Source organism: Mus caroli, unplaced genomic scaffold (genome assembly GCF_978045245.1).
Source record: "Mus caroli unplaced genomic scaffold, Mus_caroli_1 scaffold_18, whole genome shotgun sequence".
NCBI classification, from domain to species: domain Eukaryota; kingdom Metazoa; phylum Chordata; class Mammalia; order Rodentia; family Muridae; genus Mus; species Mus caroli.
The window spans coordinates 38,619,046-38,748,763 of NW_028227273.1; the positions used below are offsets into that span (position 1 = coordinate 38,619,046).

At 51.3% G+C, this 129,718-nt stretch overlaps 5 protein-coding genes across 8 annotated transcripts in view; 3 read left to right on the forward strand and 2 right to left on the reverse strand.

Annotated features, from left to right (window-relative positions):
* Ticam1 (TIR domain containing adaptor molecule 1) overlaps window positions 1–3,175 on the forward strand; it is a 7,139-nt gene extending 3,964 nt beyond the window's left edge. The window contains exon 2 of the mRNA XM_021149337.2: window positions 355–3,175. Coding sequence (XP_021004996.1) covers window positions 479–2,734 — 2,256 coding nt within the window. The 5' untranslated portion in view covers window positions 355–478 and the 3' untranslated portion in view covers window positions 2,735–3,175. The remainder of the gene's footprint in view (window positions 1–354) is intronic.
* A 10,039-nt stretch (window positions 3,176–13,214) lies between these two features.
* On the reverse strand, window positions 13,215–16,523 carry Fem1a (fem-1 homolog A). The gene has a single exon (XM_085833338.1). The coding sequence runs from the start codon at window positions 16,411–16,413 to the stop codon at window positions 14,449–14,451; it is 1,965 nt and encodes a 654-aa protein (XP_085689464.1). The 5' UTR covers window positions 16,414–16,523; the 3' UTR covers window positions 13,215–14,448.
* A 36,273-nt stretch (window positions 16,524–52,796) lies between these two features.
* Window positions 52,797–85,972, forward strand: Dpp9 (dipeptidyl peptidase 9). 3 transcript variants are annotated; one of them, XM_021149326.3, is made up of 21 exons: window positions 52,797–52,967; window positions 54,260–54,312; window positions 59,911–60,164; window positions 64,999–65,111; window positions 66,028–66,201; window positions 66,277–66,445; window positions 66,585–66,698; window positions 67,591–67,719; window positions 68,992–69,053; window positions 71,254–71,354; window positions 72,544–72,721; window positions 72,843–73,005; window positions 76,381–76,460; window positions 77,484–77,636; window positions 77,938–78,073; window positions 81,438–81,583; window positions 81,791–81,937; window positions 82,475–82,627; window positions 83,152–83,294; window positions 84,230–84,341; window positions 85,175–85,972. In XM_021149326.3, the coding sequence occupies exons 3-21, from the start codon at window positions 59,942–59,944 to the stop codon at window positions 85,265–85,267; spliced, it is 2,589 nt and encodes an 862-aa protein (XP_021004985.1). In that variant the 5' UTR covers window positions 52,797–52,967; window positions 54,260–54,312; window positions 59,911–59,941; the 3' UTR covers window positions 85,268–85,972. The 3 variants fall into 3 exon arrangements, with proteins under 3 accessions (XP_021004985.1, XP_021004986.1, XP_021004983.1); XM_021149324.3 differs by lacking the exon at window positions 52,797–52,967 and adding an exon at window positions 53,058–54,039; XM_021149327.3 differs by lacking the exons at window positions 52,797–52,967; window positions 84,230–84,341; window positions 85,175–85,972 and adding exons at window positions 53,052–54,039; window positions 82,737–82,855.
* Window positions 85,973–88,079: 2,107 nt separating this feature from the next.
* Mydgf (myeloid derived growth factor) lies at window positions 88,080–95,593 on the forward strand. Its single transcript, XM_021149344.3, has 6 exons — window positions 88,080–88,290; window positions 89,315–89,365; window positions 93,070–93,131; window positions 93,804–93,885; window positions 94,378–94,450; window positions 95,141–95,593. The coding sequence occupies exons 1-6, from the start codon at window positions 88,138–88,140 to the stop codon at window positions 95,218–95,220; spliced, it is 501 nt and encodes a 166-aa protein (XP_021005003.1). The 5' UTR covers window positions 88,080–88,137; the 3' UTR covers window positions 95,221–95,593.
* Window positions 95,594–98,682: 3,089 nt separating this feature from the next.
* Window positions 98,683–109,445, reverse strand: Tipe1 (TNF alpha induced protein 8 like 1). 2 transcript variants are annotated; one of them, XM_021149343.3, is made up of 2 exons: window positions 109,328–109,445; window positions 98,683–100,338 (listed from the first exon to the last, which is right to left on the reverse strand). In XM_021149343.3, exon 2 carries the CDS (start codon window positions 100,331–100,333, stop codon window positions 99,773–99,775), a length of 561 nt encoding a protein of 186 aa, XP_021005002.1. In that variant the 5' UTR covers window positions 100,334–100,338; window positions 109,328–109,445; the 3' UTR covers window positions 98,683–99,772. The 2 variants fall into 2 exon arrangements, with proteins under 2 accessions (XP_021005002.1, XP_085689007.1); XM_085832881.1 differs by lacking the exon at window positions 109,328–109,445 and adding an exon at window positions 103,115–103,438.
* Window positions 109,446–129,718: the final 20,273 nt, after the last annotated feature.

Below are 129,718 nucleotides of genomic sequence, written 5' to 3' on the forward strand. Positions count from 1 at the left end.
CAGCCTGCCTATGGAGGCAGGAGAGGTGCCAGGGTCCCCAGGATTGACAGATGCTCTGCGATCTTCTCAGCTGTGAACAGGGAGCTGGGAATAAGTGACTGTCCACCTGAGGGTATGCCAGTTTATGCCGCATCCACTCACCCACTCATTAAGAGCAGTCACTCATCACCACACCTTGTAGATGCAGCGCTGGGCATGGAACCTGGCATTCCATGAGTGCTCAGCCAACAGCACTCTACCTCATGGACCTAGCCCTCTTCCTGATTTGGCTGGCCTGCCTCTGCCTCCGAGGGTTGGGGTTGAATGGGTGCAGCATCTTGTCTGGAAAGTCATGATGAACTCCTACTCCTGCAGGTCTGTGCTGCCGCCCTCCAGCATCTTTGCAGCAGGGGACGAGGCTGTGTGGGAGGCTGTTGGTTCGGAACATGTCTCCATCCACCCCACCCTCTGTGGCTCCAGGCTTCATCCTCCCCAATCCATGGATAACCCAGGGCCTTCTCTCCATGGTGCCTTTGGCATTCTAGGTGCCTTGGAAAGGGACAGGCTGACCAGCCTGAAACACAAGCTGGGGAGTCTGCGTTCAGGCAGCCAGGAGTCAAAGCTTCTCCATGCTATGGTACTCCTGGCTCTGGGCCAGGACACGGAGGCCAGGGTCTCTCTGGAGTCCTTGAAGATGAACACAGTAGCCCAGCTGGTAGCCCACCAGTGGGCAGACATGGAGAGCACAGAGGGCCCTGAGGAGCCTCCAGACTTGTCCTGGACGGTGGCTCGCCTGTACCACCTGCTGGCTGAGGAGAACCTGTGTCCGGGCTCCACAAGGGACATCGCTTACCAGGTGGCCCTTCGTGACCTTGCCTCCCAGGGTGACCACCAGCTGGGCCAACTCCAGAATGAGGCCTGGGATCGGTGCAGTTCAGACATCAAGGGGGACCCCAGTGGTTTCCAGCCACTCCATTCTCATCAGGGTTCCCTGCAGCCACCTTCAGCATCCCCTGCAGTGACCAGAAGCCAGCCTTGTCCCATTGACACACCAGACTGGAGTTGGGGACATACGTTACACTCCACCAACAGCACTGCCTCACTGGCCAGCCACCTAGAGATCAGCCAGTCACCCACTCTTGCCTTTCTCTCTTCACACCATGGAACCCATGGGCCCAGCAAGCTATGTAACACACCGCTGGACACTCAGGAGCCTCAGCTTGTCCCTGAAGGCTGCCAAGATCCAGAGGAGATCAGCTGGCCTCCATCAGTGGAGACCAGTGTCTCCTCAGGGTTACCACACGAAATTAGCGTCCCAGAGGTGTCTCCAGAAGAGGCTTCGCCCATCCTCCCTGACACCCTGGCTGCTCCAGACACAAGTGTCCACTGTCCCATTGAGTGCACAGAGTCTCTGTCTACAAACTCCAGGTCTCCCCTGACGTCCACTACAGAAAGTGTTGGAAAGCAGTGGCCTATCACAAGTCAGAGGTCACCTCAAGTTCCTGTAGGAGATGATTCTCTGCAGAACACAACGTCATCCAGCCCTCCTGCCCAGCCACCATCCCTCCAAGCCTCCCCTATGCTGCCTCCTTCCCCTCAGTCCTCTGCTTCCTCCCCGAGCAGCTACCCTGCTCCTCCAACCTCCACATCCCCTATTCTGGACCACTCAGAAACATCTGATCAGAAATTCTATAACTTTGTGGTCATCCATGCCAGGGCTGATGAACAGGTGGCCCTACGTATTCGGGAGAAGCTGGAGACCCTCGGGGTACCTGACGGGGCCACCTTCTGTGAGGAATTTCAGGTGCCCGGGCGTGGTGAGCTGCACTGTCTCCAAGATGCCATTGATCACTCAGGGTTCATGATCCTGCTCCTGACTGCTAGCTTTGATTGCCGCCTGAGCCTACATCAAGTCAACCATGCTCTCATGAACAGCCTCACACAGTCTGGGAGGCAGGACTGTGTGATCCCCCTCCTCCCACTTGAGTGTTCCCAGGCCCAGCTCAGCCCAGATACAACCAGACTGCTCCACAGCATTGTGTGGCTAGATGAACACTCCCCAATCTTTGCCAGAAAGGTGGCAAACACCTTCAAGACACAGAAGCTCCAGGCACAGCGGCTACGTTGGAAGAAAGAGCAGGAGGCCAGAACCCTCAAGGAGCAGAGCATACAGCTGGAGGCGGAGCGGCAAAACGTGGCGGCCATATCTGATGCCTACACAGCCTATGTCCATAGCTACAGGGCCTGGCAAGCAGAGATAAACAGACTTGGGGTGGCTTTTGGGAAGAATTTGTCACTGGGGACCCCAACACCCAGCTGGCCTGGATGTCCACAGCCAACACCTTCTCATCCTCAGGGTGGTACTCCAGTTTCCCCCTATTCCCCACAGCCTCCATCCTTCCCTCAGCCTCCATACTTCCTTCAGCCTCCATCCTTCCCTCAGCCTCCATCCTTCCCTCAGCCTCCATGCTTCCCTCAGCCTCCATCCTTCCCACAGCCTCCATCCTTCCCACTGCCTCCAGTCTCTTCTCCACAGTCCCAATCCTTTCCATCAGCCTCCTCCCCAGCCCCACAGACTCCAGGACCTCAGCCTCTCATTATTCACCATGCCCAGATGGTTCAGGTGGGTGTCAACAACCACATGTGGGGCCACACAGGGGCCCAGTCATCTGATGACAAGAGTGAGTGTTTGGAGAATCCCTGCATGGGCCCTCTGACTGACCAGGGCGGACCCCTTCTTGAGACTCCAGAGTGACCAGGTTGGACCCCACCTAGATTGCTAGAGTGACAAGATTGGACTTCACCTGGGTCTTTAAAGTGATAGTGGAGGAAGGGAACCTCGCCTGGGTCCCCAGAGTAGCCAGAGGACTTAGCCTGGGCTCCCACAGTGGCTCTTAGTTGGACCCAGCTTGAGACCCCAGAGGTAGGGAAGACCACACCTGTAAATCAAATCAGGCCTGGGAAACATGCAGAAACCCCATTTGAACAGACTCTGTGGGACGCCAATCTGCATCCTCTATGTGGACAGAGGACGATGGGGCCAGAGGCACCTCTGAGGTGCCCTCAGTGTAGCCTCCTAAACTTCATTCACTGTGACACATGCTGTTCATAGGGTCTCTCTGGGGAGGATGTGGTCCCGGGGCACATAGGGAGGGTCCTGTTTTTATAATAAAGTTATTGACAGCTGAGTCATAAACCAGCGTCATCACACTCTATCGTCCTCAGGGAACAAGCAGGACACGACAACTCTGCCATGACTGGAATAGAAAAGGAGGTCTGCTGACCCAGTCCTTGAGAGGCAGGAAACGGAAATTATGTAAATATACTCATCCCATTGGTCAGTTCAGGCTACAGCGCTTTCTTTTGCAAGGAACTCTAGGAAATGTAGTCTTTGGGGGTGGGGACCGGCAGCCATACCTCAGGAAGTCTTTTTTTTCTTTGTTTGTTTGTTTGTTCATTTTTTCGAGACAGGGTTTCTCTGTGTAGCTCTGGCTGAGGAAGTCTTTTAATGTCAGGACAGGGGGAGAATAAGAAATGGGGGAGTTGCTGCCAGTTTTGACTGCTTTGTGCATTTACTTATGTAGTACACACATTCCAGGGCATGTGTGGAGGTCAGAAGACAATTTGTGACTGTTGGTCCTCTTCCTTCATGCTGATTCCCCTCTCCAAGACATGCTAGACCTTATACATTTTTTTTTTCTTTTCACAATTATTCTAGCAGATTTTGCTACAACAGGGCATGAGCGTGTGGTGAAGTTAAGCCAAGGCTGTGTGACTTTGCATATTCTACTCTCAATTTATTTATTGGGTTTATTCTTTTTAAAAAAAAAAAAACATTCACTATTTTTTTATGGGTATGTGTGTGAGGCTGTGTGAGTTTATGTGCACCTAGTAAGTACAGTGTCAGTTCCCCTGGAGCTGGAGTTACAGGTTCTTGTGATGTGGGTGCTGGGATCAGAAGAGCATATGTGCTGCTTTTAAAAAAGGTGTGTGTGGGGGCCGGGCGTGGTGGCGCACGCCTTTAATCCCAGCACTTGGGAGGCAGAGGCAGGTGGATTTCTGAGTTCGAGGCCAGCCTGGTCTACAAAGTGAGTTCCAGGACAGCCAGGGCTATACAGAGAAACCCTGTCTCGAAAAAACCAAAAAAAAAAAAAAAAAAAAAAAAAAAAGTGTGTGTGTGTGTTTATGTATGTATGCATATCAGAAGAGGGCATCAGATCCCATGTAAGTACTGTTATAGAGCAGTGGTTTTCAACCTGAGTCCTGACCTCTCTGGGGGTCGGCTAACCTTTTCACGGGATCACCTCTCAGATACTGGGTTTCTGCCAATGGACAGCAGTAGTCTCTGCAGGTTTTCCTTGCGGGAAGCAAAATTATTCCTGGATGGAAACCGTATAACCAGATCTTAGATATCTTCAACAACTTGGACTCTGATATCCTTCTGATTCGCACAGTGGTTCCCAACCTGTGGGTCAAGACTATTTTGGGGTATTTGTGTGTCATATATTAGATATCTTGCATATCAGTTATATTTTCACTACAATTCATAACAGAAGCAGCTATGAAGTAGCAACAATAATTTTATGGCTGCGGGGTCACCACAACATGAGGGACTGTATTAAAGGCCCCAGCACTAGGAAGATGAAAACCACTGCTCTAGACAGTTATGTTTGCTGGGAACTGAACTCTGTGCTGTTAAGCACTGAGCCATCGACCCAGCTCCCTATGCATTCATTTTAAAATTTCATTTATTTGGATTTTCTTTGAGACAAATGTCTCTACATAGTCCTGGATGAGCAGGGTCATGGTCGCACACACCTTTAATTCCAGCACCTAGGAGGAAGAGACAACCTGGTCCAGGATAGCCAGGGCTAAGAAAATAAATCCTGGGCTGGTGAGATGGCTCAGTGGGTAAGAGCACCCGACTGCTCTTCCAAAGGTCCGAAGTTCAAATCCCAGCAACCACTTGGTGGCTCACAACCACCCATAATGAGATCTGATGCCCTCTTCTGGTGCGTCTGAAGACAGCTACAGTGTACTTACATATAATAAATAAATAAAATAAATCTAAAAAAAAAAAAAAAAGAAATCCTATAAGAAAGAAAGAAAGAAAGAAAGAAAGAAAGAAAGAAAGAAAGGAAGGAAGGAAGGAAGGAAGGAAGGAAGGAAATAGAGAGAGAGAAAGAAAGAAGAAAAAAGAAAAAGGAAGAAAGGAAGGAAAAGGAGAGGAGAGGAAAGAAGGGAAAGGAGAAGGAAAAAAAGAAAAGAAAACAATGGGCTAGAGAGATGGCTCAGAGGTTAAGAGCACTGACTGCTCTTCTGAAGGTCCTCAGTTCAAATCCCAGCAACCACATGGTGGCTCACAGCCATCAGTAATGAGATCTGTCACTCTCTTCTGGAGTGTCTGAAGACAGCTACAGTGTACTTACATATAATAGAATAAATGAATCTTTAAAAAAGAAAAGAAAGAAGAAAGAGAGAAATAGTTTTTTTGTTTGTTTGTGTTTTTGCTTTTGTTTTTTCGAGACAGGGTTTCCCTGTGTAGTCCTTGCTTTCCTGGAACTCACATCGTAGACCAGGCTGGCCTCGAACTCAGAAATCTGCCTGCCTCTGCCTCCCAAGTACTGGGATTAAAGGCATGCGCCACCACTGCCTGGTGAGAAATAGTTTTCATAGCCCTGAAACTCTTTATGTAGCCCAGGCTGGCCTCCAACTCAAAGATCCACCTGCCTCTGCCTCCTAAGTGCTGGCATTACAAGACTGTGCCACCACACCCAGCTTATTTTTTTTTGAAGCAGTGTCCCTTTTACTGCAGGCTGTCTCTGAACTCAAGTGTAGGCAAAGATGTCCTTGAACTTCTGATCCTTCTCTTGCCTCCACCTCACAAGTGCTTAGTTTAGGTGGTATTCAGCCCTTGCAGTATTGGGGTTCATGCAGGCTAGGCAATCTCTTTCCTCACTGATCCCTAGTCCCATTCTTGAGATTTTAATCTCAACCCTCTAAACAAGTCTCTGTGAAATGTGGACTCAGTTTACAAATGGGGAAAACTAAGGCCCAACACTGAATTCTGGCCCTCAACATTACTTTAATTAGAACTGAAGTATGATGCAAAAAGCTAGACTTCCAAGGACCATAAACATGCAAATTTTCGGACTGTTCTAGGCTAAGTGGCAGGAGGGGATGAGTCACTCAGCCCACTTGTTATTTTAGTCTCGGAGTTAGACCTTGTCAGAGCTCTTCTGTGCGTGACGAACCTGAAGTGAAACCCCAGCATCACAGTTCTGCAGTTCCCTGGGGGCGGGGATGTAAATGAAGTTCTCTAACAGTGTGAGACTGTCCAGGTTTCTGGGATGCAGTGGTGAGAGGGAGGGTGCTGGGCTCTTAGCTATGGGTGTTCTGGGGTGCAGAAGGGTAAAAGGAGACATCAGTAAAGGAAGCAAGGGGACTTTGTGTGTGAGTGTGTGGTGAGGGACAGCACAGCTCAAGCAAAGGCCCTGGGGCTGGACAGAGGCTGTCATGTTAGGGGAGGCAGAGGAGATCAGCCTGTCAACTCATCTCCACTGGATTTGGGGGGCCTGAGAGATGACTCAGCACTTACCCTGGAGCCTCATGACTCAAGTTTGCTCACCAGGACTCACATGGTGGAAGAGGAGAATCGACTCCTATGAGCTGTCCTCTGACCTCCACACAGTTGCACATGCACACACCCACAATAAATCAGGAAATATAGGGCCGGAGAGACGGCTCAGTGGTTAAGAGCACTGGTTGTTTCCCAGAGGTCCTGGGTTCAATTCCCAGCAACCACAGGGTGGCTCACAACCATCTATAATGGTGTTTGATACCTTTCTCTGCTATGCAGACATTCAGGAAAGCCAGAACACTCATATACATAAAATCTTAAAAAAAAAAAAAAAAAAAGCCAGGGGTGGTGGTGCATGCCTTTAATCCCAGTACTCGGGAGGCAGAGGCAGGTGGATTTCTGAGTTCAGGCCAGCCTGGTCTACAAAGTGAGTTCCAGGACAGCCAGGGCTATACAGAGAAACCCTGTCTTGAAAAACCAAAAAAAAAAAAAAAAAAAAAGGAACACATCCTGTGGCCTTAGGACCGTCATGACTATTTACCACTCCAAGTTCAAGGACCCCTAAAGCCTCGATATAACATGGGCTGGTGAGATGGCTCAGTGGGTAAGAGCAGCTGACTGCTCTTCCGAAGGTCTGGAGTTCAAATTCCAGCAACCACATGGTGGCTCACAAACATCTGTAATGAGATCTGACTCCCTCTTCTGGAGTGTCTGAAGACAGCTACAGTGTACTTACATATAATAAATAATAAACAAATCTTAAAAAAAATACAAAAAAAAAACCAAGAAATATAATGTAATCATCCTGGGGCTTGGGAAAAAACAGATCAAGAATTTAAGGCCAACCTCAGCTACTTAACAAGTTTGAGGCTAGCCTCGAACTCAGAAATCCACCTGCCTCTGCCTCCCAAGTGCTGGGACTAAAGGCGTGCACCACCACTGCCCGGCCTCCTACATTAACTTTTAAATGAGCCATTCCTTAGCATCTGCTATGTGCAGACCTGTGCCAGGCACAGAGAAGCCAATGGGGTTGGTGGAGTAACTAAAGGAAGCTTGTGGAAGAAGGAACCTGTAAGGGGCTGGAACCATGGCTGGACATTGAGCCCCAGTCTGATGTTCTCCCATGGCAGTCTCAACCAGGTGTTGCTAGCCAGCTAGAAATTCCAAAGATTGTCTCTACTCCCAACCTTTTCTGGGGAGTGGGGGACACAGGGTCTCACTATGTAGCCCCAGTTGTCCTGTAACTCAACACACATACACATATGTGTGTGTGTGTATATATATATATATATATATATATATATATATGTGTGTGTGTGTGTGTGTGTGTGTATGTCAGGTTAGCCTTTACCTTCTCCAGAGCACTGGAATTCATGCTGGATATTCTTTTTTTTTTTTTTTTTTTTTGGTTTTTGGAGACAGGGTTTCTGTGGCTGTCCTGGAGCTCACTCTGTAGACCAGGCTGGCCTCTAACTCAGAAATCCTCCTGCCTCTGCCTCCCAAGTGCTGGGATTAAAGGCATGTGCCACCACTGCCCAGCTCATGCTGGATATTAAGGGCTTTTTATTTTACAAATGTTCTCTTCAAGTCCAGAGTCATATTTTATAAGAGTCACACAACATATGTGTGGCTGGCTTTTGACAGGGGCAGAACTTGTGACTTGAGTTTTTAGATTTGTGGGTGAGTATGTATATGGAGGTCATTCCTCTCCTTCCACTAGGTCCTGGAGATCAAACTCAGGGGTGAGGCCTGGTAGCTTCAGGTGTGTGTCCCAACAGAGGCAGTAGAGGGGTCTCTGAGTTTGCAGATGGCCAGGATGAGCAAATGAGCAGACTCCTTCATTCGTTTCTGTGCTTGTGGCAGAGTCCAAGGTTACCATGGCCTGGCCCCAGCCAGCTCCGTGTGCCTTCTTCAGGGAACTGAAAGGAGGAACTTGTGCCACTTGCCATGGCCTCCCATGTGCCACCCACACTGAGTAGAACTTTCCAGAAGATGACAGCCCTAACAGGGCACAGAGGGTTCCTACACGTTCTGTTACAGAAAAGACTTCTATACAGCCCTGGGTGTATAGAATGCCCCACTCCACAGCAGGCAGTGCACTGCTGAAGGCTGCTGTGACCTTGTGCAGAGGACCGGCTCCCTCCCCTCATCCTCCTCACTGGAGCAGTATTTTTTCAGTCAGTGTCCTCCTCGCTTAGCTGTGTGTGCCTTTGGACCTTTGGGACTAGCCAGTGGCTGGAAAGCTCCCCCGGGTTCTCCCCTGGCTCCCTCCTAACTTCCTCCTAACTTGATTTTGCTCAAATTCAAGCTCTTGGAACCGGGGGGGGGGGGGGGGACAGTGGTTAGAGCCTGAGCTGCTCCTGCAGAGGACCTAGATTCAGTTCTAAGCACAATGTGCGAGCTTACAACCATCTGTAACTCCAGGTCCACGGAGTCCAACACCCTCTTGATGGCCAGCCAGACACACTTGCAGACAAAACACCCTTAAAAGTGTGTGTATTTATTTCTTCCCTTCCTCCCCCAAGGTCTTTGTAGTGGGTTTTCTGGGCCACCTCTTTTAAAGCCCATTACTTTGGGGCTGGGCAGATGATTTGGTGGGTAAAGTGCCTGCCGCACAAGAGGACTTATGTCTGAATATGAATAAAACAGCTGGTGTTTGCCTGTGATCCCAGTGCTGAGGAGGCAGAGGTAGGAGGAAGATTCAGGGATCCCTGGCCAGCTTGCCTAGGCAGCTCTATGCTGCAGGTTGGTGAGACTGGCTCAAAACCAACTATGACCACTAGAGGGCTCAGGCAGCAAAGACTTACTGCATAGCCTGCCTCCTAACATGTGCACACCCATTTCTCACCCAGGACCACCTGCACAGGCCAGACAAGAGCTGTACCACTGAGGTTCATCTTCACCCTGAATCTCACTTCACGCCAGGAGCTTATGCTAGACACATCAGCGCTTGGGAGGCCATGGGAAACAATTCTCATCAGAGTGTGCCTCAATAAAAACCTCTCAAGTTGAAAACTAAAATATGGGCTGGAGAGATGGCTCAGCGGTTAAAAGCACTGACTGCTCTTCCAGAGGTCCCGAGTTCAATTCCCAGCAACCACATGGTGGCTCACAACCATCTATAATAAGGTCAGATGCCCTCTTCTGGTGTACCTGAAGACAGCTACATTGTATTTACATATAATAATAAATATTTATGCCAGGCCAGCCTGGGATACACAGTGAGACCCTATTTCCAAAAAACAGAAACACTCACAACAACCAACCAACCAACCAGAACTTCATATGCTCCAGTCATTCAGCTCCCACAATAAACATTTGACTTTCTTTCTTTCTTTTTTTTTTTTTTAAACATTTGACTTTCAACTGATGTTTAACTTGGATTTCTGATCATCTTGGCCGCTGTTCTCTTCCTGCTGGTGAGACTTATTTATCACCCCCTCATGATGGACTCAAGTGTGTTCAGCACCTACTGTATGCCAACGATGCCTTTTGTGGTTCCTGCTTGTACCTTTGTGAACTCAGAGCTCTACTCACCTGAGGTGGGGATGCTGAAGAGGTGGGCATCCTAGTTCCTCTGGGGCAGCTCCTAGAGGGGCATCCTGGAAAATGGAGGGAGAGCAGAGCCTGGGAAGTAAGCATGGAGCCTCTCAGTGGCCCAGGGAAGCCGATGTTTCTATAGCATGGAGGGGGGAGCACACACTAGGCCAATGAGCTGATCTCAGCTGTCAGACATGAAACCCCAGACTCCACTCTCAGTTGATCCAAGATTCAAGGTCAACTTCAGCTATAGCTACACAGTGAGTTTGAGTTCAACCTGGGCTTCGTGCCGATCATGACACATTGAGGGGTGTGGGAAGTACTGGGGGATGCCAAGGTAGCTGGGCAATGAAGTTTTCCATCAGGAGGCACCATGGGCAGTAGCCTGAGCTCATGAGCACTCCCTGCCTGTCTGATGAGGATTCCAGCCCTGGGACAAAGATAGCAACAGCTGTCACTCAGCTAGCATTCCTGAAGGGGCATAATGCTCCTTCCACATCTTGCAGGCAGGAAAACTGAGGCAGAGAGGGTAGAGTCAGTCTCCGAGATTATAAGGTGAAACTGAATGTCACTGTTATGCCTGGAGTTGGTGCCCAAAGAGGGTAGTCTCCTGCCAGATGCCAGGGTGGGGCTTTTATTTTTAGCCTGTCCTGTGGACCAGGCACTTAAGCAGTCTTGGGAGGCAGTCAGACTCCCAGGGAAATGAAAGGGGTTTTCTTCTTCCTGAAGACTTAGATCCACCACTCTTGCCCCAGGGGTTCTCAGATCCTTCACCAGATGTGAGCTGGTCAATGCCCACTTGTCAGGCTGGAATGCTGGCCAGCCCCGTGTCCACTGCTCTGTAGCTCTCACATTCTGACTTTTGTAGTCTCATAATTTTATTGCTGGTGATCCAGCCTCACTCATCCCAGTCATCTGCCACTACTGAGATTTTTTTTTTTTCTATAAGCAAACTTTACTGTTTTTAAAAAGTATTTTTTCCAGGGCTTGGGGTGGACCCCAGGGCTCCATGCTCACCAATGTTTACTGCTGACTGCACCCCAGGCCTGAAATAAACTTCTGGGGGACCTCTGGAAATGGCAATGATTGTACAGCTCTGAGGATACTCTAAAAACTACTGATCTATAGATGTGAACACGGTCAGTTTTATAAACTGAGCATGCTGTCACACGGCAGTGATCTCAGCCAGGAGGCAGGAGTTCAAGACCAGCTTGGACAACATGAAACTCCACCTAAAGAGACTAAGAGCAAAGGGCTGGTGAGATGGCTCAGCGGTTAGCCCAGGTATGATTCCCAGAACCCACATCAGGTGGCTCACATCCACTAGAACTCCAGCTCCAGGGAGATAGACCTACGTGGCCTCTGCAGGCCCTGTGCTCAAATGCACACACCCCATCACATACACGTTTTTGGGGGGCAGGGTCAAGACAGGGCTTGTCCTGGCTGTCCTGGAACTCAGGCTGGCCTAGAACTGCCTTTCCGAGGCATGTACCACCCCATCTGGCATACACACATAATTTTAAAAGCAAACAAGCAATTGGCTGTGAGGGAAGTACCCTGGGGAGGCAGTTCATGATCTAGGAAGGCTTCTGCAGGTCAGAGTCAATCAAGTTCACTTGGTATTTGTTGCTTGTTTTTGTCCACCTGCCTCTGGAGCTCAGGGACTGAAGGTGTGTGACAGACAGCACATCTGGTTCAAGCTTGCTTCTTGACAGGATTTAACAAGTCATGAGGGCTGAGGGTGGGGAGCCCCTAGAGTGGCATCTCAAATGTGCAGAGCCAGGCCCACGGTCTCCTCTGCAGCCTTACAAGTGCAGGCCAGACTCTGCCCCACACCTGCTGTGCTGTCTTTCATCCTTCTGGGCCCTCTGTAGATCTGACTGAATGCCAAGTGAGGTGGTTCTGTGCTGGGCTATGTTTAACCTGGGGTCAGGACACTCCCTACTTAGAAATACCAGACACTGGTACAGCCATGTGGCACCACAGGAACAGGCTGTGCTATCCACATGAATAGAGACCAGAGAACCAGCCAGAGCTGGGTAGGGGCATGTCTCCCGCCCTTGCTCCCAGTCTAATCTGCCCACTTGCTATGGTGTTATGTTGAGGGGTTAAACTGGAGTCTCAGAGGCACTTACCACTGAGCCAACTCCCCTGCACTAATCTTCTTGGTTTTTGGGGGGAGGGGGGAGTCTAAGTAGTTATACCTATCCTAGAACTATGTAGATCAAGATGATCTTAAACTCAGAAAGAGCCACCTGCCTCTGCCTCTAGAACACACCCACAATACCCTGCTTTAGTCTTTAAAATCACTGCAGCCCATTCACAGGCTACTGTAATTGGCTAAAGAGTACACAAGTGACACAGGCCTGTCCAATTATACAGGTAGCATATAGTTAAGGCTGGGTGGGCCCTGTGGTGGCTTGGCAGGAATCTGTTCTTTCATCCTGCTGTTCCAACTAGGAAGAACCTGGCTGGAGGCAGCCTTTGGGACCTGCTGTATTAACCCTCCCAGAAGAATGTTCAGGCCCCAGGTCAAATTTCCTAATTCTGACAGCATGAAGAACATGGGGCTCAAATAATTGTTCCTCTTAAATTTGAGGTCAGAAGTCAGAGGTTATGGAAGGACCAATGAGATCTATGTTCAGGGTGCTGAGGTAGGGGAGTGGATCTAAACATGTCAGCCACTGAGACAGAGGGTTTGAGTCTGATATTTTCTCATGTGCTGTGTCCCTTCCTAGGCACACCATTGGTGTAACCTCTGAACTTGCTCCACCTGAGGTACCTGAATGGGACTGGTTCCATCAGAAGGCAGCTGCTGTGAACCAGGTGGTACACGTGAGCAGTGGGGTGCAGCAGGGGCTCAGTAAATGCTCACTAGTGCTACACTTCATAGGAGACAGTTTTGAGAGGGTAGGGGGTCTTAAAATACTCTTATTACAATACCCCCAGGCTATTCTTGAACTTACTGTCTACTCCCGTGGCCTCCAACTTATGATCCTCCTGCCTCAGTCCTGGAAGTGCTAAGATGTTGGGTTTGTGCCACCATGCATGCTTGACAGACACTCACCTGGCTCCCCGCTCTACCTAGCTACATTAAATAACAGCTAGGCAGACATCTTCACATACCTGCATTTTAATCCATAAATATCAGTGCCAAGACTCAAAGGGGTTCATGTTTGCCCTGAGCTTTGGCAGGGTGGAGCAGCGAGACCCTGCCCAGTAAGGCCTAAAGTTTGCTCATACAGAGAATCTACCTAGCACTGCAATCACACACTCACGTCCTCAAGGGACAGCTTATGTGGCTTAAATGGCTGAGGGAGGGACTGGCCCCTCTACACCTGACTTCCTACCCATATAGCTGGCTTCTACAGGCCGGGGATGAGTACCTCCTGCTTTGGCCTAATCCAGGGTGAACCACTCACCACAAATGATGGAATCGAGAGCTGGTGGAGTCATAGGCAGCTGTTCAGTAACTTTTTGTGGTTCTGGGGCTGCACACAGGGCCTCACGTGGGCCAAGCTAGTACCACATGGGTCCATCGCTACCCTGGCTGGCTGCCCCCACCTTCCCCTATCTTGGTTAGAAGCCCATCCCCCGAAGTTATTGGGATATTGGGGACTCCTCAATACAAGAGGGGTCAGGTCCTCAGCGATGAAGGTGACAGTGTGACAAGTGTGGCACAGATGTGAACCTGGTGGCCAGGTGGCCTGGTCACCATCTGCCTGGCAGTTCCAGCTTCGTCCCAAGGTTGGGAACTGTCTGTCCATCCAGAGGGCAGGACAGGAGGCACTGGTGTCTGCCTGGCTGTGGCTCTTGCAACTGCCTCTGGGCTTTCTTGGGGGATAGTCCTCTCTTTAATCAGCACAGAAATGAGGATGCTTCCCAGGACCTTGGTCACAGATCTGCACACACAGTTCATGCCATCCTCAGCTGTGGCCACTGCAAAATACTGGCAACTCTCAACTCAGTCATTACTAAGTCCAACAAACAGAAACCAGTGAAAACAGACAGAAAAACCCTCACAACATGGGCTCCAGGCTGCTGCCCATCTGCTTAGAAAAGGAAAACCAAATGCAAACATCTAGGTGGTCAGTGCCCACTGCAGGAAGGAGACAGCTTTGCTCACTGCAGGACTCTAGGACAGTGCAGAGGCCTCCAGACCCAGACAGAAGCATGCCACTGGGGAGGCTCAGGCATCCGGGTTTGTGTACTTCCACAAAAAAGACCGTCTTCCCTCCATGTGACCCTGAAGGCTTCTAGAATCAGCAGCTGGGTTCACTCCAGCAGGCCATGGGGCCTGGATGCTTGGAGAAGTAAGGCCCAAGTGGGCACCAGCAGCTGGGCCAGGCTCAATGCAACTGGATGAAGGCCTCCAGCTCCTCTGGGATGAAGCCCTTATAAGGGACCTTGTTCCTGTCCAGGGCACGGGCAGCTAGGCATTGCAGTGTCACATAATTGAAAGGCTGCACGGTGCTCTTAGCCAACAGCTTCGAGTCCAGCAGCTCGTAGGCAGTCTTTTTGAAGGCATTGGTGGCGTCCATGTGCGCCCCAGCTTCGATGAGAGCATCCATGATGGCTGGGCAATTATTCTGGGCAGCGATGTGCAGTGGGGTGTTGTTGTCGAAATCCCTGCTGTCAGGGTCTGCTCCGCAGTCCAACAGCACCTTGACCACCTGCAGCGACGGGAAGACGCCCACACGATACCGGCCCACGTTGGTGGTCTCCTTGTCCACCGCCATGTGTAGTGGGGTGAAGCCGTTCTTTCCGCGAGGGGCACACTTGAGCAGGCGGTAGACTGTCTGGTGCTTGAGGTGTTCCTGGCTGGGGGTGCACTCCACCTTCTCCAATAGGTACAGAAGGTGGAGGATGATGGCAATGGCTTTGGTGAACTGTGCGGAGTCACCCGGTTCCTTGGGCAGCTGCAGAGCCCGCTCCACTTCCCGAACCCCTTTGCTGAGCACACCCATGAGGTCGGCAAAGCCAAGCTGCATGCCCAGGTTGCCCTTGGCCGAGCGGTCCTGCAGCACGTAGGAGAAGAGCTCCGCAAACGACAGGAAGCTGCTGGCGGTCATGGGGCTCAGGGGCTCCAGGTTGTTTTGCTGCATGTCCAAGGCATACTTCCACAGACGGATACAGCGCTCAAAATTCCCGGAGTCCGCATAGACAGCACCCCGGTACCGTATGTAGTATGAAGTGTCAGGATGTGAGGGGCCCAAGATTCTCTCCCGTATCAGCAGCGCCTGCATCCGCATCTCATCAGGATCTGTAATGAGGGCTTCCAACTCTTGGGGCGTAGTCACCTCCCTGGAATAGTCATAGGCCAGAACCAGTTGCTGGGGCTCCGGCTTAGGGAGGTAGCCTCCATCCTGGTGACGGAGTTCCATTGCCCTTCTCCAGTGCTTCAGGGCTCCAAGCAGATCCCTTTTCTTATCCACATAGGTGGCACCCAGCAGCTCCAAAGCTTCCACAGCCGCTTCCCGGCTGGTAGGGCAGCAGCTCTCATACGGTTCTGCTTCTTCTGGGGTGGAGCAGTGGTTTCCTGCCACCTGGGAGGAGCCTTCTCCGGGAAGCTCTGTCCCTGAGAGCTGCTCATGGCCGGGCTGTTCCTGGATGAGGTACTCCACGATGTTGGTGTGCCCGGTGACGCTGGCGGCCAGCAGCGGGGTCATGCCATAGCCGTCGCGCTCCATGCGCGCGTGGCAGCCCAGCAGCAGCTGTAGGATCTCCAGGCTGCCAGATTCTGCACAGTCGTGCAGGGCGGTGTTACCCTTGGCGCTGCGCCGGTTCACCTGTGCGCCGCGCTCCAGCAGGTAGCGCGCGATTTCGCGGTGGCCCTTGTAGCAGGAGATCATAAGGCACGTGTGGCCGTGGCGATTGGCCACCTCCAGGTCCGCCTTGTGCTCGCCCACCAGGTAGCGCACCACGTCCAGGTGGCCGTCGAAGCAGGCGGCGCGCAGCGGCGTGGAGTTGGTGCGCGTGGTGCGGTTGACCGAGGCGCCTCGGCGAAGAAGGCTCCGCACCACCGCCAGGTGACCCGCGGCCGACGCTGCCCAGAGCGGCGGCGCGCCCTCGATGGTCTCGCCATCGAAGTGCACGGAGCCGCTCGCCTCCACGCTGGCGCCGCAGTGGTCCACCAGATACTCCACCACGTCTAGGTGTCCACGGCGCGCTGCGATTAGCAGTGGCGTGCCACCGCCGGCCACCTCACCCAGCAGCTCCTCCAGCTCCTCACGCCCACGGCCAGCCAGCAGCTTCTGCAGCAGCGGCAGCTTGCCGTCGTGCGCCGCATTGTACACCGCTGTGTGCAGATCCATGCTGGAAGCCTCGCTGCTGGATCTAGCCGGGTCGCCGGTCGCCAGAGACAACCTTCACCTTCTCCCGGGCTGTCATCTTAGCGGGTCTCCGGGAGGAATAAAATGGCCGCCGCGAAGGGGCGAGGACAGAATGTGCAGAGACATGCTGGGAAATGGAGTCCTATGAGCGATCGCCCGCCGGATGACACTGGAATCAGAAAAGCGAAAAAACTACATTTCCCGAAAGGGATAGTGGGGAACCGGTGACAGGACGGCAATTTCCGCCAAACAAGGCCAATGGTTAGTGCGACCCTTGGGAAATGTGGTGACGCACTTCCTGGTATTGACTCTAAGGCGGAGATTGCTGGCAGCACGTTCTCGGGCAGCACGTTCTCGCTCAGTTCCCAAAAAGACGTTTCTCAGAAAGGCTATCAGTTTTCAATTCCTACCATGCAAGTCTATAAAGTTGTATGTGACCCTGAGTATTTGATGACATACTTCCGGTTACTGACACTGACACAGACTCTAGACAGGGCAAGAAGTCCGAGCTTTAGTACGAAGAATACTGGGCGAGGTACCATTGAAAGACTACAGTTCCCATCATGGAAATACACCATGTCTTGAGGGGCTCTGAGCAGTTTGGCCAGGTGATAATGTGCATTCTGTCATTCATGTCAGAATCCAAAGGAAAACATGAAGTGGGGGGAAGGAATTCGCTTCCCACCGCGCTGTGGGGCACCCGCGAGACGAAATGTAAATAAAACGCCTCTCTTCGTGTCAGGCAAGGCTCGGCGGCACCTAGCGGACGACCCTGGGCAGCGTGGTGCTGTACTTCCGGCTTTCGAGGTTGCGCAGGCAAGAAATGAATGGGCCTCCGCCTCCTTTGCGGACTACATTTCCCAGCGGGCAACAAAGGTAACTCGCAGCCAATCCGGAGCGAGGTGGAAGGCTAGGGGGGGCTTCTACGAAAGGCTTGCTGACCAGCAGGGGGCGCGCGCCGAGTGTAAGATCCTGAGCTGGCAGCGCACCCCCAACTCGCCTTTAGCTATTTGCGGAAATGTTAGGCAGTCTCGATTTTCACGTTAGTTTTTCTTTTCTTCTTTTTTTTTTCTTTCTTATTTTTTAAGGAGCCACATGCGGGGCTAGAGAGATGTCTCAGTGGTCAAGAGCACTGACTACTCACCCAAAAGACTCTGGTTCGATTCCCAGCACCCACATGGTAGCTCCCAACTGGTCAGTAATTCCAGTCCAAGGGATCTTACACTAATGTACATAAAATAAAATTAAATAAATTAATTTTTAAAGGCCACATGCTTCCCCCCCCCCACATCCGCCAAGGCCAGCAGAGGGCGTCGGGATCTTTGCAGCTAGAGTTACTGGTGGTGTGTGCATCCCTATGGTTGAGAGTCACAGCTGAACCACTGCTCCAGCTCCTCAAGGTCTTTTTAAAGATCAGTTTGAGGTAGGATTTCATGTAGCTCGGGTTGATGTCAATTCCCGGGACCCACGTGATGGAAGATGAGAACTGATTCCCAAGGCCTGTCCTCTGACATCCATACATGTTCTGTAGCACACGGGCACACACAGAAAATAAGGAAAATAAATGTAGTTTAAAATTGTATTATTGTGTGTGCACACACACACACCGCAGTACAGGCACAGAGATCTGAGGACAACCCTTGGGAGTCATCCCCTTCCGCCGTGTGTGTGTGTCCTGGGGCTCAAACTCAGGTCATCAGGCGTGGCAGCAAGCACCTTTGCTTGCCTAACCACCTCACTAGTTGTTTTTCTTTGTTTTCAATATGATTTGTCTTTCTGTGCTCCCTCAGGCCTGCAGCGAGTCGGCTCCAAGGAGACCTGGGGGCGGGGGGGGGGGGGGCTGTGCTGGCGGCCACTCCAGCTCCTGTCTGCACCTTGTGTCTGTCCATACCTCAATCTGTCTCTGCTCTGCATAGCTCCTCTTCAGCTTCTGACATCTGCTTGTCTTGCACAGGCTGCTTGCCCCTGGCACCCCACTGTGTGTGAATAACCATAAGCCACGTCCGAACCCCTGACCAACAACTCTCAAGTAGAGCCACAGCTGAGCCACTGGCACGCACTAGCCATGAAAGAGACTCAGACAATTAGAGCTTCACCAGGGCTCTCCCACTAGGTGCATATCTCCAGGCTGTGGTGGTGCAGGTGCATGCCTTTAATCCCAAAACCCAGGAGGCAGAGGCAGAGGCAGAGGCAGTTGGATCTCTGAGTTCGAGGCCAGCCTGGTGTAGAGAGTGAGTTTCAGGAAAGCCAGGGCTACACAGAGAAACCCTGTCTCAAAAAAAAAAACCCTATATATTATTATTGTTTATTTATATTGGTTTATGAACACATATACATGTGTATATATTTAATATTTTTTAAAGATTTATTTATTTATTATATATAATACACTGTAGCTGCCTTCAGACACTCCAGAAGAGGGCGTCAGATCTTGTTACAAATGGTTGTGAGCCACCATGTGGTGGCTGGGATTTGAACTCAGGACCTTTGGAAGAGCAGTCGGTGCTCTTAACCACTGAGCCATCTCTCCAGACCCTTAATATTTTAATATGTATGTTCTCAAACACTCAAAGTAGAAAAAGTGGTAGCACAGATCCCAGAGTTGCCAAGCCCAGGATGGGAGGGATCTGCTCATTCTGTAAACAGTTACTGATGGGGTTTGGGGAAGAAAGGAGTTTAGAAGCTGGGCGATGGCAGCCAGGACACAGGCTCCAGGAGGAAAGTGGGCAGGCCCATGGAAGGGTACACCACTATGCAATTCATATCTTCCCGGACAATCACAGACCAACGGCTTCAACATTGAGCGGTTCTCTTGGTGTTGAAGCTGGACCCCAGGGCCTCTGCCGACACTTGGCATGTGCTCTCCACTGAGCCACCTGGACACATTATGTAATTTTTTAAAAAAGATTTTATTTTTATTTATATGGGTGTCAGTGCAGGTACCTTTATAGGCCAAAAGGGGGCATCAAGTTCCCTGGAAGTGGAGTTACAGAGGGTTCAGCCACCATGTGGGTGCTGAAGCTAAGGTTTATCATCCTCAAGAGCAGAGCAGGCTCTAAGTGCTCATCCATCTCTTCTACCCTAGAATATGCCATTTTAAAACACATCCTCGTCTGTGAGCACACACATGTACTTGCATGCAAGGCCAGAGGTTGTCAAGGCTCTGCCCATCCCTCTTCCACCTTAGTTATTAAAGCAGGCTCTCTCAATCAACTTTAGAGCTCAGAGACAAGGCTGGGCTCAGCATCCAGTCTCTGCCATCCATGGCAGGTGCATCCCCACAGCCACTCAGAGTCACAGTTAGCCATGATTTCTTTTTCTTTCTTCTTCTTCTTTTTTTTTTTTTTTTTTTTTTTTGTTCGTTTGTTTGTTTTTCAAGATGGTTTCTCTGTATAGCCCTGGCTGTCCTGGAACTCATTTTGTAGACCAGGCTGGCCTCGAACTCAGAAATCCACCTGCCTCTGCCAAGTGCTGGAATTAAAGGTGTGTGCCACCACGCCCGGCCAGCCACGATTTTTTAATGAGCACCCTGCCTGGTTCTCTAAAGGTTCTTTATTATATTGCTTCCAAGTTTTGTGTGCATATGCATGTGCGTGTGTGCGAGTGCTGTAGTCAGAGGGCAGCGTGGGAAAAATCCACTTTCTCTTTCTACCATGTGTATCTGTGGGTCCTAGGAAACAGTCTTGAATCTCACTATATAGCTCAAGCTAGCCTCTAATTCATCCAGCATTTCCTTGTGTTCTCTGTGCACACAGATCCTGGTGCCCCTTCTTCTCTAGGGAAAGAACCCAGTGCTGAGAGCCCCACAGGTCCCAGTCAGTGGCCTCTTGGTTCCTTCAAACACAGCTGGATTTAAACACCTTTGCATTTAGAAGTTTCTCTTTTTCTTTTCTTTTTTTTTCTTTTTTTCTTTTTTTCTAAAGATGTATTTATTTTTATGAGTACAATGTAGCTGTCTTCAGACACACCAGAAGAGGGCATCAGATCTCATTACAGACGGTTGTGAGCCACATGTTGCTGGGAATTGAACTCAGGACCTCTGGAAGAACAACTAGTGCTCTTAATCACTGAGCCATCTCTCCAGCTCCTAAATGTTTTTCCTTTTCGACCGTGTCCACCTTGCCATGGTTCTGCACACCTGTCATCCCATCACTGGGGTGCATGGGAGGGATGAGGCTGGAACATGATGAGCAGCTTAGCCTGGGATACAGCAAGACTGTCTCAAATTTTAAAATTGTGTCTGGGTTTGTGAGAGGGCTTCGGGGCCAGCATGGCTTACAGAGTAAGTTCCAGGACATCCAGGGATACATGAGAAACCCTGTCTTGATCCCCAACCCCCAAAAAACTACATTGAATCTGGACTGATATACCTCCCCCTTCACTCTTTCTTCTTCTTCTTCTTCTTCTTCTTCTTCTTCTTCTTCTTCTTCTTCTTCTTCTTCTTCTTCTTCTTCTTTTTGTTTTAGACAGGGTGTCACTATGTAGCCTTGGATGGCTGTTAACTCACAGAGAGCCACCTGCTTCTGCCTCCGGAATGCTGGGGTTAAAGATTGTGGCACCAGGACTGCAGATATATCCTCTGCCTTTATTCCATAGAGGATGCAGCAAAACAGCTAAAGACACATTATTTACATTGTAGCCAGTACTGAGTCAGACAGAGAAGGTTGAATTCCTGCAATGAGCACGAGCATACTCTGGGGAGAGACCTTGTTATAGGCATTAGCAACGAGGAAGGGACAAAAACTGTTCAGAGCAGCCAGGAGCAAAAGAGTCACGGGGTTTGAGGCCAACATGTATGGAACACTAGGCCATAGCCAATGTCTGTCATCTCCACAACTTGGAGGAACTGTCAAGAATTGAAATTACAGGTGGGCTCCATCAGGCCCAGTTCTGTATGCCATAAGTCTTGGTGGACACTAAGTTGGGATGCCTTAGAATGAACTGGGCTGCTCCTAAAAGCCAAAGGTAGGGGCAGTTCCCACAGTGGGCAGCAGGGGGCAAAAACCTCAATAATCACAGATGTTGGAAAGCCCAGGGTCAGTGCCATACGTTCTATGTACTAGAAGAAAAGTTAACAGAGACTTACTTTCCTCAGAGCCATGCCTCTCAGCACCTGACTGGGGGTTTTCTGGGCAAGGGCTTCACTCCTGAGCCACACCCAGCAGCAAAAGTAATTTCTCTGAAATTCCTTCATCGGGATAGTCCAGGGTCTTGTTCCCACTGTGCTCTGGACCAGGAAGGGGCAGGCACCCACTTTTGCAGGTGTCTCTGAGGTCTGTCTGTGGTAGGCATCTTCGTGGCCTTCAGGTTCATTATCTCAAGAGACTGGCTGCCAGAAGCCCTTATGGGAGTGGGGAGTAAGCTCGGGGAGCCACTTCCCTTCTGTTGCTGCCTGCCTGTTGCCATGGAAACTAGAACCACTCTGTTCTGAAGGACCCATTAAGGAGCAGGAAGTAATCAAGGCTCTCTGGGCAGCTCTCATCCTCCCTGGAGAGGCGATCTCTGTGGTTGCGGAGCAGGGGTGGGGGTGGGGTGGGGTGTGGGGAGGGTGGGGGTGGGGGTGGGGGTGGGGATGTCAATCGGCTTCTGAATCTTACCTTCTGTCTCCCAAATAAAAAATTCCATGAAGCGTGCAGCAGATTCCAAGCAGGCAGCAGAGACCTTCCGGGTCCTGGTGTCTGGGCTGTGTCTGAGCCTTCAGGGCTGAGTCTGACTCTTGGAACCACCACCCCAAGCTCCTGCTCACATGTCTGCGTGTCAGCACGTTTGATCCAGTCTCTGCCCCTAGGTCTTTAGGTGTCTGAACAAAGAAACTGGAGAGATGGCTCAACGGTTAGAGCACTGGCTGCTCTTACAGAGAACAGAACCCATGGCAGCTCACACTGTACCTGCAGTTCTAAGAGGTCCCATGGCCTCTTCTGGCTTCTGTGGGCACTGCGTTTGTGTGTGCAAACACTCCCCAACACCAATACAACAATAAAAATACATATTTTTAAATATAGCGTACTCAAGCACTGAAACCACACTCAACCATGAACAGGAGCAAGACAACTGAGGACACTGGTCAGTGAGAGGCTCGGATGCAGAGTTCCTCACGACACTGGCAGGGCAATGGGGAGACCAGAAATGGATGCATGGGCACTGAGGAAGGGGTAGGACTGCAGCCTGTAAGGATGGCACAGGGTATCTGTTTATGGGGACTGGGTGTTTTACGGTGATGGACTACAGATGGTTGAAGAACACTGAGAATTAGTGTGTCTTTTTTTTTTTTTTTTTTTTTTTTTGTGTGTGTGTGGTGGGAGAGTAAGGGAGGCAGAGAGGTGCGGTGGCAATGGTAGGTTAGCTTGGTTTAGCTCCTTGTAGTTTGGCTAATTGGGATAAAATCCTGGCCTGTGACCCAGATGTCCTGTGTCACTGTGACCTGGCTGTAAAGAGGCTCAAAAAGCAAGAACTCTAGGAAGGAAATGACCAGGTGTGGACACACTCAGTCTCCATTGAGGACCTGCAAGCTGGATCCAGACAGCATTAAGGCCTAGTGGAGTAGAGCTTGCACCTGTCATCCTAGGACTTGGGAAGATGGGGTGGGAGGGTCATGAGTTTCAGGCCAGCCTGGGCAACAGACTGAAGCCTGTACTCAGAACAAGGAAATAAGCATTTGAAAATGAAAAGCTTGGCTAAGACTCTGGGTAAGTGCTCTGTGGGTCAAGCACTTACCCATGTGCACAAAGCCTTGGGTTCATTTCTCAACACCACACAAGCAAGGCATCCCAGCAGGAGAACTAGGAGTTCAAGGTCAACCTCAGCTGTATAGGGACTCAGAAGCTACCCTGGGCTACGAGAAACTGACTAAAACAACAAGTGGCATATACTAAACACACGTTTGTGGTAGCTGATGTTGACCCTCTGGTGCTCTGTATTACCTGATTCTGAAAGGGTGAGCCTGTCCATCTCCCCAGAAAGAGAATCTGCTCATTACAGCTTTTTTCAGCCATAGATTTGGGAGACTGAGTAGTAGGACCTCTGTGAGTTTGAGCCAGCCTGAACTACAAGTGAGAACCTGTCACAGCAAAACAAACTATTCTTTTCTCTTTTTTCCTTTCTCTTCTTCCTCCTCTTTCATTTCCTCCTCCTCCTTCTTCAAGGTTTCCTATATAGTCTTGGAACTCACCATGTAGACCAAGCTGGTTTCAAACTCACCTGCCTCTGCCTCCCAAGTGTTGGGATTAATGGCATATGCCATCATATCTGGCTAAAATACAATTAAAAAAATAGTTTGGAGCCAACAAAATGCCTCAGTGGGTAAGAGTGGTTGCTGCAAAGGACCTACATCAGGGAAGGAGCTCACCAATCCCTGCGTGTTGTCCTCTGACCCCTCACAGGTGGGCTCTCAATGGACTCTTAGGGACTGCAGTGTGGCCTCAGCAGGCAGATGCCACACTGGTGCTATAGTGCACCACTCTCTGCGGCAAGCAACCACTCTCCTGCCAACCTGGTCAAAAGCCAATGCCTGGGGAGGTCATAGGGGCCCAACAACTGTTGTCGACCTAAATGGACATACATGGCTATGAACAACAAAGCTACCCCATTCTCAGAAACCATCTTGCTTTCTTTTTAGCCAGCCACCTCTGCCTTCAGTGACATCAATGACATCCTGGGCATGTGGCATCCCATCCCCTATGCCGCGTGGCTGGTGGGGGATCATAGATTGAGTCCTGTCCAGTGAGCAAGGGAGATGAGAGAAGCTGCAGGAAGTCCCCACTCAAGGCCCTTGGGCATGAGGTCTGCACCCCCTCAATGGAGCAGAGTGTGACACTACTCAGGGCTACCACAGCTCAGGGCTGTGACAGACAATTTTAAGCCCTATTGCTCCTGGTTCTGTGTTGAGGTCCTTAAGGAAACCCCGATGATCTGAGGGCATCACTGTGTAGCCCAGGCTGGCCTTCACCTTGTAAATTTTCTGGGTCTTTGGGAACCCAACAGCTTTGTAAGGGAATGGGAAAGCCAGGCGTAGTGGCTTGTGTCTTTAATATCAGCACTTGGCAGACTGAAGCAAGAGGATTGCTTTGAGTTCCAGGCTACCCTGGACTGTAGAGTGAGATACCATTTTTTTTAAGTGAGAGGGGCTAGAGATGGCTTAGCCAGTAGAGCGAGCTTGCTGCCAAACTTGATGACCTGAGTTCAATCCCCAGGACCCATGTATGAGGGGACAACAAAACTGAATCCCACAAGAAGAGGGACTTGGACATGCACATAGCTGCACATAACATTCACGTGCACACTCAGAATGTAAATACATAGAAAAATAAATAAATGTAAATTGAAAAATGAATGTTACCTGAGGTTGGAGAGTCAGCATTGGCCTCTGACCTACACATGCACACGCACACACACACACACACACACACACACTAGTGCATGTCAGATGCCTTTCTCAAACTACAATGGAAATTACTAACACTGAGACTGAGGAGAGCTGTACTCATCCTTCACAAAGCTTATGGGGCTTCAGTGGGAGCCAAGGGAAGAATGCTGACACAGGCTAGACTCCAGTCTAGCTTCACACTTATTCTGTGCTAATGTGGAGGGGCCTGGGGTTACCATTTTTCACTGAGATTACCTTTTCATGGGCATGTGTTTCTGTGCACTGTGTGTGTGTGTGTGTGTGCCAGGTGTTTATGGAAACCAGGAGGGGCATCAGAGCCCTGGAACTGGAGTTACAGGCGGTTGTGAGGTGGCATGTAAGTGCTGAGCGTTAAAGCCAGGTCCTCCAGAGGAGTAGCCAGCGCTCTTAACCACTGATCTACCTCTGCCCCTTTCCTGACAATTCGCTCTTAACCACTGATCTACCTCTGCCCCTTTCCTGACAATTGTGCTTGTGTTCACATGTAGAAGTAGGAGAGCCGCTCTTCTTGCCATTCAGTGTGTGGGTCTCAGATTAAACTCAGGCTATCATGCTTGGCACCAAATGTCTGTCTACCCACTGGGCTGTCTTACTGTCCCCTATTTCTTTCCTTCTCTCTCTTTTTGTTTTTGTTTTCTGAGACAGAGTTTTTCTGTGTAGCCCTGACTGGCCTGGAACTCCCTCTGTAGAACCAGGCTGGCCTCAAACTCGGAGATTGTCCCGCCTCAGTCCCGAGTGCTGGGATTAAAGGTGTACACCACCACTTTTTTTTTTTTTTTTTTTTTTTAACTGTTGTGTTGAAGACAGAGTCTACTATAGCTCGAGCTGGTCCACGACTCACAATGTAGCAGAGGATGACCTTGTACTCTGAACACTCATGCCTCAAACTCCTGCATACTGAGATGACAGATGTGGGCACCACACACCCAGCTTATATGGTGCTAAGGATGGACCCAGGCTTTGTGATGCTGGGCGAGTGCTCTACCGAGAGAAAGTCAACTGTCCTCCAGAGCTTTCTGCTCTGGAGAACAAAGAGAAAAAGCAAATGAAGGGAGAAAGTTCACTAATGGGTTAGGGTCCCCATTGTGGAGGGGAACTCAAGGCTAGAGCTGATGCAGAGGTAATGGCAGAAGCTGCTAATGAACTTGTGCCCCAGAGCTTGCTAAACCTAATTTGCTTTCCACTCTGCTCAGGTGGCAGTACCCACAGTGGCTGGGACACTCCCACACCAATCATGGTCCCCTCTTCCCCAGTGACTCTGGCTGTGTCAAGCTGACAAAACCTAACCAGGGCAGTATACTGCCTCTGAGCCCCAAGGGTTCCAAGCAGAGGATGAATTTGTGGTGAGTACAAGAAATGTAGGGTATGGGGGCACTGGTGGCACATGCCTTTAACCCCAGTACTCAGGAGGCAAAGGCAAGTGGATCTCTGAGTTGGAGACCAGCATAGTCTACAAAGTGAGGTCTACAGCATTCAGAGCTGCACAAAGAAACCTTGTCCCCCCCCCAAAAAAAAAAGCAAGAAACAAAACAAAAAAAAAAGAAAGGAAGGAAGAAAGGAAGGAAGAAAAGAAGAGAGAAATCCAGGGCAAATTTCTGAAACAAGGTTGTGGACACTCTTTCATTCTCTCTCACCCCCTGTGATGTCAGTATATTAGAAAGTCTCCCACTGTGGACTTTAACCCAGACATCAAGGGCCCCACTGCTTGCCCCCATCCATAAGCATCTCTGGCATTTAGACAACTGTTAATCTTATTCTCTCTGCTTGTTAATGGGCCCACTGAGGCAGGACTCCCAGGAGAGGGAAGATTCTGTTCCTCTAGGTGAAAGAGGTAGACAGGGCCTGCCCTAGCTAATAGGCAATTGATGTCTCCTAATTGCTAATGAATGGAGACCAGCTCTCTCCTGGGGCTGTTCTTTCATTGGCCAGCCCCGGAGTATCTAGAAATTTAATTATATTCCTCCAGGAGACACCTGCCAGTGCTGTCCTACAGCAGCTGCTCCCTTGTAGGCCCTCAGACGGGAATCACAGTGTTTTGTGTGGTGACCAGATGGGTTTTGTTTACTGCTGCTGCTGCGTGGCTCTATTCCTAGACGCCACTGTGGACTCAACACACATTCATCGAGCACCCTTTGAACACGGTGGGTTGGGTAGAGTACTGGGGAAACACAGTAGCAGGATTGCCATCCCAGTCTCTCACCCTAGATTATGAAAAAGCAGAGACAGCAAGATCCTGAGTTCAAGGCTATTCAGGGTATAAGTAGCATGACATCCTCAAAAAAAAAAAAAAAAAAAAGATAAGCCAGGCACGGGGTGGGATGTGGGCACATCTTTAACCCCAGCACTCTAGAGGCAAAGCAGAAGCAGGTGGGTCTCTTGAATTTCAGACAAGCTTAGTCTATATAGTGTTATCCTGTTTCCAAATAAATAAATAAATAAATAAAAAATTACAAAATAAAAGCTGGAAGTATGACTTATCAATAAAAACCCTGCCTTGAATCCACATGTTTTCATCTTAAATTCTTCCTGGTATTTTATCCCTGTAGTTGGGTTTGGGTCATGGGTTGAGCCCACATGTAGAAACCCCAGTAAAGGATGGGGGTCAGGTTCAGTGGTGGAGTCTTCTAGAATCACCCAGTGAGGGGTTGAGGGCATGGTCAGGGGTGGAGCCCCACTTAGAGTCCCCCAGAAGAGATCTGTAAACATTCTGTTTGAGAGTATCAGCCTTTCCTAAATAGTGTGGCCTTTGCAGGAGGCTGAGAATGTTAACAAAGTCTTGTCCTAATTGATCGGTGAGGTAACAGGAAGTTTCTCCCACCGAGCTGAAGCCTGGAGAAGGCAGAGTTGGTTATGGGAGGTTATGTGAGGGGACCATGCAGACCCAAGAGAGGAAACTGCATGGACAAAGCAGCCCCTGGGCTGCTGTGTGACTGAGTTTGACGTCAGCTTTACATGGGTGGAGCTTAAGGGAAGCAGGAACCTCAATTGAGAAAAGGCCTTTATCAGGTATTTTCATGATTAATGATTTACAGCCATTGAGGGTGGTGCCATCCTTGGACTGGTGGTCCCAGATTCTATAAGAAAGAAGACTGAGCAAGCCAGGGGAAGCAAGTAAGCAGCCAGTAAGCAACACCCCTCTATGGCCTCTGCATCAGCTCCTGCTTCCTGGTTCCAGCCCTGACTTCCCTCAGTGATGGAGTGTGGCCATCATTGTAAGCTGAATAAACGCTTTCCTGCCCTTTTCTTGAGTCAAGGTCCTGTCACAGCACCATGATGCACACACTAGGACAGCTGGGGAGAATCACACAGTGGGGATGGTTAGTGACTGCATTAGAATGTCACAGATGATAGGAATGTTAAGAATGCCATGACCCACCAGACACAAGTCCACATTTCCTTGGTATCAGTCATGCAACTAGTGGTTGGTTTGTGTGGCGGGCACAGAGTTTTATTGAAAACTGGGCAGGGGCTCCATGGGTACCATACCCAGTCAAAGCATTTGAAATTCTGAATCCAACACCGTGTATGCTAGGCATGGTTCTCAGGGATTGGAGGCAAGAGAACTCAGTGTTCAAGGCCATCCTGGGCTACATTCAGAGTTAGAGAAAAGCCTGGACTACAGGTGACACTGTCTCAAAGCAGGCTAAGTGGAAAGAGCGAGGAAAGGAAAACAAGAAAGAGAAAAGAATTTCAGGGTTTTCTAGAAGTACCTTTGATGCCAATCCCTCTTTTAAAAGTTTTATGACCGGGCACTTGGGAGGCAGAGGCGGGGAGATTTTTGAGTTCGAGGCCAGCCAGGAGCAAGTTCCAGGACAGCCAAGTCTATACAGAGAAACCCTGTCTCAAAAAAAACAAAAAAAATAAAAACAAACAAACAAACAAACAACAACAACAAAGTTTTATGTATGCACATGCTTTTAATCCAAACACTCAGAAGGCAGAGGCAGGTGGATCTCTGAATTTGAGGGTAACCTGGTCTACAGAGTGAGTTCTAAGACAGCCAGGGTTATACACAGAAACCCTGTCTTAAAAAAAAAAAAAAAAAAAAAACGGGGCTGGTGAGATGGCTCAGTGGGTAAGAGCACCCGACTGTTCTTCCAAAGGTCTGGAGTTCAAATCCCAGCAACCACATGGTGGCTCACAACCACCCGTAACGAGATCTGACTCCCTCTTCTGGAGTGTCTGAAGACAGCTACAGTGTACTTACATATAATCAATAAATAAATCTTTAAAAAAAAAAAAAAGAAAAATTTTATGTGTGTTTATTTATTTGTGTGTGGAAGCATGTGTGTCACAGGACATGTATGGTCAGAGGATAACTTGCAAGAGTTGGTTTTATCCTTCTTCCCAGTTAATCCTGGGGATCAAGCTTGGGTTCCCTAATTTCAAAGCACTCTTTCCCTCTGAGTTACTCCACTGGCTCACCATTCCCTATTTAAGTCTCCAGAGAAAGCACGGTGCTGTGACCCAGGGCCCTGAGGTTGTGTCTCTGGTCCTATCATGTAGATGTGTTTGAGTGACAGGCCAATAGCATGGGAAACACTCCTGCACTTTCCCAGGGCCCGAGACCTTGCTAGACACCCTCTCCTGTCCGTGCTAGACTTCCCTTATCCCCCCCTGTCCCAGTTTCCTGCCCCTACCTGTTTGTGTATTTCAGGAGAAAGGTGATAGGAGTCCACGCTATGAGGCCGGCTGTGACTTGTTGTCATATCATATCAGAACAACAAAATCACAAGTCTTCCACATAGCACTGGCTCACGTACTCCGCTCCTCGTCCTCATCCTCCTCCGCCAGGTTCAACACCCTCAAGTGCGTTTCTCTCTCTCCATAGAGGATTGAGCATAACAAACCCCACTCACTGACTTACCAATCCTAGACATCCCTTTTCCATTCCATCCCCTGGACACAGGCAAGATTCATTCTCTACCCGCCCCCCAACTCACACCCCGGCACATCACCAACGTGGGATTTATTGTTCCAGGCATGAGGAGCACACGCTTGTCACCCCAGCACTCAGGGAGTAGAGGCAGGAGGATGAGAACTTCATGATAATCTTTGGCTACACAAGGAGTTCAAAGTCAGCTTGGTCTACAGTGTTTCAAAATAATAATAATAATAATATATATACATATATATATATAATTGGAGAGAAAAACTCTTTTTAAAAATAAAAAGAACTTGAGATTTAAAGTTAGATTGAGGCTGGCTTTCCCCTCACCGCTTCACTTTGGAAATTAGTTCACCCAGAGGCACTCATAACATCTCGTTGACCAAAAGCTTCGCCTGTACTCTGTGAGTTTGAAGCCAGCCTAGTCTACATAGTGAGTTTCATAGCCAGAGGTACACATAAAAACCCTGTTTCAAAAAAGAACAAAAAAAAAAATCCCTCCGTAAAGGACAAATGCCAAGAACCATTAGAGGTTCCTTCCCTGTACACTCTCCGCCAGAACAGCCAAGGCTATCCCTGAAGCTGGGGTTGAGAGCTTGGCACTGCCAGGGACCGGGTGCTGAAGCCTAGTCTCATCGTGACCCGCTGGGAGCTGTCCGGAATCCTGGTGCTGAAGCCGAACTCTGCTCCGAGCCACTCCGCCGGATGGCGCTGTCCGAGTCTCCAGTGCTGAAACATAATTAGTTATTCGGGGGGGGGGTGTCAGTGCGGCTCGAGGACACTCTCCCAGCTTCTGCCTTCTGCCCAGATGCCCCGCTCCTTGTTTCTGTTCTTCGTCCTAGGGACCCATCTTCTGTTTTAATCTCTTCCCATGGACCCAGGGTGTTCTAGGCGGGGACAGAAGGCTCAAGGCTCTCACCTGCTCCCACATCTCAGGGAGACAGCCCTGGGTTTTCTGCCCTTCCTAAACAGTCCAATTGGCTTTCTGAAAGATGTGCCAACTTGCATTGTACCCAGAGTCCCCGCTTCCCTCCCTCAGCGCACCTTTTCCTCCTTCCTTCGTGCCTCACCTTCTGCTCACCAGCAGCTGCAGGTGTATCAGTGGCTGTCCAGTTTCCGATGTTTTACCTTTATGCGCTTGAGGGGAAGGCGGAGCGTTGGGAACCCTGGGTGGGACTTAGCCAGTGAACCAATAGGAATCGTCCTGGAATGAAGCTCCAAGGATTACCTCATAGGTTGAGGCCTCGGCTTCAGAATAAAAGTCAGGCATCCTTCCAAAAACTTCTTTAGGGGTCCCCGGAAGGTGTCAGGGTGTAGTCCTGTGGCCTGTTAAATCTCCACGAGAGGATCATCTAAAACCTGATCACTGAGCAGCCAGAGGGTTAGCGATCATCAAGCGTGTGCCTGCTGGGACAGAGAAGCTGAAAAAATGTCTGAAGAAATAAGGAATTTTGAAAATAAAGTCCAATTCTACACAAGGAAGATGAAGTGTGCGGGAATGAGACTCACAGAAGCTTAGGATAGAGGCGGAGCTCTGGCAATTTTTGTTTTGTTTTGAGTTTGGGTCTTGATTTGTAGTCCATGATGACCTCAAACTTATGATTCTCCTGCCTCAGGCTCCCATCAGGAGTTTGCCTCTACACTAGATTGATGCAGTGCTGGGAATGGAACTTAGTGCTTTCTGATTGCTGGGCGAGCTCTCTGTCCCTGAGCCCTAGTCATAGTTTCCCGCCTCTAACACAGTCTCTCTCACTTTTGTGATACCTCAGCCTTCTCAGCACTGGGAAGGCTGGTGTGTGGGACATCACACACCTTCATTTACATAGCTTCCTTTGTAGCACCAAAGGGACAGACAGTCAGGGAGGATGCACACTCAGGCTTGTAAGTCTCCTACCAGCTCCTCAGGCTGCGGAGCTGACAAGCCAGGTTCATTCTCTACAGCTTAGGGGCATGGGAGGAGGGGCTGCAGGGAACCTGGGATGAGACCCTGGAAAGCCACCTGTAAGATCTAAGCTCTGATCAGTTGTCCCTTTTCCTTCTAGAAGTCTCTCGTGTAAAACTTGTATGCCCCACGCCCTTTGTTTTTCTCTCCTATCTCTTCCCATTCTTTCAATTTGGATATGAACCCAGAGCTTTGCAGTTCCTCAAAGAGCTAAGTCATCTCCCTGAAATTAAACGATTTGTTTGTTTGTTTGTTTGTTTATTTATTTATGTGCACATGCACAGTACATGCATAGAAGTCAGCAGAGAGCTTGTGGGTCCTGCAGTCCACATTTAATTTAATTTATTTTAAGCCTTTGGAGAATTCTTGTTCTTTTTATTGTTTGTTTGTTTGCTTGCTTGCTTGTTTGCTTTTTGAGACAGGGCTTCATTGTGAAGCACTGGCTGTCCTGGAACTCACTGTGTAAAGCAGACTGGCTTCAAACTCAGAAAGATCAACCTGTCTCTGCCTCCTGAGTGCTGGGATTAAAGGTTGGCATCACCACTGCCATGCTGGAGAATCTTTTGGGGCTACGGGAAGCTGTTTGTCAGATTTCTTCTCTCACATTTGTGAGGTCCTGTGTTCCATGTCCGTACATACAAATAAATAGGAAGTGAAAAGGCGTGTGAAAGCCCACCCTCATGCATATGCACACACGTGCCATGGTGCATATCTGGAGCTCTGTGAAAGCCTTACAGGAGTAGGTTTTCTCCTTCTGCCACATGTGTCCCAAGGATAGAACTCAGGCCACCCCACAGCAAGTGCCTTCACCCTCCAGCTCCATTGCCCCCACACATCTCTCAGGATTGAATCACAATCATTTTGTGGATGGATTTTGTCCATCAGATATTTCCTAGTTCAAGGACTCAGAGTCACTGAACTATGCCACTGTTTGGACATCATGAAGAAAATGTCCAAGAACTTACACATGTGCTTCTGCATTCGTGCTATTTCCACTGCCATGCCTGGTTTCTGATGGGTGCTGGGATGAAATTCAGTCCTTCACACTTGGGTGGCAAACACTTCAGTTACCTCCCCAGCAGTGTATTTTAATTCTTTGACATAGGGACTCTGCTCTGTAGCTGAGGTTGCTCTCATATTTGAAATCCTCCTGCCCCAGCTTTCTAAGAGTTGGGATCACAGGTGTGGGCTGCCATTTCCAGCTCCAACTGGCCTTAAGTCCCTCAGATCTGTCTCCCTTGCTGATGCAGACTCTGCTTCTATCCTGGAAAACTGTGTGAAGGTTCATGATCCCCACTTTCTCCCTCTGGTGACACTGCAATGTATCTTGTGTCATGAAAACTACGGGTGTGGTCAGACACCGATGAATGAAAGTTTTGTGTGTTTGTTTTGCTTTTGGTTTTTTTGTTTTTTGTTTTTTGTTTTTGTTTTTGTTTTTGTTTTGTTTTTTTTTTTTACAGATCTTGCCTGAGTTTATTTGTAAGAACAGCATAGGACACTGGTCATCTGCAAATAGTGTGTGGGGAGGTGTGTCACAGCAGTTCGTCTGTCTTCACACTGGCAGGAGCCTTTTCTATGGGGCCTTCACAGGGGCCTGTGTACCTTTGGGGGCCTGTGTACCTTTGGGAGCCTGGGTTGGAGCTGAAGCCTGGGCCTTAGCTGGAGCTTTGGCCCCTGCCTTGGTTTGAACCTTAGGCTTCGGTTGGCAGAGCCTCTGACCCTTGGCCATGTAGCTTCGAATCCACTTCCCAAGCTTAGGGTGAGCGATGAAAGTCAGCCTTCAAAGGTTCGAGTTTGGGGCCTTTTGGCATCTTGGGCTTGATGGCCTCTGCGCGCGCACTCACTGCCTTTGCATTGTTGGCCTGAATTTTCTTCAGGCCTTTCTTGCTGTGCTTCTTGGCAAAGCGCATGTTCCTCAGGAACTTGGGGTCAACCCCCTTAAGAGATTCGTATCTTTCTGACCGGGGTTTCTTGATGCTATTTCTGTGCCATTTGCGGGACTGGTTGTATGTGATGTGGTTCTTGGACTTGGCTATGTCTGCATGGGGCGGCTCCCACACCGCCTGGGACCGGAAGAGAAAGAGCTGCTTTTTTTTTTTTTAAGACAGGGTTTGTCTTCATAGCCCTGGCTGTCCTGGAACTTGCTCTGTAGACCAGGCTGGCCTCAAACTCAGAAATCTGTCTACCTCTCTCAGCCTCTGAAGTGCCAGGATTAAAGGCATGTGCCATCACTGCCCAGCATGAATGAAGGGTTTTGTGTTTGTTTGTTTGGTTTGGTTTGGCTTTCGAGACAGGGTTTCTCTGTGTAGCCTTGGCTGTCCTGGAACTCACTTTGTAGACCAGGCTGGCCTCGAACTCAGAAATCTGCCTGCCTCTACCTCCAGAGTGCTGGGATTAAAGGCGTTCGCCCGGCTATGAATGAAGGTTTTTTAATAATCACCCAGCGACACCCACATGGTACTGCAGTTCTGAGCAATAGCTAAAACTGGTGTAGTATCTGGGGCCTATCATCCTCACACTCAGGAGGCTGGGGCAGGAGGACTTTTGGAAGTTAAAGCTACCCTGTAGCAAAGAATTTTAGAGACGACTTGTAAAAAGAAAGATGGGGCATGGTTGGTAGCAAGCAGAAGGTAGAGCTAGAAGTTAGTGGGCAGCTCTGTCTGGTGGCAAGTAGGGGCCTTTGGGTTCAAGATTAGCCTTGGTTGAACATTGAACTTGAAGTCAGCTTGGGCTACTCAAAAAAGAACGGGGGGTGGGGAGGGAAGAACTAATTTTTCTTTAAATGGCAAAAGGCAATAAGGTTTGTTAAAGGAGATGGGGGAGGTGAAGGAGGAGAAGAGAAAGATCTCCAAGCTTTGTGCCTGGCTGTGTTCCTCTCCAGGCCTTGCCTGTCATGTGAACACTCACAAGCCTGCAGCCCCTGACTCAGTGTTGCTATGGCGACCTCTGCCCCCTTCCCCAGTCCAGCAGCCTTCATGGCTCAGGTCTGCAGATGGTGACCTCACCTGGCTTGTTGTTCCCTCTTGAAGGGACAGTTCCTGCAGCCCTGAGGATTAAGGAAAACAGAATTGCTCTGCTTAACATCTGCCTGGGGGGCCCCCCTGAAACCTGACCCTGACTGGTAGGGAGAGATTAATAGATGGATTGGCTCTGGGGAAGCCCTATGCTACCTAGGACCACATTCAGGCTGCCCTCACATCAAACTCCTTGGTGGTCTCAGATCCATCATCCCCAAGTGCACATCCCCCGAAGTTCCTAAGGCTGTATGTAACCCTTCGGCTCCCAGGCAAAGGGGACACCAGTCTACAGTTCCCTGAGGATAAAGGGGGGCCAGGGGTTTCTCTCACATTGATGTTTCTTTGGCCATGCCTTTGATGGGGAACAATGTTTCTTTTTCTGGTGATCAATGCAGGATAGGATGCTTGATATTTTCTTTTTTCTTTTCTTTTTTTTTTTTGGTTTTTTTGGTTTTTCGAGACAGGGTTTCTCTGTGTAGTCCTGGCTGTCCTGGAACTCGCTCTGTAGACCAGACTGGCCTTGAACTCAGAAATCTGCCTGCCTCTGCCTCCCCAGTGCTGGGATTAAAGGTGTGCGCCACCACGCCCGGCTCTTTTTTATTTTTTAAAGATTTATTTATTTATTATATGTAAGTACACTGTAGCTGTCTTCAGACACGCCAGAAGAAGGTGTCAGATCTCATTACGGATGGTTGTGAGCCACCATGTGGTTGCTGGGATTTGAACTCAGGACCTTCAGAAGAGCAGTCAGTGCTATTAACCGCTGAGCCATCTCTCCAGCCCCCTGGTATTTTCGAGACAGTGTCTTACCGCGCAGGTCTGGTTGGCCTGGAACTTAGAGAACTTGCTCTGCCACCCAAGTGATGGGAATAAAGGTGGTAAGAGATTCCTAAAATCTATTTTTATTTTTGCAGCCATGAAGATGGGGACTGAAACATTGCACATATTCAGAAAGTGTTCATTGGTAAGCCACGCCCCCCAGCCCCTCACTGGAAGAGTCTAGGCAGAAACATTACAAATAGGGATCCACATGGCTCTCCTGTCTCTGCCTCCCCCTTCCCCTTGTTGGCCTTCCAAGTAAACTGGGAACCTAGAAGGGACTAGAAAAGCACAAAGAGCTTGGTGTGTACCAGTCAAAACACCCTTCAGGGGCCCCTTACCTACCCAGGTCTGACAGGAGCTGCAGGGACAGGAAACATGAACCGAGCATGTTGCAGCTGGTGATGGAGGCGCCTGAACCTACAAAGCTACAGCTGATGAGCTGGGAGTACCCTCCCCCTGGTGCCTGGCAGAGGTCTTGAGTTTGCATGTTTTTCTGAGGGACAGGGAACTTGGTCTCAAAGAGGCCTGGAACTGAAGCCCGAGGCTCCTGTGGCTGCTCCACTCCTTTTGTTGTTTGTTGGCTGGTTTTGTTTTTCTTTCTTTTTCTTTTCTTTTTTTTTTTTTTTTTTAGATTTATTTATTGTATATAAGTACACTGTAGCTGTAAGTACACTGTAGCTGTCTTCAGTCGACCCAGAAGAGGGTGTCAGATCTTATTACGGATGGCTGTGATTTGCTGGGATTTGACCTTCGGAAGAGCATCAGTGCTCTTAACTGCTGAGCCATCTCTCTTGCTCCTGGTTTTGTTTTTCTTCTTTTCTTTTCTTTTCTTTTCTTTTCTTTTCTTTTCTTTTCTTTTCTTTTCTTTTCTTTTCTTTTCTTTTCTTTCCTCTCCTCTCCTCTCCTCTCCTCTCCTCTCCTCTCCTCTCCTCTCCTCTTTCTTTTCTTTTCTTTTCTTTTCTTTTCTTTTCTTTTCTCTCTCTCTCTCTTTTTTTTTTTTTTCGAGACAGGGTTTCTCTGTGTAGCCCTGGCTGTCCTGGAACTCACTCTGTAGACCAGGCTGGCCTCGAACTCAGAAATCCTCCTGCCTCTGCCTCCGGAGTGCTGGGATTAAAGGTGTGTGCCACCACTACCCGGCATTGGTTTTCTTTTTCAAGACAGGGTTTTTCTATGTAGCTCTAGCTGTCCTAGAACTCTCTCTGTAGACCAGGCTGGCCTCGAACTCACACAGAGAGCTGCAGGCCTCTTCACTCTTAGTCAGGAGGCTTCTGTACCTCTCACTGTTCTTAAGGGATTGTTTTCCTGACAGCCATTCTTTCACAGCTCTTCCCAAAAATGCAGGGCTCTCTCTCAGGGACATTCCACTCCCAAGGAACTCTATCATGTCAGGGGGCACACCTAAGAGAGCCCTAGTGAATGAAGAGCAGGTTCTCTGTTCAACACCTTGCAGGATGCCCCTCAGATCAAAGGCAATAGGTCCTCAATGGCCCTAGAGAGCATCGTGTTCTATCCTTGGAATTCTCCCACAACCCAAGTGTTCATATTTGATCTGAGTAGGATGGTGGTCAGGGGTGAAACCCTCAACTAACACCCCCCCCCAGTGAGGGGGCTGAAGGCATAGACAGGGACAGAGCTCTGCCTGGAATCCTCCAGTGAGGGGATGAGAGCATGGCCTTTGGTGGAGCTCCCACCTAGAACCCCACATCGAGGAGCTGGGGGCTGGACTGCTCAATATCTAGGTCTTTCTTGGCTTTGTTCCCAAAACTTCAGACAAATAGATAGCAGAGAAAAGGCTGAAGCCTGGCATAGTGGTACATGGCTCTCAACATTGCCCTGGGTTTACTCAGGCAGGAGGATATGGTGTTCAAGCATGGCTTGGTTCACTCAGGGCTACCACGTCTTAGCTCTGTGTAGTAAGCACCTGCATGACAGACGTCCTTCAATGCTGAGGACACTTCGGACAGGAGGGGGATTGCAATGCAAAATTGTGATTGAACTACAGATTAGAGAACAAAAGACTGATGAGAACAAGATGAGGACATACGGTGACATATGATTATGATCATGTAATGGGTCAAAGGAGACCAACATTAAATTTCAAGAGTCTTCTCTGTGTTGACTCCAGAGGGAGGAGTCACAGTCCATGCAATGCCCTTTAACAACAATGTGCAGATACGAAAATCTGTCCTTGGGCCAACAAGATGGTTTTGTGCATAAAGTTGCTTTCCAGGAAAGTGTGGCTACCTGAGCTTGATTCCTGGAACCCACAACATGGGTGGGGAGAACCACACATGGAGAGAGCTGTTCTGTGATCTCCACAAGTATGTCATAGCTTGTGTCCATCCCTTATACGAATAAATCAAATACATGCAATTAGAAAAATGTATCCCGGGCTGGTGAGATGGCTCAGCGGTTAAGAGCACCTGACTGCTCTTCCGAAGGTCCTGAGTTCAAATCCCAGCAACCACATGGTGGCTCACAACCATCCGTAACAAAATTTGATGCCCTCTTCTGGAGTGTCTGAAGACAGCTACAGTGTACACACATATAATAAATAAATAAATCTTAAAAAAAGAAAAAGAAAAAAACTGTATCCCATCAATGAGGCATTAAAAGGTTACACAAGAAATTCTGGGATTGTTTTTGCTACTTTCCATCTTTATTGTGTGTCCATGTATGTGGACAGTGCAGAGGTCAGAGGACAACATGTGGGAATCAGGTCTTCCACTCTGGGGTATGAAACTCAGTTCTTCATCACCGGTGGCAAGCTACTTCACCCACAGATTCATCTTGTCAGCCCTCAACCCTTCTTTGAATGTAGGCTGTGAGCCTGGAGGGGGTGGCTGCAACCGTGTGCCCACCTGCTATAAGCCTGGCTCATGTGTGGCCCATGCACGCATGTGTTGTCCCTCCTACATGTCCTGGTCCTTACCAAAGCCCGACCTTGTGGCTGCCAACCCCCACATGCTGGCCGAGCACTGTCAGGGTCGGTGTGAGGACAGACCGGAGGGGACCAGGGAAGGATGGCAGCACTCGCCTGGGCCCCTGCTGTCCTTCCTCATCGCCACCCACCGAGTCTCGGGACCCCTCAATGCATCTTCAACTCTCCCCAGCACTCAGCAGAGCAATGACAGCCGTCGCCATGGCAACGCCTGGCAACAAGTCCAAGATGCATGTCACGTGGTAGACATGGACTAATCAGAATGCCTGTGGGGAACCAGGTCAGCCCAGGCCAAAGTCCTCCTCCCCCTCCCTTCCTTTCCCTGTCCTCCCTCCCCCTTCAGCTCCCGGTCTTGGGACTAATTACTGTCATTATGGTGAGAAAGATCAGCATTCCTTTTTAGGCTGGGAGGCTGCCCATACCTTGTCCCCTAAACAGGAAGATCTGAAAAGAGAAACCCACACTTCTGGCACCACAACATCCATCCTGGAGTTAAAGGAAGCATTAGATGCCTACTGAACGCATCTTTTGTGAGTGCAGATGTTTGGATGGGGTTGTGTGGCAAAACAGTTCAACTTGGATAAATCTGACTAGGGGACTTCTGGGAACATGTCTAAACAGGTATAGAGCAGGGCCAGTGAGATGACACCCTGGGTAAAGGCGACTGCTGCCAAGCCAGATCGGAGATTGATTCCGAGAAGCATGCGCACGGGGTGGAAAGGGAAAGGTCTGAGATCTCAGCTACTGAAATCAGCTGAAGTAGGAGGGATGGCTGCTTCCAAGGTGCAAGCGATAGAGTCCTATCACAGGTATTAACAGTAATAATAGTAATAATAATACTACATAAAAACAGAGGCAGGACGCCCTGTTTCCTACGCCCAGGATCACAAAAAGAAATGAAATAAAAATCAAAGCGGGGCATGGTGGCACACGCCTTTAATCCCAGTACTCCAGAGGCAGAGGCAGGCAGGTTTCTGAGTTCGAGGCCAGCCTGGTCTACAAAGTGAGTTCCAGGACAGCCAAGGCTATACAGAGAAACCCTGTTTCGAAACAAACAAACAAACAACACACACATATACATATATTAAATAAAAATAAAAAAATCAAGCCATTGGGGGCTGGAGAGATGGCTCAGCGGATAAGAGCACTTAGTGTAATTTCAAAGGTCCTGAGTTCAAATCCCAGCAACCACATGGTGGCTCACAACCATCTGTAATGGGATCCGATGCCCTCTTCTGGTGTGTCTGAAGACAGCTACAGTGTACTTATTTATGATTATAAACAAATCTTTGGGCCAGAGTGAGCAGGGTTGACCAGATCGAGAGCAGAGGTCCTAAATTCAATTCCCAGCAACCGCATGAAGGCTCACAACCATCTGTACAGCTACAGTGTACTCATATACATTAAATAAATAAATAAATAAATAAATAAACAAACAAATCTTTAAAAAAAAAATCAAACTATTGGGATGGTAAAAGGGCTCAACAGGGAAGAGATGCTTACCACCAAGCCTGCCGACCTGATTTTGATCCTCAGAATCCAAAAGTTGTCTTGTGACCCTCCAGAATATGCACCATGGCACATGTGAGACTCCCTCAATAAATAAATAAAATATGAAAAAATAACTCTTTCCTGGGTGGACAGATAAGCATGGCAGCTGGAGGACTGACTGCTCACCACCTACTGCAGGGGATGGGTTGATGTCAAATTCATCTCCACCCCAGAGCGGGAAATCAGATCCAGTTATAGATGGTTGTGAGCCACCATGTGGTTGCTGGGAATTGAACCCAGGACCTCTGGAAGAGCAGCCCTGATGCTTTTTTGGTTTTGTTTTTGTTGTTGTTGTTGTTTGTTTGTTTGTTTGTTTTTTAAGACAGAGTTTCTCTGTGTAGCCCTGGCTGTCCTGGAACTACTTTGTAGACCAAGCTGGCCTCGAACTAAGAAATCTGCCTGCCTCTGCCTCTCAAGTGCTGGCATTAAAGGCATGCGCCACCGCCCGGCTGGTTGTATTTTCTTATTACTAGAGGACAAATCCCTTTTAGGCCTTATAAAATCAGAAGAAATCAGCAAAGAAAATGAAAACTATGGTGACCCAGGGGGCAGCAAACTGCTACTAATAGATACTTTGGCAGCTTAAAAAAATTAATATTCTTCATAAACTTTCCCCAGAATATTAGCTCTCAATCCTTAAGTGATAAATAAATAAATAAATGTCTACCTACACTGGAATGTTGTTTCTCCTATTAGAAGGGAAACCAATTTGTGTCCCTTGAAATTTTCTCTTATCTTATATTTATTGACACTGGTTTTAAATGTTACATGTAGAACATTCTAAATGTTTCAAAGATCAGCCTAAAGCAACCTTGCAGCAGAGGTATGGGGCGGGGTGCTGAGTTTTGGGCACAGCTTTCTTTAAAAATATACGGATAGGGTAGTGGTTGATGGCACACACACTCTGGAGCCAGAAGCAGGAGGATCTCTGTGAGCTCGAGGTCAGCCTAGTCTAAAGAGTGAGTCCTAGGACAGCTAGGACTACACAGAGAAACTCTATCTCAATAAAATAAAAATCCAGCATGTCCTAAGTGTGGTGGTATGCACCTTTAACCCCAGCACGTGGGAGGCATAGGCAGGTGAATGTCTGTGAGTTCAAGGCCAAGCTAGTCTACAGAGAGAGTTCCAGAATAGCCAGGGTTGCACAGAGAGACCCTGTCTTGAAAAGCCAAGCAAAAGAAAATACACTGAAGAAATCAGTTACCATAACACCCAGGAGACTTAAGCAGGAGTTCCAGGCTAGCCTGGGCTACGTAGCAAGAGGTTGTGGAAGAGAGGACAGAGGAAAAGCAGAACTGGGGATACGGCTCTAGTCATTAGAGCATTGGCTGCTCTCTCAGAGGACCCAGGTTTGATTCCCAGCACCTTCATGGTAGTTCACAACCATCTGTACTCCTGTGCCAGGGGGCCAGATGTGTGCTTCTGGCCTTCACGAGTGTGGCACAAATTTGCTACACGATGTGCACATAGACAAAATACCTACACATACAAAATAAATTAAAATCTCCCTCCCTCCCTTCCTTCCTTCCTTTCTTTTTTGAGACAGTGTTTCTCTGTGTAACCCCTCTGTCTTGGAATTTGCTCTGCAGACCACACTGGCCTAGAACTCAGAGATCTGCCTGTCTCTGACTTCTGAATGCTGAGATTAAGAGCATATGCCACCACTTCCCAGTTAAAATGAATTTTTTTTTTTTTTCGAGACAGGGTTTCTCTGTGTAGCCTTGGCTGTCCTGGAATTTTTTTTTTAAAGAATTTTTTTTTTAAGATTTATTGATTGATTATATGTAAGTACACTGTAGCTGTCTTCAGACACTCCAGAAGAGGGAGTCAGATCTCATTACGGATGGTTGTGAGCCACCATGTGGTTGCTGGGATTTGAACTCCGGACCTTCGGAACAACAGTCGGGTGCTCTTACCCACTGAGCCATCTCACCAGCCCTGAATTTTTTTAAAAAGGAAGAAAATGTAAGAGTGTCTCTCCTATTTTCAGTTCTAGTGACATCAAAAGCCTGGACCTATCTGAGGTGTGACTTGTTTTAGATAGAGTGACCTTCCAGTCTAGGGTTCAGACTCTGATCTTGCCTGGACCCAGGTCAGAACATGAAATGCGGAAGCCTGACCTCTGGCCTATAAGATAAGGTGAATGGCAGGAGTTTTCCCGCTTTCCCCATGGACTGGAGCTGGGTGGGCAGGCTTCTACCTCTATGGGAGGGAGAGAAGAGTGAGGAGGTCAGCTCACAGGATCCACCATCCTGCAGAATGACCTAGTCCTGGGCACACATCTCTGTGGCCCCTGTACCCACTCTGGGTCCTGGCGGACCCACCAAGTCCATTCTCCAGCTTGGTCATTGCCTGGAGAGGGATTCAGTGATGGCAATTGCTAGGCCTTGGTGTATCCTGTGTTAATTGCCCCTTCTCGAATATTTCATGTGATGTGTTTCTACTTCCATTAAATTCAACTCTGGAAAATTTTATTCTGAAACTTCAAATTGGGTTGGAGGGAGGGAGAGGGAGAGAGAGTGTGCGCTTTGCAAACAGAGACAGCATCTTTTGGTAACCATGGTGACCAGCTTGGTGACAAGGATGTTCTGTGTGGAGTTTTCCAGCCTGGGGACCATGTGGGTGGTGCATGTGCATCTGTCTCGTGATGGAAAGAGGCAACCTTGGGGTGCACATGTGAGCATCAGACTCCCCCAAAGGGGTAGGGGGCAGGCTTGGTCTTGACACAGCAGAATTCAGAGTTGGGTGGTGAGGTAAGGCGGCTCCCAAGTTGTTAAAGGATGTACTAGTAGGCAGTTCATCCCTTGATGGGTTGTAGTGTGTAGAATTTAAGGATATGTGACCTAGGAGGAGAGGCTTGGTGGCTTCTTGTGTCTCTCCATGTCCCTCTGTCTGTCTGCTTGCTGTCTCAAAAAGCAACAGAGATCTTATGGAAGTCTTCTACCTAGTTGACAGTGCTGGGTTAAGTCCTACCTTGTGGCTCTGAGAATGTTCTAGAATGATTCAAAATTGTGTTCCAAAGAAGGCGAGGTGAGGGGGATAAAGGGTTGACTCTGCTGGTATTGTGACTTCCTGTACAGCTGATCATTAGGTAAATAGGTAAACGAGCCTGCTGTGATGGTGCCCGCCTTTAATCCCAGTGATGCAGCCAGGTGGATCTCTGTGAGTTCCAGGCCAGCCAGGGCAATGCAAAAATAAACAAATTAAATTAAAAATAAAAATTAAAAAAATCTGGTGTCCAGGAAAGTGCACACATACCTCATGCATCACCCTCCTCCCCCAAACAAAAACAAAACCAGAGCAGATGGACATTGTTACTCAGCCTGCCCTGGTGCTGTTGAGATTGTCTCCAAGAGACTATCAAGATGGCTCTGCAGGGAAAGACGCTTGTCCCTAAGTCTGATGACCGGGGTTTCATGGTGAAGGGAGCAAACAGATTCCCATATCATTAACCTCTGGCCTCCCAAGGAGCTCATATGTCCATACATACACACACAAAATAAAATACTTGTTAAGTTTTTAATTGAAAAATGACCGGGTTTGGAGGCGCATGCCTTTAATCCCAGCACTTGGGAGGCAGAGGCAGGCAGATTTCTGAGTTCGAGGCCAGCCTGGTCTACAAAGTGAGTTCCAGTACAGCCAGGGCTACACAGAAAAACCCTGCCTTGAAAAACAAAAACGGGCTGGTGAGATGGCTCAGTGGGTAAGAGCACCCGACTGCTCTTCCCAAGGTCCAGAGTTCAAATCCCAGCAACCACATGGTGGCTCACAACCATCTGAAACGAGATCTGGCGCCCTCTTCTGGAGTGTCTGAAGACAGCTACAGTGTACTTACAACATATAATAAATAAATAAATCTAAAAAATAAAAAACAAAAAAAAAAAAACAAAAAAAAGTTTTAAAAAAATGAAAGACTGTTATGAACAGCAAGGCCTGTGTCCCCAGCCCTTCAGGAAGAGGTGAAGGCCCTATCAAGGCTGGGGGAGGGAGCGAGGAGGAGACCCAGCTAGACAGGTGCAGGAACACCATCAGGCCCCGTGGCCATCGGGTAGCTCTGAAGGGGGCTTCATAGGTAAGGTGAGGACAGTTAATCAGGTGGCAGATGTAGGTAGGGGTGAGGGAAATAGGGGCCAGCTAATCCCCCTGGTTGTCTGAACACCTGCCCCTGCTGTAAGGGGGGCTCTGTAGACTCTAGACTCAGGATTCAGAGAGTGATACCATGGGGGAGTGACAGGAACAAACAGAAAGGCAGACATATGATGGCCAGGAGAGAATTAAGCAATATGGGGGCACAGGAGGTGGAAAGGCTAGACTGGAGAAGGAGACTGAGAGATACAGAGAAATGGGGGGTGGGAGATGGGAGAGAGATGGGGGTAGGAGAGAGATGGGTGTCAAAAGACAGAAACACAGATGAAAAAAAGCACAAAAAGGGAAGAGATGACAGCTGGATAGAGAGGAAGGAGGATAGGGACAGAGGGAGAGACAGAGGGAGACAGAGAGAGAGAGAGAGAGAGAGAGAGAGAGAGAGAGAGAGAGAGAGAGAGGAGAGAAGAGGGTACCATGTAGCCCAGGCTGGCCTCCAGTTTACTATGTAGCCAAGGTCAATCTTGCACTCCTGTTCCTCCTGCCTTGGTCTCCTAACAGCTTGAACAACAAGTGTGCACCCCACATCCAGTTTCAGGGTTCAGGGCTTGGGTGAGGGCCCTACCCACTGGTCAGGAGCCCACACTCTGTATCAGTGGATTCTCCAAGGTCCATCATTCTTTTTTTAAAAAAGATTTATTTATTTATTTATTTATTTATTTATTTATTTATTTATTATAAGTACACTGCAGCTGTCTTCAGACACACCAAAAGAGCATCAGATCCCATTATGGATGGTTGTGAGCCACCATGTGGTTGCTGGGAATTGAACTCAGGATCTCTGGAAGAGCAACCAGCCAGTGCTCTTAATTGCTGAGACATCTCTCCAGCCCCCCCCCCCCATTCTTTTTTGTTCTACACTTTTCTTATTTATTGTGTATGCACAAGTGTGCCAAGATGCACATATTAAGGTCAGAGGACAACTTGCAGGAGTTGTTTTGTCTATCTACCATGTGGGCTCCAGGGTTTGAACCCAGACTTAGTGCAAGCTGCTTTTTCCACTGAGCCACCTTGCCAGCTCCCAAGTGTCTCTCTTTTTTTTTTTTTTTTTTTGGTTTTTCGAGGCAGGGTTTCTCTGTGTAGCCCTGGCTGTCCTGGAACTCACTTTGTAGACCAGGCTGGCCTCGAACTCAGAAATCCGCCTGCCTCTGCCTCCCGAGTGCTGGGATTAAAGGCGTGCGCCACCACGCCCGGCTCCAAGTGTCTCTTGTCATTATCTTAGATTACCACAGCCTCTATCCCCACTCATTACTGGCTCCTCCTCAGTTTCTCAGAGCTGTTAGAATGTCATTTTCTGAGACTGTTGTCCTCAGCAATCCTGGGCAGAGCCAGCCTCCCTCAGCCTCTCTTCCCTGCTTGCCAGCACATCCAGACAAACCTCCACGATTAAGTCACTACTTTGATTTACTTTTTATTTTATTATTTTTTTAAAGATTTATTTATTTATTTATTATATGTAAGTACACTGTAGCTGTCTTCAGACACTCCAGAAGAGGGCGCCAGATCTCTTTACGGATGGTTGTGAGCCACCATGTGGTTGCTGGGATTTGATCTCTGGACCTTCAGAAGAGCAGTCGGGTGCTCTTACCCACTGAGCCATCTCACCAGCCCTACTTTTTATTTTTTATTGGTTTTTCTAGACAGGGTTTCTCTGGGTAGATCTCACTGTCCTGGACCTCACTCTGTAGACCTCGAACTCACAGAGATCTGCTTGCCTCTGCCTCTTGAGTGCTGGGGTTAAAGTGTAAGGGTCTGTTGTTCACCAAAGAATGACACCCCAGACTCAAATAGTATGCAAAAGCAAGCAGTGTTTTATTCTGCAGAAGTCTAGCATGCTGGGGTCTCACATTCTAAGATGGATTGATAGGGTGTGGGGCGATCTTCCATTGCTCTTGTGGTAGTTCCTCTGGACCTCAGCTGCTGGATCTTCTCTCTCCTGGCAGGCTTACCATGGGAGTGGTGTATCCACATCTGGATCCTGTCCACCTTAAGAGCTGCCAGTGTGGCCAGAACCACAGCATGGGGGGCCTTTCTAGCATGGTTCCAGAGTCTTGTAGTTAATGTCTCTTAATCTAGACTCATAAACGATTTCATCCGGATTTGTTCCCAACAATTGATGTTTCAGATACCTTTGATAATTCAGAAATCTTTTCTATATATGTCTTCAAGTTTTTGTTTATGATCTAAGGAAATCCATCCCATAATACTATCTTCCCTTTGCATAAGGAAGCCAGTAGGAAAATGAGCTGAAGGTAAAATAATCAGAATACAATCAAGGTTAGGATCAACTCTGTCCACATGTGCCCCTTTGCAGTCTTTGTTCTATAACTGTTAGACACCTTGGCCTGTTTAACTTGAAATCTCCCAGTAATGTTTGAAACAAATTACTTAACTCATCAGTACTTAGTCCAATTTGTAGTCCACTGCCACTTAATACCTCCCATTAATTTTTGAAAATTGTTAAGAGTTTGCAATTAGTCCCTGTGGATCTGAGCCTTTTGTGGTCAAATTGCTTGTCAATTAATTTTAGAACCCAAATAACTAAGTGAATCTTCACTTTGTATTTTTTCTGGAGCAAACTGTAAACCCCAGCATAGCAGAATTTTTTGTGTTACCTTAAGCATAGTCTCTAAAACATCTTTGTCAGAATCAGCCAACAGAATGTCATTCATATAATGATAAATGATAGATTGAGGGAATTGCTTACATATTATTTATAATGGCTGTTGTGCAAAATTCTGACATAAAGTTGAACTATTTAACATTCCCTGTAGAAGTGCCTTCCAGTGGTATCTCTTTGGTGGATGACTATTCAAAGTAGGTATTGAGAAAGCAAACCTGGCCAGGCGTGGTGGCGCACGCCTTTAATCCCAGCACTCGGGAGGCAGAGGCACGTGGATTTCTGAGTTCGAGGCCAGCCTGGTCTACAAAGTGAGTTCCAGGACAGCCAGAGCTATACAGAGAAACCCTGTCTCGACCCCCCCCCCCCCACAAAAAAAAAAAAAAAAGAGAAAGCAAACCTTTTCCTATCTTTCTCATGCAAGGGTATTGAGAAAAAAAAAACAATCTTTCAAGTCAATTATTATTATAAGTCATGATTTTGGTAACGAAGATGGCAAAGAAAGGCTGTAAAGGGCCCATTGGTTGAATTACCTTGTTAACTGCTTTAAAATCCATTACTTCCTTCATTTACCTGACTTCTTTTTGCTTGCCAAGCATTTCAACCTCGAGTCGCAAATTCTCTCCATGTAGAGCCAACTCTGCAATCTTTACTATCGGAAGAGAATTGGGTGAACCTTCTGAGTTTTCAGCTTTCCCTCTAAACGTTTTCAGAGTAGTATATGTGAACACTACAAAGCAAAACCAGAAAACCTCCAGGAACACAGTAGGAGATTACCCAGAGGCAGTATCTGCCATTTTGCCAATTTCCTTAAGCAACATTGCTAAACTCTCATAATCTGTCATTTCCTTTACCACATTAGAAGCAAAATTACCCATTATGCCTAAGCCACATTGAGTGCCACCTGTAGGCATACAGTTTTTGCAACCTACTTTTAAAAAAGGCTCAACCTGTCCTCTAGCCCGCCACCCAGCAGAGGAGGTGGAAGAGAAAAACTAAATACCACACAGGAGCTGCAGACCAGTCCTCTAGACAGGCAAACACTAGGCAGGACCCGGCAGCTACAGTCCAGTCCTTTCAGCAAGCAGACACCAGGCAGCTGTAGTTCAATCCTGAAGAAACTGCCAGGCTCTCCAACCAGCCTGAGGTGAGGCTGCAGAAGTGGCGAGCTGCAGCAGGAACCGCAAGAGCAGTTATTGGGTGAGTTTCTCTCAATGTTGGAATGATCACAAGTTGAACTCAACAATGCTATGTACGGCGATCCAATACATTTGTGTCTTTAGCAAAGAGTAGTGAGGTAGAGCAAACCCGACCAAAGCTCAGTGCTCCTCGCCCACGGTCTGTGGGGTCATATTTATACTCCTTCATCAAGAGTCTTTTCACAGCCGGGCATGGTGGCACACACTTTTAATACCAGCACTCGGGAGGCAGAGGCAAGCGGATTTCTGAGTTCGAGGCCAGCCTGGTCTACAAAATGAGTTCCAGGACAGCCAGGGCTACACAGAGAAACCCTGTCTCGAAAAACCAAAAAAAAAAAAAAAAAAGTCTTTTCACGTGACTGCTATATCCAAACATCCTTTTACCTGTGTCTGCTTTAGGAAAACAATCTTTCATGTATTTGTTTTAGCAAGACAGCCTTTCACCTGTGTGCCCTAGAAGAACATTTGGTATAACTTACTTTCCAAAGAACTAGAAATTTCCACTTCAATGTACCCCAGATAGGTGACCTCAAGTTGACAAAGCTGGGCCTTTTTAGTAGACACTCTGTAGCCAAGATGACTCAGCTCCTACAGCAGGTCTCATGTGGCCGCCTGGCATGTCTCCAAGTTGGGGGCCTGGAATACCTACTGGAGCACTGCTATTTGGGGCGGGCTCACCAGTACTCACCAAGTACTGATTGGCAAAGAAGCAGAATTCCTGCTTCTCAGAGCCAGCTAATGTGAGGGGGTGATCCCTGTTCTGGCTCCTCTGGGCATTGGATATTGCCTGATTTGGGCTGGGGTACGCCCAGCTTTTTTTTTTTTTTTTAAGATTTATTTATTTATTATATGTAAGTACACTGTAGCTGTCTTCAGACACACCAGAAGAGGGCGCCAGATCTCGTTACAGATGGTTGTGAGACTCCATGAGGTTGCTGGGATTTGAACTCAAGACCTTCGGTTAACCGCTGAGCCATCTCTCCAGCCCCTACCCCCAGCTTTTAACTGAACTAAAACTGGGGCCCAATGTCAGGCAGGTCCCATTGGATTTTTTTTCTGCCCAGACATTGGGGAGTTCTGCTTGGAGATGGGGCTGGCCGAGGGAACGGTTTGTGTTCCTTCTCTAGAGTCAAGGTCAGAGCACAGACAGGGCTGTTCATACCCAGCACCTCCCATTTTGGTGAGGTCTCTCTTCCCAGCAGGGGTCATGGCACTTAGGAATAACCATAAATGGGTGAGTTACCCATCCTACTCCCAAGTCCACCTCTCTTCGGTAGTCCAGTGGCCCTTGCACCCATGTTTTTGATTTGACAGTGGCCCCAGCAGTTGTTTCATAACAGAATTCCACGATAGAGAGACAACCAAGTGAGCTCGTGGGCCTGATTTAAAGCACATTAGGGGATTCTGGGGCAGGTGACCTTTATTTTGCTCCATCTCTAGGGACATTCCTTTACGGGGGCATTGGGGCTGGAAACTGTTGCTGACCCATTGTCCTTGCTTCAGGCCAGGTGGCACAGCAGCTTCTGACTAGCTGCCTGAAGCCTGGGTTTTTTGGTTTTTGTTTTGTTTTTTTTTCTAGTAACTGACTTGTCTGAGCTTGCCTGGGCTTGCCCAGTTCTTCGGCCTAGTCTCCTGGACTGCCAGTTTGAAGGCCATCATGGAGTCAGCCTGTCTCCAGCCACCATTGCCTGGCTTGATTTACTTTTTATTACTTATGTGTGAGTGGGGGTCAGAAGTCAAACTCAGGGCTGGTGAGATGGCTCAGCGGGTATCTGAAGAGCAGAGGCACCATCCTTTTTGGGCCACACAGGGTTCTCCCAGGGTGTCCCCTACCCTGGCTCCTTGTGTCTCTTTCTGGGATTTGATTCTTGTTTTTGTTTGTTTGTTTGTTTGAGACAGGGTCTCTCTGTGTGGCTGTCCAGTGTAGGCCAGGCTGCCTCGAACTCACAGAGATCCTCCTGCCTCTGCCTCAAGAATGCTGGGATTAAAGGTGCCTGGCCCACTCCACCTGGCTTTATTTATTTATTTAAAGATTTCTTTTTTTTTTTGGTTTTTCTTTTTTTTTTTTTTTTTGGTTTTTCGAGACAGGGTTTCTCTGTGTAGTCGTGGCTGTCCTGGAACTCACTCTGTAGCCCAGGCTGGCCTTGAACTCAGAAATCCGCCTGCCTCTGCCTCCCGAGTGCTGGGATTAAAGGCGTGCGCCACCACGCCCGGCTAAAGATTTCTTTGAGCTGGGTGTGGTGGCGTACGCCTTTAATCCCAGCACTCGGGAGGCAGAGGCAGGCGGATTTCTGAGTTTGAGGCCAGCCTGGTCTGCAAAGTGAGTTCCAGGACAGCCAGGGCTATTCAGAGAAACCCTGTCTCGAAAAACCAAATAAATAAATAAATATTTGTTTATTTATTTTATGTATATGAGTACACTGTAGCTGTCTTCAGACACACCAGAAGAGGGCTCAGGGTGAACACTGCTGTGTGGGTTTGGCTGTAGAACATTCCTGCAAAGCCTATGGCTCCAGCATTGGCAAGAGCCAAGTCTCTGCTGGGAGTCTTTGAAGGAGGAGGCTGAGCTCTAGAACCTTCCCTTCCATCACCTACTTTCTCCGCTGGACGTTAGGGGAAGGTTCGCTTTGCACATGGGATCTAGCCCTGTTCTCCAGCTGGACACACTCCGTGGGAGGAAGCCTCAGGGACAGAAGAAGGCAGGGAGGAGGGCTCGAGAGATGGGGCGGGACTCCCCTAAGGCTGGACCCACCCCTCTCCCCACCTACCTGGACCAGAGCCAGGGAGGGGCTAATGGGACAGTGAGAGATTGAAATTTTAAGAATATGTAAAGACTGTGGGATGTTTAAAGTTATTTAGACCTTGGGGATGAATAAGAATGTAAGGGTTGAGGCTTACTAGTGATGTGTCTGTGTGTCAAGTTGACAAGGGGTCAATTGTACTGGCTAATTTTGTGTCAACTTGACACAGCTGGTGTTATCACAGAGAAAGGAGCTTCAATTGAGGAAGTGCCTCCATGAGATCCAGCTGTAAGGCTTTTTCTCAATTTCTCAAGGGGGAGGGCCCCTTGTGGGTGGTACCATCTCTGGGCTGGTAGTCTTGAGTTCTATAAGCAAGCAAGCTGAGCAAGCCAGTGGAAACAAGCCAGGATGGAACATCCCTCCATGGCTTCTGCACCAGCTCCTGCTTCCTGGCCTGCTTGAGTTCCAGGCCTGACTTCCTTTGGTGATGAACAGCAATGTGGAAAGTGTAAACTGAATAAACCCTTTCCTCCCCAACTTGCTTCTTGCTCATGATGTTTGTACAGGAATAGAAACCCTAAGACACACTCCTTCTGTCTTTAGTAGTACATGCTCATGTCAAAGGTCAACTTCTGATTCTCCACCTGAGTGCTGGAGCTGACCCTTGACCCCAGAGGACCTCCTCCCCCCTCCCCCATCACATAAGTTCGTCTTCAAGTTCAAGCTGATGCTGGGGCTTAGGCTCAGTCCCAATCCCCAGCTTCTCCTTAACCAGGCATGGTGGTGCACAGTCACTCCAGCCCTGGGGAGGTGAAGGCAGGAGTTCAAGATAAACTTTAGCTCCATGAGACCCTTCCCCAAAATGGGTGTGAAAAGAAAAGGGTCAGGAGAGAGGAGAGGGTGGCTGGAACTGGGGAAGACCAGGAGAGCCGCCAGGCCCTCAGCCACGTCCTGTAATTGTGTAACAAATGGTGTCTCCAGGGAGGGTTCCTGGAAAGGGAACAGGATTGCAACATCATGTTCAAAATGTAGCTCTCAGGATTTCCGGTCAAAAAGTTAACTAGCTAGGAAGCTAAGTGGGGACACTTCAACAACAATGGAGGATGCTTACTAAATGTCACTCACCAAACAATGGCTGCCCTTCTGCAGGAACCCTGTTAGGATAACTTTTGGGGAGTGTGTCTTTATTTACAAAAGCTCTTTAGAGGCTTGAGAGAGGTGGCTCTGCAAGGAGGGGAGTCCAGTTCCTAGCACTCATGTGGCCTTAACTCCAGCTGCAAGAAACCCATTGTGGGTCTGGAGATATGGCTCAGTGGTTAAGAGCACTGACTGATCTTCTGAAGGTCCTGAGATCAAATCCCAGCAACCACATGGTGGCTCACAACCATCCGTAATGACGCCCTCCCATCTGAAGACAGCTACAGTGTACTTAGATATAATAATAAATAAATCTTAAAAAAAAAAAAGGAAAGAAACCCATTGTCCTCTTCTGTCACACTCGCGTGGCTCAGACACACTCAAACATGCACGGATAAGAAATAAAACAGGAGCCGGGCATGGTGGCACACACCTTTAATGCAGAGGCAGGTGGCAGAGGCAGGCGGATTTCTGAGTTCGAGGCCAGCCTGGTCTACAGAGTGAGTTCCAGGACAGCCTGGGCTATACAGAGAAACCTTGTCTCGAAAAACAAAAACAAAAAAAAAAAAGTAAAACATGGTGTGGGCGAGATCTAGACAGAGCAGGCAGATCTTAGAATTCAAAGCTAGCCTGATTAAGTGGAGAGTTTCCGAGCGCTGGGATGATCAGCGTAAGCAATCGGGGACTAGAACCCGAGGCCGCCTTTTGGAAGGCAGCTTTCCTAACCACTATTCCACCAATATCTCAGCTTTCTTAGATTATTTTTAATAGGTCACTGCAGGGTCGAGCAGGCCAGCAGAACTGGAGCAGGGGTGTCCATCCCACAGTCCTCTCCCAGACAGCTCGGGGCCACCCGCCTTGCCTTCAGCCCTAAGACGCTCCTGAGCACTGTCCCCTAGAGTTTCATGGACGTTGGTTCTGCCCTGACGTTACCCAATCAAAAGCCTCTGCTTCTGCAGCTCAACTTCCGGGTCAAAGGAGGCGCAGCTGGCGGGTCCCCCCGGTGTCCGCCGCCTTCGCTGTCCCCCCGCGCCCGCCACTTCCGGGCCCTCGTCTTGGGCATGGAGCGTCGCGTGTGAGGCGCCGCCGGCCCCGGGGACGCCCTGCCCAGCTTGTCCTCCGCGCCGCGCTCGGGTGAGCAGCGTCCGGCCCCGGCTCGCCGCCTCCCGCCCCGGCCGGCGCCGTCCGTCCGCCTCGGCGCCGCGCGCCCTGTCCTCGTCGTCCCCGCCGCTCTGGTCGCCGCGCTTCGCCGGTTCCGGGCCGCGCCCAAGAGCTGCTGCCGCACCGCTGCGGAGACGCAGCCGCCAGCTTCATCGCAGAGCGCGGCTCAGCCCGGCGTCCGCGCAGCCTCCGCCAGCCTCTGCCAGCCTCGTCTCTGCCAAACCCTCCCTCCCGGCCTCATCCTTCCCAACCCGATCCCCTCAAGCCTCATCCTCTTCCATCTTGATCTTCTAAAGCCGGATCCCCGCAAGCCTGATTCCCCTCCCAGCTTGATCCCTCAAGCCTGATCCCCAAAACTTGATCCGTCCAACTTGTTCCCTCAAGGCCTGATAGTCCAGGTTGACCCTCCTCTCAAACCTGAAATCCTAAAGCTTCATACCCCAAAGCTTGAAACCCGCAGCATGAACCTCTCCAAATGACCCTACCAGCCTGACTCTTCCAAGACTGGTCACTCCCCAAGCCTGATCCTTCACTCAGCCCTTATCCTTTGCCTCAGTTTCCACATTGTCGCATGCCAAGCTTGATAGCCTCCCAGACTAAAATCATATCCTCTGTCTCATCCCTTTCCTCCCCGGATTAGCTTGAACCCCCTCAGTCCCTAACCTCAGCTCCCGGCATTCATTCCCTGCATCTTGAGCCCCACCCTTAGGGTCTCGGCCTTAGGCCCATCCATCCCCTCCCCATCCACGCTTTTGCCCAGCCTTTGACCCCAGCGGCCTTTTTGCTGCCTGTTACCCAGGCTCCCTCGGGAGCCCCCAGGGCAATCACCAACCTGCTTTCGAAGAGTTGGGACTGGTGCCCAGGAGGTGTGGACCACAGTCGCCAGTTCCCTGCTGGGTCCCAGGGAGACCGCACACTGAGGGACACGTCTCTTCCAAGTACAACTCAGGGCATGTTGGCAGCCCCGAGGGGCTGGGAGGCTCAGTTAGAGTCGAACCAGGTAGATAGGGTTAGGCACAGGCGGAGACTCCCGCCCGCATGGAAAGTGAGTGAGAAGAAGCCACACACATCACCGGCCCCTCCATCTTCACCAGCCCCTTCATCCTCACTGGTTCCCCAGTCCCCACCAACCACTCCATCCTTGCCAGCCCCTCATCTTCCGCCAACCCCTCCATCCTTGCCAGACCCCATTTTCACCAACCCCTCCATTCTTGCCAGCCCTTCCCATCTGCCCACCTTAACAACGCCACATTTGTTCTTCTAAGGTCCGTGCCCCTCGCCTGCAGCTGCCATGGAAGCTCCTTGGACCCTTTAGAAGGTGAGTTGTGCTGGGGTTGGGCAGCAAGGCAGGCTCTGTGGTGGGCTGGGGCTTGCTGTGGAATGCAGAGTTTGACAGTGGCTTTGGGGCCAGAGACCCCTGGTCTTGGTCCCTGCTGCAGTACTTTGCCCTCTCCAGGGGGACAAAGGAAGAGTGGCTAGTAAGCTGGGTTTGAGGGAGGCTTAGCCAACCTCCCTAGCTCATCTGATACAGTACCCAGTATGTGGGCCTAAGTCTTTATGGTAGTTTTTGCCTCAGAAAGACCATTGGGTGTGATTTTAAAATGGCTCATTCATCTGACAGCTGTCATTATGATAATCTGCGTGTGCACTTCCGAATCCTCACTTAGCCCCAGGCATAGATATTGTAGTCTGGGTTTATAGCTTTGGGAGTCACACAGCACAGATATGACTAAGCTGGGGTTGGACCCTTCTCCCTGACATGGGAAGTCCTGCTTTTCAGCACTGGACAGAGAACACTGGCCACTCTTCCACTTTGTGTTCAGGTGGCATCAAACATCCGTCAGACTCTTCTGAGAAGGCGACTGGGTAACCAGGACGGCATAATGGCTTGTGCCTTTAGACACTGACAGAATGCTGCCTGGAAAGGAGCTGTCATCCCTTGCGGGCACTGGGATGGGTTGTTCTCTATGAGGCATCCTGGGCCCTGCAAGGTACCTGAACACTGTCCCAGTGGCCAAGCTCTGGTCAGGACAGCCATACATGTCCCTAGACATTTCCTGGGCTCCCCATTTAACAGAGTCACCTGCCTTGAGACCATAGTGTTGTCCAAGTAACTTTTCCTAGCTTTTCTTAGGCAGCTGTTACTCAGAGTCAGCAGCTGATAGGAGACAAGGATTGAGGCTTACATTCTGTTTCCACCGTGCCCTGGGCTGGAAGTGGGGAGTCTTGTCTTAGGGGAGCGGGAGCAACAGCCCCATACACAGAAGATGTTGAGACAAACAGGAAAAGGTGTTTGGGTTTGGTTTGGGGTGAAGGTCTAAAGTGTAGGTGGTGGGGGCCTTGGGTACTGAGGTACCCTGGAGACAGGAGAGTGCTCTGGGACCTCTAAATCCCAGAAACCCACCCCACAAAAGATACAGGTTGCTGTTGCTTGGGACCCAGTGAGACTCTTAGCACAGGGTGTCCCTGATCCCCAGTGCCCATCTGGAGGCAGAGGCGAACTGCTGGCATGGCAGACCCACACTGGTGCCCAGAGCCAGTCAGTGGGTCAGTGTTAAAAAGGTCAAGTTGTGTCTGGATGAGGAGGATGGAGGAGAAAGTGAGGGAGGCCAATGTGGAATACAGGTGGAGAAACCCCCTGCATCTGCTCTTCTTCTCCCCTGCTGATTCTTGAGGAGGCAGCAGGGATGGACCCTGGACCAGGAAATTCTGGGTTGTGAATCCTATCATGTCAGGATGCTGCACAGTGTCTCCAGACTCCACTCTTCCTCCATCTCTTCCTCCTTCACTTTTCCTCTTCTATCTCCTCCATCTCTTCCTTCATCTCCTACCCATCTCCTCCTCCATCTCCTTCTCCATTTCCTCCTCCATCTCCTCTTCCATCTCCCCCTCCATCTCCTCCTCCATCTTCTCCTCCATCCCTCTATCTCCTCTTCCATCCTCTTCCATCTCCTCATTCTCCTTTTCTCCATTTTTCCTGTCTTCCTTCTCCTCTGTCTCTTTCTTGTCTCCTCCCTTCTCCTTCTTGCTAACAGTAGCTCTCATTGTAACTCCTGCCGATCACAGGTGTCCCCAGACATCATGTGTGAGAATCCTGGCTCATGGAGTGTTTAACTGTGGAATCCTAAAAGTGTGCTTTGTTTCCTGGGTGACAGGGAACAAGCCATCTAGCCTTTCTGCGTTCATTTTCTAGTCTCCACCATGAATATGACCTCAGAAGTGGCCCCAGATCACAACACACATCAAGTGTGTGCAGCAGAGACCCGGCCCATGCTCTGTGTGGCCCAACAAGGATTGCAGAGGCCCAAGTGTCCTCCGCCCAGGGGCTGCTCCTAGCCCCACTTTCTAATGATGTAGCAGGAGGGAGGGAAGGGGTGTCTAGGGCTGGTGCTTCCGAGATTCAAGGTCTGGGCACAGTGGTCATCTGTGGTCCCTGCACCATGGTCTCTGAGTCTTATGATGTCCTTTGTGAGGCCTAGTCTTGATTCCCAAAGTGCTGGGTGTCAGCTGGGACAGCTTAGGTAGGACACAGGTCCTATGTCTCTGGCCTTCCTTTTCTCACCTTGTACCATGGGCCATCTGCAAGTCACCCCTTCCATGTTGTTGTGTCTTTTCACCTGAAGTCCCAGTGTCTTCTGTATCCCTGCCTTTTCTCCTTGCATGGGCTCCCTCTGGGGTCTAAGGCAGAAAGTCGGGAGGGAATGTAGGGGTTGTTGGCTTCCTACCCCTGGGGAACAAGGCATCAGAAGTTCAGCAGCTTTGATCACAGCCCCAAGAGTTTTCAATCTTATTCCCTGGTGGCTTTTCAGGTTGCAAAGGTGACATGCTAATGGGTAGAAAGGAAGCAAGGAGACGTAGGTGGCTGGTTAAGTGGCTTGCCACCAACTTTGTCCCTAGCTGTGTAAACTCTTGAGAACTGCTGGACAGGTCGGTGCAGGTCGCCTTGCTGTCACCTGTTTAGTCTCCAGGCCCTTTCTGGGTCCCCATTTTGCATCAGGATAGCAGAGAGGCAAGTGGCTCAGTCTGGCAATAGTCTCAGGCCCTGCTGGAGCTCACACCAAAAGGTTCTAGAACATATCCAAAAGCTCCCGATGTCTCATTTTATTTCTAGTCCCCTGTAGCAGATCTTTGCAGCCTCTGCAGTGACTTTAGGCAAGAGGCCCTCCTAGGCCCTTTTCTGTGCAGGCCTAATGGGATTCTAACACCTGAAAGGGATCACAATTTGTTTCTTACTGTGAGCAAGGCTTGAACTGGGAGGTACTTGAGTCAGTCAATGGCATTCCCTTAGCACAGATTTCTGACTTGCTGCTGGCAGCTCCTTCCTGTCACTGTCCTTGGCTTCTGACTACCCAGAGGATGAGTTGTAGCTCTGGGAATCCTGGTCCCCTCTGGGGTGTTTGAGTCAGGGGCCCTGGGGACATATGTGGTTTCTGATCTGAATTCTTATGAGCAACTGATATGGCAGTGCCCTGTGGGAGGGGAAGGGGGGCATGGTTCCTTGTGTTTCCCTGCCATGGCGGTGCCCTGTGGGAGAGGGAGAAGACTGAGCCAGTTGAGTTTAGCTTGCTGCTGGGTGGCTCCTTTCCACCCTGCCCAAGGTTTCTGCTATACTCACCTTTCAGGGGCATCCCATGCTGTGGCTGATTACAGTATGGCAGAAGAGGTTGGAAACGGGAGCTCCTGTCTCCTGTCTCTGCCCTCAGCCTCGGTTTCCCCACCTGTACAACAGGTTCCTATAAGTCAGAGCAAAGTGATGTTGACAAGCCTGGTTCTCACAGGCTGATATTTTTGCTGCTGCTGCTGCTGCTTCTTCTGCTTCTGCTTCTTCTTCTTCTTTTTTTTTTTTTGTTTTTTGTTTTTTTCGATTTTCGAGACAGGGTTTCTCTGTGTAGCCCTGGCTGTCCTGGAACTCACTTTGTAGTCCAGGCTGGCCTCGAACTCAGAAATCCGCCTGCCTCTGCCTCCCGAGTGCTGGGATTAAAGGCGTGTGCCACCACGCCCGGCTTCTTCTTCTTCTTTAATCAGATATTTTCTTCATTTACATTTCAAATGCTATCCCGATACCCTCCCCCCGCCCTGCTCCCCTACCCACCCAGACATCTTTGCTTCTTTCCTGCAATTTTTAAAGCAGCCTGGGGCCTCACTCTTGTCTGAGTGCACATGTGGGTTTGCATGGCCCGAAGAAACCCTGCAGGTCATTTTGTGGAGTCATGTCTCTCTTTCTGCTTTTAAGTGGTCCTGAGGTGGAAGTCAGGTCACAAATGCTATTGTCTCCTGCATACTTTTCCTGGTCTGGTTCTGAGACAGTGGCACCCTAAGACTTGGGGGTAGAAGTTGCCTTTGCCCTCCTTTGGCCTCCTGGGCACTGGGGTCACAGACATGTGCCATACCACCATGCCATGGGTCTTTTTGTGCGCTTGAATTAGGGTCTCACTGTGCAGCCCAGGCTATCGTGGGACTCAGAGATCTGTTTTCCTCTGCTGAGGTTAGAGGTGTAGCCAGCCCAGCTATTGTGGTCTTCTGTTGAGGAATTTGAAGACAGCTGTGAAGTCTGACTGACTGTGCCTGGGGCGCCCCACCCCCCACCCCCATGGTCCTGCTGCTTGTGTGGTACCACCTTCAGTTCTCACTTCCTGCCACTGCTGAGGCCAGGGAGGCACAGTTGCAGGGACTCCCGGAGCCTGTAGCAGGATCAGCCCCCAGCCACTGTGGCACTACCAGAACTGGGTCACTGGCTAACAGTGTTTAGATTTCTTTAAAGCAAATATTTGCCTGGTTGGTCTAGCTCTGCTCAGATGGAGCTGAGCCCAGTGGCAGCGAGAGGGAAAGGCTTCTGGCTGAGGCTGTTCCCAGCCATGGACAGGAGGGGCAGGAAGGTGGCCTGTAGGACACACTCACCTGGATGATGTCTGTGTGAAGGTCTCCCGTGTCTCCCGAGTGCAGTGACATGACTAGCTTTTCATCTGGAAGCCTCAAGAGTTTGTCTATTGTTAGTGATGCTGATGGGGGTACTGGGTTGCACATCTGAGGAGTGAGACAGAAGTGGAGGGATGGGACAGTAACCATGGTGAAAGTGCTTGATGGACAGGGACTGCCAGGCGGGTAGGGAGACGATTGCGCCATCTCAGAACGGATGGCCAGAAGGCTTCCTAAGGTCCTATTTAATACTTACCTGAGATTGGTTTAGAAGTTAGTCAACCTAAGATGACAAAGCCCAGCCCAGAAAGGATGACATGTACCCTGGGACAAGTGCAAAAGGAGTCTGGCCTGTCTGAGGGTCTGAGTAAGGGCTGGTTTCTCTAGGGCACAGTTATGAAGAGGGAGGTCTTAAGTGTCTGTACAGGAGGGGTCAAACAGCCATAATACACAGTGGATTTTTGTTGTATACTTTTTTTTTTTTTGTAAGTAAGTACACTGTAGCTGTCTCCAGATACTCCAGAAGAGGGCATCAGATTTCGTTACGGATGGTTGTGAGCCACCATGTGGTTGCTGGGATTTGAACTCGGGACCTTCGGAAAAGCAGTCGGTGCTCTTAACCACTGAGCCATCTCGCCAGCCCTATTGTATACTTCTTACAGCCCTGAGTTATTAGTCTAGCATCTGCCTCTGAGCCTTGCCTCAGCCCCTCACTGGGGCGTTCTAGGTGATGGCTCCACCCTTTGCCACACCCAACCAAAGGATGGAAGATCTGGAAGGGTTTCAGATGAATGAGTGGCGTGGATGCAGGTGGGATCTGGCTTAACTCAGCAGAGCCTTGACTCTCAGGAGAATAGTGTAAACAAGTTGCAATAACTTGAGAGAGACTTTGGGGTGACAGTGTTGCTGCCCAGGATGACTGATCTGGAAGCATCCACGGTGAGGATAGATTGTCAGGAAGACGCCCTCTCACATGCTGCACCATTGTCTCCCTTCACAGCTTCTCACCGCCGTCACAGGAGCCCCAGAGGATGTGCAGCGGGGTCTCCCCAGTTGAGCAGGTGGCTGCAGGGGACATGGATGACACGGCAGCACGCTTCTGTGTGCAGAAGCACTCGTGGGATGGGCTGCGTAGCATTATCCACGGCAGTCGCAAGTCCTCGGGCCTCATCGTCAGCAAGGCCCCCCACGACTTCCAGTTTGTGCAGAAGCCTGACGAGTCTGGCCCCCACTCTCACCGTCTCTATTACCTCGGTAAGCTGCCCCTACCCCTTCTCTGGTGGGCCCGGGGTACCAAAAGGTCTCAGAAGCAACCAGCCTGGGGGGCAGCCAATGTTAGTCCACCTCCTCCAAGGTCAGCCACACAGGTGACAATTCAGGGCTGGCCAGGTGTCTCTGAGTCTAGAAACTGTTCCCAGCTGGGCTACTTCCCAGGCACCTGGTCCTGGCTGGGCAGGGCTTCCTGGGGAAGCAGGAAAGGATACAGTTTTCCTGTGGGAGGGGCACATGCTGTTCTAGTAGGAGCTCTGTGTGGTGATGTGTTATGACAGCTCCTGAGGCTCAAAGACCGGCACCCTGTCTGTGTAGCCTTGCCAGGGGCCAGCAGCAGGACATGGCTTGTCATCCCGCTGCAGGACCTGGATGTGCCTGGTCTCTGTGCAGCTATTGACAGTGTTCCCACTGGGCCACCAGACCCTTGGGTATGAGTCTCCGTTCAGGCGTCCATAGCTTCTGCAGACAGGCCCGCACCTGGCCCCAGCACGTAGATAGGAAGTGTGCTCAGTGTCCAGACACTGCCCTGCTAGGCCTAAAGGGCTACGAGAGCTAGAAGAAAGAACCCTCTGGAAATCAGTTAGGCTTGTTTGCCGAGAGTGTGATCCTGGCTGCTGTCTAGAGGTACCGTCCCTTGCACTATGGACTCGGCTGGGTCTCTTGTGGGTAGCTAGGGTTCCTGGAGGTTGCTGTCACCTACAGTTGAGAAACACTCTTTAGCACATGATTCTGGTCATCCTCCAAGCCAGTTTTGTTGCTATTGGTCAAGTGGCATCAGTCTCCGAGACCATGTCTGTGCGTGTCCAGGCAGTGAGCATTTGAATACGTGAATAAATGGACATTGTCAACTGCCCACTGGCGGCTATACATGGATGACAGGAACCACGATGGACACTGAGTGGCTGTCCTCCTCCCACTGTCCCCGTACTTCTTCTTCAGAGCTGTCCCAGGAGGAAGTCACATGGGCTTTTGCAAAGCACCAAACTGCAAATGCAGAGTGGTTGAGAACAGTCTGCTGAGCAACTTTGTGACAGCTGTGAGCCCGAGCAGCCATGGGGCATGGTCATGCTCCCATAGAGGAAAGCAGGACCACTCACTTCTGAGTCTCTTCACCATAGCTGGGCCAGGAGGACAGGAAGGCCTCAGGTCAGACAATAGGCAGGCCTTCCCCCCCACTGAGGTCCCGGGTCCCTACCTCTCAGTGGCGGCCCTGCCCACTTGTTTTGTGTTCTGTCTTTGCCTTTGGTGAATTCACCGCAGCCTACACCTGCTGATGTAGGGAAGCTGGCGAGCAGGCTGTGTTCTTTCTTCCTTGGGCTTCAGGCAGGACCTTCCTGCCTCTTCCAGCTTGTAAAGTGTGCAGCATCTGCTATTGCCACATCTCTCCCATCTCTGCCTTCCTGAATACAGCTTACTTCTCTGTCTGAGATCTCCCTTCGCCTCGGTCTACTGAGGATACTAATGGCTTCAGATCTTCTGCCCTGCTTGAAAGCCTTACTACATCCAGAGCTGCAGAGCTCTGTCTCAACAAATACAGTGACTTTTGAATTCAGGCCTCAGGACACAACTGATTCTCTCTGGGGACCTCTCAGCCTCCCAGTTTCATGGGAAAGGACAGAACCCTCTGGGCTCTCAGTCACGAACCCATCTGGTATGACCCGGGGATAGTTTAAGGAACCAGGACACAAAGCCACTATCCTCAAGGTGATGCGCCTGCGACCCATCCCTCTGGTTCCGGACCCACCTCTGGCAGAGTCAGTGCTGGCACCTTGGGTCTCCTGCCTTCCCACCAGCAGGGAAACTGATCCTCTGACTCCAGATTCCTGGGAGAAGAGATCTGATTGGCTCGGCCTGCTGGTCATTCACATGTGGCCGTTTGCATCTGGGCAGGGATGCTCTCTCCTTAGGGGTCAGTGCAGGGTGTTGGGAGTCTTTAAGGGGGTGTAGGGCCACAGAGGAATATGTAGTGAAGACAGATCCTGAACACGTGCAGGGAGCCCAGAACTTTGTGGCAATGGCCAGTTCTTTCCCACCAACCCCATCATCTCGCTAGGCAGGCCGGTCTGGTCTCAGATCACCTCCTGGACCCTCTGAGGCTTCATCACATGTCTTGCTGCTGTCACTGTCACTGAGGCTTAGGTGGCTGAATCCCTGGTTGAGGATCTCCTATTGCTCTTAGAGTATGACCTGACCCTGCCTCTCCCAAAGTCCTCTGTGAAGGATGGGCTGGATCTCCAAGGGACTTGCCGGCCCTTCCTGTTAGCCCATTCTGTGGCCTGTAGCACCTTCTGTCAGGATAGGGAGGCTTTGGGGCCTGGAGAGGCCCGGACTCTTGACTCCTGTCTTAGGCCACAATCCAAGGTGACTGAGTGTGGGTGTGGACCCAGGGCACCTACCATGCTGGGGTCTGGGCAGGGTGACCAGTCAGAGTGTGCAGTGTGTGTGAGGACAGAGCCTTTTGGTAGGTCAGGCAGCAGAGGCAGAGTAAGGGCTATTCGCGTTCAGCTCCACCCCCACCTTTGCCTTCAGTGCTAGGCATTGTGGGTGTGCTGCCAGCACTGAAGGGCCATCCAGGAAGGCACTGGCTTGAGCCATTGGTGGAATTGCTTGTTAGTCAGCTGTGGAGGGGAGGTGGCTTTGATGTCCTTGGCACAGGCTTACTTTGTTGGACTTCCTGTTCAGAACAGGACAGTAGTGTTCCAGAGCACAGGCCACTGATCCCCACTAGCCCAGTGTAGGACCAAGGGACAATTCATACCTCTGAATGTCTCACTTTCTACATTTTTTTGTTTTGTTTTGTTTTTTGAGACAGGGTTTCTCTGTGTAGCCCTGGCTGTCCTGGCACTCACTTTGTAGACCAGGCTGGCCTCGAACTCAGAAATCCGCCTGCCTCTGCCTCCTGAGTGCTGGGATTAAAGGCGTGCGCCACCACGCCCGGCACTTTCTACATTTCTTAATTGTTGTGTGTGGAGGTTCATGTGCTATGGCACATGTGTGGGCATGTATGTAGAGCTACATATGCTTTGGCATGTGTGTGGGGGCACATATGCTATGTCATATGTGTGAAGGTCAGAGGACAGCTTATAGGAGTTTGTTATTCTCCTTATATCATGTGGGTCCCAGGGCTCAAATGCACGTTATCAGTCTTGATGGTAGGTGCCTCTACCCACTGGGTCCTCTCATTGTGTCACACTCTTAAAAGTGTGCCGCCCAATATCACATGCTTTAGTCCCAGCTCTCAGGAGAGGCAGGCAGATTTCTGTGAGTTCAAGACCAGCCAAGTTTACCTGTGAGTTACAGGCCATCCTCAGCTACATAAAAAGTTCAAGGCCAGCCTGGTGTACATATCGAGTTCCAGGACAGCCTAGGCTACGTAGCAAGTTCCAGGACACACCGTGACCCTGTCACAGAAAACCAAAATAAAACCAGACAGTCCTGGCAGCTGCAGATATGGAGTAAGGCAGAGGTCATGCATTCTGCAAGTTCCTGTAAGAGGCACTGTGTTCTGGGGCTGCCAAGTGCTATGGCACCTGGCATATATACTCCCACACAGCTCTGTACTCGGGATGACAGCCCTGGTTCCCAGCACTCTTTACCAGAGGGGTAACTGAGGCACGTTGAAGCTGGTCACTCTTTGCTGACCATGTAACTGTTAACGATGCCACACGCCATGACCTCTGCTTCCCTACCTGTGGAAGACACACTTGTTACCTGACCATTTACCTGCTACAAGCCATGGAGTTGCCACACGCTGTGACCTCAGCTTCCCCACCTGTGGAGGACACACTTGTCACCTCCAGCTGGGAAGCGGAGGCTTGAAGAACAAGAAAAATTCAGGGTTACCCTTGTTTACCTAGCAAGTCAGAGACCAGCTTATAGGACACTCTGTCCAAAAAAGCAAAAGGAAAAAAAGTAGTGACCCAGGGGGGTGCACATGTTCTGTGCAGCTGATGGGCACCGAGTAAGGAGGCTGGCTTGCAGGCTCACAGCCATGCACCCAGCTTCAAAGGTGCTGAGGAGTCAGCTACGAGCTTGAGAGCTCTCCAGCAGAGATATAGTCCAGCTAGGTAGAGGTGCATGTGTCCTGTCTCCAGGCAACTGCCCACATTCCCTCAGCGACTATCCATGTCCTTCGGTCAGGGCTCAAATCCATTTGTCCTCAGAGGTGATGCCCACAGGAACCTCAGGCATGGGGCTTGAGGAGGGTGGAGTTGGAGCTCTCCCTAACCCAGGGCTGCAGTGTAAGGAAACAATCTCTAAGAGCACCTGCTATGCCCGACGGTGTGACATGCTCGCATGCATGCATGAGCACACACTCCTCCCAGAGGAATCTTCTAGAGCCACCCCTGACTGCAGGAGGGCTGATTCCCAGAGGCTGCTGCAGCCACTGTGGCCTGAGTCTTGGGGTGGGAGAGCCTACCACAGGCATGACCAAACAGCAGGGCTGGGTAGAGTGCAGGCTGTACAAATGTATCCCAGCACCCGTGTCAAGGCCAGACGTGCTCAATGCACCTGTCACCTGGCAGGTGTCTATGTCAGGGAAGGGGAGCTAGGAAGACACCTGGGGCTCACTGGCCAGCCAGCTAAATCAGCAGGAGATCCTGACTGCCTGCATTTGGGAGAACGATGCAGGTGGATCCCTGTAGATTCAAGGTAGAGAGAGAGCGAAAGAGAGCAAGGGAGAGGAGATGCCTGATGCCTTCTGTATGCACACAGTGATGGACACATGGACTCTGACTCGAGAGAGGGAGCCATGGCCTGACACCCTCTCAGGTAGGGCCCCCAAACTCTTGAGCGTTCTCTGACTCCCCTCCAGGAATGCCTTACGGCAGCCGTGAGAACTCCCTCCTCTACTCCGAGATCCCCAAGAAGGTGCGGAAGGAGGCCCTGCTGCTGCTGTCCTGGAAGCAGATGCTGGACCACTTCCAGGTGAGCCAGTGGCGCCACACCTGGCTTCTGGGAACAGAGCTCTGACCGGGGCACTTATCAGGCCCACTTCTTTCCCCTGCCTACACCTTCCAATGGAGGGTGACTCATAGACCTGGCAAATGATTAACATGACTGCCAAGAGGTGCCGAGTGAAGGGGACACTCTGGAGTGGCTGTGGTCTGTGGCTGTAAACATTGCACAAGGCTGCAGCTCGGTGGCAAGCCTCGCCCAGCATGTGCCAAGGCCCTGGGATCTCTCAGAGGGAAAAACAACATCATCACAGTGGCCTACCGGAGTCCCTCCTATCTTGCCTACTCACTCCCAGTTTGGTTGCCCCTCTTGGCTCCTGAGGAACCTTGAACACAGCTCAATGCTGGGACAGGACCCCAGGCTTTCACATCTGCCTCCTCCACACCGCAGCTCTGAGCTGGACCCAAGCCCAGTCCTGAGGATTACTGCATGGAGGACTCAGTTGGCACCCAGGAGGCCCTAGGTCCCATCCCATCTTACCAGGCAGGGTTGTGCATGCCTGCCAGCTCAGCACTTGAGGTGGAGGCAGGATGATTGGGAGTTCAGAATTATCCTCTGCTAAGTAGTGAATTCCAGCTTAGCCTGGGCCACCCAAGAGCCCGTTTCAAACAAACAGACTCATTCCATGTCCTTGTGACTCTGACCAAATCGCTTGCCCACCGGGATCCCCCCACTCCACCTGCAGTGGGCATCCAGGGCAGGTGATTGGCAGAACCTTGGGCATGTTCTATACAGCTGTGGATTTAGAAGGGTGTGAAAGGGGTTTGGAATGTCCCCACAGGTCCTCAGGATAGGGATGTGGGGACATCACAAGTTCCTGGATATCGTAAGGTGTTCTGTGTCACAATGGGGAATCTGAGTGAGGTTGTGTCCCCTGTGTCCCCAGGCCACACCCCACCATGGTGTCTACTCCCGAGAGGAGGAGCTACTGCGGGAGCGCAAGCGCCTGGGCGTCTTCGGAATCACCTCTTATGACTTCCACAGTGAGAGCGGCCTCTTCCTCTTCCAGGCCAGCAATAGCCTGTTCCACTGCAGGGATGGTGGCAAGAATGGCTTTATGGTGAGGCACGACCTATGTCCTGGGCTGGGGATGTAAGGCCAGCGCCCTAACTGTCCCTCCCGTCCCTGCCCTCAGGTGTCCCCGATGAAGCCACTGGAGATCAAGACCCAGTGTTCTGGGCCACGCATGGACCCCAAAATCTGCCCCGCAGACCCTGCCTTCTTTTCCTTCATCAACAGCAGTGATCTGTGGGTGGCAAACATCGAGACTGGGGAGGAACGGCGGCTCACCTTCTGTCACCAGGGTGAGGTCTGGGCATGAACAGGGTTAGGGGTGGCAGGCTGCCTGGTCGTGTCATCATGTTTTGAAGATGGCTGATGTATGGCATCATAAGTTCCTGACTCCCAGAGGCCATGTGTCACTCACAGTGTGCCCTTTTCCAGGTTCAGCCGGTGTCCTGGACAATCCCAAGTCAGCAGGCGTGGCCACATTTGTCATTCAGGAGGAGTTTGACCGCTTCACTGGGTGCTGGTGGTGCCCCACGGCCTCTTGGGAAGGTAGCAAGTCCACTTCTCAGTGCTGTATTCCAATCTAAGGACGCAACACCTCCCCTGAATTAGTCCATGTGCTCCCAGGCCCAACACTTAGGGACCCGTTAAATACCCATGTCAGGGTCTGCTCAGGACAGGGGGAGGAGGGCAGAGCCACATCCTTATCCCCTCACTGGAAGAGCCTAAGGCAGGGGCTCCACCCATGACCATGCTCCCTCCCAGGTACTCATCGGGAGATCCTACGCGGAGACTCCACCCCTGACCACATCCTCAGCCACTCACTGGGGGTTCTAGGCAAGGCTTCACCCCTGACCACGGCCCCGGCCCTTTACTGGGGAATTCTAGACTGGGAGCCCACCTCTGAGCCACACTGAGGCATTCCAGGCCAGGGTCCACGTGTGACCAGCCCCTCACGGGGCTGTACCATGCCCGCACCCCTCACTGTGGGGTCTGTACTTCCAGAACATGTGAGTGTGTGTTCAGGTTATCAAAATAAGATCTCTCTGACTGACTGGTATAGATAGCAGACATGCATGGCCCCACACTGGCCTCTGGTTCTGAGGTGCAGTGAGTGGGACAGGTGTGGCTTTTCCTAAGGCTCTGGCGCGCTCACCGTGTCCTCTACTGTCCCTTGTTGTGTCCTGGTCCTATGAGTACTCCTGTCATCTTGGCCCAGGGTCTCCCCTGACCTCACTGTGCCTGTTGATCCCTCAGGAAGCACACAGGGGCAGGACCTCAGGCTAGAGCTTGAGCAGATGGTTTCAGGGACCAGCCTGACTCTTCACACCTCCAGCAGGTGTCCTCTGAGCTGCTTTGTGCCCTCTCTCGCCCCTCTGAGGCTCAGAGCCCCCGTTTGTTGTGGACAAGCATCTCGACTCTTTACCTTGTGCCCCGCCAGGCTCCGAAGGCCTCAAGACGCTGCGCATCCTATATGAGGAAGTGGACGAGTCTGAGGTAGAGGTCATTCATGTGCCCTCCCCCGCCCTGGAGGAGAGAAAGACGGACTCCTACCGCTACCCCAGGACAGGTGGGTGCCCGTGGCAAGACCACCTGCTGCTAGGAGGTCTCTACATTGCAGCTAGTGCAGTTCTGACTTCTGGGGTCCCCTCCACCTGGCTGTATTGAGTCTCATGGTCCCAGAACTCAGAGGCCACAGATCAGCTAGGTAGGTCCAGAAAGGGTGGCAGTGGCATGCTCCTCCAAATGACACATCTCTGCACATCTCCACACCAGGACAGCCACAGACGAGCAGGTTGGGTTAATGGGAGATTCTTCTGTGCAGTGGCGCCACCTGTCATCTCAGCACTCAGGAGGCTGAGGGAGGAGGCTTATGAGTTCAGGCCAGCCTAGGCTGCGTACTGAACACCTGTCAAAACAAAAAACAAGTGGTGGAATTGAAAGGGACTGGCTCTCCTGGCTGAGCCCTGTTTCTTTGTTAGAAGCCTTGAGGCAGCAGTAGCCCCTGCCAGCCTGGTTCAACCTCAGGCCTCCTGCCTGATAGATAACCTATGGGAGTCACTGACCTTGGACTAAGGCTTGGTGTGCAGAGCCGCAGCCTCCATCCACAGCACCACAGACTCAGTGTGGTAAGGGGCACTCCTGTCACTGCCACACGAGTCCAGAAGATCAGGGGTTGAAGGTCAGTCTCAGCGTTGTAGAAAGTTCCAGGCCAGCCTGGGCTACATGAGACCCTATCTAAAAAACAAATAAAAATGCCAGACTGCCATGGCGGACACACAGTGAGCCTCCCAAGACCCTCTGTAGGACCTAGGCTGTCTACAGGACATCTGTGGGAATGATCCACATTTAGCCCATGCTTAACAAATGTGGAAGGTAAGAGTTGGATGTCCCGTGGTACCCTGTGCTGGGCCCTGAGCTGTCTTCCAGATAACTCCCAGGATTTATTTATAGCCACACCCCACCTCTTAGAAGTGTGGACTGTCCCAGTCTGTGGCCACTGCCTCCCAAGGGCCTGGTCTGGCTGAGTGTGCTGATGTGTCCTGTTCCTGTCCCCACCTCCTTAGCTGCACAGAGGCAGGGACAGGGCCGTTTTCCTTATATGTTGCATTTTGTTCCTGTTCCAGCTCTTCTCATGACCTGGCCTGCGCCCCCAGGTGACAAAGTAACACACCTTATATCCCCTGTTAGGAATGTGGTCCAGGCCCTGGGTCAGATTATCCCTGCCCAAGAGGAGCCGTGCCACTTCCCCACACAGGTGCCGTTACAAAGTCCCTGGCCAGGGCAGCCTCCGTAAGCGACAGCCTGGCAATCACCTGGCCTTCTCCCCTCCCCTCCACAGGCAGCAAGAACCCCAAGATTGCCTTGAAGCTGGCTGAGCTCCAGACGGACCGTCAGGGCAAAGTAAGAGCCCAGTGTATGGGAGAGCTCGCACAAGGAATGACGGGGGCCGGGCGCAGCTAGCCTACTCTCTGGGACATGTGTGTGGTGCAACTAACTGGCCTCATCTGTCTCCTGTGGTGGCCATAAGCCCAGAACACTGGGCTGACATAAGCCAGTCTCCAGGTCTCCTCCTGTTGGGCAGGGCAGTGTTCTGGATCCTTCTCTGTCCTCCTTTGCGTTGCCCACTTAGAGGCACTGAGTAAGTAAAGCCTTGCAACTCAGAGTATGTGCCAAGCAGCAAGGGCAGCGTGGCCCCGAAAGGAGGTCTCTGGTGAGCGCATCTACCTGCCTCTGTAGGCCCATCCGCTACTCTGACGCACCTTCCCCAAGCCCGGTGAGAGCTGTTGACAGCATTCTGAAGTCCAAACCCCTCAGGTCACCAAGGATGTATGACACTGAAAGTCACCAAGGCAGCTCCTGGGCCCGAGGCTGTGTGGTGCTTGCTTTTGGGGACACCAGGCAGGCATTTTGTGCAGCTGCAGGAGTGGCCCCCCAGGGATTTAGTTATTAGGTTAATATACCGCGTGTGAAGGTCAGAGGACAGACTGTGGGGGTTAGCTTTCTCCCTACACCTTGTGGGTTCTCACAGTCAGACGAGACCTGGGGACTCAGGTCATCGAGCTTGGTGCCAGGATCCTCTCACTGACTCCCTAGCAAACTTTTGCAAAACCTCTGATAACGTGGACTCCATACTGTTATTATTTGCACTTCTTCCTTTATGCATATTAGGCCCTCACTCACCAAGACCTTTGTATAATCTTCAGAACATTCCAGCATTACCAGTGATGTGGGGATCACTACCAAGTGGTTTTTTTGGGGGGTGGGGCAGCAGGGGAGTTCAAGGCCTTTTTTTTTCCTTTTTTAAAAATGTATCTATGAGTGCAGTGCCTATAGAGGCCAGGAGAGGGCGTCGGAGCCATTGGGCTAGAGTTACAGGCAGACGTGGGCTACCCTGTGGGTGCTGGGAACTGAACTTGGGCCTGCAAGTGCAGTAAGAGCTCAGTCACTGCCCTATCCTGAGCTACACCCAAGCCTCCTCCACACACAGGCTCCTGAGCCGGGGGTGGGCTATAGCAGCTGAACAGTTGTGGGCAGGTGACCTTGCCAGGGTTGCCACTATGACCCTGCCTGCCTTTCTCCCCTGTCATCTGCTTGCTCAGCTTGCCCTAGACCCCTTGACTCTCCAAGGGTGACTCAGGGCAGAAACAGGTGCTTCTAAAACCGTGTGTGTGTGTGTGTTTGTGTGTGTGTGAGGGAGTGCCATGTGCTATTGGGGTGTCATTGTCGTCGTCCCCCGTCCCCCCCTCCCCCCGCAAGGAGCTGTCACTACAGCAGAGAGCCACAGAGATGCTGTCTGCAGTCATACAGATGGGTGTTGGTAGGCCTGTCCCCCTCCGAGGGCTGAACAGGGTCTGTCCCAACAACTCAGGTGACCACCTGTCCTGAGGTTCTAGTGGAGAGAGAGAAGGAAGGAGGGAGGGAGGGAGTGAGGGAGGGAGAGAGAGAGAGAGAGAGAGAGGGAGGGAGGGAGGGAGGGAGGGAGAGAGAGAGAGAGAGAATATGAATGAATGAATGAATGAATGAATATGTGTCTGTCTGTCTGATTGCATCTCTCTCTTGTATGATATGACTTGTTAGATTAGGATCCCCAATCCAGTGTGACTTCCACCTTACCTATTATACTTCAGAAAGCTGCCTGCCTACCTGCCTGCTTTCCTGTCTGCCTGCCTGCCTCCTTCCTTCCTTCCTTCCTTCTTTCCTTCCTTCCTTCCTTCCTTCCTTCCTTCCTTCCTTCCTTCCTTCCTAGATTCATTTATTTTGATTTATTTATTTATTTTGAGACAAGGTCTTTCTTTGAGTCTTAGAACTCACTATGTAGACCAGGCTGGCCTCAAACTCACAGAGATGGACCTGCCTCTGCCTCCTCAGTGCTGAGATTAAAGGCATGAGACACCACACCTGGCTATTTATTTTAGTGTATGCTTGTCCACTTATGCATGCACCATGTACATGCAGTGCTCATGAGGGCCAGAAGAGGGCGTTAGTGCTCCTGAAACTGGCATTCCCAACCTGTTAGACACTGTGCTGTGCATCGAACCATCAGTTGGTTGGAGATCAGTGAGGCTGTGGTGATGTGTGTGACGTGGCCCTGTTTCTCTAGATCGTGTCAAGCTGCGAGAAGGAACTGGTACAGCCGTTCAGCTCCCTTTTCCCCAAAGTGGAGTACATCGCCCGGGCTGGCTGGACACGGGATGGCAAATAGTGAGTTTCTTGGGAATGGTCAAGGATCTGTAGGCTACTTGGGGCCCCACCAGAGTGGAACTCAGTGCCGTGCAGCCATGACTTTCCCCTCAGGGTCCCCTCCAGCCCTAGCCGGCAGGAGACAAAGCGGGAGGCTCAGGGGTCAATCAGTCTGACCAGAGTCATGAGGGTGGTCCAGGGTAGAAGAAAACACTAGGCCACAGACAGGATGAAGCCCTTGGGGTCCTGAGTGCTCCACAGTTGGGACAGAATGCAGAGACAAACAGCCTTCTTCACCACTTCCTCCTCATCTTTCCTCTTGCTGTGTAGCCCAGGCTGACCTAGAACTTGCTTTGAAGTCAAGGATAACCCCTTTTGCCTCTACCTCCCTACTCTTGGGATGACAGGTGCACAGCCATGTCAAAACTGTTTCAAAATGAAAAATTTAAAAGGCCTGGGTGCAGGTGTAGCTTTACATGAGACCCCCCGTGATCATGCCCAGCACCAGAATAGAATGGAATGGAATGGAATGGAATAGAATAGAATAGAATAGAATAAGCCGGGCAGTGGTGGCACACACCTTTAATCTCAGCACTTGGGAGGCAGAGGCAGGCAGACTTCTGAGTTTGATGACAGCCTGGTCTACAGAATGAGTTCTAGGATAGCCAGGACAAAAGAATATTAGAAGCCGGGCGTGGTGGCGCACGCCTTTAATCCCAGCACTCGGGAGGCAGAGGCAGGCGGATTTCTGAGTTCGAGGCCAGCCTGGTCTACAAAGTGAGTTCCAGGACAGCCAGTGCTACACAGAGAAACCCTGTCTCGAAAAACCAAAAAAAAAAAAAAAAAAAAAAAGAATATTAGAATATCGTCCATCTTGTTAATGTTAGGCATGATGGCACACACCTGTCATTTCAGCACTGAAGTGGGGGCAAGGAAGGTCGAGAATTCAAAGCCATCCTCAGCCATAAAAGACCCTACCTTTAAAAAACAAAAAAAAACAAAACAAAAAACCAAAAGCCCATCTGTCCCATTTGAAAATGCTGTCCCAGGCCTAAGTCATGTGGATTGTTTTCACTAGAGTTTCATTTAATCTGTCCAGAGATCACAGTACCCTACCCTGGTTGGCCATGGGCTGACTCCAGCAAGGCTGGCCCCTGTGTCTCCTGCCAGCAACTGAGGCCTCATGCTGCCTCCTCTCTTGTTCTTCCAGTGCCTGGGCCATGTTCCTGGACCGTCCCCAGCAACGGCTTCAGCTTGTCCTCCTGCCCCCTGCTCTCTTCATCCCGGCTGTTGAGAGTGAGGCCCAGCGGGTGGAGGCTGCCAGCGCCGTCCCCAAGAATGTGCAGCCCTTTGTCATCTACGAAGAAGTCACCAATGTCTGGATCAACGTAAGCAGGAGTGCCAGGATGCCTCACTATCCCCACAGCCAAATCCCCAGTGTGACACTGAACCGGGCTCAGGGGCTTGGCCAGCTGCAGAGTTCTCTGACCCAATCATCTGTCCCCACAGGTCCATGACATCTTCCACCCGTTTCCTCAGGCTGAGGGCCAGCAGGACTTTTGTTTCCTTCGTGCCAACGAATGCAAGACTGGCTTCTGCCACCTGTACAGGGTCACAGTGGAACTTAAAACCAAGGAGTATGACTGGACGGAACCCCTCAGCCCTACAGAAGGTGAGAGAGCCTCATTCGCATAGGAGGCTGCGGTAGGGAGGGAGGAAGGAGTGCCTGCACCCTGACCCACCCGGCCCTTGTGCCATTGGCAGCTGTCAGCTACGTGTTTGTTGATTGGTTAGGTGGGGTTTCCTAAATACCTATGCAGCAATCAATCAATCAATAATAAGGAAAGAAAGAAGGAAGGAAGGAAGGAAGGAAGGAAGGAAGGAAGGAAGGAAGGAAGGAAGGACAGACATGACTGTTTTTAGGGATAGAGGAGGAGAAACTTGACTGTAGATAGAGGGGAGAACACATCCAGAGGCATGCACATTTAGGAGAGTCCAGGATAAACATGACCAGACTGAGCTAGGCCATATGAGACTGCTGGCATAGTCAAAATGCTGAGTTATATTGAGGCTAGAGGAATGACAGGGTGTGTGTTGTAGAGGGGATGTAGTCCAATGGAGGGGGCAGGGTATGCTGGCCAGAGGGGCCTCAGACAAGTAGTGACCTGGGATGGTGGGCAAACTTTCCAGCATCTACTTTAATATGTTAAAGTAGCTCAGCCCTCCCCCCCCCCCACACACACACCCACACCCCCACACACACCCACACCCACACCCAGGTTTGAGACCTAGGAGCCGCCACCAGGGCATTAGAGTTTGGCCCCTGTGTGCTGAGGTGTGCCACCTGCATTTAGTTTCATCTTGTTCTTTTCTTGGTGTATGGCCATACCTGCTCACTTCTATTTGCCTGTTGGCCATGTCTGTGTCCCAGCCTCAGCCATATGGCTTCAGACCTTCAGATACTCTGGTCTTTGGCCCAAGCAGTTGGCTCTAGGAGCCAAGATGTTGATGTCTGAGAAGGAAAATGGTCGGTATGTGGTGGTGCTCACCTGTGACTCCACTCTCCCACGGCTGAGACTGGAGCGGCAAGTAATAATGCAAGGGGAATTAAAGATGGTGTCTCTGGCCCTAGGGGATGGAGAGAAAGTCAAGTGGCAGAGAGAATGGGGAACATTGTTCTAACAGTGAGGCAGTGCCTCTGGTGACACGCTCCTGCAGAGATCTGAGGAGGACAAGCCCCAAGGGGCAGGGGACACCTTGGGGCTACGTGCAGGACAGAGCTGTGGTGTTGGAGGAGTCTGGAGGGGCTCAGGTGGGAAGAACATGGAGGAGGTGGGGAGGGAGTCTACATGGGCTGCAGACAGGACTTAGGACTGGTCTGTGACCGGAAGGAAGCAGAAAGCAGTTGGTTCTCCATCAGTGTGACGTGACTATTTGGGTCTCTGTGGGGCTCAGATCAGGCCGCAGTCAGAGCCAGAGCTGTCCCAATGGTCTTGATCTGACATGTGGGCCTTGCCTGATGATCTCTCCCAGTGGGGCAGGCCATGGGACTAAGGGTGACTTGGGGTCCAATTGGGGGCTCATCAGGAGAGAGGAGATCAAAGTGTGTTTGGAGTCAGTGGCTTGAGGGGTAGACAGTGCTTCTAAGAGACAATCCGTGGCTCCTGCATGATGGCAGGTGACCTCCAGGGGCTGGGGGCACTTCTAGGCTGTGCAGTGGAGCTCTGTCCTCTACCTCAGGGCCTTTGCACAGACCCAGTCTCCAGAGGATACATTCAGAGAGCAGCATTCCTGTTCTGCTTGCTATCTGCTAGCAGCTCCCCCAGTTGTGACAGCTACACATGTCCCCAGACAATGCTCAAGCCTTCCTTGAAGACGGGTCATCTTCTGTAAGCAGCATAGTTAAGAAGTGCCACATGATACCACAGCAGGCTGTGGCAGCCATGGGCTCAAGGGACACAGTGACTGAGATGCCCTCTCTGAGGGCCTGGTACCAGGCCTCATGTCCTGGCTGCTTGGCACCAAGTGACCCAAGGTGCTGACCAGGCCTCTGTCTCCATGTCCCTCCTGGTAGTGGCTCAGTGTCACAAGAATGTCACCGATTCTGTGTACCCTGCCGGGGTGCACTGAACTCAGGGAGCTTTTGCCTGGAAACTTGCCTTTAACTCATGGTCACCCAGCCTGAGATGCAGATGCCAGCGTGCCTGGCCCCACAGGCTTGCTCAGGCCCCATCACGTGCCTCCTGGCATGATATGATGGCAGCTGAGTATCTGAGCAAGTGAGACCTGAGGAAAAGGAAGGGAGATTCAGAAGGGCCAGCCTGGGCTGAGGCGGAGTTGATACAGTGTCCTCCTGACACACAGGCAGGCCTGGCTTCATCCGCAGCACCACAGACAGAAACCATGTGTGCTGGCCTGTCCATCATTATAACGTGCCAGAGAGTTCAGACTTGTAGGTCATCCTCAGCTACTTAGTAAGCTTGAGGACAGCTTGGGCTACATGAAACCCTGTCTAAAACTGGGGAGAGGGGGAGGCAGGGGCCAGAGCTGGAGATATGGCTCACCTGTTAGCACACTGACTGCTCTTGCAGAAAACCAGGGTTCAGTTCCAGGCACTCATAGGGCAGCACACAACTGTCTGTAGTTCTAGTTCCTGGGGATCCTATGCCCTCTTTTGGCCTCTGCAGGTACTGCATGCACTGAGTGCACACCCAAAGTAAAACTTAAAAATGAAGAAGGGTGGCTGCTGAGGCTGGGGAGGCTGGCATGATGGGGGAAGAGGGCAGCTTTGGGAGGACACATGGAAGATGGGGTGTGTCTAGGTGATCTGTGGGTCACTAAGACCCTGTGGTATTGAGAAGCACAGTGAGAAATCCGGGGCTGGGAGCAGGGGTAGCAGCTTTATGTGTGGTTGGGACCTGTGAGCCAGGGGTCTGGGCAGTGGTAGCCCTCCTGGTGGCCTTAAACTATGAGAACACCACAGGGCATCCACTTGTCACCCCAGGCTGCCCAGTCCACATCTGATGGCAAATGCCTGGTGTCTGTCTAGTTGGGCCTCAAAAGCAGGCCCAGACCTGTTAACCCAGCAGGTCTCTAGAAAACAGAACCTGGTTCTATTTGTAGTTGTTGAGTTTGCACTTGAGACAGGGTCTCAGTGTGTCGCCTCTGCTGGCCCAGAACTCACAGAGATCGTCCCCCTCTTTCTCCTGAGTGTTGGGAGTGTGGTGTCCTTACTCCTGCCTAGTTGCCTCATGAAAGCCTGGGTCTGATTCTGGTTCTGGGGGCCCAGGATGATCTAGTGAGAAATGGCCAGTTGTCACATGTCACACCCTCTGTAAGCAGCACTTCCTGGCTGTTTGCTAGAAGCACTGGGTAGCCCTCACTAGGAGGGACAGGCCCCACTGGCCCCTGAACCGCCCAGACAGGTTCCCTCCTGGTTGCCCCTTAGGTCAGGCTGATAGCCTAGCATCGAGTAGGCTTCCGGTGGCTTCAGTCCCCTGAGCCTGCCCCCTTCCTGCCTCCTCACCTCTGCTCTGCTTTCTCACAGATGAGTTTAAGTGCCCCATCAAGGAGGAGGTCGCCCTGACCAGTGGCGAGTGGGAGGTCTTGTCGAGGCATGGCTCCAAGGTACCCCATTAGCCCTAACTCCTCCCCTTCCCCATTGTCACGGGGCCCCAGGACATTAGCACTTTCCATAGCAGGAAGGGGCACATGTTGGGGGGGCTGGCTCATCCTCAGGGCTGCCCAGGACCCTGCAGTCAGTGCAGTAGAGCCCCACATCACCCACTTCTTCCTGGGACCTCCCCACATGGTGGCTGCAGGTGTCCAGACTTCACTCAGGGTCCTCCTAAGCAAAGAATCAGAGTTAAAGACTTTTCAAGCTGCTTTGTGTATTTCTGAGTTTTTTTTTTTTCATTTTTTAACTTTGCATTGCTGGCATAGAGCCAGGGCCCCCGTGAGTGCCCCCGTGAGTGCTAGGTGCTTCCACACTGAGCTCCACCCCAGCCACACGCAGTGGGAAATGCCCTAATTGCCCATACCGGCGTGACCACATCCCTACTTGTATTGCCGTAGACACAGCTTCCTCGTGCGGCTTTGAACCTTTTCCTCTAGTTAATTCTAGAGGGGAAAATGAAGCTGAACCATTTTCAAATTTTGCAGACAGTACTGTGGATGGACTCTTCTGCAAAGAGTAATGGCATTCCAGTGCTCTGAGGGGCTGAGGAGGGAAAACCTCCACATTTAGGTTAGCTTGGGCTCCACAGCCAGACTCAGCCTCAGAATAAAACAGTTGGTCAGATGCCATTTTATTTTTTATTTCTTTCTTTTTTTTTTTTCCAGAAAAGGTTTCATATAGCTCAGGCTGGCTTTGACCTTACTGTGTAGCCAAGGGTGATCTTGAACTTCTGGTCCTCCCAAGTGCTAGGTTCAGGCATGCTCCACCACGCCCAGCTCATACGGTGTTGGGGATGGATGCCAGGGCTTTGTGCATGCTGGGTATGCTTTCTCCCCCTGACCCCTGGGTGCATCCGTGGGACCTACACGCTCCGCCCTCAGTCTGATGTGCTACAGGGCTGCAGCTGGCCCGGGCATGGGAAGGAGGAACTGTGTCCGAGGCACGCTGGTCACACAAGTCCCCATTGCCTGCAGATCTGGGTCAACGAGCAGACAAAGCTGGTGTACTTTCAAGGTACAAAGGACACACCGCTGGAACATCACCTCTATGTGGTCAGCTACGAGTCACCAGGCGAGATCGTACGGCTCACCACGCTCGGCTTCTCCCACAGCTGCTCCATGAGCCAGGTGTGCAGGCCACACCACACCCACCCCAGCCTCCCAGGGTCCGGGAGGACAGAAGTGTGGGGAGGCTGCTCCCTCTGATCAGCCCACAGCTCTTAGCCTCTTAAAACACTCTAGAAACCAGGCTGATGCCTGTCCATTGAGGACGAAGCCTGGGTCTCCAGGCTGGGAATGACCCTCACTGGGCAGGTTCATCACCTGCAAAGGGCGTGGCAATGATCCACAGGCGGGTGGGGCTGAACAGTGTCTCGGGGGGAGGCAGAAGCCTGCTCCTGTACACTGAGTGCCATCCTGTGGCCAGCAGAGCTTCGACATGTTCGTGAGCCACTACAGCAGTGTGAGCACGCCACCCTGTGTGCATGTGTACAAGCTGAGCGGCCCCGATGATGACCCACTGCACAAGCAACCACGCTTCTGGGCCAGCATGATGGAGGCAGCCAGTGAGTAGTGTGGTCTCAGGGAGCTGGCCTGCCAGCCAGGGGGAAGGGCAAGGTAGACAACCGGGCTACCAGGGACAGGTGCACGCCTGGGGAAGAGTCATCTCGGGTCAAAAGAGGTTCCCTGTGTGTCTCTCAGGTGTGGCTGCAGATGCAGGCTGGCTGGGACCCTGGGGTAATAATGGCTGTGACAGTGCCTCTGAGCACCGAGATGTTGGGAAGGTGTAGAAGTTTTTTTATTATTGTTGTTGTTTGTTTTTTCGAGACAGGGTTTCTCTGTGTAGCCCTGGCTGTCCTGGAATTCACTCTGTAGACCAGCCTGGCCTCCAGCTCAGATCTGATCTGCCTGCCTCTGCCTCTGGAGGACTAGGATTAAAGGCATGTGCCACCACTGCCCTGTGGAAGTTGTAATTCTGACAGGGAGTACAGGGTCAGTTACCAGAGGGACCTCAGAAAAAGAGATGTTCTGAGAAATCACCCCAGAGCCTGAGGTGCACTGCAGCTCTGCCTGCAAGGCTTTGAGGTTCAGTTTCAGCACATAGGACTTTGGGTCCTTGTTAGTTCACTGTCCTGAGCATGCCTTGGAAAGACCTAGAAGGGTGGCAGGGGCTCAGCGGCAGAATTCAGGCATATCAGAAGCTCCAGCTTCATTCCCAGAACCCATGCATCTTAGTCTGAGTTCCATTGATGTGAGGAGACACCATGACCAAGGCAACTCTTACAGTTCTGAGGTTCAGTCTGTTGTCATCATGGTGGAAAATATGGCATCGTCCAAGCAGGCCTGGTGCTAGAGAAGGAGCTGAGAGTTCTCCATCCATAAGCAACAGGAGACTGAGAGCCACACTACACCTACAAACCCGCCCTCACAGTGACACATACACTTCCTCCAACAAGGCCACACCTCCTAATAGTGGCACACCCTGTAGGTGAGGCATTCAAATACAGGGGTCTATGGGGACATAGCATATTCAGACCACCACATTCTATTCCCCGGCCCCCATAGGCTTATAGCCACAACATAATGCAAAATGTATTTAGTCCAACTTCAAAGGTCCCCATAGTCTGTCACAGTCTTAACAATGTTAAAAAGTCCAACGTTCAAAGTCTCTTCTGAGATTCATGCAGTCTCATAACTGTAATCCCCTATAAAATCAAAGTTAAAAAGCAGATCACATACTTCTAACATACAGTGGCACAGGATATACATTACCATTCCAACATTTAGGGATGGGAACATAGTGAGGAAAACTGGACCAAAGCAAGACTGAAAACACTGGGAGAGCCCCAAACACTGCATCTCTGTCTAATGTCAGACTATGCAGATTTCCAACTCTCTCCAGCTTTGTTGATGAAAGCACACTCTCTTCTTTCTCGTAGGCTGGCTCCATACCGTATTAGCAGGTCTCCTCAGCACATATCCCATGGCTCTGGCATCTCTCACCTCTTGGGCCCTCCAGAGCATTCCAGGCTTCACCTTCACAGCTTTCTACAGTGGCCCCTCAGGGCCTCCATGCAGGGACAGCCCTGCCACACACCTGGCCTCCGCAGCTTTCCTTACTCACCGAGGGAGACTCCATAGCCCCTTTCTTCTAACCTTGACTCTAAACCCAGAACCAGATGGCCAAAGTTGCCAAGTTCTGCTGCTTGCTGGGACTGGAGCATGGCCTCCTTATTCAGTTACATCCTCACCAGCTTTCTGTTTTCAGTGGTTTCCTACGTGGCCTAAGCCTGGCTGCCCTGGAACTCGCTATAGACCAGGCGTGTCTTCAACTCATAGATCTGCATGCCTCTTGTCTCCACAGTGCTGGGATTAAAGGCATGCGCCTGGACCTAGTCGCAAATCCTTTCACATGGTAGAGGCTTAGCTGGGTGGGATCTTGGCCCGAGGTCACAGCTCCCTTATTCCTTTTAATATCTTTAACTTGTTTTTATTTCTCCAACTGAGGCTTTAGCTCAGCCACATTTTTCTTGGCGCCTCCTTTCTCCTTTTGTATCTCGCCTTGCTCAGCTTGCTCCTTTTCACGAGAGTGAACTCTAGCAGTCACCAAGAGAGTATATCTCAGGTCCCTTTTGAGATTTCCTCTGCCACTACAATTAATCTTAAACTCTTCACTTTAGCTTCAAGGCAGACTATTCAGACAAGGACAGAAATCAGCCACACTCTTAGCCAAAATATCATAAGAACAGCCTCTAGGCCATACACATACTAACATTCTTCTCTGAATCCTCTTGCGCCAGGCCCCCAGAGTTGAAACCACCCTCAGCACCACCGTCTTCTATGTTACTACTAATATAGCCTGTTTATCCCTACTTAAAACATTCCACGGCTTTACAAATCCAAAGTCCCTAAATCCATATTTCTCCAAACAGAAGGATGGTCAGGTCTTTCACAGCAACACCCAGTCCCTGATACCAAGTTCTGTCTTAGGGTTTCATTGCTATGAAAAGACACCACCACCACCTCGACAAGTTCAGAGGGTCACTTCACCGTCTTTTTTTTTTTTTTAAGATTTATTTATTTTATGTGTATGAGTACTCTATAGCTGTCTTCAGACACACCAGAAGAGGGCATCAGATCCCATAACAGATGGTTGTGACCCACCATGTGGTTGTTGGGATTTGAACTCAGGACCTCTAGAAGAGCAGTCAGTGCTCTTAACCACAGAACTATCTCTCCAACCTGGTCCATTATCTTCCTGGCAACAAGCATGGTGGTGTGCAGGCAGACATAGTGCCAGAGAAGGCGTTGAGAGTTTTAGATCTTGGACCACAGGCCACAGAGGGATACTTTGAGCCACACTGGGTGTAGCTTGAGTACAGGGAACCTCAAAGCCCACCCTAACAATGACACAGTTTCTCCAGCAAGGCCTCACTTCCTAACGGTGCCACTACCTGTCAAGCATTTGTTCACGAGTCTAATCAGGGCCAAACCAATTCAAACTGCCACACCAAGTGTGCTCATCCTAGCCCTCAGGAGGTGGAGGCAGGAGGATTCTAAGTTTGAGTCCAAGCCAGTGTGGGCTATATAAAGAAATCCGTGTCTTAGGTGGCCGGTGTGGCTGTGAGAAACAGAGTGGGGGACCCAGGGCAGTCACGGTTGGGGGTACTGTGTATATTGATCTGAAGCCATCATTGGCTTTCACCATACTGCAACTACCCACAGTGGCCAGAACCCTGTGGTGGAAAAACCCTGGGGTGGGGCAAGTTCTTGGCCATTGGGATTGTTTGCCCCCTGTGGTGGCCCCCATGCAGCTCCCCCAAGATCATCCTTCAGGCAGAAGCAGCAGGGGCAGGTAGGTCCATGGGCCAGGTCTTGCAGCGGGCATGGTCTCACCAGCCACTCCACACAGCGCTTTTGTTTTCTCAGATTGCCCTCCAGACTATGTGCCCCCTGAGATCTTCCACTTCCACACCCGTGCAGACGTGCAGCTCTACGGCATGATCTACAAGCCACACACCCTGCAACCTGGGAGGAAGCACCCCACTGTGCTCTTTGTCTATGGGGGCCCACAGGTGCATGCACCCTGGCCCAGGCCTTGCCCACCCAGCAGCCCCACAGCTATCACTAACCACCCCCAGCACTTCCCCCCACCCCCCTGCAGCTGTCACCCCCCCCGCCCCCTGCAGCTCTCACTCCCCACTCCCCAAGCACCTCCATAGCTCTTACCACCCACCCCCAGCACCCCCGCAGCTCTCACCGCCTGCCCACCTTGCCTGTAGGTGCAGTTGGTGAACAACTCCTTCAAGGGCATCAAATACCTGCGGCTAAATACACTGGCATCCTTGGGCTATGCTGTGGTGGTGATCGATGGTCGGGGCTCCTGTCAGCGGGGCCTGCACTTCGAGGGGGCCCTGAAAAATCAAATGGTGAGTCCTGCTTCTGCAGTGTGGACCTTGAGAACAAGTAGGTCCTGGGGAACACAAGTTTCCTCCACTCTAACCAGCCCTGAGTGGGAAGGGAGAGGATGGTGGCCCAAACACAGCCTAACACTATGGAGTTGCCTCAGTCTAGGGAACCCAAGAGTATGACAAAAGAAGGGAACAGATAGGGTGGTAGTGACTGAGACAATGGTGATGATGATGTTGGTGATGATCATGATGATCGTGATAGTGGTGATGAAGATGGTGATGATGGTGGTATGATGGTGGTGGTGATGGTGGTGGTGGTTATGATGGCAGAGATGATCGTTTTAATGGTGGTGATAATGGTGGTGGTGATGATAGAGCTGATGGTGCCAGCCTGCACACATAAAGAACAGCTTTAGCAGGGCCCTTCTGGGCATATACTTCTAAATACTACTTGGTGTCTAAGAGCACAGGCTTTTCTCACTAGCACCATGGCGACATGGTGTGAGATGCTGGTCATCCCCCAGTGGAAGTCACAAGTGGGCTGGATTTCCACAGGGCCAGGTGGAGATTGAGGACCAGGTGGAAGGCTTGCAGTACGTGGCTGAGAAGTATGGCTTCATTGACTTGAGCCGAGTCGCCATCCATGGCTGGTCCTACGGTGGCTTCCTCTCACTCATGGGGCTCATCCACAAGCCACAAGTGTTCAAGGTGGGTTTCGCTCCTGTGTGGCCACCTGCAGCCTGATGCCCACCCCAGAGCCCCACCCCAGAGCAAGCACCTCGGCAGGGCCTTGCCACCTGCCTATCTCTCCCCGCAGCCGCCCCACGAGGCCGAGTCCCCCTCCTCATTGCCTGCCACCACCGACCCCAGGATGGCATCCGCCAGCAGCTCTATGTGGGAGGCCAAGCCCGGGACCCCCGCCTCGGAGGGGCAGAGGTGGGGCATGCTGTGAGGAGCAGCAGGGGGGCGCAGGCCCCGGGACTCGCAGGGCACTGTGGGGCGGCGGCCATGAGGAGGCGGAGGAGGCTGGAAGGTGGGACGGGCCCTCCCTCCACATCCTGTGTGTCCCCGAGCAGCTTAAGGCCCACAGGACCTGTCTGAGGGCCCCCTTCCAGCCACCACCCCCATGCATGAGCTTCCCAGCCCTCCGCTGAGGCCCACAATCTCGGCCAAGGCCACACTCCACATCCGACGCCTCTCTCCCTGCCCCATCCGTCCCCTGTGTCTTCCAGGTAGCCATTGCGGGCGCTCCTGTCACTGTGTGGATGGCCTATGACACGGGGTACACGGAACGATACATGGATGTCCCCGAAAATAACCAGCAAGGCTATGAGGCAGGGTCTGTAGCCCTGCATGTGGAGAAGCTGCCCAATGAGTAAGCACCCACTCGCCATCTGCCGCCCAGCTCCCACCCTCCCTGCCAGCCATCCGATGAGCTCAGGCGTCCAGGTTTCTGTTAGGGTGTCGTTAGAGCAGGCCCCACAAGTGCAGGACTTGGGGCTAAGTCTACAACTGACTGTGGCACCCTGGCCTCACAGCTCCAGTAGCCCCGTGAGGTCCTGTCTTGACCTCACACATGGTCGCCTGCCAGATGCCAGTGTCAGACCCAGGCAGCTATAGTGAGGCACAAGCTATTGCCTGCACCCCTGCAAGACTCCTACAGTCAGGCTCCCATGTGCCAAGCTGAGGTGTGGAAGCAGAGGAGGGGCTGCCAGGACCCAGGCATCACTATACTAGGACAGCTCTTTCTCTGCAGGGATGGAATGTTCTAGAACTAAAGAAGTAACTAATGGGTACACAACATTATGAAGCATCAAAGGCTATCACTTGCCTGAGCATTGTGGTTGTGCATAAGCATATAAAGTTCAAATAAAATGGCTAGGTAGGCCTGGCTTCGTGGTAGCGCGTGTGCCCAGCATGCAGGAAGCCCAGGGCCCCAATGTAGAACCCAGGCCTGACGGTACACGGCCTGTCAGCCCAGCACTCGAGAGGTAGAGGCAGGAGGATCAGGAGTTCAGGCAACCTGGCTACATGAGACCTTGCCTCAGAAATAAATACAGGAGTAAATAAATCTGAGTTAAAGGAGAGTACCCACCTTCCTGGTTCCTCCTACCCCTTTTGATATTCTGAGGAGTCACAGGTGAGAAGATGCTTCCAGAACTTTCCACCATGCCTAGGCATGGAACTACTGTAGACACCCCTTTCCCTCTGCTTCAGTCCTGCCTGCTGCACTGGAACTGGGGGATGACTCTGAGCCTGTGGGCACTGCCCTGAGTCCCAGGACTTTACCAGCTCCGCTCTCTTCTCTAGGCCTAACCGCCTGCTTATCCTCCACGGCTTCCTGGACGAGAACGTTCACTTCTTCCACACAAATTTCCTGGTGTCCCAGCTGATCCGAGCAGGGAAGCCATACCAGCTTCAGGTACACGGTTTGGGGACCAGGTCAAAGTCCCAGGCGCCCATCCTCTGTCCCCCTACCCCATGCCCCTTCTACTGTGTGAGCTCCGAAGGGTCCTGTGTTCAGTCACGTCTTTACTGACCAGCCTGTGCCAATGGTCACCACATCCCAGGCTGCATCAGTGACAACACCTCAGTGACTACCCCTCAGTAAGACCCCAGTTTTGATGAACCCACTTGGCTACAGGCATGGGAGTGCCCCCCAATGATTAGAGACCCAAGAGCAGTTACCTGAGGGAGAGGACATTTAAAGGTCCAGGACTGAGTGAGTTGGTTTAGAAAGAGGCCCAGGGAGCCCCAGACCCAGGCACAGCCATGAGAGTGAGAGCCCTAAGATTTGGGGCCTTGCTGGGGGAGCCTTGTTGGCGAGGGGTGTGGCTTACTGCAGAGGCAGGTCTTCATCCCTGAGGTGGGGAGACAGTGCCAGTGTGAGAGTGGACTGTGGGGGAAACCAGACAACCAGGACAGCAGAGGGGCAGGGATCCTTCTCTGAAGGACTCCATGAGTTTGCTGTCCCTAACTGCTCAGGGACCTGAGGTTTGGGTGGGGTCGGTGTCCTCAAACTTGTCCATGGATGGATTTACAGCAGGCAAGGATAGCAGGGTTTTCAGCCTTCCCTGAAATCACTTGTGGCTGACGGCTGTGGTCTGTGGAAGAGATCCACTCACCGTAGACCTGGTGCCACAGTAACTATGTCACCGAGGCCTCAGTCCTATGTGGTGAGCCACTAGTGAACCCGCCCTAGGGGTGCAGTGGGGTCCCCAGGTGGGCCTGACCACAGCCCTGCCTCTTCTGCAGATCTACCCAAACGAGAGACATAGCATCCGCTGCCGCGAGTCCGGAGAGCATTACGAGGTGACGCTGCTGCACTTTCTGCAGGAACACCTGTGACCTCAGTCCCGACTCCTGACGCCGCCACCGCTGCTCTTCTTGCGTTTTTGTAATCCTTTCATTTTTGAAGCTTCCAATTTGCTTGCTGCTGCTGCTGCCTGGGAGCCAGGACAGAGGCAGTGGCGGCCCCCATGCCGCCCTCCTCGAGCTGGTGAGGAGAAGCCGCCATTGAGCACACAGCCTCCACCAGACTGCCATGGCCCCGAACCTGCAGCTCCATCCTAGTGCAGAAGCATGTGCCTGCCACCTGCTGCCCCCTGCAGAGTCATGTGTGTTTGTGGTGGGCATTTTAAATAATTATTTAAAAGACAGGAAGTAAGCGGTACCGAGTAATGAAACTGAAGGTACAGCACTGGGCGTCTGGGGACCCCACGGTCTCCCAACGCCCAGACTATGTGGAGCTGCCAAGCCCCTGTCTGGGCACCTTCTGCCCTCCTGTCTGCTGCCCGGATCCTCCTCAGTTACCACCTAGGGGTGTCAGGGTCGGGAGTAGGACCTGTCCTGACCTCAGGGTTATAGCCCTTCCCCACTCCCTCCTACGAGAGTTCTGGCATAAAGAAGTAAAAAAGAAAAAAAAAAAAAAACAAAAAAAAAAAAACAAAACCAAACCACCTCTACATATTATGGAAAGAAAATATTTTTGTCAATTCTTATTCTTTTATAATTATGTGGTATGTAGACTCATTAAACAATTCCAAATGAAAATGGTGCCGCAGTGAGGCTCCTTCTCAAGTGGTGTTGGCTGGAGAACAGAGGGACTGCAGGGGGCTCTGTGGGCCCTTGGGGTGTCAGGTGGGACACTTGGGCCCAGGAACCACATAGCTCTGAGAGGAAGCCTCCTCAGCAGAGGTAATGGGGCTCTTAGGGGAAGAAGGTATCCCCTGCTGAGCTGTGGCACTCAGGGGGCCTTGCTCCATCCCTGCTTCTTCATTGCCTCTTTTCTTCTTGGCTTCTTCTGAGGAGAGAGTCACACCAGGCAGAAAATATCATGAAAGAAATTTATTGAGGAGTCCAGGGACAGCTGCCCTTTGTCTCCCAGGAGCAGACAACTGGGAATTGGGCCGAGGGGGCAGTGCTTGGATTTCTGAGAGGGGCAGAGATGTCCAGATTGAGGACTGGTGGAATTTCCAGTGCTGAGCTCAGGGGAGGCTCAGTGATTGGTGGGCTTTTTTTTTTTAATAGAAATCTCAAGGGAGATTCCTGCTCAGCGATTGGTGGCTTTTTTTTTTCACCCCCTTTCCCTGCATCAGGCCCATGGCTAAGGGTGGGAAGTCCTTCCTGGCTGCAGCCAGCTTTTGCTGAGGCGACATCTCTGTGGGACTGCTGGGGGTGGGGTAGGCTGGGGAGGAGATGAGCCACTGTGAACAGCTCCCATGAGGACTGCAGGTTGAGATGTCACTGGTGCTGCCACTTTTGACAGCACTTGTGGGACACTTTACCGCAGCAGCCCATAGGCTGGGGTGGAAAGGAGGACCCCGCCACTCCTCTGGCTTTTGTGGTGCACCGCTCAGGGACTACAGGAGGCCTGGGATGGGGCAGGCTAAGGTGGCATCAGCAGCCATTTGAGAGGAAAGAGGTTCTTGTAACTAGATTGAGGATCACTTGGCCCTAGAGTCTAATTTTAAGTTACATACTTATTTTCTGTTGTGCAAGGCTGCTTGTCCCAATTCACATGTAGTGAGAACAGCTTTTAGAAGTCAGTTCTGTCACCATCTAGGTCCCAGGGCTGAAGGACAGTCAGCTGTCATGGCTGCAAGCCCTTTACTCACTTCCATCTCGCTGGCCAGTGGAAAGATGGGAAAATTATTCAGCAGCAGAGGGCTGGCCAGGCATGCTCTAGGTCCGGTAACAGCATAGCAACACCTGTGACCTATAGGAAGCTGCAAAACCGGAAGACTCCACTTTTAAAGTATTGCTATTATATTATTTTCATGTCTGTGCACCACATGCATACCTGGTACCTGCAGAGGCCAGAAGACATTGGATCTCTTGGAAATGGAGTTAAAGTTGTAAACCACCATGTGGGTGCTGGGCTTCAAATCTTGGTCCTCTATAGAACAGCCAGTGCTCTTAATTGCTGAGCCATCACCGCAGCCCTCACAATAAAATATTTTTGAAAAATATGCCGGGCAGCGGTGTCGCACACCTTTAATCCCAGCACTTGGGAGGCAGAGGGAGGTGGATTTCTGAGTTTGAGGACAGCCTGGTCTACAGAGTGAATTCCAGGACAGCCAGGGCTACAGAGAAACCCTGTCTTGACACCCCCCCTCAAAAAAAACAACCAAAAAACAAACCTTAAAAAAATATGTATGCATGCATGTGTGTGTGTATATATATATATATATATGTAAAATGTTACAAAACAAAAAACAATCAACAGGTGGTGGTGGAGGCCTACACCTTTAATCTCAGCACTCAGGTGGCAGAGTCAGGCAGATCTGAGTTCCGGGCTAGCCTGGAGAGAGTTCCAGGACCCTTTCTCTGAAACCAAAACCAAAAAAATAGACAAAAGTGAAATAAACCATATTTATTAACAAATGGATAATCTAACAAAATTAAACACTGTCAACCCCCATATTGTCCTGAAGTGAGTCCGGGAGCCCATTTAAGTGAGATATAAAAATATCCGGGGGACGGGAAAGGCAAATGTTACCTGCAAACTCCAACCCAAACAGCGCCGAGACGAAGTCGCCCTCCAGGCATCCGCGAGCGTCAATCAGAGGCGCTGTAGAGCATCACGTGCCAAGTCGAGTCCCGCCCCACCATAGCAGCCAAATCGGGCGGGGCGACGTTGTCACCGTTCGGCGCTGACGTGTCCCGCGCGTGTCACTCCACGTTCGCGAGCGCCTGCGCATTGCCCCGGAAGCAAGATGGCAGCCCCCAGCGGAGGCTTCTGGACTGCGGTGGTCCTGGCGGCCACGGCGCTGAAATTGGTGGCCGCTGTGTCCGAGCCCACCACTGTGCCATTTGACGTGAGGCCCGGAGGGGTGGTGCATTCGTTCTCCCAGGACGTAGGACCCGGGGTACGTGCTAAGCCTCCTGCCCGGGAATCGATGCCTATGGACTTCCGATCAGGTGGTCCTGGAGACCGGCCAGAGTGGCAGGGGCAGGGCTACCTGAAGAAGGGACCTGGCTGCCTCGTCTGTCTTCTGTCAGTCACTCCCTACCTGCAAGGCGACTTCCCACTGCCCATCTCATTGTAGAAAAGGGAATGCTGGTTGATAAGAGCAACGGATCTAGGGGACTGGCTATACAGGTCGCACGTGGGTTACTCACTGAACCCTGACTAGAGCGGAAGCACCCCCAAGCCTTACACGAGTCCATCACCTCTCCTTTTAGCGAGCCAGCAGTCAGCCTAGCCTCTGCCCGCCCCAGCTTGGCTTCTGGGACAGCTGTGTCCCTAGTGACCATTTCTTGAGACCATTACTATAGTCCTGTGCTTCCTGGCAGGTTTGTGTTGCGGGCAGGAAGCAGTACAAGCTTGTACCTATCAGAAGCCCCGAGTACTGACCTCATAGGCGATGTTCTAGGGATGACTGCTGAAGGCCATTTGACCTTCCTAGGAAATCGCAGTGATTTGAGCAAAGTTCTGAGCTCCTGAGAGGAGAGAAATCTGGTGGCCTCTGGAGGGTGTACTGAGGGATGGAACCTATAGTCTCACATAGGCAGAGCCAGTGTTCTGCCCCGGCCCTAGGCAGGGGCTCCACCCCTGAGCCACATCCCTAGCTCCTCATTAGGGGATTCTAGGTGGGACTCCACCCCTGAGTCACCCTCCCAACCCCTCACTGCTGGATTCTAGACAGGCTCAACCCTTGACCTTCTGGGCAGGGGCTGATGTATATCTCAGGCCTTTTTGATCTGTTTTACATTGGGACAGCACCTCGCTAAGTCACCCAGATTAGCTTATGTCCCAGTTTCCCAGTTCTGCGCCAGCCTCCTGGATACCAGAGATGATGTGCATACAGGACCATGCCCAGTATGCTAGGGTCTTGGTTCTGAGTATTGAGATCTTTGCCCTTCAGCCTCCTTTTATTTCTCCTTCTACAGAACAAGTTTACATGCACATTCACCTACGCTTCCCAAGGAGGGACCAACGAGGTAAGTTCCTCAGGGTGTCACACGACTGGTGTCAAGGGAAAGTGGCCAGATTCCCGAGGCTCTGAAGTCCCAGTCCCTTGAGCCTGAAGGACTGCTAGTTGCCTTGGCTTCCGCCTAATGGAATCAGCAGCCCACGGTACGGATCCCTGACTCTTAGTCTATGTGTAAGCAGTGAGCCACCAGAGCCTGGGACAGTCCTCAGGGCAGCCTGTAAGCTGACAAGAGGGCCGATACCTCAGCGGCACCCAGGGCATCGAGGTGAACTGTTATGAGGTTAGCTGCCTGCACACTCTGGGAGACAACTGTCCCACACACAAGTTAGTTAGTTCATTCATTGGAAATACTGGTGTATCCAGAACCTTGGACATGCATGTTCTGAGCAGAGCTTTCCATAGGAGCAATGAGTGGAAGTGTCTTAGTGTCCACGGATGGGCAGGGGCACACAGCACCTCAACAGTAGGAATATCACACACCCGTGAACAAGAGCATTGTGTATGGCATGGAGAGAGATAACAGCCCTGCTCGTGGCATTGAATGAATGAGTTTATTATGTACATAGCAAATAAGGAAAAGAAATGGAGAGACTACAGACAGCAAAACCATCTTCAGTTAAGTACTCAATGAGCAGAAACCAGCATGCAGTGACCACAGAGGCCCGAAGGGGGCATCGGATCTCCTGGAACTGGAGTTACAGTTGTGAGCCACCATGTGGTTGCTGGGAATCAAACTCAGGTCCTCTTGCAAGAGCAGCCAGTGCTATAACCACCGAGCCATCTCTGCCAATCCTTGGTTAGTGAATAAGAAGAAACCATCAGAGGAAGCAAGATGGCAGTCAGCTGGAGAGCCCATGGGCAAGCCCCTAGGACCTAGCTCCCAGCCTACCCTCTCCCCTAGAGGCAGGGTTTTTAAGCATGTGTATGTAGTTGGATGTGTGGCTGTATGCACGTGTGTCTCTGATGTTAGAGGAGCTTGGGTTATTGAGTGGTTGTGAGCTGTCCTGTGGGTGCTGGGGACTGAGCATGGGTATTCTACTTAGACTCACCACTGCTGTGATGATAACCGAAGCAGGCTGGGTAGAAAGTGTGGATTCGGGCTGGTGAGATGGCTCAGTGGGTAAGAGCACCCGACTGCTCTTCCGAAGGTCCAGAGTTCAAATCCCGGCAACCACATGGTGGCTCACAACCATCCGTAACGAGATCTGACGCCCTCTTCTGGAGTGTCTGAGGACAGCTACAGTGTACTTACATATAATAAATAAATAAATCTTAAAAAAAAAAAAAAGAAAGTGTGGATTCAGCTTGCACCTCCATATCACTGGCATCATTGAAGGAACTCAAGCAGGGCAGGAGCCTGGAGGCAGGAGCTGATGCAGAGGCCCATGAGGGTGCTGCTTACTGGCTTACTCCTCATGGCTTGCTCAGCCTGCTCTCTTAGAGAACCCAGAGCCACCAGCTCAGAGAGGGCTCCACCAACAGTGGGCTAGGCTAATCACTAAGAAAATGTCCTGGAGGCTGGTGGAAAGTCTGAGTTTATGGAGGTGTTTTCTCAACTGAGGACTCCTCCTTGCCTGTGACTCTAGCTTGCTGAGTTGAGATGAAACTGTCCAGGACAGCAGGTCATCCATCAGGAGCAGCACCTGTTCCCCAAACCTCTCTCCAGCAGTCTGTAGTTAGCTCCTGGAGTGGCTTATGCCTGCTGTTGTCGTTGCTGCCCATTACCGGGCTGGGCCATCCCTCCCTCCAAGACCACGGAGACAGTGCCTTGAGATCCCACTTCCAGAACCAGTTTCCCAGTGAGCTCAGGGAGAGTGTGACAGTGACGATTTCTATTACAAGGAGAGCGGCACTGACCCCACCCCAGTCTAGAGGGACCTCAAGGATGCTACTCAGTGAGAGACAGAGACACAAGTCACGCTGTGGGATTCCATTACATGAAGTATCCAGGACAGGAGCCCTGAGATAGAAAGTGGATGTGCTGGGCCAGAGAGAGGCTTGAGGGGAGGCTCAGCATGGGGCTGCCTTTTGGACTGATGGAATGTTCTAGATGCAAGGTTGTCATGGCTGCACTGTGGACTTCACAGATTGTGTGCTTTAATGTGAATGACCCAGGGGATGGAGATTTTCTACTTTATTCTGTGAGAGGTTTTAGGGTTTGGCTGTGCCAGAGATTAAATGGCTATAAGAGGGCCCAGTAGCAAGTAGGATAGATGGCAGGCAGCTCTCTCGTGGCTGAGGCAGGAGAATCTGGAGTTCAAGGTCATTCTCTACAGAGAGATCAAGGACACAAGACTGTCGCTAAAGAAAAAGCAAGGTGTGGGCCCCCTGAGCAGCGTTTCTCAGATGGGCTATTTTCAGACAGCAGAGGCTCTGGGAACAGCACAGAGTCAGGAGTTAGCAGATCTGTGGCGTCACCAGGAACCACTCAGAGCTGGCCCCTGGCCTTGGCATGAGTGCAGTTAGGTCTCAGGGCTTCACCTTGGGGGAGAATACACACAACTTGTAATTGACACAGGTAGGTCCTGGCCTTGAGAGCCCCCCTTGGGAAGCCGGGAAGGGCAGTGATGGGCGTCCCTGGGTGAGGGCTGGAGGCGAGGGCCACAAATACTCTGTGAGAACTGGCTAGTTGTTTGGGGGTTTTGTTCTTGGTTTTGACTTTTATGTTTTAATTTTTTTTTTTTAAGATTTTTTTCCATAGTGAAGATCAGTGCCTGTGACTTGTGTGTGTTAGGCAGCCACTCCACTGCCCAGTTCCATCCCTAGCCTCTGCTGAGATTTTTTTTTTAAAGATTTATTTATTTATTTATTATATATAAGTACATTGTAGCTGTCTTCAGACACTCCAGAAGAGGGAGCCAGATCTCATTACAGATGGTTGTGAGCCACTATGTGGTTGCTGGGATTTGAACTCCGGACCTTTGGAAGAGCAGTCGGGTGCTCTTACCCACTAAGCCATCTCACCAGCCCTTATGTTTTAATTTTATGTGTATGGTTTTTACTTGCATTAATTATCTGTGCACCAGCTGCATACCTGGTGCCTGTGGAGACCGAAAAAGGACCTCTGAAAGAGCAGCCTGTGCTCTTAGGTACAGGGCTGTCTCTCCAGCCCTGGCTGGTTTTTGGCTTTGGTTTTGGTTGATTGTGTTGGATTGTTGGCTTTTGATAGCCCAGGCTGGATCCCTACAGTTTATGTAGGTGAGACTAAATCCTGGGTGCCCTGAGTGCTAGGTGCTAGGGTGACAGTCATTCCCCATTGCCCATGTGCAAACTACAGACATTCTCTACTGTGTATGCGCACACCACGGGTCCATGCAGGACAATTGGAAACAGGCTGGGTGGTGGTCCTGCGACCCTGGGGAAGCTGTCAGTGAGTGTGTTGGCACCAAGGCACTGGACAGAGGAGGGAAGGGAGGAGAAGATGGCAGATAGCAAGCAGGGCCTGGGGAATCTGGTCAGGAGTGGAGCTAGAGCCCCGTGCTGTAGCTGATCCACAGTTCCCAACTGAATTTAGACAGGGTCTTCACTGTTGCCGCTTGTTCTCAAGATGTCTTACAGGTAAAAAAAGTGACTGGATAGTGCCCTCCACCAGCAGGGCAGTGTCTGTGGCTCTAGTGTAGGATACAGAGCCTAGGAGGAACCGTGTGTAGCAGGCCTTGCGAAGAGGCTAACCACCTGTCCTTGCTCATCAAGCCTGTCCTCTCTCCCCAGCAATGGCAGATGAGCCTGGGGACAAGTGAAGACAGTCAGCACTTTACCTGTACCATCTGGAGGTGAGCTGCTGTGCACACGCTGGGCTAGAGGTTCTCTCTCTCTCTCTCTCTCTCTCTCTCTCTCTCTCTCTCTCTCTCTCTCTCCAGCTACTTTGCATGCGCACACCACAGTCCATGCAGGACAAGTAGGAACAGGCTGGGCAGTGGTCCTGCAACCCCAAGGAAGCTCCAGTATGTGTGCTGGCACCACAGCACTGGGCAAAGGAGGGAAGAGAGAGGAAGATGTCAGAGAGTAGGCAGGGGGCTGGGGAATCTGGTCACACAACAGGAAGTCACCAAAACACTGCTGATTCTATTGTTCGGTTCTGGGGAAGCAGAAGCCGGGATACCAGGAGCTCAAGGCCAGTCCCGGCCACAGAGTTAGCTGGGGGCCATTCTGGGCTACCTCATTTCCTGCCTCAAAAACCAGTCTTGAAATAAAAAAAAGAAAGTATACAGCAGGCAATAGCCCTGACCCCAGAGCTGTCATCCGTCCCTTCCCTACTCCCTGACCCCAGAGCTGTCATCTGTCCCTTCCCCACTCCCTGGCGCCCATAGAGCTACTTCTTACCTCTGGCCTTGGCATCCTGGAGATTTACCACCATGGAGTCCCACATCACCAGGCTCTTTCCGGGGCCTCAGTTGGGTCCCCTCCCCCTCCCCCATTCCTGTGCTAACTCTGTCTTTCCACAGGCCCCAGGGGAAATCCTACCTCTACTTCACACAGTTCAAGGCTGAGTTGCGAGGTGCTGAGATCGAGTATGCCATGGCTTATGTGAGTGTCAGTCACGGGGACCCGAGGACAAAGGGACCTGCAAGGCCCCAGATACCATTCACTGCAGGGGACAGGGCCCCGTGTCACTCAGCCACCCTGTTGACCCCTAGGGCTCCCACCCAAGTTGAGGGCATCAGCGGGAGGCCCACTATGTGGGTGGTTCCTGCAGAGTGGCTGGAGGAGCCAGGGTGGCCTCAGTCAGCTCCTGTCCCTCGGGCAGTCAATGATAGGCTCTTCCTCAGAGTACCAGTGCCCTCAGCAGCCTCACCAAGTGTGTTTCTGGGAACCAAGGTGACAGACTGAGGCTGTCCATCACCTGTGATCTGACCCACTGCTTGGGCTCTGCTGGGACTACTCCCTGGGAATACCACACCCGCCCTAGCAAGCATGCCTGACTTTAGGCCACAGTGCCCAGGAGACAAAACTGAGGGGACCGGAGGGCACTTCTCTCTCCATGACGTGTGTCTGCTCAAGTATTCTGTTTTATTTTAGTCCAAAGCCGCATTTGAGAGAGAGAGTGATGTCCCCCTGAAAAGTGAGGAGTTTGAAGTGACCAAGACAGCAGGTAGGTGAAGGTGGTCCCAGCAGGCGGGAGGTACGCCATCACCCGGCAAGAGCCATTTGGAGAGAGGTGGAGGAGGGTCCTCGTGCCTGTGCACTGCAGATCAGAAACTGTCTTGAGAAAGGGCTGCAGGCTAAATTCAAGCTGCTTGTGGGATGAACCTGTGTCAAGGTTGTTCCAGCCAGTTTGGTTCACAGCATCCTAGTCACCAGTACTGGTCCACTTTCTGTTGCTGTGACAACACACCTGAGGCAAGCTGCTGCATAAAGCATAAGGACCATTCAGTGCCCAAGTCTAGAGGCTCAAGTGCACCAGAGCACCTCTACTAGACTCTGTGAGGACCTGGTGAGGAAGACACTGGCAGAGCCAGGGAAGACAGTCCACATCCTCACAAGAGCCCACTCAAAGGCTTCACTGAGGAATTCTAGGCAGAGGCTCCATGCCTGCGACGCCCCCAGCTCCCTCACAGGGGGCTGGGAGGAGGGGGATCCTCAACAAGGACTCCACCCTCACCATGCCCGCTAGCCCTCTTTGTAATTTCCCAGTTTCCTTTGTAGTTCCCCATGCAGGCCAGGATCTCCTTGTGTCACACTGCCCGGCTCTGCAGTTTTCTATTTTCATCCACCTCACGCCCAGCCAGACCTGGCCTCTGTCGGACCTCTGTCAGGGTTTAACTGTGCTTGTGTCTTGCAGTGTCTCACAGGCCTGGGGCCTTCAAAGCTGAGCTCTCCAAGCTGGTGATTGTAGCCAAGGCGGCACGCTCGGAGCTGTGACCCTCGCCTGTCAAGGGCCTTCATGTCCACGTTCCTCAGGCACACTGACCGGGACTACTTGTCTAGGGCACTGGTTCCCATAGGAGCTGCCCTGCCCTGCACAGGTCACACTGTGTCACTCCACAGAACTCTCTGAGCCCGGTCACCTGTTTTGCCAGGGAAGATGCAGGACATGTGCGGGGTGGGATGGAAGGACTTCCTGGCTTTCCTGAAGTCAAGATGTGGTGTGGTTTCCCCTCTGAGCCACGGATGAGTGTCCCCATCCCAGGACCACCCGTCCAGGGCAGCTCCACTCAGAAGGATGGGAAAGGATAGAAAAAATAAATAAATAAGTAGCCACCTTAGTGGTGGCTCTGTGGGGCCAGGACTCAGACATGGATTCTCACCGTTTTCTACAATAGCAGCACAATAGAGGCACATGGCCTCTCCTTATAGTGACTGTCACATAGGTGCCAGCACAGTGGGTCACAAGGCAACCAATGACTTTGCACCCACAAGGACTAGTCTCTCTCTCTCTCTCTCTCTCTCTCTCTCTCTCTCTCTCTCTCTCTCTCTCTCTCTCCACAATGTTGCCTTGAATCCACACTGTGTTCTCTAATACTAGGACCACAGGGCAAGGCCACTGTCCCCACAGATTCTGGATTTGGGATTTTGAAGTCAAATGAAAGCAACATGTTTTTAGATTTATCTTATGCTCTGTGTGTGTGTGAGAGAGAGAGAGAGAGAGAGTGTGTGAGAGTGAGACAGTGCTGTGAATCTCTGCTGTTTGTGAGAGAGTGAGACGTGTGTGTGTGTGTGTGTGAAAGAGAGAGAGAGAGAGAGCTGTGAATCTCTGCTGTTTGTGTGCCAGTGGAAACAAGAGGGCATTGCATCCCTGACACTGGAGTTACAGGTGGTTGTGAACCACCTGTGGGTGCTGGAAATTGAACCTGGGTCCTTCTGCAAGAGCGACCAATTCTCTTAACTGCTGAGCCACCATTACAGCCCTAGTAAGAAATCTTAAAATAAGTAAATAAATAAAACAAAGGGCTGGAGAGATGGCTCAGTGGTTAAGAGCACTGATTGCTCTTCCAGAGGTCCGAGTTCAATTCCCAGCAACCACATGGTGGCTCACAACCATCTGTAATGGGATCCAATGTCCTTTTCTGGTGTGTCTGAAGACAGTGACAGTGTATTCATATAAATAAAATTTTTAAATCTTTACAAAAAAAAAATCAAACAAACCACCTGAAGCCAAAGAACCCTACATAAGCTCTAAGTGTCCAAATCTTTCAGAGGGACCTTGGGGCCCTCCAGCTTTGTCCTTGGGCCTGACATCTGGCTGGACATCCAATGAGGGACTGGGGCTGCCAGCCAGGCCTGTGCCTCAGGCAGATCTGCAGGGGTTCTGCACCCTCATTTATGTGTGTGCATGTGTGTTACCCCACAGCAAGGGCCAAGTGCCCTTTTGCTGCCCCTTCAGCCATTAGGTAAAGACAAGGGGATCAGCGGGCAGTGGTGGCGCACACCTTTAATCCCAGCACTTGGGAGACAGAGGCAGGGGGATTTCTGAGTTTGAGGCCAGCCTGGTCTACAGAGTGTATTCCAGGACAGCCAGGGCTATACAGAGAAACCTTGTCTCACAAAAGACCCCCCAAAAAAAAAAAAAGACAAGGAGATCTCTGTGAGTTGGAGGCTAGCCTGGGTTACATATTGAGTTCTAGGACTGCACAAGGGGACTCTACCACCAGAAAGTGGAGCTGACCTTTAAAACCTGAGGATATTTCACACTGCTATACCCTGGGGAGGACAACCATCAGTGGTACCTTAGGGGCCTGAGGTTCCAGGGGCTCTAAAGCATGGATGTAGGTGGTATAGTCCAAGCCCTCAAACCCCTAGGCAAGGACACGGGATGATGTGAGGGCCAGGCTACTTGGCTGCTCCTATGCACTTTTCAGAGTTCACAGTTGTTACCAGGGATGCAGAGTAGGTAGAACTGGGTGCTAGGGCACATTAGCCCTTTAATATATTCCTGGTGGGGGGGGGGGGATGTTGGAAATGAATCAAGCACCTCCTGTTATCCCTGGGCTCGACAGATTAATCTGTGTCTGTGGGTGCTTGAGAGCCACGGAGCACAGCCTCAAGTCACAAGATGGGTGCGGGACTTGCCTCTCCTTCCTTTTCTCTTCCATCTCAGCCGTCCCACCTCCAAGTCAAGTATATTTCTATTCCAAGACCAGAAGCATAGACCTGTGACCCCTGAGCATCCAAACAGCCAAGTCCAGCCACCCTGGATATCAAAAGCTAAATAAAAAAGCAAACAGGGCTGGGAGTGGGTTAGCTTGGTGCCAGAGCCTCTGTGTAGCATTCAAGAGGCCCAGTTGACACAAAATACTAAAGCATGCTCCTGGTGCATTCTGATGTTCATCTCACCCTTGTGAAGACAGCCTCACAAAACTCAGACTGCTCCCCTTATTGGTCCATTTGGTCAGCACAAGGGACAGCTGCATGTATGCTGGCGTTCCAGTTTCAAGACCCTGCCTTAGGCTTAAAAGTGAGAAAATCCCCTGTGGCGCTGGAATAGCGAGAAAGGCTTCAGGGACCTGAGCCCTCATCATCAGCTGGAGTCACAGGGAAGCTGCTGGAGCCATGACTGCAGCAGAGCACGGTGGGGCTCATGCTGGAATCCTAACCAGCTCTAGCGATGCTGGGGCAGAAAAATCATTAATTCCAGGCCATCCTGGGTTACAGGGCAAAATATTGTCTTAAAAAAAAAAAAGGGAGTCTAAATTGGGCAGTGGTGATGCACACCTTTAATCCTAGCACTTGGGAGTCAGAGGCAGGAGGATCTCTGTGAGTTCCAGACTACCCTAGTCTGCAGAGTGAGTTCCAGGACAGCCAGCGCTCTAGCTGTTGACAGACTCTTCTTTGTACTTGCATCTGTCTGCATACACTGAAACATTGAGGCGGTGACTCCCGCCCGTCCCCACAGGCTCCAGGTTGTACACATTGCCTTAAATACACTCAGCTCTGCACATTCTGTGTCCTCTCCCAATGCCCCAGATAGCCTTTCCATCAGCAGCACTGCGTAACCTCTGTGCCAGCCCCTCCACAGACACGATCTTCACAGGTCTCAGGGGTCGTCCCCATGACATGCATGCTACCCCTGAGCCAAGCTCCTGACCTGGGGATTCTAGGTTCATCTATCACTGGCCACGCCCCCAGTCCCTCACTGGAGGATTCTAGGCTGGGCTCCACCCCTGACCATGCCCCTGAGCCCTTGCTGGAGGATTCTAGAAAACTAACCCACACCTCAGCTAGGCACATGTGTAGCTGAAGTCGGCTTTCCAAGGATAAAAAATCTAAGTACCAATTGGGTTAAGCCAGTTAATGGTGTCTCACATGACCACAGGCACACTCAGATAGTAGAGGCTGCAGGCTTTCACATGCGTGGTCAGTGTCAGTTACAAACTCAGACTACCATTCAAAGAGAAAAGATGGATTTGTTTCCCAAATATGGAATTATAATGTAACACATGCTCGTGTCTCCAGTGGCTTTACCCTGGTCCGAAGCTGGGGACAGCCTCTGGGGTCCCCATGTTTCACAGCAAGTCCTGTACTATCACTCAGTGAAGACCCCACATTTCTGCCTGATTAGCGCCTCCTTGCTGAGTGGTCAGGGCCCCGCCATGTTTCCAAGCACCGGAAGCCGCTGTGTGGTTCTGTGTGGGCCCGTCCACATGGAGGTCAGAGGCCAGCTTTCTAAGACTGGTTGTCTCCATCCACCACACAAATTTTGGTAAACTCCAAACAAGTTTGGTGGCAAGCACTCTTACATGCTGAGCCATCTCACCGGCTCTATTTCTTCTCTTCAATGCGAGGGTCCAGTCCCCTAACAGGACCTCAGATCCCAACACTGAAATGTGCTTGGAGTCTCTCCTTTCAAAACCATTGAGAGAAGCCATGATCCGCCGCACAGCATCTGTCTGCTGGTGTTCTTGGTTTGCAGTAGCATCACTCCTCAGTGTCCAGTGTCCTGCAGCATTGGCAGAGTGAGCCTTCCTGGGCCAACCTATACATAAGGACCTGTTGTAGCAGTCCAGTACTTGTTCAACTCTAGTCTGGTACAACAAGAGTTTGAACTCCATTTTCTAAAGCAAGTCACCTTGGGAGGACCTGAGGCTTAGGAAACAAACATAGTCATTTGGCAGGGGTAAGGGTCAGGGGAGTACAATTCTTGTCTCCCAATTCTCCACAACCTTATTTGAAAGACCGAGAATGCCCAGACAGTGAGGCGTTGGCACACACCTATCATCCAGCACTCTCGGTGGTGGGGGCAGGAGGCTTAGGAGGTCAAGGTCAGCCTTTGCTACATAGGGTGTTTGGGATCAGCCTGGGCTACATGAGGCCTGTCTCAGAAGTAAGAAGAGGAGATCCGGAGACGAAGCAGAAGCTAGACAAAAGCAGATAGGTTACAGCAGGAGAAACAGAGAGACTACCCCAGGCACAGGCAGTTCTGTGTTCTCGGGGACCGTCACCAGTGGAGGATAGTCTCCAGGTGGCTGACTCCAGGTCAGATGCCACCCTCGTCCAACATCCTCCCGAGGCCATCACAGATGCGGCACAGATGGCTCCGGTAGGGCTCTGCTGGGCTGTACAGCGCGGCCAGGAAGTCACCATTGGCAAAGTGACTGAAGATATGATTGATGCGGCCGTGGGACTTGGCAGTGAGGTGTGGGCCAATAGCCTGGTGCAACAGGTCCCTGCACTCCAGCAGCCCAGTGGCCAGCACACGCCGGTCAAAGGTGAAGTCTACCTGGTGGAAGCTGAGGGCTGTCATGGCCAGGCTGCGGACGCGGCCCCGGAACCGCTGCAGCTGGGCCAGCTCATTGCTGTCCAGCTGGTCCGCCCTCAGCAACACAGCCAGCTTCACAGCCACCTTCACCAGGTTCTTCACGACCCTCTGTGCCTCCTTCCGGCTGCGCGTGAACTCCTTCGTGGCCTGGTACAGTTCATCCAAGACCTCACTGCTGGTATTGTCCACAAACACAGCCACCATGGCCTTGGAAGCCATCTTGCTGAGGACTTTCTTCTGGGCCTGCAGGGCCAGGCTCTTCGTGCTGAAGGTGTCCATGGGCTCTGTCAGGACGAACGACACAGTGCTCGGGTCAAAACATGAATCTAGACAGGACTTGGCACCATTCCTACTCTCCGGCAGCCAGCCCGTGGTTTCCTAGCTGGGAGTTGAGGCTTCGGATGGTTGCCATGGAGGAAAGAGCCAGGAAGTAGCCAAGAAGACAGACAGGCTTGCTCTTATGGAACAGTCACGATTTTCTGCCCCACTACCCAGTTCAAGCATTTTTAGAATTTCCCCAAATGACAGTACTAAAAACCACGGAGAGTTCTTGTGCCCCTTCCCTAATAAACTTCTATTCATCCCCCAAAGCCCTATCTGCAGACCCTTGCTTCTTTCCTAATAAACTCCTATATACCTTCCAGTACCCAGGGTCCCTGACTCTTCCCAGAGACAGATTCATCCCTCAGCTCAGCTTGGGTATCTCCTCCTCTGGGAAGCCATTTTAAGCATTCTTAAGCTGACCCGTGGGGTACTGCCTCTGAGCCACACAGGGCTGCACAGCTGCAGGGCTCCCAGTCCACAGAGAGACAGCACAGGACCTGCTCCCTCATCTGCTGTGTTCTTGGGGACTCCAGAACCCTCTGGGGGTGAAGAAACTTGGAAGAGCCGAGTGTGGGACATGATAGGGTAGACTCCAGATTGGGCCCAAGCTGTCCATCGCTCACCCTGTTCTGACAGCCAGGGGGCCAGCAATGCGACCCCCTCCTCCCTTCCCCCAAGACCACTCACTCACTCCCAGAGTCCCCTACAAAGCCTGCTTTTGTGTGAGCCCAAACCCCAGGAGAACATCCTTCCCTGACCCCAGGCTCTTAGAGGTCAGGGCAGGCACAAGAAGGCTCTGTGTGCTTTCCTGCCCCCCTTGGCTCACCACCCCCGCTGTCTATCAGCCAGGGTCCGGACACTGCTGTTGACACAGGGCTACGTGGCAGCTTGGCGCCTGCCACGTGAACCTATTTCATCTCGTCGGCCAACGCCATTCTGCAATGAACAATGCCATGCCAAGTAGCCCCACGGGGAATGAATACAGAATGGTGGAATCTATCCCCTCCAAGTCCACTGCACCACAAGGCCACACAGCAACAAAAGACTGTCTAGCCCCTCCCCCACTACCACCACCATATCCTGAATCCTCCTGCCTCCTTCTTAACGTCTGTGAATGGTGTTTAGTGTGAGGTGGGCAGAGCACTTGCCTGGTGCACAAAGCGCCGGGCTCTGCCCCCAGCTTTCAGAGACGGAGGCAGGAGTTCAAGGTCATCCACAGCTACATGGGGAGCTGGAGGTCAGCCTGGACTACCCGACCCTCTCAAAAGAGAAAAGAAAGAGGGAAATAACACGGGACCTGAAGGGACCTCTCCAGCAAACCTCTGTTTGTTTACCAGTTGACACCGAACACGGGGCTGCTAGCAGAGGACCAAAGTCAGCTGTCCCTGTTTGACTTGGAGGCTAGCTGACCCTAGGAGGAGGGCTGACTATCTCTGAGCCTTGCTTTTCCCATAGACAAAGCTAAATCTGGACTCTATGGCTCAGAGGTGAAACTCAGTGTGTGGACGGACTTCCGGAAGCAGGAAGAATGGCGGGGTGGCACAGCTGCAAGCAGTCCTGTCCAGGCCTTCCCAGCTCCAACTCAGCCGCCACCTGAGGCAGCCAGCTGCTGGCCTCTACTTCCTGTTCTGAAATCCATTGTTCTGACAGAAACTCCCCCATTGAAGCTCTGCTTCCTGCGTGACAGCTAGGTTAGGCTTTTAGAACAGGGACTTTCCCAGGGAAGAGGTGCTGTGTGTGGCCTTGGTCCCTGACCATCCAGTGTCTCAGCCCTCAACCTAAGTCTGGAGCCACAACAGCCTTGCACTCCAGCTTCCAGAACTCAGCCCCAACACTCACTCAGTTGCTCAACTGGCCTAATGGGCATTTATAGAGCACCAGCTGTGTACCAAACACAGAAAGAGACCTTGTCTCTGACTTCTCAGGGTTCCTACTTCAGCCATGTTCGGACCATTTTGACCCTGGAGTTGATTTTACAGGCCACATTGCCCCCTCCATCCAATAATTCATTTTTAAATGCATTTTTACTTTTTTTTTTTCAGACAGGGTCTCATATTATCCAGTCTGGCTTTGAACTCTTTTGTTTGTTTGTTTGGTTTGGTTTGTTTTTTCGAGACAGGGTTTCTCTGTGTAACCCCTGGCTGTCCTGGAACTCACTTTGTAGACCAGGCTGGTTTTCGAACTCAGAAATCCGCCTGCCTCTGCCTCCCAAGTGCTGGGATTAAAGGCCTGCGCCACCATGCCAGGCTGGTCTTAAACTCTTAATCCTCCTGCCTCAGACTCCCCACTGTGAGATGCTAAGTATGCATAAACTGTATCTGGCTGGGACTCTAGGATTACCCCTGAAGAGCCAGTTAAGTAGAGGGAGAAAACACAAGAACCCAATAAACAGGAAGAAAAAAGTAAGATTTGGGCATTGGAGATGGGAAAAAAACCCTTGTCAGGACAGGAGGACCAGGTCTCAGCAGTGGAAAGCGCATATGCAAAAGCCCCAGGACAGAGCCATGTTCTCTGTTAGATCAGCCTGGAAGCCTCAGCCCCACGCAGGCCACAGCTGCCTCTGAGGACCTAGCCCAGGTCTCACTCAGCCTGTGGGAACAACACTCATCTCCAAAATGAGAGCCCCGAGTCCTTTCCTGGGCCCTGGGCCACAGCTTAGACTTGACATGGTTTTTAAGTTTTTGTTTTGTCTGAGACAAAGTCTTGCTCTGTAGTCCAGGCCGGCCTCAAACTCACCCATACATGCCTGGATCTGCTTCCCGAGTGCTAGGATCAAAGGCGTGTGCCACCATGCCCAGCTCACCTAGACGTTCCATGTCCCTTCAAACCCTATTTGAGTTTTCTTGTACTCTGAACCCTGTTGATCACTGTAGCTCCCAGCACCCCACAAACAGCCTCTGAATTCCCACTGGACACAGCACCCTCACTTACAGAAGGTCGGATCACCCCTGACCTCCACTTTGATATGGACAGGTACAGCCCAGTATACAGCCCTGACCCTCACAGGTACACCCTGGACTCACCAGTCCATCACGGCCCCCACAACGCAGCTGAGCCACAGTTGTAGAAGCTTCCCGAAGGCCTTTCCGAGCATAAAGGTCCAGGCTCAGAGGCACCTCCCTAACCCAGTTTCTGCTTTTTCTTTCCCCCCAGTTTTTTTTTTTTTTTTGGTTGTCTTCTGGATTTTCTTTTAAAGATTTATTTATTTCATGTATGTGAGTACACAGTTGCTGTCTTCAGAGGCATCAGGTCTCATTACAGATGGCTGTGAGCCTCCATGTGGTTGCTGGGATTTGAACTCAGGACCTTCGGAAGAGCAGTCAGTGCTCTTAACCGCTGAGCCATCTCTCCAGTCCTAGATTTGTTTTCTAAGTCAGGGTTTTGTGTAGCCCAGGTTGACCTGAAGCCCATTGTGTAGCTTGAGTTCCTGATCCTCCTGCCTCCATCTCCTGAGTAATGGGATGACAGGCATGTATCACCATTCATGGTGTCTGCAGTGCTGGGGGTGGAGCAACTCCAGCCTATGGGTCCAAGACATGCATGACAACATGGAGAGGTTGCGAGGGTGCTAGCCAGGTCTCTTTTGGTCCTGGTGGGGTCTGCAGTACACATACCATTAGGTTTATATCTAGTGCTGAGAAAATGTCTGTGCAGTGACTAATTCCTAAGCACTCAGTGGGGTGAGAAGAACTCTTGAAAGGGAAGCATGAAAAGATACAGGGGACCCAATGACTGGAGGTTCAAACTGGGGTAACCCATATGTGCCCGCTTTTCAGCCCACTGAGACCACAGTGCAGAAAGCCACCATAACTTCCAAGGCTCCTAGCCCAGAGCTGAGAGCTGAGCTCCCACAGAGCACCAACACCAAGGCTCTATCAAGTGGCCTCAGTGATGGCTGAATGCATAAAGAGCTTGCTGTCAAAGTATGCACACCTCAAATCCCTGCCACCCACGTGAAAACAGGTTGGATGGTGAGTATAACCCCAGCGCTGGGCTTCAATGGCCTGCCAGCCTAGCCCCCTTCACTGAGCCAGGTTCAGTGAGACCCCGCCTCACAGAACAAGGCTGAGGGAAACTGAGAAGGACACCTGAGCTTCAGCTCCATTCTCCACAGATACACAACAGACGACCGAGGGGATGTGGCCATCAATGGTGGCCAGGACGGCCTCTGACAACAGTGGATACCATAGGGCTGCATCTCACAAGACAACTCCTGTCACATCAAGTTTCATTCAACAATCAGATGTGACATATGCCACACTTTATGATATTTGCCCACAATCACCCTCTGGCTTCTAGAATGAAAGCCCTCAGGGGCTGGGCAGCAAGTAGGACTTGCCTAGAGTACCCAAGCCCTGGGTTCCACCCTCAGTGTCAGACACACCAGGTGTCATAGATGACCTTTAATTCTCCAGCCTCTGCACTTGGCAGGCAGAGGCAGGAGGATGTCTCTGAGTTGGAGGCCAGCCTGGTCTACAGGGACATCCTGTACTCAAAATAAAAGGTCTGCACTGCTTTCTGAAGTCATTGCAAGTGCTAGGCCCCCTCCCACCTAGTCTCTCTCACACATACACACACACACACACACACACACACACACATACACACACACACCACCCTGCTTGCTCATCATCCAGCTTACTTTTGTAAATAAAGTTGTTTTTTGTTTTGGTTTTTGAGACAGGTTTTCTCTGTATAGCTCTGGCTGTCCTAGAACTCACTTTGTAGACCAGGCTGGTCTCGAACTCAGAAATCTGCCTGCCTCTGCCTCCCGAGTGCTGGGATTAAAGGCATGCGCCACCACACCCGGCTGTAAATAAAGTTTTACTGTCACACTCCACATGCGCTAATTTGCATATCACGAAGATGGCTCTCCCTCTGAAGACCCAGAGGTGTATGGGGGTGGACAGTCCCTTGTGTCTTTCCACAGCTGAAAATCCTGAGGATCCTGGTTGGGTTCACGTGGCAAACACAGCCACCTTCAGCCACAGAGGTGACAAGAGAACTCTCAACCTGGGAAGGCCATTTCCTTTTCTTTTCTTTTTCTTTTTTTTTTTTTTTAAGATTTATTTATTTTATGTATATGAGTACACTGTCGCTATTTTCAGACACACCAGAAGAGGGCATCAGATCCCATTGCAGATGGTTGTAAACCACCATGTGGTTGCTGGGAAGTGAACTCAGGACCTCTGGAAGAGAAGTCAGTGCTCTTAACCACTGAGCAATCTTTCCAGCCCAGGGAAGGTCATTTCCAACACGCTCAAGAAAGAGAAAATAAACTCGGGCACAGACCACAGCAAAAAGCAGCTAGATCACTGGGTGATCTCTATGCCGGTGGCCACTCATTTCTTTCATGTGTGTGCCACCACAACGCCAGCTTCTTATTTATTGTATGATTTACATTCTGTTGCCATGGCATTGGGTAAATGTGCTTGCTGCCAAACCCAATAACCTGAGTCCCATCCCTAAGACCCACACGGTGGAAGAGAGCAATGATTCCCACAAGTTGTCCTCTGACCTCCACGCACGCGCCTTGGCTCTCATACACACAGTAAATAAATGTAATAAATAATAAACACAACACGATTTACTTAGCTGGAAGCACTCAGTCCTTGACTTTTAATCTCGGTTTAACAACCAGATGGCAAGATTCCCGAAACCCAGCAGCAGCTTGTGAGGCTCGTGCCGCCTCCCACCCCTGGGCAGCCCCTGGCCTCATGAATTCTTTATGTCACCCGTGAAGTGCATTCACATCCATAATTGATGTCACCAAGCCCGCCATGCTCCCTCTCCACCCCGGTTGACTGTCCCAGGGGCGGCTGGGCCACAGCCAAGGTCTGTCCCAGAGCAGTGTGACCGGCTGGGGGCTCCACCTCCACAGAGCACCCTGAGCAGCACAGCCCATCTGCACCAGCCTTCTGGGAAATCAAGAAAGACACTGGAGAGTTCCCGAACAGGCTCCCCTCAAGGATGCTGCCAGGAGAATGGGAGGTGGCAGGCCTGTGAGGCAAAGTGGCCATGTACCGAAGCAATGAGTACCGAGCAATGTTGAGAGGGCCTACAATATCGCTCAGCAGATAAAGGCACTTGCTGTCAAGTCTGACCAGGAAGGAGCGATGACCCCTGTCCTCTAAGCATTATATTCACAAAAAAGGAATAAATAAATATTTAAAAGAGACTGTTACAGAGCCAAAGGGAGTATATGGATCTTTGATTCAGCTTCCACACTGTTTCTTTAGGAATGAGGTTTACGATAGGGTCTTATGCTGTAGCCTAGGCTACCTTTGGATTTACCATGATCCTCCTGGCCCAGCCTCTTAGGTGTGTCCCACCACGCCCAGCATCCACTCATGGTTTTAACAAAAGGGAAATATGAAGGTTATCAGTGTGCACATTCAGCCCCAGGGTGTATTGGCTTCCCCCATTTCCAACGGTCTGAAGCCTCCATCCTGGTTCCTCTCACCCTATCCAAGATTCCTGAAATGCCAGAAGCCCCTGTAAGCACTGAGTTCGCTCCCCTCTCTGCCCTCATCCCTCCATGGTCCCGTCTCCCTCTGCTGCAGCCACAGTGCCTCCTCCATTCACCTCTCGAACACCAGGCTCAGTACTGCCCCAGGACCTTTACGCATGCTGAGCCTGCCACTTACAATAGTCTTCCCCGGGTTGCTATGTGGCTGTTTTACCCTGGAACTCTCAGATCTCTCCACGAACACTCAGTTCCCCGGTTCTTTCCTCTTCTTACAGTTACTATTATAACTCAGGACAGAGTCCAGCATTACCAACTGTGAGGCAGGAGGTGGTGGGCACTGGGCCAGCTTCAGTCACTGCTGTGTGTTGGTGCCATTAGCTACCACACTTCAGTTATCTCAGTGTTCAGGGACAGTTTGTCAAATGACTAAGTAACTTCTCATGGTTATGACAAAAGGAGAAACCGAGTCAGGGGCCTGGAAGCTGACACATATGCACAGAATAACACCAGGCTAGAACTGGGACTTGAATCCAGCTCTTACCTGGGAGCTCATTGCATTACAACCTTTCCCTGGGGTCCATCCTAAAATTGGGGGGGGGGCTACTGATCTAGTCTGGGAATCTTCCAGAGCTGTGCACATGGTCAACCCTACCATGGTTCTTTCTTTGGTCAGGACTACAGAAGACCTCCACCTGCACAGCACCCTCTGGAGTGGTTACCTCCGCTGGTTTCCAGATGGGGAAACACAGGGTTGGGGCTCAGAAAAACCATGCAGGGGAGACACTGGGGTTCTTGGAGGAGTGAGCTTACTGGGCCCTGGATCAAGTCTCACTCTCTTTAAGCCTTCACTAAGCCCTGGATGGCACCTGAGTCAGTGGGTGGCACGCCTTCCTGCGGCCATGATTATTTGGCCTGTACGCTGAGTCCCCTCGTACGGAATCAGATTTTTGTGAGGTGAGTCCTAGCTTGCCTAGGGCTCAGAGAGTAAACTGAGGGACAAGTCTCTATGTCTCTTCATACCCTCGGGATCCACCACTCACCCATTACGGGACTAGCAGCCCTGGCCCAAGTCTGGCTCACCATGTGTGGGAAGGCCCAGGGCAGGTGTTCTGTGATGACTCTCTTTGTTCTGTTACATTGTACAGTCCCCATGGCCCCGCCCTCATCCCTCCCAGTCACCCACATCCTAGGTGCGGCCCAGATCATGAACTTATTATGTTTTAAAGTTGGCGCTGCCTGTGTTGATCTGCCAGGGTTGTAGAGGGCTCAGCACACACAAAGGTCTCAAGTGCAAGGACATTCCATGTGGAGAAGAGGCGGCCACTTTGAGGTCCCAGGACAGAAAAACAGGAAGTTTGGCACTCAAAGCCTACATTCCTGTTCTCTCTCTCTCTCTCTCTCTCTCTCTCTCTCTCTCTCTCTTGGCTGTTGTTTGTTACAGGATCTCTATGCATAGTTATGGCTAGCCTGGAACTCACTTTGTAGACCTGGCCTCAAACTTACAGGCATCCTCCTGCCTCTATTCTAAGCACTGGGTAAATGGGTAAACATCCTGGTATATGTTGTGTTTGGTTGGGCCGGAACCCAAGGCCTCTTGCTTACTAGGTGACCACTCTACGCACTGGGCTACACCCTAGGGTCCCCTTTGTTTTAGACACAGCCTCAGTGTGTAGCCCACCCTGGCTCAGCCTCTCTTTTGTCTGTTTTTAACCCCCTCCCCCCAGAAGCCTCAGGGAGTCACGAAACAACTGTCCCAAGTCAGACAGGGAAACTGAGGCTTATAATTAAGTTACTTGTTCAAGTGAGTCAGGTTTGTCTGAGCTGTGTCCTAACCCCAAGGCAAGGTCTCCAGAGGTGTCACAGCCTGGAGCTCGGGAAGTGACCCAGAGACCTGTTTCCAGTTTAGTGTTCCACCCTGTCCCTCTCCAGCCCCGCTGCTCACAAAGGTGACAAGCCAGAATACGGTTCTGGAGATAGAGTGTCTCCATCTCTATGGCCATCCCCAGCCCATATTCTGGACCCCAGTTTACCCTCCAAGCCGACAATGAAAGAGCCAGGAGGCTGCAGACCTGGATCAGGTCACCTGCCAATTATGTGACAGCCACTGTCCCAGTTCCCAGCTGGTAAAACTGAGTTCAAGCCCTCGGGCAATGGGAAGCTTGCAGTGCCAGTCCCAGTCAGGGTAACCCTGCACCAGCCAGAGCCACAGTGGGGTTCAGCGGGCTACCTCAGAGAATACCTAGACCATTCTGGAGTCAGGCTGCACACTTGTACAGAGCCAAGTCCATCAAGTGTCCTCTTGAGGACATGTGTTGGGACTATTACAGTAGCCCACAGCAACCTGTTCACAACACCCATGCTCCCACAGCCAGTAATAGGTATACAGAGGGAAACTGAGGCGGGATATACAGAGGGACAGTGTGGGGATAGGAGGGGACGGGAAGAACCCAGGATATCCAGTACAGGACCCCATCGCTCACCTACTCCTCGGGATGTGTCAAGCCTTCAGTTTTCTGTAGGTGCCTCTGTGGGGCCAGAAGCATTGGCCGCTGGATCTGAGCCCGGCCGCTGGCTAGGAGGCCACGCCCCCGAGAAAGGGCTCGCCCCCTCTAAACGCTCACTGGCTCAGCAAATGGTAGCGCACAGGCAGTGTACGAAGGAGCCAATGGCAGCAAGCCTCTGCCAGGAGGTGGGAGGCATGACGCGGGCGTGGGCGAGGGCGTGGTCTGCGGCCGGGGAGGGGGTGGATTCCTCCGGAATAGCACCGGCGCTGGGTGTCCAGACGAGAGACTCGCAAGGGATGCCGCGGCGGGAAAGTGTTGGAGGGAAGAGGAAGGAGACTGAGACAGAGAAAAATGGGGTATGCGTGCACCGCGCGACAGAGATCTGAGAGGCCAAAGCGAAGAGACGCGCCTCCGCGAGACACCTGCACCCCTCTGAGCGGGCCTCAGTTTACCCACTAGGTAGACTGTCACCTGGGACTCCCATGACAAATGCACCCCAACATTTGCCTTGCGACAATCTTTGGGGTTCCTGAGTACTGCGGAGACTCTCTTTCAGTGGGTGTCTCTGGAGTAAGGGGGACACTGTGATGGTCTCGCTGACAGAGGCCAGACACGGCCAGCTACCTCCCAGGAGGCAGCAGTGAGACCTGGAAAATCAGTCTGCGAGTGATTCCCACACCCCCAGTACCCCCAACCCATCCCCGACACCCCCACGTTACTCTAAACTCCACCCCAACACTCTACCACGGGTCTGCACTTCCTGAGCCTGGATGGCCCTGTCACAGCAAGGACACTTGGAAAAGCCTCATCTGCCATCGCCCTCTTCAGGAAGCCCCCTCAGGTGTTTGCTGACTGCATTCTGACCTTCCTGGCATGAGCCTTAACACACAAAACTAAATTCAGGCTTTTGAGAGATAGAAACTGAGACCCAGAGAGGTTAAGTGACTTGCCTGGAGCAGCTCAGATCCAAGTGGCTTTTCTGATTTCAGATTGTCTGTGCTCTGGGCCAGAACTTATGTTCAGTAGCCACCCGGCTCTGTGGGGTCCTGAGCATGGCCTCTATCTGCTCTGTACCAGGAGCTCACCCTTGTGACAGCCACACACGACTCTAGACAGAGTTCAGTATCAAAGATAGAGACCACAGCTCTAGGTTTTCATACCCCAGTATGAGCCAGGGTAGTTAGTGTGTTTTTGAGGTGTGTGTGTGTGTGGAGGGAGCAGGTGTCACTGAAGCAGGTTTGGGGGCTTCCGATTGTTGAGCATTTAGAGTCTGAGGAACCCACAGATATCATAGGTGTGATAAAGAGGGGCTCAAACCCAGCTGTGTGGGTTCAGGGCCTACTCCTTCCACTTACCTAGAATCCCCTGGTGAGAGGCTGGGGCATGGACAGGGTGGAGCCTCTGCCTAGAATTCCCCAGTGAAGCCTTGTGTAGGCTCTTGTGAGGATGTGGACTGTCTTCCCTGGCTCTGCCAGTGTCTTCCTCACCAGGTCCTCACAGAGTCTAGCAGAGGTGCTCTGGTGCACTTGAGCCTCTAGATCAAGTGGGCGTGGGGGCATGGTCGGAGGTAGAATGATTTCCTAGCAGGAAGCCCTAAGCCCCTACCCAGCTTAGAAGCAGTAGTAAATAATAATAATAATAATAATAATAATAATAATAATAATAATAATAAATAAACTTACAAATTGTCTGTAAGGATGGGGACACACACACACACACCAGTAGGATCATATAGAAAACAATTGGAAATTTCCGGAAGACCTCCATAGTAGGTCCCACCTAGGTACACTCGAGTAGAAAGAGTAGATTCTGACATGAGTTTATGGCAATTTTAATTGAATTATTCACTGTAGCCTAACGATGGAAGCAGCCTACGTGTCCATCACTGGAGAGAGGAGATGAGGCGTGCTGCCTAGAGAGAGGGGAATATTACTCTGCCTGGAAGAGGGAGGTCATTCAGACACCAGCTCCCCATGATATCTGGTGATGTGAGCCACACAGAGATGCATCCCGTACAGTCCCACTCCCAGGAGTTCTCTGCATTGATCACAGCCACAGAAACAGGAAATAGGGTGATGGGTACCTGGGGCTGGGGAGAGGACAGAGCTAGTGTTGAATGGGAACAAAGCTTCAGTCTGCAGAGATCAATAAAGGTTAGGGGTTTAGGAGGGATCGTCGTAGAATGAGAAAACAGAGATTAAAAGATTAGCTCATGTGATGGTTTATAGATGCTTGGCCCAGGAGTGGCACTATTAGGAAGTTTGGTCTTGTTGTAGGAAGTGTGTCCCTTTGGGAGTGGGCTTTGAAACCCTCCTCCTAGCCACATGGGAGCCAGTCTTCTCCAGTCTGCCCTTGGATCAAGATGTAGAACTCTCAGCTCTGCCTACACCATGCCTGCCTGGATGCTGCCATGCTTCCCACCTTGATGATAATGGACTGAACCTCTGATCCTGTAAGCCAGCCCCAATGAAATGTTGTCCTTTATGAAAAGCTGCCTTGGTCATGGTGTCTCTTCTCAGCAATGGAGACCCTAACGAAGACCACTCATAAAGGAGCTTCACAAGGGCTGAGAGTTGCACCTCAGGAAATCTCAGTGTCCTGAGAGGTCTTTCCTGGGATCTGGTCAGCGTTGCACAGATTCCGGCCGTGCCCAGCAGGAGGCGCGCTCTGCACGCCTCCCAGAGAATAAGCCCTCGATCCTGGCTCCAGACGTGAGGGATCACAGGTCCATGTCACTCCAGACTCACCACCACCAGCTCTCCAGCACCCTGACAGTCTGCGTTGCACCTCTCTCCGATGTATGACCCCGATCAAGCAACCCCTTTCCCTGAGCCTCTCATAGGGTCTGAATGGTGATACCACAAAGTGTGGACAAGGTTGGGACCCTTGTGAGGTAGGGCTGCCAGGGTCCCCCCACGTTGGGACACCACATTGGGGTGCAGGCCCTGGTTCTCAGAGCTCCTTCTCGCCATCAGCCTGTGTGGCTCTGTGAGTGACACCCACACACCACGATCAATCTGCCCCCAGGCACTGGGGGAGAGACTTCAAGGGGAGGAAGCAGAGAGGGAGAACATTGCTGGACAACTCCCTCCCCCCCCCGCCCCCACCCCCCGCCTCCACCCCAACCCCGCAATGTGGGCCTGGCCGGGGAATCCCCAGGAATGTATATGAGGGTCCTGTTCCCTCCTTAGGGTCAGAGGCTGGGTGGGGGTCTGGGGCTGAGGCTGTCTGCCCAGCTTGCTGCACCACCAGCCAGCAGAAGCCACCATCAGTCGCCAGTCCCCAGGCTACATGTGGGAGGATAAAATGAAAGCCGAGAGCCACGGTGGATGTGCATGGCTGGGAATGCTGTCCAGGTTTCTGTCTCTGAGGATGATGACTCCCCACCACCTTGGACTGGGCAAGATCAAGGGCCAAGAGTCCTGTGACCTTAGGAACACTGTTGGGGTGAGCTCAGTGGGTGGAGTGCCCCGCTGCCATGGTCAGGCATGGGGGCCTATCCCTAGCCAACAAATATCTGTCATCAGGCTCTGGGGAGGTGCAGGCAGGAGGATCAAGAGTTCAATGTCTCCAGTATACAATGAAGTAGAGGCTAGCCTGGGCTACATGAAATCCAATCCTATCTCAAAAAATAAGATAAAGCAAAACTTAAAGGATGTAGGCAAAGTTGTCAGCTCTGTGTATGTCTAGTTCCTTCCTTCCTTTCTACTTCCCTTCCTTTTTTCCATCCTTCCTTCTTTTTTGACAGGGTCTTTGTAGCCCAGGCTGGCCTTATCTTGCTATGTAACTGAGGATGACCTTGAACTCCTGTTTCAGCTCTCCAATGCTGAGATGGGAAGCATGTGCCATCTCACCCAGTATACCCCCTTTTATTCTGTGTATCCCAGTATGGCTTCAAAGTCATCATCCCCCTGTCTCAGCTTCTGAAATCAGACTGTGAGGGCACAGCTGACATTACCCCTCTCCTGTGTCCCTGTTGGCCTAAGTAGGGTTTGACATACAGTAGGCACTCACTAAATGTTCATCAACCAGTCAAATAAAGTTTGACTGTCCCGAATGAGCCCACACAGAACGACGGTGTGTCATAGCAGGCTGGAATTAATTCAAACTCAGGACCAGAGACCTCATCATGCCACTCTCCCCAGGACATGCCTGCGCCCTCTCTTCCTTGTCACTATCACTGTGTCCTCAGAAGTCCTGGGGTGTCAGTGGCTCCCTTCGGGGAGCTCAGGGGGCCTGGTGACCCTGGAGGGCTGCATATAGAGGCCCGGGTGCCAAGCTCACTCTGAGATCTCAGAAGGTACAAAGAAAGGGATCCACATGCCCTGCAGCCCTCACCCCCAGCAGCTGCCCTCACAGGTGATATCTCCCGGGCTGCACCTAGGCTGCTGCTGGTCTCATCTTCCCAGCTCACTGAGGTGTGTGAACAGCAGAATGAGTCTGGTAAAGGGGTCACCCAGCAGCCCCACACTGCTTGGAATCTGGAGCAATGCGCATTAGCTAATGTTTTGCCTCGGTCCCCGTGATGGAGCCCCTCCCTCCAGCAGGTAAAGAACATGAGTCAGGAGACAGTATTCTCTTCCCCTGAGATGCACAGCATCCTACACAGACCAGGCAGGGCTGCGTCTGCTCTGTGCACCCCTGCAGTGCAGTCACCACAGGCTCAGCTTCCTCCTCCCTCTGTCAAAACACAAGTCCTCCCTGTAGCCCTCGGGGTCCCTGCTGTCCTGCATCCCCTCCTGCCTCCCTCCTCCCACTCTGATCCTTGCTTCCTCAGTATCCCTCCCACACCAGCCTTTGCCCTACTCCAGGACTGTCAATGTGGGCTGTGCAGAGCTCTGCCTCTGCACATGCATGCTGTTCCCTGTTCCTGCAACACTGTTCCCTCAAGACTGTCATAAGCATCTTCTCACTGCTGTTGACTGATGGACAAGCAGCAAACCTCCTGCCCAGGCGATGAAGTGAAGACCCTGGGGATTGTCCCCTCTCCCTGCTTTGACCCGAAGAAAAACCTTTTTTGACTTAGTGGGTTTAGTCATGAAGAATTCTTCCTTTACTGGGCCTTAACCTCCCCCTCGGCAAAACAGGTAACATTTCTCAACTGTCTGTCACCTTTCAAATGTCAAGGCTGTCCCAGGTTAGCCTTGGTTATGCCAGGCTGTGTCTCAAACGACAAAGGACAAACTGGAAAGTACAGCTACAAGGAAGGGTAGGTGTCCACGACACGGAGTGTAAGAGACCATGCAACTACCCTTTGGAGGACTCTGTTCAACCGAACAAGCGATACCCCTGACCTCTGCCCAGCCCCTCGGCTGGGAGATTCTAGGTGGGTTCCATCCTGACCATGCCCCTAGCTCCTTGGGCAACTTCTTTACTAGGGTAGAATCCGGGAGGTCTTTCTGTAGAAGGGGTTTTGATTTCTGAGAAAGGGTTCCCCCTTTACAGTCCAGGTTGGTCTTGAATTTACAATTCTCCTGTCTCAGCTTCTTAGGGTCTGTTTCCTGGCCTGTCCACAGCACTCCAATTGGAGGACAGTTCAGTCCTGAAGTTCCGAAGGACTTGGCTCTGCCCATGCGTCCAACTGTTCATTGAGCATGGGAACAAGCATGTCCACTGGAGGTGACAATCCTGTACACAGATGTTCCTAACCCCAGTCACCAGAGCTGGGATGGGAGCACTGAGCACCCCAGAAGTCCCCCGAGGCAACACCCCAAGGTGTGAGTGTGAGCCAGAGGCAGAGTGCTCACCTGTGCCTGGTTTCCTGCGGCAGCAAGGACCGTGAAGTTAACAGCTGCAGGCTCACTCATCCCAGGCTTCATGTGGACGGGCACCAGGAGCTGGGAGAATCGATGTATTAATGATGTGTCCCAGGTCCTGCCACCTAGGAGCCCAGATGCCACTGCCATTTTCTGGCACCCCCAAGGGAAAAGACACCTGGGTTAGTTCCAAGGGGTGAGGCTGTGAACCTCGGCAATTCTCTGCTTTCTGGGTTTTTGTTTGTTTGTTTGTTTTGGGTTTTTTGTTTCTTTGTTTTTAATATAACCCTGTGCACATGGACTCAGTACCAGGGGAAGATAAGTTATTAAAACACAATTCTATTCTGTGTTGATGGAGGTGGGTAGAGGAGCTGGGGGAGACTGAGAGGTTGAGTTGGGGAGGGGTGAGCTGCAGGCTCAGAGGGCTCCAGGACCTCAGACCTGGTGCCAGGCTCTCCTACCCTCCCCAGCAGCTCCATGTCACCTTTACCTAAGCCCAGGGGGGCTCCTGTCTGTCTGTCTGTCTGTCTGTCCTGCCTCTCTGACAGCTCTGTCCCTATGCAGCTGTCACCAGGATAGGCCTTCGTCCTTCAGACTGTGTTCTGATCAAGACGGGGTCGTGTTTTCCTTCCAGCCTTTGCTCTTCTGGCCTGCCTTAAATCCTGTGTAAAGGAAGAGTTCTAGTGTTAAACAGAATCTGTCACTCCACACGCAGACAGCAGACACCTGCTCCTTCCCTTTCTTCTCCCCTCAGCTTCCCCAAACCCCTGCCTCGATAGAACCCAATTGCAGAGGATTTTCCAGAGATATAAGGAGGTGGGGACTTCTGGGGATCCTTCTGGTAACCTCCTGTCTCCTGTTCAGGAGCCACCAGTTTTGAGGACCTTTGTCCCCCTGTGGAGAGAGAAGCTAAAGATGGTAGACAGTCTGGCTGCCCAGTAACAGGAGATGCACAAAGGACTGTGTTCTCAGCACCCAGAGGAATACTATGCTACTGTTACAAATGAAAGAGGGATTTTTGGTAAGATTGTCTGTTCATGGTGAAGGTGTCTCTGCTCCTCTGACAATCATTGGACCTTCTGAAGCCCAATATGTGTACATTTAACCTTCAATGCCCACACCAGCCAGGCAAGCCACTAGAGTGGGTCTGTAAGCTGTATCTGTTCCACACCAACCTCCTATCCCTCACCCTGATGTCCAGGCCACTGTCACCTTCCGTCACTCAGTGACTCATTCCATCTCCAACCTGTACCCAGATTCCCACTGCTCCCCCAAATGTGAGCCACACTCCATTTCCTGATAGAGCTTTGAAACAGTGACTAAGATGCTTGCACTCTCCCGTTCCAGAGTCTTACACAGCTCCACCTCTTGCCAGGCTCCCTAGTCCCTTTACAGCCACTCAGGCCTCTGCCCCAGGGCACAGCTTGTGCAAAGGTCCTAGAGCAAGATAGAGCCTGCCTGTTGGAGGAGCAGGCAGTATACCCTGTGGCTAGAGTGGAGTGGGAGCAGGGATATGGGAAGGGAAAGGGGCAGTTTGCCTTTGACCTTTTAATGAAGTAAGTGTTAACTGGTTTTGGCCAGGGCCAGGGTAGGGAGTGGGAGTGGGAGATGGGGGATATGAGGGGCGTGGGGGTGTGTTAGAGCCTGGAGGACATTGAGGTTTCTCCTGTTCAACCTCTCCTGCAGGGACCTGTGCCCCTCTGAGGCCATCAACTCAGACTTTGGTTCCCTGACAGTGCTTGAATCTTGTCGATGACCAGTCCCCCCACTCACAATCCCTAGTGGCTGCCCTGGGGTGCTCTATCCCCTTCTCAGTCCATTACTGGTCTTGGGAACTGTATGTCTCATATGTGACCACAGACAGGGAAAATAAGGCTAAGATAGAATCTGCTAAAAGCCTTGCAGTGAACTTGGTCTGTGACTCTCAAGGAGCTGGAGACTCAGATGCAGAAGGAGTGTGATTTGGGGAGTGTAGCAGCCGCACACCCCATAGCCAAGAAACAATGTGTCCCCGAGTTTTAACCTCTAAAACGCAACCTGCCCGTCTCAGCTCAGGCCTGTGTGGAGGCCTTACCCCAAGGAGGTTTGTGTTCCAGTTTAAACAGGCGAGGTGGTGAGGACTCCAGTTTTCAAAACTGGAGTTCTGATGGCACAGTCTAATATCTGTACCGCCTCCAGGTAAGGCCTGTGGCTCAAATCTCAAAAGAGCAGGTGAGGGTAGAGGAGAGTCAAGCCAGGAGCACCCCCAAGGGAAGGTGGGGGTCATCTGAGAGCCTCACAGTTTCCAACCCTCTGCTATGTATCTGCTGGCTTAAGGCCCCTCTCCCCTTCTTCAGAGCTTTCAAGAAAGCTGTTCCCAGTGTCTCTACTTCTGACCCTCCCGGAGTCCTCTGAAGACGCTGAGGTAGCGCTGGGCCCTGGGTGACACCAGAAAATGTTTGCCTTAGTGACTGATGGATGTCGTCTACCTCACAAGCATCTGCAGCCTCCAGTGTCACTGGCATGAAAAGGAAATGCTCGCCGGTCGTGGTGGCGCACGCCTTTAATCCCAGCACTCGGGAGGCAGAGGCAGGCGGATTTCTGAGTTCGAGGCCAGCCTGGTCTACAAAGTGAGTTCCAGGACAGCCAGGGCTATACAGAGAAACCCTGTCTCGAAAAACAAAACAAACAAAAAAAAAAAACCAGAAAAGGAAATGCTCACAGATTTATATGGGCGTGAGGACGAATGCAGGGCCTCCTGAATGACAGGCCACCAACTGAGCCACGTCCCTGGTCCCTTCTCTCTGGAGCCCACCTCAACACTTCCTCCTCCCATCATTGCTGCCTGGATATTAAACTACAGCCCCGGTCACATACAGAGGAGACTTGGAATACTTCCTTTCCCTCTGTCCTTCACTAGAAGCCTGGGGGAACAGAGATGAACAAGGCTGGCCAGAGGCTGCTGCACTGCATACAGTTGGTGCCCAACACATGGACATTGCTTCTGAACTCAGAAGCGGCAGAGGCAGTCCTGGCCTGGCTTTACAGGCAGCGGCTCTGAGATCCCGGCTCTGCACACTCTCTTTTACTCTGGTATCAGGACTAATTGATTGCCCAATCCCCACGAGGACTCTGTGCCTGAGGTCAGCAGCTGGCCCTGCGCCAGTAAGAGTGTGGGAGGGAAGCAGGCCGCAGGAGTGGAAACCTGGCTCAGAGATGGTTGCCAGCCAGCCTCACAACCCCATTCACCATGGGGACTGGTGTCTTCATAGTCCACCTGCTTCCCACTCAGGACCACCTGCCTGGCTGGCTGGCCACACACCTACACGCTCGCGCACACACATACACACACATGCACATTTACACACATGCATGCATGGACATCCACGCACACAAACACGCATGCATACACTTGCATGCATATGCATGCACGTACACATGTACGCGCACACATGTAGAACCTACAGCTCCATGTAGGTAGGCTGAGACTCAGTGTGCCTAGGCTGAGGTACTAGAATACCACCAGTTATGGAACTGCTATTTGCCTGAGTGTCCCCATCTGTAAAAGCCTTGGGTTTCTAACACAGGCAATGAACAGCCTTTCTGTTGTCAATAGGTCACATATATGAAGGAGAAACAATGTGACTACATCCCCAGATCTCTTGGGGATAGGTCTAGTTGTGTAGCTCTGGACTTGACCATCAGGCATAGCCAGTACAGACAAATTGGGGAGCTCTGGGTTCATGAGAGCCCCTGTCCCTCAAATAAGATGGAATAATAGAAAGATATATTGGATAAGGTCTTCCTGTGTAGATCAGAATGGCCAGAACTCACTGAAACCCACCTTCCCTGCATCCTGAGTGCTGGGATTAAAACGATAACTGGCTGGATTGATGTCTCAGTGGTTAGAGCACTGGCTGCTTCTGCAGAGGACCTGAATTCAGTTCCCTGTACTCACAACAGATGGTTCATGGTGCTTGTAACTCCAGCTCCAGGGGATTTGAAGCCTTCTTCCGGCCTCAGTGTGCACTTGTTTATTGAGGTTCGGTCTTACTGTCCATTGTAATGTCAAGTGTGGGCCCCTAAGACCTGGAGTCTTCATGTAGACCTGTATGACCCTGCTCCCAAGTTATTTTTGATTGGTAAATAAAGATGCCAAGAGCCAATAGCTAGGCAGAAGAGACATAGGTGGGGTTTAGAGTTCTCAGGCTTGAGGGCAGAGGAGAACCAGGAGAAGAAGGTGAAGAAGGAGAGAGAAGCCACCATGGGTTAGGTGTTAGGTGATCCATAAAAACATAGCCCTGAGGGCTGGCCATATGGAGTTAAGAGCAGCCCAGATGGGACATAATAAGTAATAATTTGGGGTTATTGAAAAGAAAGTAGATTCTAATAACATAGAGGGTAGGTATCTGCTCAACTCTTGTTCCTTTTAAGGCTTATTGTAAATATAAAGGTTGTGTCTTTTTATCTGGGAAATAAATGGTAAAAGGTGGCGTAGAAACCCCAGGTCAAGATTAAAGATTTCTCCAATGTTTGCACACATTTGGGCTCACATGTGTGCATGCAAACACATACACACATACAAACACAATACACACAAAACTAAAAATAATAAAAAAATAAATCTAGCCAGGCGTGGTGGCACATGCCTTTAATCCCAGCACTTGGGAGGCAGAGGCAGGCAGATTTCTGAGTTTGAGGCCAGCCTGGTCTACAGAGTGAGTTCCAGGACAGCCAGGGCTACACAGAGAAACCCTGTCTCAAAAAAACAAAAAAACAAAAAATCTAAAAACCAAAATAAGGTGGCTAATGTGGCTATGGGTTGAGCAGCACACCTGGCAAGGACTTCTGGATTCTACTTACACGTGTGCACACACACATGCACAAATACCAACTGTACATGCATCACGCACGCACAAATGCCACCTACATGCCCCCACCCATGCACAAACACACAAAACCCAAAATTATCTCCTTCTGCCTGAACACACCTTGGGCTTGGAACTCTCTACTGCCTGCTTTCACATCAGAGCTGCCAGGTTCAGCAGCCACTTGATCTTCGCCCCACACCATCAGGAACCATCATAGGATAGTGACCTTAACTATTATCTAATAAAAGAAAATTTAGCAGCCTGACCCTCAGAGTGTGCACACTATTTAGGGACCTTCTTGTTTCTTTAAAATTCTTTTATCAGTTCCAACTCAGTCTGCAGTGACCACCACCATGACTTGACTTCTATTTGTAACAGCTACATTTGAAGAGCAGTGTGTCTCCACTGGTTGTCTACACCGCTGACAAGAAAGCTTTCTGTTGTTATGGTGAGCACTGTAACCACAAGTAGCTTGGGCAGGCAAGGGCTTCCTTTACCCTGCGATCCTCTGGTCACACTCCATCATTGATGGAAATCACGTCAGAAGCTTGGAGGCAGGAGCTGATGCAGAGGCTATGGAGAGATATTGCTTACTGGATTGCTCCTCATGACTTGCTCAGCCTGCTTCTTATAGAACTTGGGACCACCAGCTCCACCCACAGAGGGCTGGTGATCTCCCAACAGTCATTAATTAAGAAAATGTCCCACAGTCCAATCTGATGGAGGCATTTACTCAGTTGAGGTTCTCTCTTCCCAAACAACTTTGGCTTATATCAAGTTGGCAATCCCCGACTACCACTACACACACACAAACCTAACCAGCATGGGTTGCCCCATCTCCTGTTTCTAGAATTCACTTGAATGAGGCTAATATCCCAATGCTAGGGCTGGAGAGATGGCTCAGTGGTTAAGAGCACTGACTACTCTTCTGGAGGTCCTGTGGTCCAGCAACCACATGGTGGCTTACAACCATCTATCCAGAATGATATCTGACGCCCTCTTCTGGTGTGTCTGAAGACAGCTACAGTGTACTCACATCTCAGCAGCACTCACAGTCTGATCCCCATCATGTCTCAGAGGCCTGGTTTTGTAGGCTGTAGCTACAAAGAGAGACTTTGAGAGAACTTGGCAAGGTCCCTGAGCCAGGCTTGCACCAGGGAAACAAATTTAGGATCTGAAAAAGAAGTGACTAGGGGTTGCTGGGGACTTTGCTCAAAACTCAATCCGACAGCCTCTGTCTAGAAGAAACCGCCCCGCATGAAGGCAGCATATGAGGCCTGTGCCAGCCTCAGTGTACCTCCTAGAGACACTACAGCAGCCTAATGCCCCCTAAAGGGACTAAGACACTGGAACTCCTATCCATAAGAACAGATATCCACACCCATCCATCCACCCATCAATACATTTATCTACCTATCTGTCTATCTCACTCATCCACCATCCATCCATCCATCCATCCATCCACCCACAAGTCTTTTTACTCTTCCTTTGTGTTTATTCTCTCAGTGCAAATGACCCCATGCTCATTTTTTTCTTCTTGCTTGCTGTGAGTCTTTGACTCTGTCCATCTCCATCACGCCCAGTCCCCAGCCTCAGCACAGGTACTGATCAAAGCTCAACTTTATGTTAACCATTTGCTGTCTCAAGGCTAAAAAGAGCTGTCATTTAGACTCCAGCCTGAAGTCCTAACCCTACTTGTTACTCCCTTGTGTGAGCTGGGAGAGGTGACAGACTCTTTAGGGTTTCATTTTGAGGACTAAGTGATTATATGAGATTTTCTATGTGTGGCCCAGGAGTGATGGTCTAGGGTCCTCATCATCTGGCTCTGTGGTGGTCCATGTAGTGAAAATACAAGAGCTGGGACAGGTAAGGGATCCATTGTGTCACTCTCAGAAATGGGGTCTTCAAGCCGATGTCAAGAAGCTGTGTCTCTCCAGTCCCTGATTCATCCTGGAGGCTTGGGAGGTCCTGGAACCTCAGGTACCCAGTGTACAGCACAGCCCTTGGCAAGAGTAGTAGAAGCAGGTGGTTTGGGGAGACTTCCCTGCCACGTGAGAGCTAGAGAACTCACTCCTCCATCATCACAATGGCCTGTCCGAATGGGGACAGTTGTAGCATGCATTTTAATGCTGGAGAAACTGAGGCAGAGAATCCAGGTGGCCTGGCCGGCTGTTCAGATGAAACACAGAGTCTAACACCCTCTAGTGCCCTCATATCTCTGTGGCTTTCTTAGACAGAGTCTAGGGGGGTCCGGAGTGGTTTCAAACTCACTCTGCAGCTGAGGGGTAGCCTTGAATTCCTAATCCTCCTGCCTCTGCCTTCAGAGAGATGGGATGACAGGCTTGCAACACCTGTGGAGCTGGAGGATAGAACCCAGGGCATTGTGGGTGCTGAATGACAGCTCTACCCCAGTCTAAACAGACTTTCTTGACCACGCCTCCTGTGGGAGCCCATTATACCACAGAGGAAAACCTAGGCTCAGAGCCGAATGGACTATCCCGTGAGAAAGTGTCAGAGGTCAATGTCCAGCCAGAGTCCCCAAAATGTGGCTTCTTACTCCCTCAATATGTATGCAGCCCAGGCTGGCTTCCAACTCAATTCTCCTGCCTCTGGCTCCTTAGAGCTGTGATGACAGGCCTGTGCAACCTCTCCCACTCCTTGGTTTTCAGATCCATGAAATGGGTTGTGGTGCCGACTCCTTATAGTAGCGCTGAGCACAAGGCAGTCTCGGAGAATGCACGAAGCTCTCAGAGCTGGGAACTCACTGGGGACAGCTAGGCAGCGGGGAGGATTCCCATTGTCTCATCACCAACCTATCTGTAACCTGGGGCGCTCAGACCTTGCTCTGGCATCCCCTGCATGAGACACCCCCTCCCAGGCTGTCACCCCAGGTCACCTCCAGCTTTCTGCCCCACCCCAAGAACAGCGCAGCCTCTGTGTCCAGGCTGACTGTGAGCCAGCGTTGCCCAGAGACCGGGAGCAGCAGGCAGCCCCCACCTCGGGCTACAGGCCCCACCTCACCCACCCTCCGGGACCCCGGGTTGGAGACAATGTGTCAGATCCGGAAGGAGGGGGAACTGGCGGCACAAAGGGGCCTCAAGGGAAAGGGCCCGGGGCTGATGAGAGAGGATGGAGGAGCGAGAGGAGCCCGGTCTGCCCCTCCTCCAGCTTGCGCGGGGGACAGGTGTGGTGGGTCCTGGGTGATCCGGGCGATCCTAGTCGGAAGGGAAGTGGCACGGGACACGAGCTAAAAATACGGCCACAGCTGACTCCTGCAGTGGAAAGGGGAACGGACTGGGGAGACCCTGAGGCCCGGGACGTTGTTGCGTTTCTGTAAGGACACCGGGAGGGGTGACCCGGTTTACTAAGACTGCCGAGTCTCTAGCCAAAGCCCTGAAGCCCCCAGATAGATACCAGGCCTTCCCTCTAGTCCCCTTTTCCAGCCCTTCTCCAAGACTTCCATCCCGACCCCAGACCCCCCAAACTCCTAGCCCCTCTCTCACCCCAGCCACTCCTCGAAACCCCTCTCCGTTCTCGACCATACCCCTGTAACCCCCAGACCACCCCTCCTTAGTAGACCCGTCCCATGGGTCCCGCTTCTTGCTGCAGCCCCTCCCACCTCACCCTTCAGCAGGTGACTATTTGGTGTCATGAACATTCACCACCCCTCCTTAGTAGACCCGTCCCATGGGTCCCGCTTCTTGCTGCAGCCCCTCCCACCTCACCCTTCAGCAGGTGACTATTTGGTGTCATGAACATTCAAAGTTTGGGGGCGTCCCTACAACACCATTTCTGAAAAAAGCAAAGCCCTTGTCTGCAGAGAGACTCCTTGATCTCATGCACAGGTCTCAGGGGACTCCAAAGTCCTTTCAGGTCACTTGGTGCCCCGTGCTGGGGATGGAGGATACATGGGCACCTGGCAGAACAGGTGCACCATGATGGAGCCCCTAGTGCAAATGTAGGGATGGGGGCACATGGCAAATGAAGTCACTGTATGGAGGCCTAGACAGGCACATCGGGAAGTTGGTGGAGCCCAGATGTCTTCCTACACCCAGAGGATGCAAGGTATCAGTGATTTGTAGAGAATAGGATGGATTTGCTGTGCATCTCTGGGCCTAAGGCTCCACATGCAAGTGGGGGTTCAACACAGTGTCCAGCCAAAGTGTCCACCCGGAGGCTGGGGATCTGGCTTGACTAATAAAGTTCTGCGCAAGTATGAGGACCCAGATATACACTCAGGTGAGGCAGAGCCTGGGATCTCAGCTCTGGAGGTAGACACAGCCCAGTTCTTGCTTACGTGTTGAGTCCCAAGCCAAGGAGAGAATGGCATCCCTGATGACCATGCACACTTTCTGTCATGCATTAGAAAAGGGTGAGCTCTACTGGGCACCAGGCATACACTAGGCGCTCCATAATTGCTCCCCAAAGGTTGATAGTGGAGTTGACTTTCCAGGCATGGTTAGAGAGACTAGAGATAAGAAGTCAGGGCAGATGTTCAAGGGGACTTGTGGCCTGGTTTTTTGGCCAACACAAACCCTACCCTGGCCCCTCCCCGGGGCCACCCAGCCCAGCAGCTGTCCCCCTTATGTGTAGTGGCCTGTCAAGCCAGAGCATCTGTTCCGGAACACCTGGTGCTATGCTTCCAGGGATTTGGGAGTTACAAGTCTGCGGAAGTTCAGCTGCCACAGCGGCTTAACCCTGGAGCCTGGCGCTAGCCAGGCCCTCAGAGGCCTGACGCCGCCGCCGCCGCCGCCGGCCCACTTGACCCCACAGAGAGGCTGACTTCACTCCCAAACCTAGCTCACAAGACCTCAGCTCAGCTCCTAGCCTTCAGGCCTGCCTGGCTATGTGATGGTGACTGACTTGGTCTCTCTGGTCACCCACTCTCATCGTAGTTATCATGGGCCATCAGAGGCTGGTAAGGATAGGGCTCCCCACTCCCTAATAAAATCCTTCTCTTTGAAGCTGAGTTGTTCTAAACTGCAGTGACTGAGGCATCACCCTCCTCCCTCTAGTGTCCCAGTGCTGAGGTCACAGAAGTGAGCTACTATGGGTCATACTGCACTGAGGATTGAAGCCAGAGAGCACTATGCCAGTTAGCTGTAGCCATAGCCTCTGTGTTTGGTCTCTTGAGGCACGGTCTCACGATGAAGCTCACTTAACCAGGCCATCCTCCTGCCTCCACTTCCCAAGTGCTGTGAACCTATGGCTGGCATAGCTTGAATCATCAGATTCCCCTCTAGAGACAAGTGAGGTCCAGGGACATAGAGGTCAATCCCCTTTTATACATGCAGGCCCAGAAAGGCTGAGCAATTGACCCAAAGTCATACAGCCTTTCAGGTGTAGCACAGGGACCTGCTGGGATCAACAACATGGCTTCTGGTGATGTCATCTTTTATGACGACATCAAAGGCTGATGTCACAGCTTGAAGAACTGGGCTAAACTGTGAAGCTAAGCGCTGGGGCAGGGTGCAGAGTAATTGGTCGCCCAGCATGTACAAGGCTCTGGGTTCCCTCCCAAGTGGTGGTGATGCATCCCTGTCACACCAGCACTGGGGCAGGCAGGAGACTGGAGGATCGGGATTCAAGGCTAGCTTTGGCTACATAAGGAGGCAGAGTGCATCCTGAGATACTGATCCTTAGACTGTATATCAGGGCCTACGAGAGGACTCAGCAGATAAGGCTTGAGTTTAGGAGAGAACCCACTCCCTTCCAGGTGCTACCTCCTGATGGCCACATGCTGTGGCATACACACATACGCACATGCACACACAAAACACCGTTAAAAAGAGTATGTTGAAGTCACATTGTAAAAGAGGAAAGCGAGCCTGGCTCCCTGTCCCTCTCCTGAGCCTAAGGTCCGCCCCTGAGTGCACCTGGCCTCCTCCCCCATCTCCAGTCTCCTTTACTCCGTGCAGCAGCTCCCAGAGCCCTCCTCCTTCCCTCCTTCCGCAGCTGCCAAGAACCAGGTCAGCCTCTGAACGGTGGGGACATCAAACAGAATCTATAAATACAGCTTCGGAGGAGAGCTGCCTCCTGCCCCTCCCTGGCTTTGGGGCTCATCTCTGGCCTGGGCTCGCAGCTCACATCCCTACCCCAGGGGATCACTTCTGGAAGGCAGAGAATGGACAGTGCCTCTGTTTCCCCTAAGAGCACATCTCTCCCCTCTGCTCTTCCTTCTCCTGCTGGGTATCCATGATGGGAGACGCTGTCTTGTGACATCTTCAGCTCTCTGGAATCTTCTCTCAGGAACTTCAGTGCAGGGCTGTGAGCCTTTGCATCACCACATTCCCTGCCCTGGGCCTGTGCACAGCTGCACGGGGCTGGGACCCCTGCTCCTTTGCTTGGGCAGAGCCTTCCGCCTGGAACACCTAGCTTCCCCACCCTCACCTGGGATTTCTCTAGACATTTGGTCTGAAGACGTGTCCCTATTGTCACATTAGCTGTCTTCTTTCTTCTTGGCCTTCAGAAGAAATAACTCTCATTAGTCTTTCTCTTGTGTGCTGCATATTTCTCCCCATCATGAGGCTCAGTTTCCTCATCTGCAAAATCACGTAGGTGTGTAGGCTCCGTCCCTCCTGTGGAAACTGCTGTTGCCTCTGGCTGCTGGTAATGGGTATGCTAATTGATGCAAAGTTTATGCAAATGAGTCACATGTGTTCATAGCCAGTCCCCCCAGTGCTTAGGGGACCTAGAGCCCACTGAGCCTCTGTGGGCAGCAGGCTGAGGTACTTGGGAACCCATCTTGATTATGGGGGTGACTGTGGTAGTGCTGAGGACATACAGGCCCAGGATCTGTCCCAATGGGGGTGAAATCTCCAGACTCCAGTGTAGGGGTATGGGTGGGGCCTGGAATGTGGGCAAGCTTTGCCCTCACCCCACTGCACAAAGTGTGACCCCATATCCCATCTGGTCCTAGTGTGTTCTAAAACCTTCTAGACCAAGAACAAGCCAGCCCAGCGTGATGGAGTTGGACTTTCCTCTCAGGCACTTACTTGGTGGAGGCCTTAGTGGAGACCAGGCCTCTCTCCTGTCCCTCATGCTCTCCACCCCTTCCTACTATGCTCCACCATTCTGTCTCAGACTCCTCTTGCCCCAGGGCCTTTGCACAGTCACTTTCTTTCAGTTCTTTTTGGTCTCTACTTGTTTGTTCCCTCAGTGAGACCTGCTGGGACCACCCACCTAAGGTTTCCCCTTCTTATCCTCTTCCCTCCTTTAGTGTCTGTCCCTGCTTTGTAACACAGGCCAAGATAGACCTCTCTTTTCTTCTTCGTGTCTGTCTCCCTGAAATGATAGCATCTTGAAGAGGGAGAGCTTTTGCCCTGTGTTTTTTGTTGCATCCAGAAGGTGCTCAATAAATGTATGTGGAATAGGTGGTCCCTGGTGCCTAAGTCCTGCCAGAACAGTGTGTGCCCCCAGCACACAGTAGGTACACATTCATGCACAGTAGGTGCACACACACCTGTTAGCTAGTCCAGGTAGGGCATGAAGCACGTGCGCCTGAGCTCAGAGCTGCCAGCATCCCCGACACACACTGATGTCAGTGTGACCCACGGCCAGCTTGGTGGCAGGTGTCATACGGTGAGGTCATTCACACCTGCATCCTCTTCACAGTGGCTCAGTCTCTCCACCTTTTTTTAATTGTGGGAAAATGTCCATCGCGTGGAATTCACCCATTTAATAACTTCTCTTCTCAGCATCCAGTTGGGCCGAGTAAAGCACATTCACACACATTTGTGGCTGTGCCCACAGTCGTCTGTCTTCAGAACTTTCCATCTCCCCCTACGTCTGTCTTCCCCTTCTCTAGGCTGCTGCCATCCACCTTCCCACTTCCGGGCTCTGGTTGTGAGGACTCCAGAGACCTCCTGAGAGTGGGACCAGGCAGGGCACATCCTTTTGTATGTGGCCATTTCCCTGAGTGTGGTGACCCAGCAGGATATCCATGTCAGGGGTGATGTAGATCCCCGCTTTACATAACTGTGTGGTAGTTCAGTGTACAGCTGTGCCAAGCTGTGTGGCTCTCTCCAGGCTGCAGCCCTGAATGCCGTCCTACCATAGGCCTGTCTCTGTGGACACCACCCTGGATACCTTTGGAGACATGAACTTCTCTCCCAGTTACTAAGGAATATAGAGTTGGCAGGAAACTAATGATCAAATTGAACACCTACTGTGTGCTGGACCTGTTCAGCAATGACCTCTTGTCAATCAACCTGCTCCTGAAGGCAAAAATAAGATTTGGAGTTCAGTCTCCATGAGCTGCAGACTCCATGCGCTTGCCTCTAATGGCTCCAGCTCTGCACTGTGTGTGCAAAGGCCCTGAGGCAGGCAGGATCAGAGATGGTCTTCCTTCTTAGGGTCCAGGCAAGTGTGATGGTGGCTTTATCAACATATCCCTCTTCTCTTCTGGCTGTGGGGACCAGGATGCCGGTTGCCTCATTTGCATATGCAAATGAGGGCCTGGAGGATGAGGGTGATTGGGCTCTTCTGGGGACTTTGCTGGTTAGAGTGCAAATGCAGTAATTGCTTAGACCTCCAAGGAGATCTGCTGAGGCCAGTGGGAGAGGGGGTATCTAGGGGCTTCAGCTGGGTTGCGCTCACTGGAATGTGCAGGGTAGTCCCAGCCACCCAACACAGCTCAGCCTCACAGGCATCCTCTCCCTACAGGGGAAGACTCAGACCAACCCCACAACACTCTGTCCTGCATGCGAATTCTGCTTGGCTACAGAAGTGCAAAGTGCCCAGAGTTGTGCCAACTTTACAGCAGGTACTCTACTGAGGTTATCCATCTCAGTGTGCAAAATGCCCTAGCTCTGGTGCCATAGTAGGTGCTCAAGGAGAACACGCAAGGTTATCCAAGTCTACAAAATACCTTAGTTACAGTACATACCATGGACACTCAATACATGCTCCTGTGGTTATCTGAGTGAGCAAAGTGCCCAGGCTACGGGGTACAGCATAGGTGCTCAATAAAGTTGTTCTCAGAGTTATTCAGATGTGCAAAGCACCTGTGGTTATGCACACAGTAGGTGCTCAATATGTGCTCCTGAAATCATTGACTCTCTGGAATTCTCCTCTTTTGGCAAGACTGTCCCCTTTGTTGCCTCGCCTTACTGGTGGGGAAAATGGGCGGCATCGGGCTCACCCCACAGCCAGCTGGGCCTCAATTTCCCCCTCAATTCAAGGAGGCAGGCCTTGACAACATTCATAGCTCAGCTGCTGTGTCCCAGGTACCCTGGGGACACAGTCCTGGGCAGGGCAGACCTGGGCCCTGTCCTTGGGTGGGAATAGACTCTAAACAAAATGAAAGATAAACAAAGGCAGGCCTGTGTGGCTCAGCAGAGAGACAGAGAAGAGGGGGGGTCAGGAGCTGGGGCCTCTGGGGATGAAGGGCGGGGGTAGAGCAGGGCCAACTCACAAGTACACTATGTTTAATCGTCACCCCACCCCGTGGACTCATCAGCTAACCCAGGTCCCCAGGGTCTCAATTTCCTCACTTAGAGGGTAGAAATAGCTATGTTCAGGAATCCAGGAGCTGCATACAGCAGGTGCCTTATATAGGCCCCTCGTCATCCTTAGGAGTCTGTGCACCCCAGAGGGGATTGTTTTGTTATTTTGTTGGTTGCATTTCCTGTGTTTTCCGAGGGTTGCTCGTGGCCTCGAGTTGTGGACATGCGCCTTCTTCAGCATCACACCCCTGCCACTCTCCCAACACTGAGAAAACCCCCAGGAGGGGACTGGGGTTTAAGGGAGGGACCCTGAGA

Excerpts from the sequence above, each read along its gene's own strand:
- Fem1a (XM_085833338.1), bottom strand. The coding sequence starts at position 16,413 with ATGGATCTGCACACAGCGGTGTACAATGCGGCGCACGACGGCAAGCTG.
- Dpp9 (XM_021149324.3), top strand. The coding sequence starts at position 53,947 with ATGTTGGCAGCCCCGAGGGGCTGGGAGGCTCAGTTAGAGTCGAACCAG. Across the intron at positions 66,202-66,276 it reads GTGGCAAGAATGGCTTTATG|GTGTCCCCGATGAAGCCACT; the intron begins GTGAGGCACGAC and ends CCCTGCCCTCAG. Across the intron at positions 72,722-72,842 it reads TCACCAATGTCTGGATCAAC|GTCCATGACATCTTCCACCC; the intron begins GTAAGCAGGAGT and ends CTGTCCCCACAG.
- Mydgf (XM_021149344.3), top strand. The coding sequence starts at position 88,138 with ATGGCAGCCCCCAGCGGAGGCTTCTGGACTGCGGTGGTCCTGGCGGCC. Across the intron at positions 93,132-93,803 it reads TTTACCTGTACCATCTGGAG|GCCCCAGGGGAAATCCTACC; the intron begins GTGAGCTGCTGT and ends GTCTTTCCACAG. Across the intron at positions 94,451-95,140 it reads TGAAGTGACCAAGACAGCAG|TGTCTCACAGGCCTGGGGCC; the intron begins GTAGGTGAAGGT and ends TGTGTCTTGCAG.